Source organism: Capricornis sumatraensis, chromosome 16 (assembly GCF_032405125.1).
Source record: "Capricornis sumatraensis isolate serow.1 chromosome 16, serow.2, whole genome shotgun sequence".
Taxonomy (NCBI): domain Eukaryota; kingdom Metazoa; phylum Chordata; class Mammalia; order Artiodactyla; family Bovidae; genus Capricornis; species Capricornis sumatraensis.
The window spans coordinates 30,588,193-30,730,353 of record NC_091084.1 but is presented as its reverse complement, the minus strand read 5'-3'; the positions used below and the strand labels follow the sequence as shown (position 1 = coordinate 30,730,353).

The 142,161-nt window shown below is 46.5% G+C and overlaps 2 protein-coding genes and 1 non-coding gene across 3 annotated transcripts; 1 reads left to right on the top strand and 2 right to left on the bottom strand.

Annotated features, from left to right (window-relative positions):
• Positions 1 to 26,144: 26,144 nt before the first annotated feature.
• TMPRSS4 (transmembrane serine protease 4) lies at positions 26,145 to 53,088 on the bottom strand. Its single transcript, XM_068987970.1, has 12 exons — positions 53,050 to 53,088; positions 46,019 to 46,052; positions 43,391 to 43,504; positions 40,559 to 40,711; positions 38,938 to 39,067; positions 35,724 to 35,825; positions 34,353 to 34,393; positions 30,836 to 30,995; positions 29,392 to 29,558; positions 28,164 to 28,262; positions 27,835 to 27,977; positions 26,145 to 26,366 (listed from the first exon to the last, which is right to left on the bottom strand). The coding sequence occupies exons 1-12, from the start codon at positions 53,086 to 53,088 to the stop codon at positions 26,145 to 26,147; spliced, it is 1,404 nt and encodes a 467-aa protein (XP_068844071.1).
• A 785-nt stretch (positions 53,089 to 53,873) lies between these two features.
• On the top strand, positions 53,874 to 137,264 carry SMIM35 (small integral membrane protein 35). The gene is made up of 4 exons (XM_068987969.1): positions 53,874 to 53,880; positions 135,032 to 135,148; positions 136,420 to 136,453; positions 137,165 to 137,264. The coding sequence occupies exons 1-4, from the start codon at positions 53,874 to 53,876 to the stop codon at positions 137,262 to 137,264; spliced, it is 258 nt and encodes an 85-aa protein (XP_068844070.1).
• LOC138093301 (small nucleolar RNA SNORA40) lies at positions 117,680 to 117,799 on the bottom strand. Its single transcript, XR_011146037.1, has one exon. It is a non-coding gene; the product is annotated as a small nucleolar RNA SNORA40 (small nucleolar RNA).
• Positions 137,265 to 142,161: the final 4,897 nt, after the last annotated feature.

Here is a 142,161-nt window from a genome sequence, read left to right as displayed (position 1 = left end):
TCCACCATGTGCTTCCACCCACCTCGATGTCTCATTAAATTTCTGACACTCTGTCCTTTGGGGCCCTGGGAGGAATGAGAGGGAAGTAGCCCCTTTTCCAAAGTGTATGGGGACTGCCTAAGGGCTCTCCCTGCCAAAAATCAGCAGTGAACGTCCCAGCAAGGGCCCACTCAGATCTGCCTCTGTCCCTTGTGTCTTCCTTCTCCCACCCTGGACTCAGGTTCAGACTTTCCTGTCTTTAGGAGCAGACAGACCAGAGCCACCAGTTATTCAGGAAACTTCTTAGGTTTCCTTTATGCAGAACCACGTTCTTTTCCTTTGCCAGCTTCAGCATTTGGACAGGCAGAGTGTCTTGGGCTCCTCTGACTTCCCTGAGAGGAAACCAAGGCTTATAGAGTATGGGAGAGGGAGAGTGTCCTCCTCTCTATTCCTGGGTCTGCTGCTGACTCAGGCAGATCATGTAACTTCTCTGGGCTCAACTTTTCCTATGTGTAAAATGGGGTAATAATACTTACCTACTTCACAGGACTGTAAGACTTGGAAAGTTTTGGTTTAAAAAAGTCTTTTTGTCTTGGAAAGGGATCTAGGAGTTCAGGTATCAAAGTTGGAGGGAGTGTTCCAAGTCTATCCTGTCCTCTGTGTCCTATCCCTATAGTGCACACACTCACACACATATACACACATTCTCACTCTCTTTTCTGTCTCTCTCTTCCCACCCCCGACCCTGCCCTTAGAATTATTTTAGCCTTTGTAATGTTAGAAACCTTGGCTCTGATGCTTAAAGCTTCTTGTCCATGGCTTTTGTTTGGTAGTTTTCCATAGAGGTGATTGGAACTGTAGAGGGGGACACTTTTGGTTGCTCCAAGGCCTGAGGACTCATGGCTACTGCCTTTTAATGAGCATGAGGGCTAAGGATGTTCAACTCAGTCCCCACAACAAAGACTGTCCTGCCCCAGGGCTGGGATTATACCCATGGTGAAGCTCTGGCATGAATTTGGAGTGGAAGATGTGTGGGCAAAGCCATCTTCCCAAGCAGACCCTCAGCGCATGCAGGTCTCTGAGAGTGATCTTCAGGGGCTGGTGAGGGTGTTTTCAGGGTGTATGGGCTAGAGAGAGCATTCGCAATGTTGAACTTGGGAGCCTAGGACACATGCAGTTTCGCAGACACTAAAGTCAGGAGACCACAAACAAAGTCTTTCCCACTTCCCCTTCCTTGACCCCTCAAGTAGGACCTGAGCATTCCAGGCCTTGGGATTCTCCTGGTGTAGGAATTGTGCAGAAGGCAGCCAGAATGAGCCTGGAGAGGTCTGGGAGGACAGCTGGTGGAGCTCAGGCTTTCACATCTGGCTGGCTGCCCACAGCTGGATGCAAAGGGAGGGGTGTAAGAGCAAGCTTCTGAGATGGGGGCAGATGAGGGTGTGCCTGTGTGGACTGAGCGTGTGGAAATGCGTGGCTGTGGGGTGGGTGGGCCGGGCACGGGCATGTGGATGTGTGGAGGTGTGTATAAAGGCTGAGTGTGCCTGAGATGGGGGAGCTGCTATACATTTCAGAGCCATCTTTCCTGGCGGGGCACTGGAGTCTGAGAAAGAATAAGCGACAGAGGGAGAGACCAGCTGTACTCCTGGGCCCCATAACACCATGATGCTATCTCACTGTCGCAGCTGCTGTCAGAGTGTGGGGAGGAGGGGGTGCTAGGAGAGGGGACTTCTCTGGGGGAAATCCTACAGCTTGTTTGACGACTGTGTCCCAGGGAGTCCCTACCCTCCCACCTCCCACCTGATATGCAGTGCTTTCGACTATCTTATGCATGGTTTATCCCTCGGGCTTGGATGACAACAATACTCATAGTCAATTTCCTGTATAACTATAGATCAAAACAATGCAGCACAAACGGGCCTTGTGGGGGGGCCTCAGATCTGCGGGTGCCTCTGGGAGGCGCAGATGTGCACACACCAAGCACCTAACTTGTGTTCAAGCACAGAATGAATGTGAGCTGACTGACTGTCTTGCCTTGACAACATGTTTTGCTTTGTAGAATTTTATTTAGTTTTGCCTTGGATGAAATAAAAATTATGTTTAATAGAAACAGTTTGGGGTTTCTATTCTTGGCTAATTGGAAGTTGGGCTCCAGTTTTATTGCTTGCCAGCTGAGCCTCAGTCTCCTTGTGTCTGAAACGTCCCCTGCCTTGGTGAGGTACCAGATGTAAAAAGTCTAAGAATGTCTGCTGTATTCATAGGCATTCAGGTTGTATTAGTGCTGATAGTACTTCTCCTTCCCCGAAGAAGGTGCAAAGATGGCCCTCTAATCCTGGAGTCGTTACCAGGGCCTTCCCTGTACTGATGACCTTGGCAATGATTCTGGTACCAGTCAATGTCATCACACTCCCTTACCCAGGTCTCTCCACCCCAGGTTAACATGTGTATCCAGGTGAAATCTGTTTCAAATTACAAGGCCAACCTTAAAGAGGAAAAGCACAGGGCTCCCCTGGTGGCTAAGTGGTGAAGAATCCCCCTGCCACTGCAGGCGACATGGGTTCAATCCCTGATCTGGGAAGATCCCACAGGCCGTGAAGCAACTAAGCCCGTACACCGCAACGGCTGAGCCTGGGCTCCAGAGCCCAGGAGCACAACTACTGAGCCCATGTGCTGAAACTCCTGAAGTGCACGTGCCCTAGAACCTGTGCTCCACAGGAGAGGCCACTGCAACAAGAAGCCTGCACACCACGACTTGACAGTAGCCCCTGCTCGCCACAGCCAGAGGAAAGCCCGTGAAGCAACAGAGATGAAGCGCAGCCTAAAATAAATAAAATTTAAAAAATAGTCCACATTAAAAAAAAAATTTAAAAAAGAGAGAAAGCACAAAATGACCTACTGACTGGTCTATATAAGCACGATGAGCCATGCTTGGTGGGTCATGCTGTCTGGAGGGATGGGAGGATGGGCGTGGGTGGGGATGGGGGAGGGAAGAAGTTTAGGCTGACACCCATGTGCATTTCATGTTGTCCATCTTAAGTTATTTGAACATAGTTTAACCAAGCACTCAAGCCTCCTTTCCAGCTGCTGGGCATAAGGCAGGCTGGGAAGGAATTCCTTCTATTTGTGGATTCTATCATTCCACATTATTTCCCCCATATCCCTCTCTTAAATGGGTTCACCTAAGACTGCATCGCGAAGAGTTTCAAACACTAAGTCCTCAAGAGATCTCATTAAAAGACTGCTTCCTCGATCAAAGACCCCAGCAAGGCAGAGGTCTATGAGGTCCTCAGTGTCAGCAGATGTCCTTGACATCTGTGCTTTCTTCACCCTCAGCAATAGTAACTCCTCTGTGCTCCCACCCTGAATGGACTCATCACCAGGATCCATGTGCTCACCCGTCTTCAGCTCCTGCTTGTTGCCTGGGACCTCCTGCCACCTTCTCATCAGCTAGAGACCTGTTAGATAGTGAAGTTTCCTGGTCCACATCTGAGTTTATAACACTCGGAATGCTGTGCATTGAACTTGCAGTTCCCCATGTAGGGATCAGTCCCAAGGCCTAGGTAGGTTTCCGTCACTGCTGTTTCATCCTTATTTCCTTTCTGCACTCAACTGTCATAACTGATAGATAAACGAATGGGTCAAAACCAAATTAGGAACTGGGACTGTCCTGGGTAAACCTGACATAGGATCACCCTGTGAAGGCCATACTGACTCAGCCAGGACAAAACTACACATAAACTGTTGTTTAGTCACTAAGTTGTGTCTGACTCTTTGTGACCCCATGGACTGTAGCCCTCCAGGCTCCTCCGTCCATGGGATTTCCCAGGCAAGAATATTGGAGTGGTTGCCATTTCCTTCTCCAGGGGATCTTTCCAACCCAGGGACTGAACCCACGTCTCCTGTGTTGGCAGGTGGATTCTTTACCACTGAGACACCAGGGAAGCCCCTCCCCACCACACACATAAATTTAAAGGTTCTTAATTTGAGCTGCTGGCAGGCACACAGACTAAATGGATTATTCTGAACCAGATGCTCTTGCTCAATCGTGTCCAACTCTTTGCGACCCCATGGACTGTAGCCTACCAGGCTCCTCTGTCCATGGGATTTTCCAGGCAATAGTACTAGAGTGGATTGCCATTTCCTTCTCCAGGGGATCTTCCCAACCCAGGGCTCGAACCTGGGTCTCCCGCATTGTAGACAGATGCTTTACCATCTGAACCACCAGGGAAGTCCTCTGTTAGAAGCTAGTGTTACTAAAACGGGCTAAATACAAAGCATACTCTCAGGGAGCTTATAGTCTCTTGTGATTCAAACAGAATACTTCTAATGCGATGCAAGTTTGCTTCTCACTTGCGGATCTCCTGTCTAGGCTCTTTCCACATCTTGCTTAGAGGTGTGGCATCTTATGCTGTGGCTTTGTCCTCCTCTGGGTCCTTGGAGCCTTTCCCATGCAGCTGATGGACGGGGAAGGAGAGAATGAAGATGGTGTGTGGGGATTTTTACGGGCCAGACTTGGGAAAGAACCACATCACTCTGTTCATGTGCTCCCCCACAGGGATGCTGGGTGCCCAGAAGAAAGCAAAGTGTGTTTTGGGGAACACAAAGCAGCCCATGAGAGGACAGGGGCTCAGGTAACTAGGAGATTCAACTGCGGCTGAAGCCCCAGTGGTGTGCTGGAGATGGGGAGGGAGGTCTGCAGGCAGCGTAGGTGGGGCCCCAATCCTGTGGGGCTCGTAGGCCATGCCAGAAGGTTCAACCTGTATTTTGTAGGCAATGGGGAACCATTGGAAGACTTGGGAGAGACAGGGGAGAGAGAGGGCTGAATTGGGGAAGGCAAGACAGGAGACAGTGAGTATGGCAGGGCTGATGTGGTTGCCCAGGCAACAGATGAAGGCAAGAAGGGAATGGAGAGCAAGGGTTGAGATAATCAAGGGGATAGAATGTATAGAGCTTGATTTGGGGGCGGAGGGGCGGGTAGGAGAAGATGGTGCCAAGGATGGTTTCTAAGATCTCCCTGCAGATGATCAGGTATTTAGAGATAATTTTGCCTTGAAAGGGAGCAGAGGGGAGCTCTGGGCATGGGGAGAATATAAACACATTTATGAAAATGTTCAGTGTGCCTCCAGGGTGATAGAAGGTAGTTGTAAAGAAGAGTCTAGAACTTAGGAGTAGTTCAAGTAGTGTGTTCAAACCATGGCGAAGGAGGGCTCATCTAGAGAATCCTGGGCTCTGATACTCAGGGGCTGTTTGGAAGGGGAGGCCATAAAGGGTGTCATGAGGGTGGGCCCAAGGGCAAGGTCAAGTGGTGTTTTTGAGGTCAAGGTGGCAAGGAGTGTTAAGAACTGAGTGGCCATCGCTAAGTTAAGGATCAGTCCTTACAAAGGACATTGGTGACCCCCGTGAGCCCAGCACAGGAGAAGGGAGGGCCAGATGGGAGAGGCGGAAGGAGCCTGATTCCAGGGTGTGGGTGAGTCAGCTGGAGGGAGGAATGCACTGGCACACAAGGTTACAAATTCAGGGAACTTGAAGGAAAGAAAAGGCATTGGCCCAGGTAGGAAGGAGAATGGATGGTTTTCTTCTTAAGATGGGAGAAATGAAATAAAATCAGGGTTAAGTGTGGGTGGGGAAGAGGTAGTGGAGAGGGGAAGGCTGTCTTGGCTGATAGGCAGGCAAGAGTCTTTCAGGCAGACCTGAGGGGATGGGCCCTGAGGCTGGGAGGGTTTTATCTTGTCTAATTTGGCTTTAGACAAGAGGGGAATCAACCCTCTGCTACTGCAACAGGGAAAAGGAAAGGAAAGAAAGTGAAGTCGCTCAGTCATGTCCGACTCTTGGCAACCCCATAGACTGCAGCCTCCCAGGCTCCTCCATCCATGGGATTTTCCATGGGACTCAGGGATTGAACCCGGGTCTCCTGCATTGCAGGTGGACACTTTACCTTCTAAGCACCAGGGAAAGGAGTACAAGTGGAAATTAAGGCTGCTAAATTTGCAGGGGGTGTGGGGCAAGAGATTGAGAGACTTTGCCTCATGGTCTTTGTTCCTACTAAGACACCAGGTCATTTGCGGAGCGGACTTAAGACTGAAGCTGGAGACAGCTCAGCACCCCTCTCAATTCAGGACCCCAGGCATCTGGCCTGTTCTTTCCTGGCATTCCACTTGCACGTGCACGCACTGTAACAGGAACACACTAATGGCAGGAAGGGGATGTGGTCACAGGCCCAGGCTTAGATAAAGCCTCCGAGGTGCTAACAGGTGAGATGAAGGGTCCCCTTCCACTGCCTGAGTCTAAGTATGGAAAAGAACAATCCTGGATTTAGAATCCAGAGTTCAGGTTCAAGTTTTCACTCTATGATTGACCAGTAATGGCGTTGGGCACCACCTCACCTCTCTCAGTCTTAGTTCTGGTTCCATAACCTGCAGATAGAGATGATTACACCCACCACTGTTGCTCTTGAGAGGATTAAAGGAGACAATAGTTGTGAGATACTTTAAAAACTGCAAAGTGCTGGCCATAAATGTCAGTAGTTTCTAAGCCAGGTGCTTCCACTGTGCTTCCACAAGCGTTTCTATACTTGGAAAGGGCTGCCTGAGGCAGGGCTCCATCACGCCATCTCCAGTGGACTGGAAGGCAAGCCGGGGTGTGCCCAGAGCTGAGCACACCCTCATGTTCCAGGTTACGAGAGGCCGTCAGTGCAGTGGGGCAGACCTAGGAGGGAGGGATATATGTTGAGAAATGACTTCTGGCAGACAGGGTTATGTCAACTCTTCAAAACCAAATTCCTGATCTTATTTCATTCCAATCTTGCTGCTCCCAGTCTTCCCCATTCACCCAGTCATTCAGGCCCCAAATAGTAGAGTCTACCATTGCTCCTTATGATCTCTCACACATGAATCTCACACATGAATCAGCAAATCTCATTGGCTCTGCCTTCAAAGTACATCCTGAACTCAGTGACCTCACACCACCATCCCTGAAGTCATGGGCAAGGGGACCACTGGCTGTCCCCTGGATTACTGCAATTGTCTACTGGTCTGTCTACTGTTGCCCTTGCCCATCCTCAGTCTGGTCTCCAGAGTGATCCTTTTAAGACAAAATTAGATGATGTCATCTTCACTTCCCAGCCAAGATGGAGTCTTGGAGACCATTTACCCTTGTACTTCAAACAACTAAAAAGTTGGGGGAAATATATAACATGGTGGTTTTCATCATAAATCATAAGACAAAAGGGAGTGGGGGACAGATGTTTTCTGAGAATGAAAAACAAATGAAACTTCCACTGGCCCAGCTTTCTGCCTGGAGAGAATTTCCAGACCACAGTGCAGGGAAGGGGACCCAGGCTAAGCCCAGTGTTGTCCCTGAGTTGATGACAGGAGTTGAGACTCTGGGAGGACAAAGTCAGTTAGAATTCCTGGGTCTTCCTAAGTCTTCAGCTGAGTATTGCTAGCTGGGTGTGTGAGGAAACTGCGAGGCTAAGGAAGAGAACCAGCAGAAAGGATTAGGGGGAATGCTTGCTGGAGCTGACACAAGGCAGCCTTTCATCTAGGGTTGATCTCACCCGCTGGGCTTCCTGGTGGCTCAGTGGTAAAGAATCTGCCTACCAATGGTGGAGACCCAGGAGACACAGATTTGATCCCAGGATCAAGAAGATCGCCTGGAGAAGGAAATGGCAACCTATGCCCGTAGTCTTGCCTGGGAAGCCCCATGGACAGAGGAGCCTGGCGGGCTATAGTCCAAAGGGTAGCAAAGAGTTGGATATGACCGAGCAACTACGCACCATCTCACTAACTACTGAGGCGATACCCTTTGAACTCTTCCTCATCTCCCAGGAATCATGACATTTTCCATTCTGGTTGGTGCTGATGATCCTCCTCCCTGGCCTGTGTGAGCTCCAGGGGTTGTTCTCACCAATCCTTTCTGGTGGTTCTTCCTCAGCCTTAGGTGGCTTCCTCACACACACGGGTTGTTCAGAAGCCAAAGACCTGAGGGGGCCCTTTGCAACTCTCTGGAACTTTCTCTCTGGGAAGTTCTCGTCTCCAGGACTTTGCAAGGTGGGCCCCGTCCGCTTTCGCCTCCCTGACTCCCACCTTCATCTCCTTGATTCCAGGGGGCTGCCAGGCTCTGCCTGAGTCCCCCTCCCTGCGCTCAGCGTTTGTAGGGCTCCTTTCACTGGTTTCTCCCCTCTCGGCTATCGCTGTCATGTGATGTCTGATGTCTTATGTCTGAAAACCACTTTGTATATTATTTTGCCCCAGGTTTTTAGTTGCTTCAGATAGGAGAGTAAATCCATTTCCTGTTACTCCATCTTTGTCAGAAGAAATTCATGAAAACTTATGATCCCACAAAAACATGTATATAGATGTTTGTAGGGATTTTATTTTGTCATTGTCATCAACAAGAAACAGTCCAAATGTCTTTCACCTGGTGAACGGATGAACAAACGATCACATCCATACAGTGGAATATTCTTCAGTAATAAAAAGCTCCATACATGGTATAATATCTAGAGTAACTACTAAGTAACAGTAAAGGAGTGTATATATTAAAACAACCTGGTGTTTTTCTAGTCGTTTTGGAAATGACAGGATACTGACCATGTGACATCAACAAAAGCCAGAAATCTTGCTCAATTTTAATCTTTGAATTTGGAAAATAAAAAGAAATTCTGTATGCCAATACGTATGAATCTCAAGCGCTTTATGCTAAGGGAAAGGATTCAGACTCGAGAGGGCATCTATCATAAAGTTTCCTCTAAATGACACCCTGGAAGAAGCAAAGCTATTGGGACAGAAAATAGATCCGTGGTTGCCAATGGCAATAGGTGGGGATGGGAAAGGCTACCAAGGGCAGGGAAGACTTTTGGGGGGTGATAGAGCCATGATTGCTAGCTTGCACACGTTGGTCAGAACTGGCAGAACTCTATACCCAAAATGGTAAAGTTTATTTTATGTAAATGACATCTTTAAAAATTACCAAAAAACGATGATGTCACTCTTTTGTTCAGAACTTTCCAGTTCATCTTACTCACTGCTTGCAATTGCCCAGAAGGCTCTATTGTTCTTGCTGGTATCTTTGATATCTTCTCTTCCTGACACTCCTGCTGACTCATCCCAGGCTAGTCTCACTGTTCTCCTTGCTGTTCCTCCAAGTATCAGTCTCCTTCTGTCTCAGGACCTTTGCACATGCTGCTCCTCTACTAGAATGTTCCTCCCCAAATATCCACAGAAGTCATTCTCCCATTTCTTCTTCTTTTTTATTTTGACTGTTCTGGGTCTTCATTGCTGCTGGGTCTTTTCTCTAGTTGCAGGGAGCAGGGGCTGCTCTCGAGTTGGGGTGCGTGGTCTCCTCACTGCGGCGGCTTCTTTTGCAGAGGAGTTTGGGCTCTAGGTGTGTGGCCTTCAGTAGCTGCGGTTCCTGGGCTCTGGAGCACAGGCTCAATAGTCGTGGTGCAGGGCTTAGTTGCTCCGTGGCACAGGGAATCTTCCTGGATCAGGGATCGGACTCGTGTCTCCTGCATTGATAGGTAGATTCTTTACCACTGAGCTACCAGGGTAGCCCCTCCTATTTCTTTTTACTTTTTTTTTTTTTTTTTTGGCTGTGTGGTTTGTGGAATCCTAGTTCCCTCTGGAATTAAACCTGGGGCCCCCACAGTGAGACTGGACTGTCCTAACTACTGGACTGCTAGGGAATTCCCTATCATTCTTCTATTTCAGTCAGATCTCTGCTCGAAACCCATCTCTCAGAGAAGATTCCCCTGGCTATCTTATTTACAATCACACCTTCCACACTCAGATGCTGTCTACCTATCCTGCTTTATTTTTTTCAAAGCACTTCTCTCTAGCAGATGTATATTTGTTTACTTGTTTATTGTATATCTTCTCTAACTGGGACATAAACTCCATGGGAGCAGAGGCTGCGTCTATTCTCTGAGGAGAATCTAGACTTTCCCTGCTTTCTTTGAAGGAATAGGATTCTCAGAGGCTTGGGTGTGCCCAGAGGGAGGGCAGCCCCTTGGGGTTCGGAATGGGTTGTGAGGTCAATTGTCTGGGTCCTTGATCTCGTCAGGCAGAGCATTTGTCCATGTCTTTCAGCTGGGCCACAGGAAGGACAGGAGTCAAGGGCCCTGACTACTAAGAGAGTGGTCTGCAGACCTGCAGCATGAGTGTTGCCAGAGAGCTTGTCAGAGATGCAGGATTTCAGGCCTCATCCCCAAAGCACAGAATCAGAATTTGCACTGTAACAAGTTTCCCAGGAGATTTCTATGCAACTTCTAGTCCCTGGCCCAAACTCCAACCTTTTCTTGGGCACAGTCTGCAGGAGGGTGAGAAAAGCCAGGGTTTGTCCTGCCCTCGATCTCCTCTTCTTTTGGGTGTAAGATGGCCTTAATCAGTGAAGACCTGTGGGAGCAAGCAAGGGAGACCCGGGCTCTGTGTAGTCATGACTAAGGCAAGTACAGATCTGGTTCCTGAGATTCTAGTCCCCTTCCCAAAACATATTCACATCTCATTACAATCCTGAAAGGTAGGTAGAATTAATTCCCTTTTACCCATGATAAAACCAAAGCACTGAGGAGGAAAAATAATTTTCCAGAGACATGTAACTATTAGCTGTGTGCCTGCTCAGTCGCTCAGTCGTGTCTGACTCTTTATGACCCCATGGATTGTGGCCCTCCAGGCTTCTCTGTCCATGGGTTTCTCCAGGTAAGAATACTGGGGTGGGTTGCTAGTCCCTTCTCCAGGGGATCTTCCAGACCCAGGGTTTGAACCCAAGTCTCCTGCATTTCCTGCATTGCAGGTGGCTTCTTCACAGCTGAGCCCCTGGCGAAGCCCCAGCCCTATGAAGGAAGAGCCATCGTTACTAGTCCCATTTTACAGATGAGGAAATAGAGACACAGGTATGATTATTGATAATTGTATAGAAAAGAGTCTGAAAAGATACACATTCAACTGAGGTCAGTGGTTGTCTCTGATGAGGGGGATTGGGGATTCAGCTGGGAATTGAAGACAAAACTTTATTCTTTTTTAAAGTAAAGCAACTATACCCCAATAAAAATTCAAAAATATGCTATAAAATTATATTTTTATTGAAGTGTAGTTGATTTGCAGTGTTGTGGTACAGCGAAGGGATTCGGTTTTGTATATATGCACTCTTTTTTTAAAATTTATTTTTTAGTTGAATTTTGTTGTTTTCTGTCAAACATCAACAAGAATCAGTCATAGGTACACCCATGTTCCCTCCCTCCTGAACCTCCCTCCCCTCTCCCTCCCCATCCCACTCCTCTGGATTGTCACAGAGCTCCTGTTTGAGTTCCCTGAGTCATACAGCCAATTCCCACTGCATGTCTATTTTACATATTGTATTGTAAGTTTCCCTGTTACTCTCTCTATACATCTTACCCTCTCCCTCCTCCCCTCCCCCCATGTCCATAAGTCTGTTCTCTATGTCTATTTCTCCATTGCTGCCCTGAAAATAAATTAATCAGTACCATTTTTCTAGCTTCCATATATATGTGTGTTAGTATACAATATTTATATTTCCCTTTCTGGTTTACTTCAGTCTGTGTAATAGGCTCTAGATTCATCCACCTTTAGGATTGACTCAAATGCATTCCTTTTTATGGCTGAATAATATTCCATTGTGTACATGTACCACAGCTTCTTGATCCATTCACCTGTCGATGGACATCTAGGTTGCTTCCATGTCTAACTATTGTAAATAGTGCTGCAATGAACATTGGGATACATGTGTCTTTTTCAGTTTTGGTTTCCTCAGGGTATATGCCTAGTTGTGCGATTGCTGGGTCATATGGTGGTTTTAGTCCTAGTATTTTAAGGAATCTCCATACCTTCTTCCACAGTGGCTGTATCAGTTTACATTCCCACCAGCAATGCAAGAGGGTTCCCTTTTCTCCATACTCTCTCCAGCATTTATTGTTTGTAGACTTTTTGATGATGGCCATTCTGGTTTGAGGTGGTATCTCATTGTAGTTTTGATTATAAATGCACTGTTTTTAATATTCTTTTCTGTGATGGTTTATCACAAGATATTGAATATAGTTGCCTGTGCTATACAGTAGGACTTCGTTGTTTATCTATTCAATATATAATAGTTTGCATCTGCTAACCCCAACCTCCCACTCCATCCCTCCGCCACCCACCCCCCGCCTTGGCAACCACAATTCTATTCTCTATGACTGTGTTTAACTCTTTACTTTAAACCTTTGGTGTTGGAATTTTTTATAACTATGTAATACATTCTTGAGAGTCCCTTGGACTGCAAGGAGATCCAACCAGTCCATCCTAAAGGAGATCAGTCCTGGGTGTTCATTGGAAGGACTGATGCTGAAGCTGAAACTCCAATACTTTGGCCACCTCATGCGAAGAGTTGACTCATTGGAAAAGACTCTGATGCTGGGAGGGATTGGGGGCAGGAGGAGAAGGGGACGACAGAGGATGAGATGGTTGGATGGCATCACTGACTTGATGGACGTGAGTCTGAGTGAACTCCGGGAGTTGGTGATGGACAGGGAGGCCTGGCGTGCTGCGATTCATAGTGTCGCAAAGAGCTGGACATGACTGAGCGACTGAATTGAACTGAACTGAATACATTCATAATAAACACACACACATACACACAGAGTTTTGAGTCAGGTGTGCTTGCCTCTAAAATGCTGTTGTCTTCACTATGGTGTCATCCACGTCTCTCCTTTCTTCTTCCCGTTCTGTCCCCGCTCACACTGTTCTCTACATACAGGGCTTCTTCCTGCCGCTCCCTTTGCGCTTGCTGTTCCCTCTAGCCACGCTCTCCTCCTGGGGTGGGTGCAGCCTGCGGCCTCCAGCTCTATTTCAGACGTCACTGTCTCATGGCGTTTGTACACACTTGTATCATGTTGTTTCCCACTCCATCCTTAAATTCTCTCCTGAGTTCCACTAAGGGGCTGGGCTGCCTCCTGGCCTCTCCCTCTGCCTCTTCTAGCTCCTGACCCACGCTCACACTCAGGCCTCCATCGTGGTCTTGCTTTTAGGTGGGGACTTTCTAGTGCAGGTGGCCCTGGACAGAAGCGGAGAGCACCACGGAGCCAAAGGCTCATCTTTCTGGGGTTCAGTTCCCATCCTTCCTAGTGGGAAGAGGACAGGGCTCTTCTCTCCTCCAACCCCCTCACCACACCCTCCCTTCCAGAGAGGGTGAGGGTCACCTTTGTGAGTCTCAGTGCTAGTCACTTCATAGCGTCCTGTTGTTTCTCTCTTGATTCCTCTCCCCTCTTCTAGTGGAACCGCTTCTACTCCGAGTCTCAAGTGCAAAGACTGGTCCATCTCCAAACAAACCCAGATCAGTCTGAGCACAAGGATTTTCAGGTTAGCTGCTGAATGTCGCTCTAAAACAGTCTATGCATATGTGCTTGTGTCTGTATACACGTTTACATATATTCTATGTCTTTCATTATCATTCTAAGTAAATTTTTTTTCTTATAATTTCTGCTTTGACCTACGAATTATTTAGAAGTGCTGTTAAACATCACATACATTTTATATTTAAAAATTACTGCTTGCTGTTGTCTTATAACTTAATGGGGTTGCAATCAGAGAGTTTCATCAGCTTGATAGACTAGGTTTCTTAGAAAACTCAAGTGGTATAAATTAAAGTTAATCTTAACACCTTTTTATGGGGTTCAGTCTCAGGGAAGCAGGATTTAGGGGGAAAGGACAGAGTGGCAGGTAAAGAGAGGAAGGAAACACAAGGTGATGCAACCCTGAGCTGACACAGCTCTATCAGCAACACGCCGCTGGTTGCTGAATCACAGGACTGTCTCTGGAGAACTAGGGCTTCTCTGAATAGTTTCATTTGGGGGAAGAAGGTAGAATAATTTATCTTCTGGCTCCTTCCTGTCTCCTGTTTTCCATTATTAAACATTTATCCCATAGACAATACCTTCCATATTTTACCCAGTCTTTCCAGACAGCCCTGGGGAAGCAGAGCCTTGTGGGTATAGTCTGCTGGTGCCGAGTGCTGGTGGGTATGATGAAGCCCCTTCACGCCACAGACCATCCCTGGCTCCAGGGGAGGTGGAGATCAACGTGGTGTTAGGAGAAGAGGCGGTGACAGTTGAAAGGGCTTTAGAACCAAGGGGATGAAAGGAACCAGAGCTGGGACAGGAAGCCAGGCCAGTGACTTCATCCAAGTGGTGAGAGGATGGGGGGTGCAAACAAGGCTGAGTAGAAATTGATGGATGTGGTGGGTACCCATACTGCCTTTGAAATAGGTTGAAACTTTATGAACCAATATGGAGTTATTATTTTTTTTTATTTAACAAATGTGCTTGAGAAGGATGTTTATTTTCTAAGCATTGATGGCAAGGTCCTACACATGTGTATTAATCAAGTATGCTGAGTATATTGTTTACAAATCTATGTGTGTGTGTGTGTGTGCACACACTCAGTGGTGTCTGACATTTTGCAACCCCATGGACTGTAGCCTGTCAGGTTCCTCTGTTCATGGTATTTCCCAGGCAAGAATACTGGAGCAGGTTGCCATTTCTGCTCTAGGGATCTTCCCGACCCAGGGATTGAACCCATGTCTCTTGCATCTCCTGCATTGGCAGGCAGATTCTCAACTACTGAGTCACCTGGGAAGCCTTAAGCATCTATACTTCACTGATATTTTACCTGTTTGGCCTAATAATTATTGAGAGAAGTATGCTTCAAGTTTGCTTTATGATGGTGAATTTATCAATATCTCCTTGAAGTTCTTTCAATTTTGAGATGGATTTAAAACTGTGTTTATATGGTTTTTTTTTTAATCTATTTACTGAGAAAAAATTCAGATATACAGGAAAGCAGGAAGAATAATAAATATCCATCACCTAGATTCCACACTTGACACTTTTCTATCTTGTTTCAACTTTTTAAAAAAAATGAATTACAACATTGTATCATTTTATCCCAGACACTTCTGTATGAATCTCTAAAAATTAAAGATATTTTAAACTAGAATATTATAATGAAATTAACAATTCCTCGTTATCATCCAATATCCAGATGGTATTCATATTTCCCCAGTTAGCCCTTAGCTCAGATGTCTTTTGGGATTCCCAGGTGGCTCAATGGTGAAGCATCCACCTGCCAGTGCAGGAGACGAGACGCAAGAGACGCGGGTTTGATCCTGGGTCGGGAAGATCCCCTGGAGGAGGGCATGGCAACCCACTCCAGTATTCTTGCCAGGAGAATCCCATGGACAGAGGAGCCTGGCGGGCTATACAGGGTCACAGAGAGTCAGACACGACTGAGCACACATGCAGGGAGGATCCAACTGGGGTCCACACCTTCTATTTGGCTGTTACTCTCTTAAGTCTTTTTTATTTTTAAAATTATTATTATTATATATTTTTTACCGTTTATATTGGCTGTGCTGGGTCTTCGCTGTGGTGCATGGGATCAGTAGTTGCAGCCCATGGGCTTAATTGTAGTATGTGGGATCTTAGTTCCCTGACCAGGTCTCTTGGTCTTTAGAATGTCCCACCTCTGGATTTGTCTGTTAGGTCCCAAGGGTGTCATTTAACTTATTCCTCTAATTCGTTACAAACTGAAAATTAGATGTAAAGGTTTGACTTAAGCATATTTGATAAGTTACCTTTAGGTGACAAAACATGAGGTATCCATTATCTTCATGTTGGGAGGCAAATAATATCTGGTTGTTTCACTGTTAGTGAGTAGATGATGAGAGTCTGACCCTTTGATTATATTTTAGCTTTTAAGTTTGAAATATTTTTCGTTTCAGAATTTTCTCATTTTTATTTTTTGTCTATTTATATTTTATTTATTAATTTTTGGCTGTACCATGTGGCTTGTGGGATCTTTGTTACCTGACCAGGAATTGAACCTGTGTCCCCAGCATTGGGAGCATGGAGTCTTAATTACGGACAACTAGGGAAGTCCCCTCTTGATTTTAAAACTAGGTTTTACTCTTGAGATTAGCAAGGAATCTGTGAGGGTTATACTCGAGTTTTATGCAAACATCCTGCTCTCTTTCAACCTTTCATTGAATGGTTTTAGCATCTATTGATGATATTTGCCTGAATCAATTATTTCGTTGATGATGCAAAAAATGATTTTCTATCATTCATCTATATCAATTTGCTATATTTTTTCTTTAAAGAAGAGCTTTCCCTCACCAGCTTGACTCATCTTGTTGAGTGCAAGTAGATTTTTATGGCAAAACAGAACAATGCTCACTTTTTTCTCTCTAGACACAATTTCCAAATAAAGACTTGGTGTGATAGCTAATTCCTGTGGTGACAAAGAGATGGTATTTTTTCATTTCTTTTTTCTTCTCTTTGTTTACAAGTTTTTCTTTTTAATTTATTTTTTATTGAAGGATAATTGCTTTACAGAATTTTGTTGTTTTCTGTCAAACCTCAGCATGAACCAACCATAGGTATACATATATCCCCTTCCTTTTGAACCTCCTTCCCATCTTCTACCCCATTCCACCCCTCTAGATTGATACAGATCCCCTGTTTGAGTTTCCTCAGCCATACAACAAATTCCTGTTGGCTATCTATTTTACATATGGTAATGTAAGTTTCCGTGTTACTCTTTCCATGCATCTCACTCTCTCCTTCCCTCTTCCCAGGTCCATAAGTCTGTTCTCTATGTCTGTTTCTTTTTTGCTGCCCTATAAATAAATTCTTCAGTACCATTTTTCTAGATTCTGTATATATGTGGTAGAATACAATATTTCTCTTTCTCTTTCTGACTCACTTCACTCTGTATAATAGGTTCTACGTTCATCCACCTCATCAGAACTGACTCAAATGTGTTCCTTTTTATGGTTGAGTAATATTCCATTGTGTATATGTACCACAACTTCTTTATCCATTCATCTGTCAATGGACATCTAGATTGCTTCCATGTTCTAGCTAATGTAAATAGTACTACAGTGAAAAATGAGATACATGAGTCTTTTTCAATTTTGGTTTCCTCAGGGTATATGCCTAAGAGTGGGATTGCTGGGTTATGAGGTGGTTTTATTACTAATTTTTAAAGAATCTCCACACTGTCTTTCATAGTGGCTGTATCAGTTTACATTCCCACCAACAGTGCAAGAATGTTCCCTTTTCTCCACATGCTTTCCAGCATTTATTGTTTGTAGCATTTTTGATGATGGCCATTCTGACCGGTGTGAGGTGATGTCTCATTGTAGTTTCGATTTGCATTTCTCTAATAATGAGCAATATTGAGCATCTTTTCACGTGTTTGTTAGCCATCTGTGTGTCTTCTTTGGAGAAATGTCTGTTTAGGTCTTTTCCCCGGTTTTTGATTGGGTTGTTTGTTTTTCTGGCATTGAGTTGTATGAGCTGCTTGTATATTTTGGAAATGAATCCTTTGTCAGTTGTTTCATCTGCTATTATTTTCTCCCATTCTGAGGGTTGTCTTTTCACCTTGCTAATAGTTTCTGTTGCTGTGCAAAATTTTTAAAGTTTAATCAGGTCCCACTTGTTTACTTTTGTTTTTATTTATGTTACTCTAGGAGGTGAGTCATAGAGGATCTTGCTTTGATTTATGTCATCAAGTATTCTGCCTATGCTTTTCTCTAAGAGCTTTATAGTTTCTGGTCTTATGTTTATCTCTTTAATCCATTTTGAGTTCATCTTTGTGTATGGTGTTAGGAAGTGTTCTAATTTTATTCTTTAACATGTAGCTGTTGAGTTCTCCCAGCACCATTTATTGAAGAGGCTGTCTTTGCCCCATTGTAGATTCTTCCCTCCTTTGTCAAAAATAAGGTTCACATAGGTGCATGGGTTTATTTCCAGGCTTTCTACCTTGTTCCATTGGTCTATATTTCTGTTTTTGTGCCAGTATCATACTGTCTTGATGACTGTAGCTTTGTAGTATAATCTGAAATCAGGAAGTTTGATTCCTCCAGCTCCATTTTTCTTTCTCAAGACTGCTTTGGCTATTCAGGGTCTTTTGTGTTTCCATATGAATTGTGAAATTTTTTGTTCTAGTTCTGTGAAAAATGCCATTGGTAATTTGACAGGGATCACACTGAATCTGTAGACTGCATTTGGTAGCACAGTCATTTTCACAATATTGATTCTTTCTACCCAGGAACATGGAATATCTCTCCATCTATTTATGTCATCTTTGATTCCTTTCATTAGTGTCTTCTAATTTTCTTTGTCCTTTTGCCTCTTTAGGTAAGTTTATTCCTAGATATTTAATTCTTTTTGTTGCAATGGTGAATGGGATTGACTCCTTAATTTCTCTTTCTGATTTTTCATTGTTAGTATATAGAATTGCAAGTGATTTCTGTGTATTGATTTTGTATCCTGCAACTTTGCTAAATTCACTGATTAGCATTAGTAATTTTCTGATATTATCTTTAGGGTTTTCTATATACAGTATCATGCCATCTGCAGACAGTGAGAGCTTTACTTCTTTTTCTCCAATCTGGATTCCTTTTATCTCTTTTTCTTCTCTGATTGCTGTAGCTAGGACTTCCAGAACTATGTTGAATATAGTGGGGAAAGTGGACACCCTTGTCTTGTTCCTGATCTTCGGGGGAGTGCTTTCAGATTTTTACCATTGAGAATAATGTTTGCTATAGGCTTATCATACATGGCCTTTAATATGTTGAGGTAGGTTCCTTCTATGCCCATTTTTTGAAGAGTTTTAATCATAGATGGGTGCTGAATTTTGTCAAAGGCTTTTTCTGCATCTATTGAGATTATCATATGGTTTCTATCTTTCAATTTGTTAATATGGTGTATCACTGATTGATTTGCATATATTGAAGAATCCTTGCAATCCTGGAATAAACCCAACTTGATCATGGTGTATGAGCTTTTTGATATGTTGCTGAATCCTGTATACTAAAATTTTGTTGAGGATTTTTGGATCTATATTCATCAGTGACATTGGCCTGTAGTTTTCTTTTTTAGTGTTGTCTTTGTCTGGTTTTGGTATTAGGGTGATGGTGGCCTTGTAGAATGAGTTTTGAAGTGTTCCTTCCTCTGCAGTTTTTTGAAAGAGTTTTAGAAGGATAGGCATTAGCTCTTCTCTAAATATTTGATAGAATTCTCCTGTGAAGCCATCTGGTCCTGGGGTTTTGTATTTTGGGAGATTTTTGATCACAGCTTCAATTTCAGTGCTTGTAATTGGGTTGTTCATAGTTTCTATTTCTTCCTGGTTCAGTCTTGGAAGATTGAACTTTTCTAAGAATCTGTCCATTTCTTCTAGGTTATCCATTTTATTGCCATTGAGTTGTTCATAATAGTCTCTTATAACCCTTTGTATTTCTTCATTGTCTGTTGTAACCTCTCCTTTTTCATTTCTAATTTTGTTGATTTGATTCTTCTCTCTTTTTCTTGATGAGTTTGACTAAAGGCTTGTCAATTTTGTTTATCTTCTCAAAGAACCAGGGTTTAGTTTTATTGATCTTTATTATTGTTTCTTTCATTTCTTTTTCATTTATTTCTGCTTGGATCTTTATGATTTCTTTCCTTCTACTAATTTTGGGGTTTTTTTGTTCTTCTTTTTCCAGTTGTTTTAGGTGTAAAGTTAGGCTGTCTATTCGATGTTTCTCTTGTTTCTTGGGTTAGGATTGACTTGCCATAAACTGCCCTCTTAGAACTGCTTTTGCTGCATCCCATAGCTTTTGAGTTGTGTTTTTATTGTCATTTGTTTCTAGAAATTTTTTTATTTCCCTTTTGATTTCTTCAGTAACTTGTTGATTATTTAGAAATGTGCTGTTTAATCTCCACGTGTTCGTGTTTCTTACAGTTTTTTTCTTGTAATTGACATCTAGTCTCATAGCATTGTGGTCAGAGAAGATGCTTGATATGATTTTGATTTTCTTAAATTTACTGAGGTTTGATTTGTGACCCAAGATGTGGTCTATCCTGGAGAATGTTCCATGTGCACTTGAGAAGAAGGTGTATTCTTCTGCATTTGGATGGAATGTCCTGAAGATATCAATGAGCTCCATCTCATCTAATGTATTATTTAAGACTTGTGTTTCCTTATTAATTTTCTGTTTTGATGATCTGTCCATTGGTGTGAGTGGGGTGTTAAAGTCTCCTACTATTATTGCGTTACTGTCAATTTCTCCTTTTACATCGGTTAGTGTTTGTCTTATGTATTAGGTGCTCCTATGTTGGGTGCATAGATATTTACAATTGTTATGTCTTCCCCTTGGATTGATCCCTTGATCTTTATGTAGTGTCCTTCCTTATCTCTTGTGATCTTCTTTATTTTAAGGTCTGTTTTGTCTGATATGAGGATTGCTACTCCAGCTTTCTTTTGCTTCCCATTTGCATGGAATATATTTTTCCATCCTCTCACTTTCAGTCTGTCTGTGTCTTGAGGTCTGAAGTGGGTTTCCTGTAGACAGCATATATATGGGTCTTGTTTTTGTATCCATTCAGCTAGTCTGTGTCCTTTGGTTGGAGCATTTAATTATTTACATTTAAAGAAATTACTGATATATATTTTCCTATTGCAATTTTTTAATTGTTTGGGGTTGATTTGTAGATATTTTTTCTTCTTTTGTATTTCTTGACTATGTAAGTCCCTTTAACATTTGTTGTAAAGCTGGTTTGGTGGTACTGAATTCTCTTAACTTTTGCTTGTTTGAAAAGCTTTTTATTTCTCCATCAATTTTGAATGAGATCCTTGCCAGATACAGTAATCTTTGTTGTAATTTTTCCCTTTCAGTACTTTAAATATATTCTGCCATTCCCTTCTGGCCTGCAGAGTTTCTGCTGAAAGATCAGCTGTTAAGCGTATGGGGTTTCCCCTTGTACGTTACTTGTTGCTTCTCCTTTGTTGCTTTTAATATTCTTTCTTTGTGTTTAGTCTTTGTTAGTTTGATTAATATGTGTCTTGGTGTGTTTTCCTTTGGATTTATCCTGTACAGGACTCTTTGTGTCTCTTGGACTCAATTGACTATTTCCTCTTCCATGTTAGGAAAAATTTCAACTAGAATCTCTTCAAAAATTTTCTCATACCCTTTCTTTTTCTCTTCTTCTTCTGGGAACCCTATAACTCGAATGTTGGTGCATTTGATATTGTCCCCGAGGTCTCTGAGACTGTCTCCAGTTCTTTTCATTCTTTTTACTTTATTCTGCTCTTCAGAAGTTATTTCCACCATTTTATCTTCCAGCTCACTGATTCGTTCTTTTGCTTCAGATATTCTGTATTGATTCCTTCTAGAGTATTTTTTATTTCAGTAATTGTGTTGTTTGCCTCTGTATGTTTATTCTTTAATTCTTCTAGGTCTTTGTTAATTGAGTCTTGCATTTTCTCCATTTTGTTTGCAAGGTTTTTGATCACCTTTACTATCATTATTCTAAATTCTTTTTCAGGTAGTTTGCCTATTTCCTCTTCATTTATTTGGACTTCTGTGTTTCTAGTTTGTTCCTTCATTTGTGTAGTATTTCCCTTCCTTTTCATTATTTTTTTTTAACTTATTGTGTTTGAGGTCTCCTTTCCCAGGCTTCAAGGTTGAATTCCTTCTTCCTTTTGGTTTCTGCCCTCCTACGGTTGGTCTAGTGATTTGTGTAAGCTTTGTACAGGGTGTGATTTGTGCTGAGTTTTTGTTTGTTTTTCCTCTGATGGGCAAGGCTGAGTGCGGTGGTAATCCTGTCTGCTGATGACTGGGTTTGTATTTTTGTTTTGTTTGTTGTTTAGATGAGGCATCCTGCACAGGGTGCTACTGGTGGTTGGGTGATGCCGGGTCTTGTATCCAAGTGGTTTCCTTTGTGTGAGTTCTCACCATCTCATCCTCCCTAGGGTTAGTTCTCTGGTAGTCTAGGGTCTTGGAGTCAGTGCTCCCACTCCAAAGGCTCAGGGCTTGATCTCTCTGCATCTAAGAGAAGATGAGGGAAGGCTGACGTGAGTTAGAAGGTGTTTTCTGATGGAAGAGGAAGAAAACCTACAGTGATTTAGACGCTGCTGGAAGCCTTCTGTGTGGCAGCCATTTGGTTCTGGGACTGGAAGGAAAACAGCAGCAGCTGCTTTTACAGGTTTTAACTTACTGTCTTCCTGGTGAATTGAAGCTTTTATGATTGACTGTCTTTATCCTTAAGTGTTTTTTTCCTTTTTTGTCCTAAATCCTTACTTAAAAAAAATATTTAGCTTCTCCAGCTTAAAGTTTGTTATGTGCTTGCTTTCTGTACTTTTGTTCGTCTTCTTGGTTTTAACAGTCTGTAACCTAACATTCGCAAAGAGTTGGACATGACTGAGCGACTGAACTGAACTGAACTGAACCTAACATGCTGGTGTGTCTGTTATAAATAACATGTAGCTTAATTTTACATTTTTATCCATTTTGCTTATCTCTATGTATTAGTTGATGAATTTAACATTTATTGTAATTATTGATATTTTATCCTATTTTTGTATATTTTATTTATTCCGTTTTCTATACTTTTTTTAGTTTTAGCTCTCATCCTTCTTTTGAGATTGCTTGATATTTAGTTTGTTTTTCCTTAATCTATTTCTTGTTTTTATTGTTTTGAAGTTAAAAACTTTATTTCCATTCTTTTGGTGGTTACTCTTTTGACCACATAGAATATGTATGGCCCAATATTTTGGGAGTTTGTAGCATGAACTCTGGAATGAGAATGCTTATGTTCAACTTGCCAGTATGCAACCTTAGGCAAGGCACTTACTCTGATTATGCTTAGTTTTCTTATCCATAAAATGGGGATAAGAATAGAATCAATTTCACAGGTTCGTGTGAGTATTAAGTGACTACCTACATGATGAAGCCATATAGAGAGTAGTGTCCATCACACAGACATACTCTATCATATATATATACATTCTATGTCCATATGTATAATAAAATATAATAATTATTATAATTATCTATAATTCTAACATCTAAAGTTCTTGAGGTTTTATTTTTAAACTCTTGGCCAATCTTTGATTGTGAACTCATATTTGGAGGATCTCCCTCTGGAAATCCTGAGGCCCTAAATCTAATGGAGTCTTTCCTTCTCCATTAGATCTGCCTCATGGGCTCTACCCCATTCAGTTGTCTCTGTTTTATGTGGGAATCCCAGTTTCCGCTTCCTTGCAGTGGGTCTGGGGTTAGTTCTGAGCTCAGCTTTCATGTATGTCTTTGTCTGCGGGCAACCCAAGACTTTAGTAAGCTATTGTTCCCAGATCTCCCCCATAGTTTCAGCTCATGATTCTGATGGCTTAGCTTTATTTTTATTTTTTTGGCCTTTGAAGATTTCTATTATTTACTAAGACCCTAAGAAGACATTAACAGGTATAATTTTATCAAGGATTTGATACAACTACAGCAAGAGGGTCCTCAAAACACCTGGGCTCCCTACAGCTGCCAGAAAAGTTCATGGGGCTTACTTCTCTGACCATTTTGAGTGCAGGAACTTATTCATGCTAATATCCTCAGATCCCAGCTTGGAGACCATCCCATTCCTGTGCAGGATTGTGCTCAATTGCTCAGTCATGTCTGACTCTTTGTGGCCCCATGAACTGTAGCCCACCAGGCTCCTCTGCCCATGGAATTTTCCAGGCAAGAATACTGGAGTGGGGAGCCATTTCCTATTCCAGGGGATCTTCCAGACCCAGGGATCGAACCTGCATTTCCTGGATTGGCAGGTGGCTTCTTTACCACTAGTGCCACCAGGGAAGCAGGTGAAAAAGGGCTGTTTAAAACTGAATGACAGGGACTTCCCTGGTGGTCCAGTGGTGAAGACTCTGCACTTCTCTGCAGGGGTGTGGGTTTGATCCTGGTGGGGAACCAAGATCCACACGCCATGTGGTTTTTTTAAAAAAAAGAATGGTTAAAAATCACACCTAGAGTTCTTAAGGTAGATGTTAGGACTTAGAGTTGCAATACCTTTTCCCAGCCTCTTGGGGAGCCATGATTCAAAGTCAGCCTTGAAAGCCCAGATCCTCTCCCTGCTTGTGGCTGATATCAGGGCAGAGAGGAAGGGGAGGAAGGCAGTGGGACAAGTCCGCTGTGTAGAAAGCACACTTAATGACCCCTGGCTTCCCCAGTCGGTTGTTCACTGTTACCCCCTGGGTGGGGTGCCCCCACCCATCAGCTCTAGGACCCATGTCTTCTTTTCTACTTTGAGAATCAATCATTTCCCATAGACCTTTTCCTACCCAGGACAAGGAATAAAGATCATAGTTTGGTAGTCATTAGCTCAACACTTTTCAAGCAGCCCCGTCAGCCTATGTCAAAGACTTCACGCATCAGTTTAATAAACAGTGGCCACAATAAAAAAACAGTAAGAAACAGTACTTGAGCCAAGAGCAGGACAGCACATTTTCCATTATAAATGGTTTCTTGTTCAGGTGGGCTTGGGGATGGGTGGGGAGGCAGAGGGCTGGCTCAGACCCTCTCCTCCCTCCACTCCAGCCCTTGGTGATCTGGGCTCTTAGAAGAGCATCTGTTTCCATTCAACAGAGTAGAAAGTTCTTGGCTTAGCAATGCCTTCTGAGACCTCAGCCTTGGAGGCTGGCTTGTTCGGTGGGCTGTGTCTCTCTCTCCTTGGGATGCCGAGAGCATCACGGGCAGCTGAACTGGAGCTGCTGACTTCCTGGGTGCCTGTGAGCTGTGGGGTGACTTGCAGGATGGCAGGTCCTTTGCTGCACCTAGAAATGCTGAGAGTGTGGGCAGAGAGGTGTGCCCAAGGGGGCTCTTGGTCTGTGTCTGACTTCTGGAGGATTCCCATGTAGGCAGGGCAGGGGGAAGCAGTTTCCAGCACTGCAGGGGGCAGGAACATCATGGATCAGACTAGAATAAAAAAGACCAACAAATAAACTAGGTAATTTGAAACTGGACAAAATGGTGGCATGCAAAATTAATCTTTCTTTTCTGAAGCTCTTTGCTCCTCTCTCTACTCTCTAGAGGTCAGGAAGTCTCATAAGCCTTTCCATCCTCCTTTTTTTTTTTAAATTGGAGGATAATTGCTTTATAGCATTGCGGTGGTCTCTGCTGTACATTCATGGAATCAGTCATGATTATATATATCCCTTCCCTTTTGAGCTTCCCTCCCCCAATTCATTCCACCCCCTGCTGCTGCTGCTGCTGCTGCTAAGTCGCTTCAGTTGTGTAGTCCCCAAAGACGGCAGCCCACCAGGCTCCCCCGTCCCTGGGATTCTCCAGGCAAGAATACTGGAGTGGGCTGCCATTTCCTTCTCCAATGCGTGAAAGTGAAAAGTGAAAGTGAAGTCGCTCAGTCGTGTCCGACTCTTAGCGACCTCATGGACTGCAGCCCACCAGGCTTCTCCGTCCATGGGATTTTCCAGCCAAGGGTACTGGAGTGGGGTGCCATTGCCTTCTCCTAGGTCATCACAAAGCACCAGGCTGAGCTCCCTGTGTTATACAGCAGCTTCCCGCTACTTCTCCGTTTTACACATGGCAGTGCATATATGTCAATGCTCCTTTCTCAATTTGTCCCACCCTCTCCTTCTCCAAATGTGTCCACAAGTCTGTTCGCTATGTCTGTGTCTCCATTTCTTCTCTGTAAATAGGTTCATCAGTACCATTTTTTCTAGATTCCATATATATGCATTAATATCTGATATTTGTTTTTCTCTTTCTGATTGACTTCCCTCTGTCTAAAAGACTCTAGGTTCATCCACCTCACTACAACTGACTCAAATTCATTCCTTTTTAGGACTAATATTTCCATCCTCCTTCTTATCAGAATCTGGTCTCTGGAAAGTGTCTGATAGCTGCAGTTGATCAGAGAACAAGAGAATGGTAAAGCTGGGTGTGTTCCATACAGTAAGGTATTTGCATTTAATGGGAGTCTCTGATCTAAGGAGTTTCAGCTCTTAATGGTGAAATTCCAGGTTGTCGCTTGCTGGGAATGAAGACTGCTGCTGCTGCTAAGTCACTTCAGTCGTGTCCGACTCTGTGTGACCCCATAGATGGCAGCCCACCAGGCTCCCCCATCCCTGGGATTCTCCAGGCAAGAACACTGGAGTGGGTTGCCATTTCCTTCTCCAATGCATGAAAGTGAAAAGTGAAGTGAAGTCGCTCAGTCATGTCTGACTCTTAGCGACCCCATGGATTGTAGCCTACCAGGCTCCTCCATCCGTGGGATTTTCCAGGCAAGAGTACTGGAGTGGGGTGCCATCGCCTTGGGTTTAAAGGGGTATCTCAGAGCCATTAAGTCACTAAGGGTGGCTTGGAACCCACAGAGAAGAGGAAGGGAGGGAGGGTACAACAGAGAGGGCAAAGACGCTTACCTTCCGGACATTGTAGATCCAGTTGAGATAGGCTGTGACCTTAGTGTATACTCCTGGGGTAGTAGGCCCCCCACAGCCATGGCCCCAGCTCACGATGCCCACCACTTGCCACCGGTCAGAGTGATACATCAGAGGGCCACCGCTGTCGCCCTGTGAGAGAGGCCAGAGCAGAGGCTGCTGGGGAGGGTGGGCAGGGCTGGGGTGGAGAGGTGGGCTTCTCCACCGTCCCCTCACTGCACTGGCCCATCTGGTCCCTGCTCTCTAGCGCCCTCTGCTGTTCCCCCTTCACTTCCCCTGCTCATGCTGTTCCTGCAGCCTGGAATGCCCTTGCGTTTTGGGGCGAAAGGGTTCTGTCTGCGGTCAAGCAAGTTGTAGGTGTGCTGTTAGCCCTTTCTTGGAGATCTGCAACTCACACGAGCTTAGTGAGGGCTCTAAGGGGTCCTGTAGTAAGGAAGCCTGGTTATCTTTGTCTAACCTAGTGCATGCTGAGTCGCTTCAGTCATGTCCGGCTCTATGTGACCATATGGGCTGCAGTGCGCCAGGCTTCTCTATCCGTGGGATTCTCCAAGCAAGAATACTGAAGTGGGTAGCCATTCCCTTCTCCAGGGGATCTTCCCGATCCAGGGATAGAACCCGCACTTCCTGCATTTCAGGCGGATTCACCTGGGAAGCCCATCTAACCTAGTAGTTTCCAGATTTATTGAACCATTACAGGAGGGCTTATTTCCTGCTAGTCACTGTTCTAGATAACTGAGATCAATTAATGAAAAGAGAAAAGATCCTTGGCCTAAGGGAGCTTGGAATTAGATGGAGAGAGAGAGAGAACAAGCAAACTACAAAATGACATTTTCTTGTATAAAAAATGAGAGATAGCGAAAAGTGCACTTATTTGGGTGTCCTTCTTACCAGCTCTTATAGCCTCTGGGGCTTCATCCCTCAGAACCCAATAACTCGATAGCTGAACTGCCTGTGGAGTTTCTCACCCCCGCCCCCATTACCGTGAACTCCCTGAGGGAAGACACGGTCCTCCAAGTTCTGCATCCACCTGATATCAAGTCATCAAGAGAGGCCTCAGAGATGCCTCTTGAGTGAAGGAATTTAATGACTGAGAATGGGGGTGGGAGAAGGGTTTTGGGTTTTAATGAAAATAGTTCAGAAGATCCTCTGGGTTGGGATGTGAGAATATGTTCACGGACTGGCCAGGAGGATGGGCGAGGGGCAGTGCACTGGGGCTGAGATAGGTTTTCTCTAGAGTGGTTCAGCAGCTTGAGGACAGCTGTAGAGAAAACAGACCTGGGGTTCCTGCCTGCTAGGGGCTCATACTGTTTTAAGTGACGGGAAGTAAGAGCCGGCGGGGAGGGAAACATCATCTTTGTATGTAAAATGTACATTTGAAATCTCTCTGCTCCTATCTGTCTGTCCATCCATCCATGCATGCATCCATCCTTATATCTTTCTCCCTCTCCCCCTTCCTCCCTTCATCACACACTGAGTCGCACACTGCGTGCCCACCGTATGCAAGGCTTCATGTGGGGCATTCATCCTCTGAACTTTCTCATCTCTTCAGAGCAGACTTCCCCTGTCTCTGTAATTCCCTCACGATCCTTGGAGGCCGCACCTGGCAGGTGTCCACGCCGCCCTCCGGGAGGCCTGCGCACATCATCGTCTCGGTGACCTCCCCCTGGTACGCATCCTCTGCGTTGCACCGAGTGCTGTTGATGACCTGGACGGATCCCTGCTGCAGTATGTCAGACATCTTCCCTGGAGGTTGAAAACACACTCGCATTGCCATTCTCACCTTCAAATCCCAGCCCAGGACAGTTCTGTGGGTTTCCTGGTACCTTGGTGCTTGGACCTCCAGGATGGGTTTTTCTAAAGAATGGTCCTCCTTCCCATCACTTTTGGGAGCTGCTCACTTAGTCCTGTGATCCTGAGCCTGGCACTTACCTCCGTTCTCTTCTGTAAATCCCCATCCAATGACCCAGAGTGGGGTGCCTGGAGTGAGCTCCTCATCAGAGAAGGGCAAGCAGATGGGCCTGATTGTGCCTACCAGGAGCAGAGAGGAAGAGGGGACCCAAAGTTCAGGAGAGCCTGGCAGCTAAACCCTCTGTAAGGGTTAACACCAGGGTTTCCATAGCACATGTTCCATGGGATGTTAATAGGAGTAGCATGGGAAAAAAAAAAAAAAAGATTCTGTGGTCAAATAACTTTAGAAAATGTGTTGGACTTCCCTGGTGGTGTAGTGAATGGGAGCCTACCTGCCAATGCAGGAGACATGAGTTTGGTCCCTGGTCCAGGAAGATTCCACATGCCACAGAGCAACTAAGTCCATGAGACACAACTACTGAGCCCATTTGCTGCAGCTGCTGAAGCCCGCGTGCCTAGAGCCCTTGCTCTGCAACAGGGGAAGCTATAGTAGTGAGAAGCCCAAGCACCGCAAGGAAGAGGAGCCCCTGCTTGCCACCCTGGAGAAAATGCTATGCAGCAATGGAGACCCAGCACAGCCGAAAACAAATAAATAATTTTAAATAAAGAAACTGTGAATCAAACACAACAAAACAAATTGCTAAAAAAAAAAACCCCTCTGGTGTCATTAATATACTCATGTGTTCCAGGAAGAGAGCTATGGTATAAAAATGTTTTCCAAACTTATTTGAGAGAGGAACCCTCTTGTACCCAAGGGACCCATGTTCTATGGAACCCACCATTGGAGATGCTGATCTAAATACCACCCAGTGTAAGCTTGAGTCATTGAACAGAGCTGGTCAAAGATGCTATGGGCTGCCTTAACAGTAATGAGTTGGTGTCCCTGGAGGAGAGCAAATGGGCCCAATGACCCTTTGGCAGGGAAACTGTGCAGGCTTTTGCACTGGTTGGGGTAGAGGATGGGCCAGGAGATCTTTTAGGTCCCTCACAACTCCAAGATTGGATGAATCTGTGATTCTCACTTGGGGTGCTCTATGTAGAGAAAACAGACATCAGAAGAATCTGGCAGGGATCGGGTGTCAGTTAAGAGCTCGAGGAGGCCTCATGGCTTTCATGATGATAGGCTGATATACTTGCCAGAAACAATGGGCCCACTGAGGTCTTGAGAGGAGTAGTGATGTGCCCAAAGCCACTTAGTGAAAGAGCTCGTGGCAGAATGGGAGTTCTGTCCCCAGGCGCCGGCTCTCACCAGAGAATGTGAGCGGTAGCTGCAGCTTCACGAGGGCAATGTCGTGCTCCCTGGGGTGTGTGGAGTTCGGCTCAAGGATGAAGATCTTGGCCACAGGCAGGGATGGGGAGCTGCCCAGTCTGTCTGAGCCAGCCCTCACCTTCCAGTTGGGGACATCGAGATGCTTCCTGGGGGCAGAGACAGTGCGGTTCAGGTCTGAGCCAAGCATGAGGAGGTTTTGCCAAAGGCTAGGTCTCCAGGGCCCTGGGGAGTGGGGTGCTGCATGTCTCTGCCTTGGAGGGACATGATGGTGAGGGGTGCTGGAGAAGGGGCCATCTGAGGAATCACCTACTGCAGGTCAGATTCTAAAGAGGGGTTTTATTCTTCTCCCTGGTGAAACCTGCCGGAAGAAATGTATAACTGGAGGGCTGGGGAATGGGCTATGCCCAGTGCCTGAGCTCTGGGTCCTGACACTCTATCCTCTAGTGCATTTTACTGGTCTTTTATTCATGTGGTACTTGCACTGTGCTCAGTTCTACTGTGTACAGTAAATCTCCTACATATGAACCTTCAAGCTGAAGACTCTCAAAGATGGGAATGTGTGTTTGCATGTCCAATCATTTAAGTTCGTTAATGTGTCTGACTTTATTTGTAAAAGTTGGGTACCTAGGCTAACTTTGTTGAAGTTAATGAACCAATTGGACTCACAAACGTATTCTTGGAAGGTAACGCGTTCATATGTAGGGAATTTACTGTGCTAGTCTTCTTCCTGACACCAGACACAGCTGAGTGCACAGGGGAAAAGTTTATAGCTTTTATCAGATTCTCTAAAAAGGTTTAAGATCACTGGCCTACACTGTGTGTCCTCTGAGGCAGTTATTGTGTCTACTGCATGAAGGCACATGGTACCTAGTAGGTACTCATAGATGGTGAATGAATGAACAGATGGATGAATGAAGGTGAAGAGGACCTAGAATGGGCCTTCTCCAGAGGTATGGGCAGGCCTCCCTCTGCTGGCTGGTAACAGAATACCTTTTTTTTTTTTTTTTTTTAACTTCTGGATATAATGAAGGAGTGGCATGGACCTTAGATTTGGAGCCACTTCTTGAAAGACTGGCAGAAAGGGAGAGAGTTCTCAAGCCTCCCTTGGAGTCCTCAGAGGCAGATGGGAAGTGCTTTTGTGCAGTGAGTGATGTAGGGGAGAGTGAGGACATGGGGTCTTTGTTGGCTTCCCCCCCAAAAGGGAAGAAGTCAGGCCTGGTGACTGGTACCCTCTGCTAAGACCCCCAAGGCCTAACAAAGGATGTCATGTCCAGTGTCTCATTAGGCAGCCACACCCTGGTACATGGTCTTCAGGGGGCAGGGAAGGGCTGGAGGGCATCAGACAACAGATTGGAGACAGAGGACCCAGGCGCTCCGGTTCCTCCACGGCTCTGACCCCAGGGGCTCCCCGCGTGCGCCTTACCAGAAGCAGTGGGCAGCCGTGAGGATCCAGTGCGGGTCTAGGATGCTCCCGCCACAGATGTGTTGCTTGTTGTACTGGATGCTGACCTGCCAGGGCCAAGAATCCACAGAGGCCTCCTTCCCACCCACCACCCGAGGGGCCTTCACGCTCTGTCCGCAGTCTGGACTCAGAGGGAAGGAGGAAGAAAGAAGGAGTCAGGCTCTTGGGGACTAGGGTTGTCCCCCTTAGAGCCCCCAGCCTATCCTGAGCGGGGTCCTTAGGACTGGGAACAGGGGTGGGGGTAGAGGACCAGGCCAATTTTGAATTAGTCACCGGGAGACACTGAGTGTCCCAGACGTCCCCCCAATCTCCATCTCCTTTTTTTGGCTTCGGACGGAGTTTATACTGGGAATATAGATGTGTCCATTGTGCTGGAATTCGTGACCTTGAAACTGAACGTGGACCCAAAGTCCTGCCCAGGGGTGTGTCCCCAGCTGCTCCCACTGAGTAACAGTGAACAGATGCTCACAGGCTGCTTTGGGATTGGAGAGTGGGAAGAAAGTTCCAGAAATGGATCTTCCCATCTCAAACACACCTTTCTCCAAGTCCCTTCCCCCTGCTCAGAGAGTCTCCCGATTTGACATCCTGTTCCCTCTTCCACATCCCACTCTCCTGGCTCTCAAGTCTGACTTGCGAACTCTTGTAAAAAAATCTCCAGTTCCACCTCTCCGCCCTGTTCCCAGCCTCTCCAATCCTTCTGGCAGTCACTGCCACAGTGATGGTTCTAAGGGGGAAAGGCCACCACCCTCTCTGGGTTTGTGCCTGGAAGGGGCTTGTGAAACACTTTCTAATTCCAAACACTGCTTTCTACACATCCCTCACTCCTGCACTCAAAGCCCCTTAGCATCCCTCTCTATCTGTAGGGGAAGAGTTTAAACTCCTGCTCCTGGCAGCCTCCTGATATAAAATCGCTGTCTAGCCTAATCGATCTGCTGGTAGCTCCCTGAAAAGTCTTTCTGTTTTTGCTCCAGGAAGTCCCTGTCCCTGAGATGCCGTCTCCTCTTATGTTTATCTAAATCACTGTTCATTCAGCTGGGAAGAGAGCACTGGCCAAGACAGAGAGACAGACCTGGTCCCTGCCCTCTTAGAGCCTACAGTTCATTCTGTGATGTTTAGCCTGAGCATTTTCTCCAAGTTGGCTGATCCCTGGGGATTTTCCTCTCCTGGCATTTTCACAGTCTGCCTGGATGTTGGCCAGCTTTCCTTGTTGTCGTAGTTCAGTCCTGTCTTCTCAACGAGACTGAAGCCTCCTCTAGGGAGGGATCTGTGGCTTAAGCCTCGCTCTGACTTCAGAGCTGCTTAGCTCAGCACATCAGGTGCTCAGACCGCATCAGTAACTTGGGATCACATGATAGTGGGTAAAAGTCTTAACATCCAGCAGGGATGCATCAGTCAGTTCAGTTGCTCAGTCATGTCCGATTCTCTGCGACTCCGTGAACTGCAGCACGTCAGGCTTCCTGTCCATCACCAACTCCCGGAGCTTGCTCAAACTCGTGTCCATCGAGTCAGTGATGCCATCCCACCATCTCATCCTCTGTCATCCCCTTCTCCTCCTGCCTTCAATCTTTCCCAGCATCAGGGTCTTTTCCAGTGAGTCAGTTCTTCGCATCAGGTGGACAAAGTGTTGAGTTTCACCTTCAGCATCAGCCCTTCCAATGAGTATTCAGGAATGATTTCCTTTTGGATGAACTGGTTTGCTCTTCTTACAGTCCAAGGGACTCTCGAGAGTCTTCTCCAACAACACAGTTCAAAAGCACCAATTCTTTGGTGCTCAGCTTTCTTCATGGAGAAGGAAATGGCAACCCACTCCAGTATTTTGCCTGGAAAATCCCATGGACGCAGGAGCCTGGTAGGCTGCAGTCCGTGGGGTCACTAAGAGTTGGACATGACTGAGCGACTTCACTTTCACTTTTAACTTTCATGCATTGAAGAAGGAAATGGCAACCCACTCCTGTGTTCTTGCCTGGAGAATCCCAGGGATGGGGGAGCCTGGTGGGCTGCCGTCTATAGGGTCACACAGAGTCGGACACGACTGAAGCGACTTAGCAGACTTAGCAGCAGCTTTCTTCATAGTCCAACTCTCACATCCATACATGACTACTGGAAAAAACCATAGCTTTGACTAGACAGACCTTTGTTGGTAAAGTAATATCTCTGCTTTTTAATATGCTGTCTAGGTTGGTCATAGCTTTTCTTCTAAGGAGCAAGCATCTTCCAATTTCATGGCTGCAGTCACCATCTGCAGTGATTTTGGAGCCCAAGAAAATAAAGCCTGTCACTGTTTCCATTGTTTCCCCATCTATTTGCCACGAAGTGATAGGACCGGATGCCATGATTTTGGTTTTTTGAAGGTTGAGTTTTAAGCCAGCTTTTTCACTCCCCTCTTTCACTTTCATCAAGAGGTTCTTCAGTTCCTCTTTGGTTTCTGCCATATGGGTGGTGTCATCTGCATGTCTGAGGTTATTGATACTTCTCCTGGCAATCTTGATTCCAGCTTGTGCTCCATCCAGCCCAGCATTTCTCATGATGTACTCTGCATATAAGTTAAATAAGCAGGGTGACAATATACACCCTTGAATTACTCCTTTCCCAGTTTGGAACCAGTCCATTGTTCCATGCATGCACACTACTGAACTGCAGGGCTGCATGCACACTGCTAAACTGCAAAGGCTGCGAGGGTAACCTTCTTCCTCTCAGGTGGTCCAGTTTCTGGCCATCTGCCAGGCTCAGCTTGGTTCTCCCATGAGGCTGGTGGGATGAGTGGGACCTCAGAGCTTGTTTTTCCTTCTGATCTTCTCTCAGAACTAGGGGCTCTCCCGGATTCTGTTGGGCTGTTGGACTAAAGGGCTTCTTGGGAAGATGAATTTCAGAGAGATCAAGTGAATTACCCACGGTCACACTGGAACCCAGCAGGACGGGTGCTGTCCAGATCTCCTGATGTCCCCCCTGCCCTTCCGGCCCCATGCTGCTCACTCTGGAGCATGTTAGTCAGGACTATTGCTCAGTTTGGCACTTCCTCGATGTGGCCTCACACCTCTCTCTTTGGTCAGCCATTAGCTCCTGAGGACAGAGGCCAATTCTCTTACGTATCTTCTACTTCCAGCTACCATCCGACAGTGATGACGCATCTTAACTGTTCCATGAATCTTTGCTAAACGGAATAAGCAAATGAGATTACGTGGGCCCTGGGCAGGGGTGAGAGCGGGTAGAGGCTTGGTCCTGCCCTTTCTGGTTTTCCTACTCTCTCTTGGATCTCTGCCCACAACAAGTGTGGAGATATGGGTGGACAGTGGGAGGGAGTTCTTAACACTAACTACTTGAAGGAGTGTTCACCTACAAGCCCAAGGTCCAAGGAGTAATGTCTGGACAGAATAGAGTGACATTTGGAGTCTGAGTGATTTAAGAATGAGGATGAAGATCTTCCTTCCTGCTTATTGCTGGCCCAGGACCCAAACCCTCAGAGGCGGGACGTACTCACCAAGGCACTGCAGGGAAACCAGGGAACCTGAGAGACAGGGGCTGGAAAGGAGACACAGGCGTCCTGTGGTTTTTGCTTGTCTTTTGGCTGGCAGGCAGGAACTCGGGTCTCCTGGCACTATTGATTCCAGTCCCCTCCCAGCACCCGGGAAATATGAAGCCTTGCCTGGTGGGGGCTGTATAGACAACGTGCTGTGCTGTGCTTAGTTGTTCAGTCATGTCTGACTCTGTGACCCCATGGTCTACACCCTCCAGCCTCCTCTGTCCATTGGATTCTCCAGGCAAGAACACCAAGGTGGGTTGCCATGCCCTCCTCCAGGGGATCTTCCCAACCCAGGGATCAAACACAAGTCTCCTGCAATGCAGGTGGATTCTTTACTTTCTGAGCCACCAGAGAACCCCAAGAATACTGGAGTGGATAGCCTATCCCTTCTCCAGGGGATTTTCCCAACCCAGGAATCTCACCAGGGTCTCCTGCTTTGCAGGTGGATTCTTTACCAGCTGAGCCACTAGGGAAGCCCCATATAGACACCGTACTTCCACCCAATTCAGTGCGACTGAATGCAATTGGATTCCACACCCCTGCTGACAAGCACCTGCTATGTGCTGGGCCCTGCCTGAGTCACAGCCCACCCTGGGGCTCTTGGCAGCCTGAGATGGAAGAGAGCAGAGGCTGGACCAGTGTCTGCGGCACTGCAGGCTCTTCAAACAGAAGAGGAATGGGATTTTAGTGAAACTCCAGGCAAACAATCATTCTGCTCCTGCTGCTGCTGCTGCTGCTAGGTTGCTTCATTCTGCTCCTAGTCCTCTCCTTTTCAAGACTTACTCTTTGATGAATAAGCAGCTCTCAACAACCTCCCTGCATGCTAAGGAGACATCATTTTCTCTGTGGGGTGACAGTGTTCCTGTAGATGCCGGGCTCTGGCACAGGTGGTGGGCATGAGAACAGGACTGTGGCCATACAGCTGCTCCTCCGGAGAGTTAGAAATGCGGTGAGGGGTGGGGGCTACTCTGGCCTGGGTGAGTGGCAGGAAGGACAAAGTGGCCTTTGGAATCCTGCCTCTGGGGCTCAAAGAGAGCATAAGGCCATAGGAAACCAATTTGGTTTTCTTATTTGACTGATGAAAGTCCGCCAGCATGTGGACAGCTCACTTTGTCCGGCTGCCCATTGTATTAAGCCAAAGAGTCAACACAGAAAACCGCTCAGAAATGTGATGCTCTAGCTTTTGATATCGGACCGTCTGCCTGGCCAGGAGTTCTTGTTGTCTGGCTTATGTTCCCCTTGCTGCATCCATTCAGGGTGGTCTGGCTGCAATCCCAACGACGGCGAGCATGGGTGAGCTTTCTGGGCCAGAGGCGTCCTCTCACTTACCCACTTGAGTTTTGCACCTGAAGCTCCTGCAGGTTCTCTGTGATTTTGACAATGTCCAGATCTTGGGCTGGGCCAACGCCCACAGCTCTGAAGGTGGGTTTGCTGCTTGTGTTGGGAGGGAAAGGGAGAGAGTGAGAGACATGAGCTGAGGCAGGAGCTCAGACCAAGGTGGTGGGAGTAGCCCCCACTCCCAGGAGAGGGGGCAGTGGAGGGAGCTGGGTGGGGCGTGGCAGGGGAGTGGAGGTGGCCTTGGTCAGCGAGCGCAGTGCCTGCTTTGCTAGAGGACAAAGGGCGGTTCCTGACATCCAGGATTCAGCCCTGAGCACAGTGCTGACGTGGACTTGCTTTCTTGGGCAGGGAAGACTGGTCCCGAGCCCAGAGCTCTGAAAAAATGTTATGGACACCCTTTTGTAACTCCCAGCTCTGTCCTTATTCCAAATGTCTCAGCTGTTTCTCCTGGTTCACAAGGAGGCAGAGGAAACAAGTTAGCACCCACTCCTACGTTGGAGGGAACTAGAGGTGGACACTTGGTTCTCCAAACGAGGCATCTGGTCTGAACTTGGTAGTAGGGTACACTTACGGTCCCTTTGGAGGTGGGACAGGCCAAGATCAGGCTTCACATGCATTCAGACAAACAGCTCTCTCATTTGGATCACTATCCCTCTTTCTCTCCACAGATCCATGTTTGTCTTCTTTCAAACCTTGAGTACAAGCCTTCCTTCCTCCAGGAAGTCTTCCCTGATTAATCTCATCTTTCTGATTGTTGCTGTACTGAATGTGCCTCTTTCCCATCTCTCCTATCCTTCCCCATCCTTTATACCAGTCATGCTAGTGTAAGCTCTGTATGCAGGTTTGGGTCAACCTAAGACACTGGCTGACTGGCACTTTCTCACATGCCCACCCAGGAATCTGGCACTACCTGGATGACCCGGCCATGGCCCCTGAAAGGCTGGAGTCTAGCAGTGCCGGGTTTTGTGCTGAGAGCCCTCAAGCCTGAGATTCTTGTCCTGGCTCTGATGCTAGCTTGATGTGTGACCCTTGGCAGGTCACATTTTCTCTCTGGGTCTCTCTCTAAGCCTCAGTTTTCCCTTCTATAAATGATGGGTGGACCACATGATCTTCAGAGTCCTTCCCATCTTAAGCCATCTAGAGTTTTGTGGTCCTGGAACAAGAAGACCCTCCTAGCCAGGGAAATCTGAGATACAGAAAGAGGGATCATGGTGGAAGTGGACATTCTCAGGAGAGTTAGCCTCTATTCACCAGTTACATCATGATGAATAATTCTGATCAGCTTTGAACTTGCAAAGCCCAAGAGCAAGATGGCTTGATGCCTTAAAGAGCTTAGAAGGACAGAAAACCTAGGAGCCTTTTACCTTAAGAACCCCTGGAGACATCCTGGTTTCATAATCAAGCTGCAGCCTGCGCTGCTAGTACAGCTGACACTGCAGTTGGCTGGACTGCAGGAGGGAGTGGGAGGGGCTGCAGCCAGGAGGCCAGGCCGGGGTTGCTGTTGGGGGAGGGGTGACGCAGGGGCAGGGCTTGCCTTCCTAGCTCTCCCTGGAAATGAAGAGAGCAGGGTGTCCTTTCCAGAGGGGACTGCAAGTTGCACACCGTGGAGGGCAGAGAGCAGGAGAAACCTGGCAGCCGGAGAGCAGAAGGCACCAATAGTTCTGATGGATCGGTGATGTCTGTCTAGAGTACTTATTGAAAAAGGGGCTTGAGGCTGCTCTAGGGTTTGATGGAAGAGGATTCTGTGATTGACTGATGGATGATGTCTGCCTAGGATGTATTTCCACCTAGTCTCTGGATCCAGTTTCTTAGAATCCTAAAATTTGGGGCCTGCCAGGAAGAGATTATCCCCTGTGCAGCTGAATGCATGGGTCCTTTTCTATCCTCTCCAGTTAGGCTCTGAGTGATCAACTGTCTCCCCTCTCCTCCCTTTACAGATGAAATCTCCACAAAAGAGAGAATAATCCAACCTAGAAACAGATATAATTCTGACACCCAGGAATTAGGGGGTCTTGGGCACACGTTCCAGCCCTCTTGCTCCCAGCTACTATCCGATCGAGTTATTCACCTTCTTTGAATCTACTTACAAAACAGATAGAATAATAACTACCATTTCGGTTTTTGCCAAGATCAAATGAATATAAATACACAATGTGAATTACCCTTCTTATAAGTATCCTTTTTCATCCTTAATTACCCTTCTTATAACTGTATCCTTTTTCATCCTTAATTATCCTTCTTATAACTGTATATTTTTCATACTTTTTAAAACTGCTTTTGAAATTTGCTGAGAGAGCTGAGATCGCTGATGAAACCCCAGTGAGATCAGGTTCATTTAAACTAAATTTTAACCAGTAGGGCTTTGAATAAATAAATAAGATTTTTTTTGTATTCTGGGGCAGGGACGGCATCTTGCCAAACCAAGAAGAAATGAGGGTTGAGGAGTAAAGGAAAGGACGGGATTATAAAGGAGCCTGAACGGTGTGGGCGGGGTGGGTGGGGATGGGGGTGAGGGTGGGGGAGGGGTGGGGCAGATATTCTCTCTCTCATAACCATGCTATGAGGTTGGCATTGCTTCTCCCATTAATTCTTTTTTAAAATTAATTAATTAATTTGACTGTAGGCCTCCCAGGTGGCTCAGTGGTAAAAGAATCTGCCTGCCAATGCAGGAGACACGGGTTCGATCCCGGAGTTGGGAATATCCCCTGGAGGAGGCAATGGCAACCCACTCCAGCTGCCTAGGAAATTCCATGGACAAAGGAGCCTGGTGGGCTATCCATGGGAGTCACAAAAGGGTCGGACATGACTGCGCCACTAAGCAACAACAACCAGATCTTAGCTGTGGCATGCGGGATCTTCAGTCTTCATTATGGCACGCAGAATCTAGTTCACCCACGAGAGATCAAACCTGGGCTCTGCACTGGGAGCGCAGAGTCTTAGCCACTGGACCACCAGGGAAGCCCCCACCCCACCCCCCGCACACCTCTCCATTAACTCTTCAACAAACTGAGGCTTACGAGATTTAACTTCATGCTGCTTGTAAGGAAAGTGTTTCAAAAGCAGTTGTCTGACTCCAATACCTACAATCTTCAGGAAAGAGAGAGGAAGGGGGAGGGAAAGCGGGAAAGGGGAAAAGAGGAAGGAAGAAAGAGAGGCAGAGAGGTCATGGGGTGAGGTGACAGCCGCTGGACCTTGGGCTGGGTACCTGTCATAGCCCATCTGCCGACAGGCGGTCTTGGCCAGAGCTTCTGTGAAGCTGTCGAAACAGGCGGAGGCCCAGTTCTTTGTGGTGGGGTTCAGCACCTGCAGGGTGGATCGGTCCCTGGAGAGGCGGACTGGGAGGGAAGGAACCCGGGTCAGCTCAGGGCAAGGACTTATCTGGCTCATCTCCCAAAGAATTCATCATGTGACCAGCCCGAACCGGTGGTCCAGACCCTGCCAGGAACCAGGGAGCCTCACAGAGCATCAAACCTTTCCACCTCAAGGGGAATTCCTCTTTTGGCATTGCCTGACTGAGTCTTGTTCTGACAGGAGCTAGGGTGACCAGATGTCCTGGGAATAATCTCCATTTTGACTTTTTCCCTGGCATAATTATTAATAGCTCCGCGTTCACTTTTGAGCTTCCCCTGTGGCTCAGCTGGTAAAGAATCTGCCTGCAATGTAGGAGACCTGGGTTCAATCCCTGGGTTGGGAAGGTCCCCTGGAGAAAGGAAAGGCTACCCACTCCAGTATTCTGGCCTGGAGAATTTCCTGGACTATGTAGTCCATGGGGTCGCAAAGAATCGGACACAACTGAGTGACTCTCACTTTTTAGATGTATTTGCATATATACATTTGATGGTTGTATTACAAGGCCTTCCTACCCGTGGTTCACACAAGTTCTCTAGTCTGGGAAAACTGCTCAAAGAGGAACTTTGCTCTTTTTTCCATGTAAGGTCAGAGAGGGGTAGGTGAGTGAGAATTGCTATTGGCAGCAGGGTGGCAAGGCTCACAGGCATTTGATTTCTGATTTAAAAAAAGGAGCAAAACACAGGGTGTCATTCAGCCTTGCCCTATAAAAGCCCCCATCACCTGTGTCCTGGGCTGTCTTTTCTTTGCAGAGTCCAAGTACTAGGTGGATCAAGCTGGATTAACCCAATCCAAGGAAGAACATGGGTTTTTATGTAAAAACCATCCTTTGAAGGACCTAGCTCAGTTTTGTTCCATAACGTGTTACAATAAACACTTCTATAATGAATAGACACCCCTGGTGGCTCAGACGGTAAATAAACTGTCTGCAATTCAAGAGACTGGGTTTGATTCCTGGGTCAGAAAGATCCCCTGGAGAAGGAAATAGCAACCCACTCCAGTATTCTTGCCTGGAGAATCCCAGGACAGAGGAGCCTGGCGGACCATAGCCCATGGGGTTGCAAAGAATCAGAAATGATTGAGCAACTAAGCACACATGCAAAATAAATAGAAGAATCAATAGCTGGCTAGTGGCCGTATGGTCTCTTTGTAGTCCCTTTGAAATAACAGGTGTCAGAGAAAAAAGGGAACTCCCCAGGGTCATTTAATTCAGCATCCAGGTGCAGCAGGAATGGGGAAGGCTCAGTTACAACTTCCTGTCCCCTCTGGTCCACATTTGTTCATCAAAATATACTGAGTGTTTTCTACACGTGAAGTATCGGGGATCCAGTAGATAAGACATGATCCTGCTTTTAAGACTCTTACCATCGGGAAGGAAGCTGACTAGGCAGGCGCCAGATGCTGTGCAGTGGACCAAGAGGACCTGAGCCAACTTCCTGCTCTGCCCACTCCCCTGGCCCCTTGGCCCCTGGACTCACCTGCCACTGGAGGTCCAGCGGGGAGTTTCTTGACGCAGTACTGCTCATCCTCTCCCGAGGCACAGTCCTGGTGGCCATCACACACCTGCTCCCTTGGGATGAAGAGGAGGGGCTGCCCACAGATGAAGACGTAATTGTCCAGAATCACCTTGACTGGAAGGCAAGGGCAGGGAAGGGCAGAGAGGGATGGTCAGGCAGGCAGCCCAGGGGCAGGAGAGGCTGTGTTTCCCTGAAAACCTGCTGGGCCTGGAGACAGGCAGATATGGGTTCCAGGCCCACTTCTGCCACTTAATTACTGGTGTCCTCAGTCTTCTCCTTTGTAAAGTGGAGATAATAACACCAGTCCCCATCCCTAAAGATGGCTGAGGAGTCTATCAAGATCACGTGTGAGGAGCAACTCAGAAATAGCCCCACTCGCTTCTCAACCCCAAGTACACAGGGCCTCTGGGGACAGAGGAGACAGCACTGGGCCCGGAGTCTGAAGACCTGGAACTGGCTCTGCCGCCTCCTGGGGGATTTTAGACTAATCCTTTGCCCTTTCTGGGCTTCACAGGGTTGTGGAGAATGAACGCTCAGTGGGCTGGTGGTTGTGAAAGTGTCTCATCGCTATCAGGCGCATTTCTAGGACGAGGTGTTTTTACCTGGGGTTGAAAGACCGTTACGAGGTTGGTGTTTTGCTTGCTTTGTCTGCAGCCTCCTGCCTTCAGAGTCTATTGATCCTTCTCTGTCTTGGATGATGGGACGGAGTCTAGTGTTTTTAAGTCCTCAGGAAACAGATATTTCCATACTTTTCCAAACTCTCCCAGCTCCTCCTGTCTAACTGAACTCTCCTTTGGCCTGAAGCTCCCCTGGACAGCCTAGCATCACCCTTGAGTGGCCCTCAGAGTGATGGAAACAAGTGTCATGATGGGCCTGCTTATTGCTGCTAACAGCTTTCCGGGCATTGTCACCCGGAGTCCTGACAATAACTTTAGGAGGTAGGTGCTATCATTAACTCACATTACAGACAATGATATGGAAGTTTAGAGAGTTAGGGTTTATTTCCCAAGCCACATGCACTTAGGTGGAGCCAGGATTTCAATTAGTCTGTCCAGCTCCAAAGCTCTTTGCTGCTTCTCCCAGCCTTCCCTATAGGAGCTTAAAATGTGACTTCTTGGTCCTGATGCTCTTGCTTTGAGAAGTAAGGGAGAAGGAGTAGGTCAGATATTTCCTCGACTTTCAGGGTTTGGTTCGTGGTCAGGAACCAGGGTGAGAAAGGGTCAGTCCTGCCTCCTGGGGGAAGCCAGGATACAGTGTCACCAGTCGAGCCCCCAGAAACCAAATATTGTTGGAGCCCAGCCCAGGAGGGAAGTTCAGGTTACTGATTCTAGTTGTAGAACCTGGGGGCCCCAGGCTGGAAGTCACTCAGGACCTTCTGGGACAAGGAAAGCCTGACTCTAAATCCTGTATTAGTACCTGCCCTGGCTCACCCTGAGCCTGGCCCTGTCTGCTCTCTCCACTATGATGGGGCACATGGTCAGAGAAGGTAAGCTCATCTTACTATTAGTTTGAGCCAAACAGGCTTAGGACAACAAATCTGCTGATGCCCACCACCACTCTTGGGTCAGCCAAGGTCTAAAGGGTTTGGGTTTATCTGTGTCTCATGTCCCGTGGGGCACTCAGGATGGGTGATGTTTATGTCTTGGATCTGCATTTCCACCACCACGAGGTAGAAATGGACCTACTCAGTTGGGGGCCTGATTGTCTGTCCTGGCCCCTCAACTGCCGTATCCCCCTTCTCTGGCTCAGTGCCCAAGGGGAGACTGAGGGGTTGGACCAGATGAGCTCTGAGTGTCCTCCGATGAGGTGGAGGCTGCCCCAGGCTCCTGGAAAGCTGTCCTGGCCTGGTGAGCAAACACATGGCCTTGACCTCAGCCCTACACACTGCATGATGACCTCCACTTTTGCACAGCCTAGTTTTTAATCCAAGTACTTTACACACATTACCTCATTGGTTCTCTGATATCCCTCTGATGAAGATAGGATATTTTACAGGCGAGGCAACTGAGGTTAAGAGAGGTTGGGAGACTTACTCAAGGTCACACAGCACCAAGAAGGGGCAGCACCGTGATCCCCATCCCAGGTGTCTTGAGTGCTAGTCAGGCCCTCTTGGCCCTACTTCCTGGGTGAAATCTGTGGTCAGTACCCTGCTTGGCCATTGTGGGGGGTGGAGGTGAGGGCTCAGTCGTAGGGTGGGGTGTGGGGGAGGCTGAGAGGGACAGGCTCTGGGAATCAGGGCTTGCTTGATTCGCTCATCTTTGGCCCCAGAGTGGCCTGCTTGGATCACACTGGGTCTTAGGCTCCAGCCATGGTGAAGCCAGAGCTCAAGATGGGGCGAGGCACTGCCCTCTTGGGCAACTTCCCTAATGCCTCTTCCTTCTTCCCCTCCTCACAAGCAGACATGCTCCGTTCCTCCAGCCCCAGAGCTGCCAGAATTCACTCAGCTTTCAGTCTGCAGACCTGGGAAGGAGGAGGCTGGGGGCGCTGCTGCTGCACAAATTGCCTGATTAGGTTTGTAACTGGTGCAAACTGTGCTTTCCTGGCAGAAGGAATCATCTGGGACAGAATCCATCTGGGATAGATGGGGGCGGAGTTCATCTCCCCTCCACTGCAAGAGCAAGGCTTCGTTCAAAGCAGGGGTGGATTCAGCTATATGCACATCACCTCCCCTTGACTCTGCTGGGGTGGAGGGGGGAGGGTGGGCAGTGCTGGGAGGTGAGGGCAGGGGAGGGATGGGTGGGAGCTACCCCTTGCTGGAGTGAGGTTGGAGGCCGGGTGGGGGCTGGAACTTACTGAGGATGGCCACCACGACGATGGTTGCCAGGCTCAGCACTGCTGCGATGATTGGGATCCCCACTTTTTTGAAGGTCTCCAGTGGGGTGCGGGATTTGCGCAAGGGGGTGACATCTGTAGGGGGAGGGAAAGAGCAGTCAGCCCTCAGAGGCTGCCCCTGCCAAGGGCTACAGCCTCCCCACCCTCTGGCCCCAGGAAAATTTTGGGGATAGTTTTGTTTGGTGCTGGGGTTATTCCAGCAGACTAGGCTCAGCTTCCTCAGCGCGTGGACCCCCGCCTCCTTTCACTTACCCAGGCCTGTCCATCTTTCACGGTGCTCCTCCAGCCGTGGCCCCTGTCCTGGGATGTTTTACCCTGTCCAGTCTGACCTGCATCTGCCCCAGGAGAGGCCCGTCCCTTTCCCTTTACTATCACGTGACCTCTTTCCTGGGCTTCCCAAGTGGCGCCAGTGGTAATGAACCTTCCTGTCAATGCAGGAGACGTTAAGAGACGGGATTCAACCCCTGGGTTGGGAAGATGCCCTGGAGAAGGGCATGGCAACCAACTCCAGTATTCCTGCCTGGAGAATCTCATGGACAGAGGAGCCTGGTGGGCTACAGTCCACAGGGTTGTAAAGAGTCAGACAGGACTGAGCATGCGTGCAGGCATCCTCTTTCCTGGGTTAACTTTTGACCAGACTTTAAGCTCTGGGTGTGCAGGGGCTGCCAGCACAGTACGAGCTTGTCCAGTCCAGTGTGCTTTGTAGCTCAGTCGTGTCCGAGTCTTTGTGATCCTACGGACTGTAGCCCTCTAGGCTCCTCTGTCCATGGGATTCCCCAGGCAAGAATTCTGGAGTAGGTTGCCATGCCCTCCTCCAGGGGATCTTCCTGACCCAGGGATTGAACCTGAGTCTCTTAATGTCTCCTGCGTTGACAGGTGGATTCTTTACCACTAATGCCGCCTGACAACGGAGTAGGTTATTAATAATGTTAGTGGGTGTTGTTTTTCAAGTTCCAGCAGTGAGTATTCAAAACTGTCCTCTTTCCTGTGGCCGTGGACATGGCGACATTTTGCTCCTTCATTCATGTGCAGTTTCTTCACTGAGCACTTACCTCTGGGGATTCAAGGTTGGCTGGTTTTCCCAGAAGTCCTTATTGGGAATTCTTTGATGAGTTCCAGGGCCCAGTGTCTCTGCCTCCCTGATGTTCTCATGGAGAACATCATCATGAAGGGAAGGGTTTTCTTGGTTTATAGTCTGTAAAGTTTACTCTTTATAAAGTTAACCAACCCTCTGACCTGTGAACAGCGTCCCTGCCTGCCTCAGTTCCTTCAGCCTGTCAGCCATCTGCTGCTAGACAGAGCCTCCTAATACTTTGCTTTCATCCTGTTATGTCCCTGCTCCGGAACCCACAAGGGCTCCCCACGACTTCCGTAGCTGGACCACACTCTTCTCTGGGCTTTCAAGCCCACTGTAATTTGGCCTCCTGTCCCAGTCCAATGGATCTCCACTGCTAGCCCTCGCCAGCCCCCGTTCCACACGAACAGGTTCACTCCCTGGTCCTTGCACAGCCTGTAATCGCTCTTGACTTCAGAATTGTCACTTGGCACAGATTTCTCCCTCCCGGGCTCCCTTAATTGTCTTCTGGTTTGGCAGTTCCCAGGCTTACTCAGGTGATGGAGCACTTGTATGTCTGGTGTTCTTTGGGGATGCCAGGGAATACTGATATGTTAAATCGCAAAGTAGAAACTAGGCATCATTTACCTGCTGAAGATTGTATTGTTTGTGATCTTTATTAACCCATGACCCTGAAATAATAAGCTGTCAAAGTAAGTGGGTTTGGTCATTTCCCTATGAACCTGTCATATTAATATTTGTTTTCTGCTCAATTTTTTTTTTTTTTTTTTGCTGATCCAGGCTATCAGGCATAGGTATCAATAATTTAAGGAAATGGAATGAGAGGGGAAAAAATCCCTCTATATTTGGGAAGACTTTATCTATTAACTCCTTTTTTCTGCTGTAAGTCAGGCAAATACTGCTATTTCCATTTTATATGCTATTTTTTGCTTTTACTTTTTTACAATTTAATTAAACAAATTTTTGGCATGTGGGATCTTAGTTCCCAGACCAGGGATCAAACTGGCATCCCCTGCAGTGGAAGTATGGAGATTTAACCACTGGACTGCCAGGGAAATCCCTCCCATTTTCTATTTTACTAGTGAAAGCACTTTTGTTCAGGTTGTTCCTCGGCAGCATGGTCAGACTGTAAACTTCATGAGGGCAGGGACATTAGCTGTTGTATTTATGCTGTAGCTCAACGTCCAGTCCAGGGCCTGGCCCATGCAGGCTGTCACAGTATTGCTGAAGGAATGAGAGAATGAGGAACTGAATGAGTGAATTAGAGAATCACTGCCACTGGGGTTTTAGGTTTGTTGGTCCTTTCTCCCGAGACTGTGCCTTCTACTTGTATTAATAGAATGAATCCTGGAGGTCACACTTGCTCAATAAATGTTTGTTGAATGATGGACAGGTGTCTTCCATAGCATTTAGCACTTGGAGGTGGTAGTGAAAGTCCTGCAAGAGGGGTTTAGTATCTACTTGGTAACTGATTGAGGCCGAGGTAGACAAAGGAAAGCCAGACCTGAGCTTACCGAGGCTGTTCAGGGGTCGATTGATCTCAGGATCCTGTAATTGAAGGAAAAATAGTCAGTGAGTTAAGAGAGGGAGCCTCTTAGGCTGGGGCTATGAACTGAGTGAAGGGCTTTTATATATGTTCTCTTTTCCCTGTTAAGTCTAAGCTGGCGGTCTCCATGATGTATAAATAATTGGTTCAAAATATGAAAATTAGTTGTGCATTCAAATGACCTGGTACAGCAGGTTTACTAGTGGTAGCAACTAGTTATCAATCATAGAAGCAACTGGCTGCTGGGCTATTGAGTGTTTTACTGAGCTTCTAAGATGATTTTGCTTTCTTTTATGTTTTTGTCAATCATTTGTCTACTTTTACGGATGATATAATTCTATAGAAACTTGAACAAACACTTCAAAAAAGGAGATGCTTCCGTGGCAAATTAAGTGCCAAAAGATGCTTGATATCATCACTCATCAGCCTAATGTAAATTATTTTTATTATTTTTACCATGCCACACGGCCTGTGGGATCTTAGTTCTCTGACCGGAAGTTGAACCTAGGCCCTCAGCAGTGAAAGTGCAGAGTCCTAACCACTGGACCACGGAGGAATTCCAGGCCAATGTAAATTCAAACCGCAATGAGCCATGTCTACACAGACACCAGAGTGGCTAAAATTAAAAAGCCTGACAGTAACAAGTGTTGATGAGAATGTGGAGCTGTTGGAAACCTCATACACTGCTGCTGTGAGTGTAAATTGCTACTAATATTTTGAAAAAAGGTTTAGCTGAGTTTACTAAAGCTAAACAAATGACTCTTCTATGATTCTATGACCAAGAATTAGGGCCAAGAGAAATGAGTACATTTGTTCCACAAAACACCTGTATAGAAGTCTTTGTATTACATCCAAAAGTCAATCGCTGGTGGAATAGATATGTAAATTGTGGTATATTCATATAATGGAATATCATGCAGCAATAGACAAGAATAAACCAGTGCAAAATGCAATGACACATGGAGTAATCTCAAAGATGTAATAATAATAAAAAAAGAAACTATAGACACAAAAGAGTATTATTTCATATATATGATTAGAAGGTAAAGGTAATCCATGGTGATAGAAAGCATAACCGTGATTATAATGAGGGTTATTGGAAGGAGCACAATGGAGCCTTTTGGAATGTTGGAAAACTGGATCTTGATCTAAGCATTGATTACATGGGGGTATATTGTTGTTCAGCCGCTAAGTTGTGTCCAACTCTTCTGCAACCCCATGGACTGTAGCCTGCCAGGCTCTCTGTCCATGGGATTTCACAGGCAAGAACACTGGAGTGGGTTGCCAGTTCCTTTTCCAGGGCATCTTTCTGAGCCAGAGATTGAACCTGAGTCTCTTGCATAGCAGGAAACTTCTTTACCACTGAGTCCCCATGGGTAAAAATTCATTGAGTTGTATGTTTTAGATTTGAGTAGTTTACTGATCATATATTATACTCAACAGAATAAACAGAAACAAAAAGCAACCAGGACACTAAAATATTTCTTCAAGTGTAGTCTTTTCAACACACATACAAAAATAAATATCCAATGACTCTCACGCAAAGTACTTGCACCCTTTCCTGCAATGCAGAGGCTCGGGGAGGGTGCTGCCTAAGTTCATGTTTTCCTGCCAGCTGTAAACTCTCTTTTCTTTCTTCCTTTTCCTTGTCCTGCACGTGACCTGGAGCCCCTGGGCAGGGCGAGGTCTAGGTCTCCACCCCGGGGCTCACCAGCCCACTGGCTGAGGTCACAGCCATTCCAGAGCAGGTGGGGAAGCTTCAGGTCCCTGGACATTTCCAGCTGGAATTTCCTGAGTCCCACTGGGGATTGAGAGGGATTCTTCTAATGCCTTGGTTGTGGTGGTGGGGGGGGTGATCTAGATTAGAAATTGTGGGGTCCCTGGGAGCTGCCTGCTCTCATGGCAGACAGAGTCATTGGGAGAAGGAGCTTCTTCCTTTCTTCCTCAACTCTGTGGTCTGCTGTGGGGACGGGCCTGGCTTTGCCCTGTGGGGGCACTACGCCACGGGTAGCTGGGGGATGCAGCAGAGATGGCCAAGGCTCTGCAGGGACCAAGTTGGAACATGGGCTCTGCCTCCTATTAACTGTGAGCCTTTGGGCAAGATACTTAACCTCTCTGAGCTTTAGGTGTCCCCTCGGTAGAGTGGGGAAAATGACACCTGCGTCATAGTGCTGCCGTGAGATATCTAGCGGGAAGTGCCTGGTTCACAAAGCAGCTTCCTTCCGGGCCCTTCCTCCCTGTGCCCCCAGACACTTGGCCCAGGAATCTACCCGGGAACTCTCCAGTCGGTGATCTCTATTTCTTACTGCCTTTGCCTTTAGTGCTTTGAATCTGGCTTGTACCTAGTAGAGGCCTAGTAAATGACTGCTAGAATTCTGGGCTCTGTACTGTAGCTTCTTCTGGGCCGTCTCTCCTCCACCATCACCAGGACCTGCATCAGCAGCTACTTCCGGGATGAAGATGAGAACAAATCCGGTGACTCCCTCCGTTTTGGTAGCTACAGAGTCAGGCGATGTTACCAACAGTAATCTACACACAATCAGCAAGTAACAGTCCACAAAGCTCTTTTGTCTAATTCAGTCTAATACAAAGGTGAAAAGAAATAACACTTGTCTGATAACCAGAGTGGTTCAATAGCTAAGTATTAAACAAATATTTGTTGAGGGTCTGTGTTGTACCAGGCACTGCTCTGGCAGCGGCGGATTTAAAGACAAATGAGAAATAACTACAGCAAGGATGAGAGAAGTGCCAAACAAGATATGAGGGACCCTGCTCTTGAGAAGCTTGTATCCTGGGGTGAGGAGGGGGTGGGGGAGTCAGGGAGATAGTAGGGGAGGGTAGAGAAGAGCCGATCATCAACAGATAAACCCAGACAGAGTTGGGTGCTATGTGGAGAGTAATGCGGGTGATGGGAGACAGTACCTGGCTGTGTGCTGAGAATAGGAGATCTAGGGAAGGGATCAGCTTAGGGAGGGCCTCTGGTCTGATGCTTGAATGACCGGAAGTTGCCAGGCAGGCAGGAATAAGCTTGGTGCTGGGGGAACAGAATGGAGATCAGGGTGGCTACCAACAGTATCAGGATGGATAGAGGGATAAATAGACAGTTGGTGAAAGATTCAACTGTGCTTCGAAGATGAAGGCAATGCGTGTATGTGTTCAGTGGCTCTGTCAAGTCTGACTTTTTGCAACCCCCTGGACTGTAGCGCGTCAGGCTCCACTGTTTATGGAATTTTCCAGGCAAGAATACTGGAGTGGGTTGCGATTTCTTCCTCCAGGGGATCTTCCTGACCCAGGGATTGAACCCGAGGTGACCTCAGTTTCTTGTGTCTCCCATGTTGGCAGGCAGATTCTTTACCAATGCGCCACCTGGGAAACCCCTGAAGGCAATGTGTGCTTAGCCACTCACTCAAGTCTGACTCTTTGAGACCTCGTGGGCCTGTACCCACCAGGCTCCTCTGACCAGGGGGATTCTCCAGGCAAGAATATGCAGTGGATTGCCATGCCCTCCTCCAGGGCCTAAAGGCAATTGGCCTTACTCATAGATTGAATGCTTTTGGGCTTTTAGTGAACAGACAAGAGGGTATACGCTGAGATGTGGAAGGCTATGGGAGGGGCAGTTTGGAGGGATATCAAGAGCATCCAGGTGGTGGACAGTCCCCCGTCAAGTCCTCCTTTTTCACAGAGTCTGCCTGCACATAAAGGTCTGCATTGATTGAAGCAGGTAGGTCGAGTTTCTTTTGTTTATTATTTCAACAAATATTGACTGTTTTCCTTTGGTGGGTCCAGAATTGTGCTAGAAGCTCAGAGAGAGCAGGAACAAAAGAGGCCTTCAGCCTGTTCTTGCTGGGACCTTGAATTCCTCATCTCTGAACTGAAGTGACCTCGGTACCCCGGGCTAATATGCTTTCTGTTGCTATCAACCGAATAGTGGTCATTATACAGAAAAGCCTTACCTTTTAGAAAACAAAAGAAAAATGGGGAGAAAAGCCTGCAAACTAGAACGATAGAGGCTGCGGTTGTTTTGGTCATGACTGTCTCCTGCAATGCCTGACACACTCTGTGTATTTAATAAATCTTTGCTGAATGAAAAAATTAAGGAAAAGGTTGCAGTGTCAGGGGTCAGTCCCAAGCTAGCCTTGAAGAAGCTGGCTGTTAATTCACACAATAGAATATTACGCTGCAGTCAAAACACACGAACTATAGTGCCACAGAGTAATACGAATGGCGTGAGCAATTTCATATTAAAGGAAAAATCAACTCCCAGAAGATCTCATAGAACACAGAATCTTTTCCAAAAAAAGCAAGGAAATTATAAACATGGGATTCAGGTTGATTCTAGCACCCTTTCTGGCCTATCAAAGATGTACAACTAAGATCTGTTGAATTAATAAACAAAAGACACTTGCCCACCTACCTCAGCAAGGAGATCTCCTGGTTAGATGTAGGTTATTGCTAAATCCTGGCTTTGGTTTTGGGTGGTAGGTTTATGGAGACTTATTATGTTACTGAAGCTAGGGGGTGAGCTACGTACAGTGAGCTCTGCATGGGCCAACGGTGAAATAGGCCATGAATCCAGGATTATGATTTATCCAGGGCCGTGCACCCAAGGGTCAAAGAGAAAGGAAAAATGCAGCCACCTGGCTCTGCTGAGGGCTTCAGCTGAATAGTGGTCAAGGTGTTAAACTCCCATCCTCCTGATGTTCTGCTCTGATTCCCACCTTTTTTCTTTCTTTCTTTTTTTTTTTTTTTTTTAAAGATTTTTGGTTTTGATGTGGATCATTTTTAAAGTCTTTACTGAATTTGTTACAGTATTACATCTGTTTTATGTTTTGGTTTTTTGGCCCCAGGGCATGTGGGATCTTAACTCCCTGGCCAGGGATTGAACCTGCACCCTCTGCATTGCAAGGTGAAGTCTTAACCACTGGACCACCTGGGAAGTCCCTACTATTCTTATGCTGCCCGAGTTCTTCAGTTAGTGGCTCACTCTTTGGTTTTTCTTGAAGCCTCTCTGGCAAACATCTCCAGCACAGAGATGAGAGATGATGGGTTACTAAACTGGCAAGGGCAGCTGCTGTAGGTCAAAGGCATTGGGGAGAGTGGGTAGGAAGGTAAGTGCATTTTAGGCCTATGAATGACAGCTGAGGAAAATCAATGCCAACTACTTTCCCGAGCAGGATAAAGATGGGGACTCAGCAGCTGCGTTGCCTTTTGGTCCAAAATCAATCCTGAGCAGAGGGAAGGGGGAGGGGGGAGCTGAGAGATGTGGGGACCAGATTAGATCCTGGGATCTGGCCTGCCCCCAACATTGTGGTGGATCCCTGCATGATCACAGGGTACACGGCTGAAAGGGTCTCTGGACACCATCTCAGGCAACTCCCTTGATTTCCTGGAGAAAACCCTCCAGGCCAGGAGAATATATTGCCTTGGAGCTGATAGAGTAAAGGGGGCTAGGAGGCCACCAAAGACCAGCTGTGCCTCCTTCTGCTTTGCTGGAGGCATCTCCGTTTATCCTCAGGTTGAACTCAGCCTCTAGCCACAGCTGCCACAGCCCAGGCCCAGCCCTGCCCATGCAGAGGCGTTGACCCTCCTCTTTTGGTTGGGGCTCCAGGTGGGGTCACCTGCCTTATTGACTCAGGCTGCCAGTAGAGCCCTGACTCACGGGGCCAGCCGAACCAGTGTCTGACCTAGGGTTCATCCTGGAATAAGGCTCCTGCTGTCTGGAGTAAAACAAAAGGGCAAGAATCCCTAGGGCTCCAGAGACCCCAGAGCTGGAGGGAGGTGGGAGGTGGGTGGAAGTTATTTGACTGGAAAACATTACTTTACTGCCTACTGCCTGATTCTATCAGAGAATCTTCTTAACTTGCTTCTCAACTGGGGGCAGAAAAACATTAACCCAAGACCTGAATATGGAGGCAGAACAACTTATTCTGCAGTTGGGTATTGTTACATATCTTTCATAAATGCCATGAGGATTAAATACTTTCACAACAACCCTGAGAAATTATCCCCACTTTATACAAGAGAAAACCCAGACTCCTACAGATTGAGTGGTCGCTATGGCCCCAGAGCAAGTAACAGATCCAGCCCTTGAGGCCAGCCTCTTGGACTTGGCGGACTGTTGTTTTCATTTTCCCACTGTTTCAGGAAGCTGTTTGGTTGTTGTCAACCGGTACTGGATCCTTCTGATTCTCTACTCCCCTGCAATGAGGTCTAGTTGCATAAAATTAGCATGCAATCAACATGTAGAACTTACTCCCGGCATCTCCCCAGCCCTTCTTCAGTCTGGAGGCAAACCCACCTCTGCATGGTTCTTGACTCTGCTAAACTGTCCCTGAACAGGGGCGAGAAGACCTTCCTCCCAGGCTGAGTTAAGGAAAGGGCCTACTACAGTGCTTGGTACCTGGCAGGAGCTTTATTGATTCACTACCCCTTCTTCCCTCTGTTCTTTTAGCTTTGCACTTTATCACCGGCTCTCCTTCCTTTACTTACCTTTATTTTATTTAACTTCTTTCCTTTATTTACCTCAGCCACTGCTGTTTATTATTTTTTTAACTTTTAGTTTTCCATTGGGGTACAGCCGATAAACAATGTTGTGATAGTTTCAGGTGGACAGCAAAGGGACTCAGCTGTGCATATACATGTATCCATCCTCTCCCACACTCTGCGCCCATCCAGGCTGCCACATAACATCGAGCAGAGTTTCCTGTGCCAGCCAGTAGGTCCCTGTTGGTTATCTGTTTTAAATACAGCAGTGTGTGCATGTCCATCCCAAACTCCCTAACTATCCCTTCCCCTCAAGTCCCTGCTCTTTTAGATCCCCAAGAAACTCCTGATTGTATTTAGCTCAGCTCTGAATCACAGACAGCTATCTCAGTTGTCTCCCCTCCAGCACAGAGATGATGAATCAAACGTAAGGCAGCTCTTGTTTTTAAATGGGGGCGAGGATCAAGTGTACTGTAGGAAAGACAAAGACCCAGTTGGGGGAGTATGTGTTCTCACCTTGCCCTGTCTTCTGACTTGCTGGGTGAGCTTGGGCATGCTCCTCGACCTCTCTGAACCTCAAGATGCCTTCAGTAATTGGGAGCTCTCTTTCAGAGATGATTAAGCAGAGAAGAGGGTAACTAACCGCACAATGAAATGGGCACCACCAGGCTAATAATGAGGCAAAAAAGAAGCAACTGCTCTCAGAGGCCAGAAAGCCTGGTCAGCTCCTTGGTGTGCTTTCTTTGCCAAGCAGCCTGCCCTTGGACCTCATTTCTCTCTTCTTTTCTGTAATGCTATCTCTTCATTCCTTATTCCAGGAAGAAGTTGGTAGGGGCGCAGAGCTGGCTGACTGGGGTGTAGAAGAAGGGAGAAAAGCAGGGGTCTACAGAAAGGGTCTTTCTGGCCCTGATCTGGTCTGTGGCAGCTTCAAGCTCCCACGGGGTCTGAAGCCCTGGCTTCCCATAGTCTCCCTGGGAAAATTTAGAGCAGGGATGCTGCTGTTGCTAGGTGATGGGATGTACAGGTCCTCAGGGGCTCTGGCAGGTGGCAGCTTGGTTGCTAAGGCTGGTGATATGGTAGGGAGGGGGGAAACCCAGGGGAAGGGGTGGGGGAAGCTCTCCGGGTGAGCCTGGGGACCAGAGGCTGCTCTCAGTCAGCCTGCAGAGTGGGGCTGGGCCATCGGCTGGCTCAGGGGCTGCTCTGAGGGGCCTCACACAGTTCTGACCCATGAACCTGCATCCTACTCCCAACCTGACGGCAAGCAGTTACATACTATCTATCCACGGTCTGATGCCTTTGGCAGGCTGAAGCGAGTACACTCTCTTTAGGGTGCCTCAGCCATGACAGGTAAGGTAAGGAGGGTGGCCGTGAGTGGGGCTGAGGGATCACGAGTCAAGAAAGGAGGGTGTGAGTGTTGTGAGACGAGCCTGGATGGGAAGCAGCAGCCCTGAGTACATGGAAGGTTCTCAGAGATGACAGATCATGCTGTTTTCAAGTATCTTCTGAACTGTTAGAGCCCATGGCCAGGCAGAGCCCCCCAGCCCTGGCTACGCACAGGTGGGTATCCCCACCCTGGCAAGGAGGGGCCTCTGGATACGCCCTTGCTCACTCTGGCTTGGGCAGAGACGTCCTTATGATGGCATGCTTTCCTTTGGACCAACCTCAGTCTCAGCTGCTACATTCAAAACCATTTTGCCTTGTTCTAAGCCACACAGATGCTGACCTGTTGGCAACTTGAGCTGAACACCTTGGCCCCATCCCAGAGTATAATGGCTCCAGGGCAGGGCCTGGGGCGGAAGGGAAGTGTCGGGTGACCAGCCATTATCCTGTGGCCAGCCTGCTGTTCACTGCCATCAATTAAGAATCAGCCTTTGTGATCAGGCACAGCTCTCAACTCCAGGTAGGGCCAGGGGAGAGAGCAAAGGTGTGACAATTCCTGGCTTACAAGTGAGGAAACTGAGGTCCAGAGGCACTGTGCTGTCTTGCCCCAGGTCACATGGCTGGACATTGTGAAGGGCTGGCAGGAGGTATTAGTACATGCCTGTTGGGTTGAGTCAAACTGAAGGAAACTGGGGTTCCCCAGTGCAGAGCCCTTGCCTCCAGCTGATGTTGCTGTTACCTGTTGCTCCTACAAATCCCACCTGAGGGCCATCCTTCGGCCTCAGGAGGAGCAGCCCCTTCTCTGCAGCCTCTCTGAGTTCTCTTAGCATTTCTACTTTATTCAGTTTGCTTTCTGATAGTGGCTCCATCCAGCCCACTTTCCCTTCCCTGCAGGGTGTGATGGGAAGGAAGGTGTCCCCACCTTTGCACACCTGAGAGCAATGCCTGCGCAGAGGCTGAAGGGGACAGGAGAGCCGTCAGGAGGCAGGCCACCCAGACTGACAGGGACCCTTAGGGGTTTGCCTTTGGAAAGAGCTGATGGATCTCCGAGCTTGGCAGTATTCTCTAAACCAAGCAATTTACTTGAACTAAGGAACAGCCGTCCGTGATGCAGGCTGAGGTTGATAAAAGAACCCCACAAAGTTTATATTGCCTTTGAAAAATCCACACTCCCTTTGCCTGTCCTGAATTGTCCTTTAAACCTTAACACAGAGAGAAATGGTGGGGAGGGACGAGGGACTTTGGTGTTATGAAATCTGACTCTTCTATTTACCTGCGGAGCTCTTTATAAGCTACTATTTGCCTTAGGTAAATCACTTAACATCTGGACCGAGTTTTTTCCTTCGGAACTCAGGTGTGATAAAACTTACTGTGATGAAACCTGACAGCGAGAAAGTTTCCATCAGGTACTTTACCTGCTAGTTCAGTGCACCTTTTCAAGCTCACAGAAACCCCCATCTGGTCTTCTCATGGTCAAACAGACTTGCTCATGGTCCCGCTCACTTGGTGTTTGTGGTCTGAGGAGGGGTGTCTCTGCTCTTGTACCCTCTGAACTCTGAGTCAGGAGCACTGGCCTGAATCTAGTTCCACTCCTTACCAACCATGTGATCCTGAGCAAGTTACTCAGTGTTTCTGTTTCCTCATCTGTGAAATGGGGAGAATACGATCTGTTTCACAGGGTTGTTGGTGAGGATGAGCTGAGATGATGCACACAGTGCTTTGATGTGCAGAGAAACTGTTGTGTTGTTCAGGCACTCAGTCATGTCTGACTCTTTGCGACCCCATGGACTGTAGCCCACTGGGCTTCTCTGTCCTCAGAATTCTCCAGGCAAGAATACTGGAGTGGGTAGCCATTCCCTTCTTCAGCGGATCTTCCTGACGTGAAAATTCACCCCTCCAACATGCCCCGGGGGCTTGGGGAGCAGGACTCCCCGCAGCATTGGAGGAGGGTCTGAAGGTGGCTCCCCACAGGGAGGACTGAGCATTCTCCCTCGTTCTGCATGAGGCCAGAGAACCAGCTTCTAGTGGGCCTGTTTGGCTGCTGCAGCAGAGCTGCCATCTCCTGGCTGAAGTTTGTAGAGATCCTGGGATCTCTGCCTGTGAACCCTGAACTCGTGATCCTGAAAACGGTGCTTCAGCGCTGCTTCCGTAGCTGCTCCGCACCTATTACTTTGCAGTTGTACAACGTGAAGCTCCTTTCCTGGATTCCCATTGTTATCGTTCAGTCACTCAGTCGTGTCTGACTCTTTTGTGACCCCATGGACTGTAGCCTGCCAGGCTCCTCTGTCCATGAGATTCCCCAGGCAAGAATACTGGAGTGGGTTACCATTTCCTTCTCCAGGGGATCTTCCTGACTCAGAGACTGAACCCAAGCTTGTGCATTAGCAAGTGGATTCTTTACCACTGAACCACCAAGGAAGCCCCCTGCTTTCCTGCCCACTCAGATGACACTGGGAGCGCTTGGTGAAGTTTCTCCTTTCTGGGCTGGTGTTTTCTAGAGGAGACTGTGTTTCATACTGGATGGATGGAGCATGGGCCTCAATCAAGTTATTTAACCCCTGGGAGCCTCAAGGGTGTGTATGTGTGTGTGTGTGTGTGTGTGTGAGAGAGAGAGAGGAGTGAAAGAGAGAGACAGAGACATGGATAGAGCTAGACAGAGATTCAGTGTCTTCCTCTTAATGAGACCAAAATATGCATAGCATATAGCACGTTGCCTATTACATAGTAGGAATGCAATAAATATTAATCACAACAACAATACTAATACTTTGTCCATTCAGTAAGACACTGTTCTGGGACTGGAGACAGAGCAATGAACAAGTAGGCAAAGTCCTTGTGCCCATGGGGTATATATTGTATTACTTAAATTAATAATTCACAATATTAATAAAGAACCTAGGAAGGGCTTGACATAATAGATACTAAAATATCATTAGTTATTAATGAGAAAGCCTAGTAGAGGGTCTAGCCTGTGTGTAACAGGAGCAGAGCAAATGGTAGCTGTTTTGTGGTTTCATTAGGTTCTGACTTCAGGAAAGGAACTGAAGGCTGAGGATGCCCTGCGGGGGAGAATGACCAGGGCAGTTAGGGGAGCTGAAGTGATGTCATGGGATGTATGTGATCTTTCCATGAACAGAGGTTGGAGGATGCAGGAGCCAGAGAAGTGAAGATTTCGGGTAGCACAGAGGTGGTCCTTTAAAATATGCAGGGCTGGACTTCCCCAGTGGCTAAGAATCTTCCTGCCAACACAGGGGACATGAATTCGATCCTTGGTCCGAGAAGATTCCACATGCCATAGGGAAACTAAGTCTGTGTTACACTACTGAACCCGTGCCCTAGAGCCCAGGAGCTGCAACTACTGAAGCCTGTGCACCCTGGAGCCCACGCTCTGCAAGAGAGAGAAGCCACCCCAGTGAGAAGCTCACCCGCCACAACTAGAGAGCAGCCTCCGCTCAGCACCACTAGAGAAAGCCTGCACAGTCAAGGCCCGGGGCAGCCAAAAACAAAAAATAGATAAAAGGTTAAAAAATGTGTAGGACCATCTCAAGGTGGAGGCAAGAAGGATGCTGAGGACAGATGGGAAAAGTTACATAAAGATGGCTTTCTCTTGGCAAAGGGAAGATTGTTATGAACCACAGAAGGACTATGAGTAGAAGCTGAATCATGAAGGAAATTTCCGTTCTAGACAAAGGCAAGGTCACTGAAGTGCTCTGGGGGAATCCTGGGGGGATTTGGCGGAGCCCCCAGAGGTTGCTGCAGCAGGAGAGAGGCAGGGGAGGAGTGGATGAGGGTCACAGTTCTTTCAAATACTCCAGCTCTGGTTTTTTCTTTGTTTTCCATGTGGGATTCTATATTAGATTTCAGAGGGGCCAAGGGCTCTGAGGCTGAACCAAATTTGGGGAAACCACTTATCTGGAAGACCTCTAAAGTCCTTTCCTTAGGGCCTATGATTCTGAGGGGCTTGCCATTAATAAGGAACTGCTGTTACCTCCTTGCCAGATAAGACTAGTCCTAGTGCTGATTTACTCATAACATTCTCTCTTTAAATCAATTCTCTGTCCTTAGTGATCTCATAGTAACTTGCTTTCTCCCAGGTAGCATCAGGCATGAAACTTGTTCTAGGCCTTCTTGAAAGTCTGAGTTAATTATGCCCGCTGGTTCCTTGTGTCCTTGTGTTTTCTTTCTTCCTTAGTGACCTTTAGTAGCTTATCAAGGAATGCAGTCTTCTTGCAAAAATGACATTGTCTTTATTCCGTTTGATTGTACCAGCTGATGCAGTCTTCCCTAAATGCATACTTTATTATAAAATTTATCAGCTTCTAGATAGGAAACTGGGGCCCTCTGGTCTTATGGTTTCTAGTTGAAGTTCAGGTCTTATGGGTCCACATCTTCGAGGAGAGGGGACGGCAGGATGGAAAAGCAGGGCACTGGATCCCAAACTCCCAGAGCTTAGGGTCCCAGCCCTGACTCCTCTTGGGTAAGTGATCCTGCTCAAGTCACTTGAGCTCTTTGAGCCTTGGTCTCCTCATCTGTACAAGGAGGATCACTACATATCAGAGAGCTGGGGTAAGAGGCAGAGAGATTCTTGGGACTTCCCTGGCTATCCAGTGGCCAAGACTTCATGCTCCCAATGCAGGGGGCCTTTTTGATTCCTGATCAGGGAACCAGAGCTCACATGTTGCAACTGAGAGTTCACATGTTGCAACTAAGCCCCAGTGCAGCCAAATAAATACATATTAAAAAAAGGATTCAGGGAGATTCTGGATATGAATGTGCTTCTCAAGCCAGAAAATGCTGCTCTTGCTGTGTTCAGGTGGAGATGAGATGCAGCTGCTGTTGTTACTATTCTCTTTAGAGCATCAGTGATTCTTTCTCACCAGGGTAGGTCCTCCAACACCTTGGCAGGACCCTCTTCTCTGGGGATCAGAGGCATGATCATGCATGTAGTCCCCAGTGTCAGGGTGGGAATGGAATGAAGGTGAGGTGGGGTGACCTCAGCTACGTTGTTCCCTTTCTGTTTCACGTCCGTGGGTGAACAGGTGCCCTGCTCTGCCTGAGGTGGGGGGAAGTAGTTTCCCCTGCCTCTAGGAGAAGGAAATGGCAACCCACTCCGGTATTCTTGCCTGGAGAATTCCAGGGACAGAGGAGCCTGGTGGGCTGCCGTCTATGGGGTCGCACAGAGTCGGACACGACTGAAGTGACTTAGCAGCAGCAGAATTCCATCCATAGAGAGCATATGGAGCATATGAGCTTAGATTTTGGATATTCTCTGAATCTCCCACCGTGTCTTGCCTGTGCATAGTACATACTGTATGCTCAAGGGAGCACGTGCTGAATGCATGCATGCATGTTATACAGAAAGAAATTAACTGCAGGAAATGCCTAAAGCATCAGCCATACCAGCAGGCAGAGCCCCTGCCAGACTGGTGTGCTGCACATTTCGTGACGGAAGACAGTGCTGACACACCTGGACGTGTGCCCACCCCTGAAGGGGTGCCAACGCAGCCTCTTGCCCTCTTCCTCAAGTGTTTCTTTCTCCCGCTACCCTGTGAGAGTTTCCAGTTGCATGTGGATTATGCTAGGAAGCTGGAAGCTGGTCTAGGAGGGAGGAGTGGAGAGAGGTGTTGCGGTTTTGAGTCTTAAATCTTGTTTATGATTTCCTTGCTGTGATTGTGACAGAGCTGCAGGCTGTGAGGTGGAGTTAATCACGTCGCAGGGGGATTGCCACATTGGCCCGGCTCAGACGCTCTCTTTCTTATCACTGGGGTTTCCAGGTGGGCTCAGGCCTCACCCCAGCCCCATCTGGGATGAAGACAGCTGGGGAACCCCTCTGGTGGCATCTGGGATCTTTTCCATTCAGACTTGGCTAATCTTGTTTTCAGTGTCAAATAAATCAAACTGCTAGTTACAGGGGTTCCAGTTTTTGGTCATTTGTTTGTCCTTTGTTAGCAAACATTTATCAGGTGCCTATTCTATGCTAGGTCCTATGGTAGGTTTGGGGCTAAAAAGATGGAACAGACACAGACCCGGGCTTATTTACACAGTGGTAAAGAAGCCACTTGCCAATGCAGGAGACAGGGCAGGTTTGATCCCTTGTCCAGGAAGACCCCACATGCTGAGGAGCAACTAATCCCATGCACCACAACTCTGGAGCCTGTGCTCTGGAGCCGGGGAGTCGCAACTACTAAGCCCACGAGTCTTACTGAAGCCGGGGAGCCCTAGAGCCTGTGCTCCGCAGTAAGAAAAGCAACGAGAAGCCTGCGCACCACAGCTAGAGAGTAGCCCCCTGCTCGCTACAACTAGAGAAAAACCCGTGCAGTGGTGAAGACCCAGCGCAGCCAACGATAAATAAATAAGTAAAAGAGACAGTAGAGACACAGACCCTCCTCTCAAAGCTCACAGTCTGGTAGTGACTCTGATGTTTGCAAAATAATGTGACAGATGAATGCATTTCAGGTTTTGGGGAATCACTGTTGGGGGGGATCATTGCTTGGGCATTTGAGGTGCTTTATAGAGGCAGATCGGAGAAGGGAATGGCACCCCACTCCAGTACTCTTGCCTGGAAAATCCCATGGGCAGAGGAGCCTGGTAGGCTGCAGTCCATGGGGTCGCAAAGAGTCGAATACGAATGAGCGACTTCACTTTCATGCATTGGAGAAGGAAATGGCAACCCACTCCAGTGTTCTTGCCTGGAGAATCCCAGGGACAGGGGAGCCTGGTGGGCTGCCGTCCATGGGGTCACACAGAGTCGGACACGACTGAAGCGACTTAGCAGCAGCAGCAGCAGCAGAGAGGCAGATGTTTTCATCTGAGCACGAAGGAAGAGTGAGGGGAGATGAGCTGAGGAAATCTGAGAGGCCTGCCAAGATTTTCAGGCCTGAGAACATCTGTCTCCGGCTATCCTGGGGTTAGTTCTGGGCTTCAGAAAAGTTGGGCCAGAGTTCTCGAGCCCTGTTTTTGGTTTCTTCTAATGTTCCCCCTCGGTCCTGAACTAGTCTCTCCTCACTTCCCACATTTAGCTCCTCAGAATTTCTCAGTCTTTGTCAAGGGCACAGGCTGGAAGTGAAGGGTGTTTGCTGCAGAGGACCGCTGGGGTCTCAGTGGCACAGAGTGGGGGCAGGAAGGGTGAGGGAGAGGCCAGGGGAAAGACCAGGCCTGGCTTCTAAACCACTTCTCTCTCTCCTCATACCCAGGTGCAGAGCTCTACCCCCAGGGCTGGAGGGAAGAGCGCTGGGAGACAGAAGAGGGCCTGGGGCTGTACGTCCACCTTCTAGCCCACTGTTCCCTCTACCCAGCATGGCCCATCTCCCCACATCCCAGCTCCTATGCAGCCCTTGGCCTCCACTGACCTCTAGCCAGGCCCCTGCCCTGGTCTGGCTCTGATAGCTCCCATGTCTTATTGCAGCCTGTGATACTCAGTGAAGCAGGAGTTGGTGAGATTGTTGATAACCATCAACCCCTTCCTACCCTCCAAGTGCTCTAGACGCTGAGCTCCGTGGGTGCAGGGCCCACGTCTGCTCTGTCACCAGGGAGTCTAGTGTGGGCAGAGAGAAGGCACAGCACCCATTTCTTGGGACGAGGTGGCTCAACCTCACCCTTTCTTGGGGGTGGCTCAACCTGAAGCAGTTGCTGGGACTTTACTCTGGCCCAGCCCCTCCGAGCTCCAGGGCAGGGTGGGGCCCCTGAACCTGATCTCCATGGAGAGCCTGCATGACACCTGGAGGGGCCCAGACCCCAGCTTCGCCCTCTGTGCTCGCTGCGCCTGCGCCCTTTGCTCCGGCCACTGCCCCCGCCCCCTTGCCACTGCACTGCCATTCTTTCTGCTATTCATATGCACTTCCTCCTGCCTGGAGAGAGCCTGCTTCAAGGTCAAGTGCAAGTACTGTCTCTTCTGGGACGACTCCCCTGCCACCCCCAGGGAGAATCTGCTGCCTTCTCTGCTCCACCGGGACCTCGCACCTCCTCTGGTTATTGGATTGCTCACACTGCCTTGGGATCCTTTGCTTAAGGAGCCGCCCTTCCTCTGGATTCAAGCACCTCCAGGCCAGAACCTAGGCACTGCACCTTCTTGTTCCACTTCCAGCCGTCTGGAGGCTGGCCAGTAGGAGGGGCTGATTAAATGGCAGTTGGAAGGGTGCAGCTACTTTGGGGGTCACAGCAAGTGAGGGGCCTGGAGGACAGGAGGGCACCTAGCCCTTCTTTGCCTGTCTTGCTCTCTTGGGTGTTTGCATGGCCCAACTCTTCTGTCTACCAGCCAGGAAGGCACCACGAGGACTGAGTGGGCTCCTGGACTCAGCCTCTCTTTGAAGTGGACCCCACTCATGCTCCCTGATCCCCGCTGCCAGCAGGCTGCCTGCTGACTGGCCACTCTCCTGAGTCCCACCAAGCCCAGCCACCTCTGGGCCTGTATCAGTAGCAACTTAAGGAGGAGAGCAAGGAGGACCTGCTTTCTCCAGGGTAGCCTGAGGGTTGGACTGACCTCAAGTGTTGAGCCCTTTACTCCTGTGGCTCATAGTGTATTGGGGCCTTGTGGTCAGTAACCAGTTAAGACCAGGGCGGCTAGTCCTCCCGTCCCAGGCTTCCCCTCAGGGCTCAGCTGTAGGTATCAGATAGCAAGGGACATGTTCCCTTTGAGGGCTGAGGCTCAGACCTCTGCCCAGGGCCCTCTCCCTCCCTAGCTCCTGTCTCACTGGCACATCTGGTTGAATAGGTTTGAGGGAGAACCATTACAAAGACAAAGCCACAGTGCAGGACCTGGTCCAGGGAGTGGCCCTGGGGTGTGGGGGGAGGAGGGAGGGCTGTCTCATCTCTGCCAGGGCTGGGAGCTATAGTTGTCTGGGCTTCATTAGAGGAAATAGCAGGTTATGAGGCACAGTGGTTTAATGGTTAGCTCAGGGGCAGGAAGCTCGCTGGGTGCCATCCTGATTTATGGCCTCACTGCTGCCTGGCCTTTGGGGCCCCAGGCTTGGCCCCTCCTCCCCAGTGTGTTCACCTGCCCCAACTTGTTCACACAGCAGCGAGCACCCAGCTCCTGCCCAGGGCAGCGGAGGGTCAGTGTAGGTCATGCTCCCCAATCTGCCATTCCCTGGAACAAGCTCTATTTAGTCATAAAGTCCTGACTTCTGCACAGGGTTCCCTGGTTTACAGAGGCTATTCTCATATATCACTAGGCTAACCTTGTATGTATGCCTAGGGGGTGGTGTGGATAATATTTCTGTTTTATAGAAGGAGACAGTGAGTCTCAAAGTCTCGAGACTGATAAGCTCACAAAGGAGCTGGCCATGTGACCTTTGGTTCCACAGGTAGTGCTGCAGCAATCTGCCATCAAAACTGCCTCTTTGGACTTTCCTGGTGGCTCAGTGGTAGGGAATCCACCTGCCAATGCATGTTTGATCCCTGGTCTGGGAATACCCCACTTGCCGTGGAGCAACTAAGTCTGTGTGCCACAACTGTTGAACTTGTGCTCTAGAGCCCAGGAACCGCAACTTCTGAGCCCACATGCCCTAGAGCCCACATTCCACAAGAGAAGCCAGTGCATTGAGAAACCTGTGCACGGCAATGAAGAGTAGGTCCCGCTCACCGTTAGCAGAAAAAAGCCCAAACATCAGTGAAGACCTGGCGCAGCCAAAGTAAATAAATAAAATCATAAATCAAAACACTGCCTCCTATGTGGCTCCAAGTGACACCAAGAAGCTGCTAACACTCAGGCAGGCTGGTACCGCTCCCTCCTCCATTCTGAGAGTCCCGCAGAATGGAGCTTCTCAGCGCACAGGCTGGGCATCTAGGGATGGGACACAGGAGGGTGTGCTTCAATCCTGGCTGAATTACGAGTAAAGCGGGGAGCCCTTCCTGGCCCCTGCTACCCCAGCCCTGGGGCTGGAGTGTTGCCAGACAGTCCAGAGGAGTGTCACAGGAAGTGCTCGAGAGTCGGGAGACCAGGACCTGAGGGGCCCCAGCAGGTCATCCCTTTCTCCCCGGACATAGTGCTCCCCGCTCCCTCCCCTTCGTTTTCATGCTGGTTGTTGGCAACTTCGACATCTTGTCCAACAATCAGAGAAGGAAGATTCCCTGGGTTCCACCTCCTCCCCTCCCTGTCCTCAGTTATCTTCCCTGAAAAACGGGATTGATTCTCTTCACCCCAAGACCGTGGAGAAGCTCTCAGTGTTCAGAGGAGAAGGAGAGCAGGCAGAGCCAAAAAAAGAGACAAGTAGACCCTAGATTGTTCTAAGGCATCACTCTACTGTTTTCTTAAAAGAGAAATGAGTCAGTTTCCCCAGAGAGGGGGCAGAGGGCCACCATTGTGTCAAAACAGCCCCTCGCCATTGGAAAGGTGGTTCCAGTCTCCAGCCAACAAGCCAGGAGACCTTGGGTGAGAGAGAGGCAGGATTTAGGAGGGAAGAGCTGAAAGGACAGCCCTGGCTTGGCTGTTGGAGGGAGAGGAGGGCAAGTGGGGACCGGGGCGACTTACGTGGGACCTCTTTTTTCACCTGGAAGGTGTTGCAAAGTTGTGAGCTGATGACCTCTTAGGTTGCCTGAAGAGAGGAGACCCTCCCTCTCCCAGTCCTTGGAGCCCCCACACTTACCACCCTGGCTGTTCGATCTTCTGAAGTCTCCATGGCCTGGAGTTGAGGTCGCCAACCCAAGTCAGGATGAGAGTCTCTCGGGACTGGGTCCTGGCTGGCCAGCAGGTCAGCGATCCCCAGGCCACATCGGCTGGAGGAACCCTAAGTGCAGGGCAGGCCTCGGTGGTTCCCGGCATCCAGCATCTCTATCCCCCGGAGTAGCTGGCGCGTGCCTCCCACTGCCGTCTTCCAGGAGTGATTTGGGGAGTGTGGGGCAGGTCGCTTAAAGCAGTCCCACAGGTAAAGTTGCCAAACTGGAATGATTATGTTTTGTAACCCGACACCTGTCTTAGAGGCTGGAACAACACCTGCAGTCATTCCTGGGCCCTTCAGCCTCAGAACAGGCGACACACCTAGATGTCGTAAAGGCCTTCCTGCCTGAGTGGCTTCCACCCAACTGGGTGTTGGCTGCCGGTGACATTAGAAGGCCCTCTCTCTCTCTATCTCTTCCAGATGAGTGCCTTCTCCCTGGGTGGGTGCTGTGATTGCGGTTGTGGGAGTTAGGATGACAGAGTTTACTGCTCAGTGGAACCAGATTGTTGCTATGAATGGAGCGACAGGATTGGAAAGTCCATGAAGAGGAGGTTCCCTCCTCTTTCCCTGGACCGTGGGGTGAAGCTGTCCTGGGTAGGCATATATACCGGGTTCCAGTCAGCAGCCCTTCTAAGCATTTCTTAGCCCCACCAAACCAGTTATTACTTTTAGGTTGGCCAAAAAGTAATAACTGTTTTTTTTTGTTTGTTTGTTTTTTTCTGTAACATCCTATGGAAAAACCCAAAGGAACATTTTAGCCAACTCAGTATTTTGGCTATTACTCTTGGTGCTCTAGCTTGAACACGAGTCCGGCTCCTCACAGGGTCCCTGCTGATTCACATCTTGCCATATTCTCAGGGTTGGAGCCACCCCTTGGCCAGTGGGCTGTGCAAAGAGAGACCTTGGGACTGCAGAACCGCACAGCAGGAAGGGATTTGGGCAACTGCCATTCCCCATCATTGTTATGGGTCAGGAAACTAAGTTCCAAGTACCCAAGGTCACACAGTAAATTAGTGTCGGTTTCTGAACAAATCCATTGGCAGGCAAGCTGGCCCCTGAGTACCCCGAGTGGTCAGGATGTCAGTCTCAGCGAAGAAGAGTCCCTGCCAGAGTCACCATTTGTTGCAGGAAGGCAGACCCCTTCCAGGGCCCGAAACTGGGCTCTTGTCTAACACTCAGAAATGAATTGTCCGAGGAGACACATCTGCTGACAAAGCAAGAGATTTTATTGGGAAAGGGCACCGGGTGGAGAGCAGGAGGGTAAGGGAACCCAGGAGAACTGCTCTGGGACCCTTTTGTCCCTGGTCTCCTCCTGACGTAGACAACTGGCCACAGTGCCCCGACTGGTAAGGAACAAGAGACTTTATTGACCTCTCTCCCCTTCCCCCTCCCTTTCCTCTCCTTAACCCTTCCTATCCTTCCCTGTTTTTCTAGTCCCCCAGTCCTGGATGCAGGAATCTGGTCAAAGGGCCCTCAGCGTGAGCTGAGGATTGGAGACTGATCATCTCCTCTTGGTAGAAAACTCGAATTCTGGTTCTGGTCTGGTCTGATTTCTGGTAGGGCCGAGTTCCACTCGTCCCTTCTCTGGAGGTCCAGGGAAAAGTCCCATAATGCCTGGGTATCTGTAGGTGGCAGGAGACGTCTGTAAGGCCACCCCTTTCACTCCCGCTCTCCCACCTCTTCCCTCTTCTTCTTTCAATCTGGCTTCCTTTCCTCCCTTGAAATCTTTGATGTTAGTACTTGGATCTGAAGTTCTGTGTCTCTATAGGAGGTTTTGCTTCCCTGGTGGTGCAGAGGTTAAAGCGTCTGCCTGCAATTCGGGAGACCTGGGTTTGATCCCCCTGAGAAGGAAATGGCAACCCACTCCAGTACTGTTGCCTGGAGAATCCCATGGATGGAGGAGCTTGGTGGGCTACAGTCCACGGGTCACAAATAGTCGGACACAACTGAGCGACTTCACTTTCACTTTCACTTTCTGAACAAATGCAAATCTTCATCCATTTCTCAGCCTTGACCCTCCCCAGGGACCAGCCCAGGTTAGATTTGTGTATTGGCCCATCCACTGATAACGTGCATTTATGTATCATCTCTTTAGTTCTCACCACAACCCTGTCAAAACTCCCATTTGACGTTGAGGAAATAGTAGCTTGTGGTGACAAGGGACTGGGCCCCAAGCCGTACTGGGCTTTTGGCAGTTTTGAGTCTGGCTCAGGATTGAGTGTAGCACAGGTGTTTGGAAGCCCTGAGTAATGGCCTGGGGAGATATAGCCCATGGAAGACACTGGTGAGCTCTGAGCAGGAGGAGGAATACCGGCTAGGCTGAACGGTTTACTGGCCTAATTTTGGCTGCTCCGTGAGGTATGGCCTTGGACTTGTCTCTGAGCAGCAGAGATCTGAGCTGGTCTGAAGTGTCTCTTGAGCCAACCACCTTCCCCCAGTCGAGGGTGGTGCCTTTAGAATCAGAAGTTTTGGGCAATGTGGACAGCCTGTGATCTCAGAACAGGTGACATCAAGGGACAGGCTGTGAAGACACAGGCAGGCATGTCCCTTTCAAGGAGGACCCAGCAGTCAGGCAGTGGGAGGCCAGTGGGTTACCCTGAACCAAGCTTTCCATGGCCTTGCTTCTTATATGTATTGAGCTAAACATCGGGCCCTAGGCTTGTATCTCCTCATCGGGTTCTCAGGTGATGAACCAGGAAAGAGGTAGCTGCCTGGGCAAGAATGCTGCTGGGCGAGGCTGGCTGGAGGGCTGATTACTCAGGTCTCCTGGCTCCACCTCTGGGGCCAGCTCCCAGGTTCTGGGAGCCCGAGGAGAGGCCGGGGAAGGAGATACGTGGACAGGATGAGGCAGGGTCCTTGTAGGGAGGAGGCTGCGCACTGTGCAGGTGGAGGTGTAATTGCCTGGAGAGAGTAGAGGGCCCGTCCTTCCAGGTGCCTGGGGTGGGGGTGGGGGACCACCTGGCCAGATGGTCCCTGCTCCCCCATCTCCATTCATCCAGAGGCAGCTTCATCTCTCCCTCAATCCCTTCCTGTCCTGCTCCTTCTGTTTTCCAACCATCTCTTTATGTGTGTGTGTGTGTGTGTGTGTGTGTGTGTGCACACGCATGCTCAGTCATGTGCGACTCTGTGACCCCATGGACTGCAGCCCACCAGGCTCCCTAGTCTATAGGATTTTCCAAGCAAGAATCCTGGAGTGGGTTGCCATTTCCTTTTCCAGGGGATCTACCCAACCCAGGGATTGAACTTGTGTCTCTTATTTCTCCTGGATTGGCAGGTAGCTTCTTTACCACTGTGCCACCTGGGAAAAGATGTATATGTATATATATCAGTTCAGTTCAGTTCAGTCACTCAGTTGTGTCCAACGACCCCATGGACTGCAGCATGCCAGGTTTCCCTGTCCATCACCAATTCCCGGAGCTTACTCAAACTTATGTCCATCGAGTCGGTGATGCCATCCAACCATCTTCTCCCCTGTCATCCCCTTCTCCTCCTGCCTTCAATCTTTCCCAGCATCAGGGTCTTTTCCAATGAATCAGTCCTTCACATCAGATGGCTAAAGTATTGGAGTTTCAGCTTCAGCATCAGTTCTTCTAATGAATATTGAGGACTGATTTCCTTTAGGATGGACTGGTTGGATCTCCTTGCAGTCCAAGGGACTCTCAAGAGTCTTCAACACCACAGTTCAAAATCATCAATTCTTCAGCACTCAGCTTTTTCTATAGTCCAACTTTCACATCTGTACATGACTACTGGGAAAACCATAGCTTTGACTAGATAGACCTTTGTTGGCAAGTAACATCTCTGCTTTTTAACAGGCTGTCTAGGTTGGTCATAGCTTTTCTTCCAAGGAGCAAGCGTCTTTTAATTTCATGACTGCAGTCACCATCTGCAGTGATTTTGGAGCCTTCACTATTTCCAGTTTCTCACTGTTTCCATTGTTTCCCCATCTATTTGCCATGAGGTGATGGGACCAGACATATATAGTGTTTATTTATTTTTGACTGCGCTCTTTGTTGCTATGCACGGACTTCTCATGGCAGTGGCTTCTGTGCGGCTCTAGAGCACAGGCTCTGTAGTTGTGGCGCACTGGCTTAGTTGCTCCATAGCATGCGGGATCCTCCTGGACCAGGGATGGAACCAGTGTCTCCTGCACTGGCTTGTTGATTCTTCACCACTGAGCCACCAGGGAAGGCCCCCAGCCATCTCTTTAGAGTCCCCTCCTTTTTCCTTCCTCCTCTCTTTCCTTTTGTTCCTCTATCACTTCGTCTCTTTTTCTGACATTTTTCTCTCTTCCTTCTTCCTGTTGCTTCTGGTTCCAGTCCATGGGTCAAGATCAGAAGACGTTTTGCCATGGCACTTGTGTGGTCCAAGCTTCAGAGCCCCTCCCTGCATGGCCCCTGTAAGGAGCCCTGTCTTGGTTCTGTGTTCACATGGTCATACTATTCTGTAAATTTTGCAGCAGATTTTTGGGCGTATTCTTTTCCTTAAAGCGAGTCCCTCGAAATATATCAGCTTCAGGCCTCACAAAACCTGGCTATCCCTTGGTCAAGATTGTGGGCTCTTGTCCAACCGCTGATTATGTAGACTATGGGCATTTTATTTAATCCGGCTACGTTTCACCTTCCTCATCTGTAAAGTGTGGATAATCAGACTGGCCTCATAAGACTGTTACAGGGTTAAATGAATTATCCATGTCTGGTATCTAAAAAGGATTTCTTGAATGGAGTTATTATCACTATTCATTTCACAAAATGTATGTTTACAGAGTTCCTGCTAGAGCCAGGCACTGGGGATTAGGAGATAAAAGATGCAGCCTTGCATGCACACACCTCATAGTTTACGGGAGGGCATGTGACACACCCATAAATCATTCTAAGTTAGTAAGATGTTCCAGTAGAGGCGTAAAGAAAACTCTTTGGGGGTTTAGAGAGTATTTCCTCTTTCACTGCCTTCTTCCCTTTCCCCCCTCCCTCTATCTCTCTGCCCCTCCCTTCCTTCTTCCCACCCTTCTTCCTTCCTTCTCCCTTCCCCCATTTTCCCCCAGGACTATTTTGCCTAGATATATAATAGGTAAATACATATGTAAATATTTAATAGTGTAGTCTATCACTTTCTTTCTATAGTTCCTTTTGGAGAAGAAAATGGCAACCCCTTCCAGTGTTCTTGCCTGGAGAGTCCTATGGATGGAGGGGCCTGGGGGGGTACAGTCTATGGGGTTGCAAGGAGCCTGACATGGCTGAGCAACTAACACACACACACACATAGTCTATCAATTGTTTCTGATTGATTTGATTTTCACATCAGCATCCATCCACCCACCCATTCACATGTGCCCATCCAATCATACAACCATCCAACAAATATTTCCTATGGTTACAGGTTATGATATTAAAGGTACTGTGATGTTAGACCATGTGACTGGAGAAAATAAAAAGCCCTTGCCCTGGGGGGCTCAGCCTGTCCACAGACTGCGCTTCCCCCACTAAAACAGGAGCTTTTGAGGGCAGCAAGGTGTCTTGATTGATTTACTGAGTCAGAATCTGCATTACAAGGATCCTGGGTGATTTGAATGTTCCCTTAAGTTTGAGAAATGCTGGGCTAGATCTCTTCTCACACTGGAGAGTGGGTTCTTGTGCTGTTGTTCAGTTGCTAAGTCAGGTCCGACTCTTTTGCGACCCTATGGACTGTAGGTCACCAGGCTCCTCTGTCTATGAGATTTCCCGGGCAAGAATATACTGGAGTGGGTTGCCATTTCCTTCTCCAGGGGATCTTCCTGACTCAGGGATTAAACCTACATCTTTGCATCTCCTGCATTAGCAGGCAGATTCTTTACCACTAGTGCCCCCAGGGAAGCCCTGGGGAGTCTGGAACAAGCTGAATTCAGAGACTGAGCTTGACATCCATGAGTCCTTGGGGTTTCTTCCAAGCAGCAAAGTCTATGATTCCTTCCTCTGAGCCCAAGTAATTTGAGATCAGTGTCAGGAGCAGACCCTTTTGTTTGAGCCTTTCCTAGGAAGTTAAGGGAGGAAGGGTGCAGCCCGTGGGCACGTGCTGGCAGCGGCTCCTGTCACTGGAGTCCAGTGACTCTGAAATACAGCACGCGGGGAATGCAGTGCCTGTACCCTAGGGACAGCAAGGGGCAGCCCGGCTTGCTGTGAGGGATGCTTCAAGTGTGGCTCTCTGTTGAGTCTCTTTGCAGAGGAAATGTCTCTTTTCACTGCTTGCCAACCCTTCTTCCAAGACCTGGGTTAGGCCCCAAGGCTGTAGAATTGAGTCTTAAATATCCGCACCAAAGAACCAGTGGGGAAGCCCTGGCTGACCTCTGATGGGTGGGAGCTGAGCTTTCTCTTGTGGGGATGAACTCCCCTGGGTGGGGGGGCTAAGGTTGGGGGCAGGGGTGGGGAAATGAGAGGACACATTTGCGCCACAAAAGGGGAGAAAGGCCAGCACATAAAGTGTGCTCCCATGTGCCACGCTTTTACACCTGTGCAGAGAAAGGACCTCACCTTATTTAGTCCCCGTGGCCACCGTAAGATGTGGATGCTACTCTTCCTCTATTTCACAAAGAAGGAGATGCAGGCTCAGATCGAGCTGGGATCCAGGTCTGTGTAACCCGGGACACCCAGGTCTCCTCCTCTGCGTTGCGCATGGGTGGGCCTTGCATGGGTCAGGGAGAGGATCTGCAGTGGCCTCTGCTGCCCTCCAGGGACCTCTGGAAAGCCGCGTGGGCCCCCGAAGCAAGCTACCAGGTGAGCCTGCCTGGGTTCCAGGGGGCAGTTTCTACATTGCCAGTGTAATTAGAAATCAGTTTCAGAAAAAACATTTTCATTCAGCCCTCTCCCCCAACAGTAGGCAAAGAATGAGTTTCAGATCATTTCAGAGGCAGCCTCTTTCTTTTCATCTGTCTCTAGAGGCTACTCATAGCTTCACCCTGGAGGAGCCCAGTGGTTTAGAGGAAGGCGGAGCAGTGGGGCTGGGAGATGCTGCTTTTCCTCTGAACTGTGCTGTAGATTTGAGACTCTGAACATACAGTACTTTGATAACTTTGTTAAAAAAGGAATCTGGTTAGAAATTAAATAGTATAGATGGAAACTTCATTACATTTATTTTCTCAGGGTCAAATAATGAACAGCTTCTACATGGGATTAACTCCTTGAACAGGTTTAAATTTTAACTATAACGGCTCTGTCACCTACTACCTTGGGCATGTTATTTAGCCTCTCTATGCCTCACTTTCCTCATCTATAAAATGGATTGTTACAGAGTCCAAGCTCCTTCTGCTCACAGCATGGCAGGCCAGTGAATCAGAGACAAGGCATTGAGACAAGGAATATGACTTTATTTGGAGAGCCAGCTGGCTGAGAAGACGGCAGAGTAACATCTTGAAGTAACCATCTTATCAGGGTCTGGGTGCCAGGTTTTTTCATAGAGTAGAGATGGGGGAGGTGATGCGTGTGCATGTGTGTGCTCAGTCGTGTCTGACTCTTTGCCACCCGGTGCACTGTAGCCCGCCAGGCTCCTCTGTCCGTGGAATTCTCCAGGCAAGAATACTGGAGTGGGTTGCCATTTCCTACTCCAGGGGATCTTACCACCCCAGGGATCAAACCCACATCTCTTGTGTATCCTGCATTGGCAGGTGGATTCTTTACCACGGCACCAGCTGGGAAGCCAGGAAACAAAGTAAAAAGGCCATTAATCTTGCGAATATCTCTTAGAATGGCAAGTCTCAAGCAGGGGATGTGTTCATTTCTTCCTTCTTGTCATCTACATGTGGACTGAGTTCTGAACAAAGGCACTTTACCATTCAGGCAAAGGCACAGGATAGTCTCAGAGGCAGGCCATTATGTATGATTATAATAACAGAAGCAATGAACAGCAAGTCAAAGAAACTGTTCCAACATAGAGTCAGAACTGGCTTTTCCCTGCAACAGGATGACAATAATATCTATCATCTAGAGCTGTTGTAGGGATTAGGTGACTTAATATTTGTAAAGTGCTTGCAATGGTACCATAAAAATATTGTCAGTGATTATTATTTTAGCCACAGTTTAAATAAATCATCACCTTTGAAATGTGTGTGTGTGTGTGTTTTTTTTGTTTTGACTCCCCCACGGAGTACATGGCACGTTAGATCCTAGCTCTTGAACTGAAGCAGGAGATAGGTGGGACCCAGGCAAGGCATTTACAACTGGCATCCTGTTTACGTTTCTTGGGGCAAGAAAAAGATGGGCTTCATGTCAGACACTTACAACTAGCCTGTTTGCATTTCCTGACACCGGGGCTAGGTGGGTTCCAGGTTAGATGTTTATAACCAGCCTCCTTCTGTTTGCTCTCCGAAATGGAAGGAACCACTGAAACAGGGGAAATAGCTGGGATTTGTCTCCCGTGGACACCACAAGGTGACAGTCAGGACAGGAACAGAGAGAGGCTAAACCTTGTTTGAGCAAAGGATTAGGAAGTCATGTATTTCCCATCCTTGGGGCAAGGGAGACGTTTCACATGTGCAGAAAGGCTCCTCTGGGGTCAAAAAAGAGGAGACACCACCCTGTAATATATGATGCTAATATGTGACCCCATAGGCCTCTGGGCTGGAATCCATCTTGGAAAAAGTTGTGCACGCATGTTGGGGGAGGGTCCCAGGGTAGGTCAGGTGAGGGAAAAACTAGATAATTAGCCAAAGGTAAACAAAGACCTGAAAGACCTGTCCTATATGAATGATTTGACTGCTTCTTCGCAGCTCTTCCTCACAAGGGGCGATGGCCACACCCTTTCTTTCTGGGTGTGTGTCTCTGCCTTGCTTCTATCTTAACGAAGCAAACAGTTTGTCTGTGTGCTTACCCACTTGTTGCTGTGCTGTGTCTCTGATAATAACTTCATATGTGTCTTTACAGTTTTTACCTCCTTGAGAAATGCATTTTTCAGTGGAGTCAAGATCCAGGGAAAATTTGCTTCTAGCCTCTAGCTCTTGCTGGTCTGGTAATTAGGATTCCTGGTTTTCATCCAGGCTATCCAAGTTCAATTCCTGGGCAGGGAATTAAGATCTTGCTTCGTGCGACTGCTATTGGGTGCCTCTTCAAGACCACAACCGGGGATCAAACCCATGACCCCTGTAGGGGAAGCACACGGAGTCTTAACCACTGGACCGCCGGGGAAGCCCCAGAATGTGTGTTTTGATGACTGTGTGCTGAGTAGTTCTACACCCCATTAGTTTTTTTTTTACTGCTTCATCAACAATGCATGTTTTTTATTCAGACTCCAGCCCCATCTTTTGCCAGTTGTGGGGGTGAGGGCAGGACATTGCTTCTTGGCCTCAGTTACCTGTGGGGTTAAAATAGCTGCACAGTCTGGTCCGTGATGTAGTTGTGACAGAGGGATGGGCGGGCATTTGTGTAAGGTCTTCAACCACTGTGCGGGACTCTGTCGGTGTACGGGACCCATTCATCACAGATGTGGGATTTGTGAGAATTGTGAAGGCCTGGTGTAGTCCAAGTACCTGCTCAGGAAGGGCTGGACTGTTCTGCAGATGCAATCCCACCCGGGTTTTGCTTTGTTGTGTGCTTGGCTTATCCTGCATCTCCTTACCTTGTCTCCTTTCCCAACTCTGAGCTTTCACACCCCTACAGGGATGGAATTATAAACAAATCGCTGAGGAGTTAGGAAAGCCCAGTGTTGGGTGCAATGAGGAGCCTGGACCAGAGGAGGCAGCTAGTTGGTTAAAGGCTTAATGGGACAATACACCAATTAACTCTGGCAGCTGTTACAGGAGATAATCTGTTTCTTTTACTTTAACCTTTTGCTTCCTGTTGCTTTTGTTCACTAAAAGGATATTGTCTAGACATTATTGCCTGCCTGGGGGAACACTACACATCTGCCAGAATGTTAATACATCCCTCCCTTGAGGCTGGCCATTTTAGGAGATACTTGCAGGATTAATCAGTTCAGTTCAGTTCAGTCACATCCAATTCTTTGCGACCCCATGGACTGCCGCACGACATGCTTTCCTGTCCATCACCAACTCCCGAAATTTACTCAAACTTATGTCCGTCGAGTTGGTGATATCATCCAACCATCTCATCCTGTGTCGTCCCCTGCTCCTCCTGCCTTCAATCTTTCCCAGAATCATGGTCTTTTCCAGTGAGTCAGTTCTTCACATCAGGTGGCCAAAGTATAGGAGCTTCAGCTTCAGCATCAGTCTTTCCAATGAATATTCAGGACTGATTTCCTTTAGGATGGACTGGTTGGATCTCCTTGCTGTCCAAGGGACCCTCAAGAGTTCTTCTTCAACACCACAGTTCAAAAGCACCAATTCTTTAGCACTCAGCATTTTTTATAGTCCAACTCTCACATCCATACATGACTACTGGAAAAACCATAGCTTTGACTAGATGGACCTTTGTTGGCAAAGTAATGTCTCTGCTTTGTAATATGCTATCTAGGTTGGTCATAACTTTTCTTCCAAGGAGTAAGCGTCTTTTTATTTTGTGGCTGCAGTCACCATCTTCAGTGATTATGGAGCCCCCCAAATAAAGTCTCTCACTTTTTCCCCAACTATTTGCCATGAAGTGATGGGTCCAGACGCCATTATCTTAGTTTTCTGAATGTTGAGTTTTAAGCCAACTTTTTCACTTTCATCAAAAGGCTCTTTAGTTCTTCTTTGCTTTCTGCCATAAGGTGGTATCATCTGCATATCTGAGGTTATTGATATTTCTCCCAGCAATCTTGATTCCATATTGTGTTTCATCCAGCCCAGTGTTTCTCATGATGTACTCTGCATAGAAGTTAAATAAGCAGGGTGACAATATACAGCCTTGACATACCCCTTGCCCTATTTGGAACCAGTCTCTTGTTCCATGTCCAGTTCTAACTGTTGCTTCCTGACCTGCATACAGATTTCTCAAGAGGCAGGTCAGGTGGTCTGGTATTCCCATCTCTTGAAGAATTTTCTACAGTTTATTGTGATCCACACAGTCAAAGGCTTTGGCGTAGTCAATAAAGCAGAAATAGATGTTTCCTGGAATTCTTTTGCTTTTTCGATGATTCAACAGATGTTGGCAATTTGATTTCTGGTTCCTCTGCCTTTTCTAAAACCAGCTTGAACATCAGGAAGTTCACGGTTCACATACTGTTGAAGCCTGGCTTGGAGAATTTTGAGCATTACTTTACTAGTGTGTGAGATGAGTGCAATTTCTTTGGCATTGCCTTTCTTTGGGATTGGAATGAAAACTGACCTTTTCTAGTCCTGTGGCCACTGCTGAGTTTTCCAAATTGCTGGCATACTGAGTGCAGCAGTTTCACAGCATCATCTTTTAGGATTTGAAATAACTCAACTGGAATTCCATCACCTCCACTAGCTTTGTTTGTAGTGATGTTTCCTAAGGCCCACTTGACTTCACATTTCAGAATGTCTGGTTCTTGATGAGTGATCATACCATCGTAATTATCTGGGTTGTGAAGATCTTTTTTGTATATTTCTTCTGTGTATTCTTGCCACCTCTTCTTAATATCTTCTGCTTCTGTTAGGTCCATACCATTTCTGTCCTTTATTGTGCCCATCTTTGCATGAAATGTTCCCTTGGTATCTCTAATTTTCTTGAAGAGATCTCTAGTCTTTCCCATTCTATTGTTTTCTTCTATTTCTTTGCATTGACCACTGAGGAAGGCTTTCTTATCTCTCATTGCTATCCTTTGGAACTCTGCATTCAGATGGGAATATCTTTCCTTTTCTCCTTTACCTTTTGCTTTTTTCCACAGCTGTTTGTAAGGCCTCTTCAGACAACCATTTGGCCTTTTGGCATTTCTTTTTCTTGCAGATGGTCTCGATCCCTGCCTCCTGTACAATGTCATGAACCTCAGTCCATAGTTCTTCAGGCACTCTGTCTGTCAGATCTAATCCCTTGAATCTATTTGTCACCTCCACTGTATAATTGTCAGGGATTTGATTTGGGTCATATCTGAATGGTCTAGTGGTTTTCCCTACTTTCTTCAATTTAAGGCTGAATTTGGCAATAAGGAGTTCATTATCTGAGCCACAGTCAGCTCCCAGTCTTGTTTTTGCTGACTGTATAGAACTTCCCCATCTTTGGCTGCAAAGAATATAATCTCTCTGATTTCAGTGTTGGGCATCTGGTGATGTCCACGTGTAGAATTTTCTCTTGTGTTGTTGGAAGAGGGTGTTTGCATTCTCTTGGAAAAACTCTATTAGCCTTTGCCTGCTTCATTCTGTAGTCCAAGGCCAAATTTGCCTGTTATTCCGGGTATCTCTTGACTTCCTCCTTTTGCATTCCAGTCCCCTATAATGAAAAGGACATCTTTTTTTGGGTGTTTATTCTAGAAGGTCTTGTAGGTCTTCATAGAACGATTCAACTTCAGCTTTTTCAGCATTACTGCTCAGGGCATAGACTTGTATTGCTGTAATATTGAATGGTTTGCTTTGGAAAAGAACAGAGATCATTCTCTCGTTTTTGAGATTGCATCCAATCCAATCCAACGAGATTACATTTTGGACTCTTTTGTTGACTATGATGGCTTCTCCATTTCTTCTAAGGGATTCTTGCCCACAGTAGTAGATATTATGGTCATTGAGTTAAATTCATCCATTCCAGTCCATTTTAGTTTGCTGATTCCTAAAAACGTTGATGGCCACGCTTGCCATTTCCTGTTTGACCACTTTGAATTTGTCTTGATTCATGGACCTAACAAAGATGGGCTTGATAAAGGACAGAAATGGTATGGACCTAACAGAAGCAGAAGATACTAAGAAGAGGTGGCAAGAATACACAGAAGAATTGTACAAAAAAGAGCTTCACGACCCAGATCATCACGACCGTGAGATCACTCATCTAGAGCCAGACATCCTGGAATGTGAAGCCAAGTGGGCCTTAGAAAGCATCACTACAAACAAAGGTAGTGGAGGTGATGGAATTCCAGTTGAGCTATTTCAAATCCTGAAAGATGATGCTGTGAACGTGCTGCACTCAATATGCCAGCAAATTTGGAAAACTCAGCAGTGGCCACAGGACTGGAAAAGGTCAGTTTTCATTCCATTCTCAAAGAAAGGCAGTGCCAAAGAATGCTCAAACTACCACACAATTGTACTCATCTCACATGCTAGTAAAGTCATGGTCAAAATTCTCCAAGCCAGGCTTCAACAGTATGTGAACCGTGAACTCCCTGACATTCAAGCTGGTTTTAGAAAAGGCAGAGGAACCAGAGATCAAATTGCCAACATCTGTTGGATCATGGAAAAAGCAAGAGAGTTCCAGAAAACATTTATTTCTGCTTTATTGACTATGCCAAAATCTTTGACTGTGTGGATCACAAGAAACTGTGGAAAATTCTTCAAGAGATGGGAATACCAGACCACCTGACCTGCCTCTTGAGAAACCTATATGCAGGTCAGGAAGCAAGAGTTAGAACTGGACATGGAACAACAGACTGGTTCCAAATAGGAAAAGGAGTACGTCAAGGCTGTATATTGTCACCCTGCTTATTTAACTTCTCTGCGGATTACATCATGAGAAACGCTGGACTGGAAGAAGCACAAGCTGGAATCAAGATTGCCGGGAGAAATATCAATAACCTCAGATATGCAGATGACACGACCCTTATGGCAGAAAGTGAAGAGGAACTAAAAAGCCTCTTGATGAAAGTGAAAGAGGAGAGTGAAAGAGTTGGGTTAAAGCTCAACATTCAGAAAACGAAGATCATGGCATCTGGTCCCATCACTTCATGGGATATAGATGGGGAAACAGTAGAAACAGTGTCAGACTTTATTTTTTTGGGCTCCCAAATCACTGCAGATGGTGACTGCAGCCATGAAATTAAAAGACGCTTACTCCTTGGAAGAAAAGTTATGACCAACCTAGATAGCATATTCAAAAGCAGAGACACTACATTGTCGACTAAGGTCCGTCTAGTCAAGGCTATGGTTTTTCCAGTGGTCATGTATGGATGTGAGAGTTGGACTGTGAAGAAGGCTGAGCGCTGAAGAATTGATGCTTTTGAACTGTGGTGTTGGAGAAGACTCTTGAGAGTCCCTTAGATTGCAAGGAGATCCAACCAGTTCGTTCTGAAGGAGATCAGCCCTGGGATTTCTTTGGAAGGAATGATGCTAAAGCTGAAACTCCAGTACTTTGGCCACCTGATGCCAAGAGTTGACTCATTGGAAAAGACTCTGATGCTGGGAGGGATTGGGGGCAGGAGGAGAAGGAGACGACAGAGGATGAGATGGCTGGATGGCATCACGGACTCGGTGGACGTGAGTCTGAGTGAACTCCAGGAGATGGTGATGGACAGGGAGGCCTGGCCTGCTGCGGTTCATGGGGTCGCAAAGAGTCAGACATGACTGAGCGACTGAAATGAACTGAACTGATGGACCTAACATTCCAGATTCCAATGCAATATTGCTCTTTACAGTACTGGATTTTATTCCCATCACCAGTCACATCCACTGCTGGGTGTTGTTTTTGCTTTAGCTCTATCTCTTCATTCTTTCTGGAGTTATTTCTCCAGTAGCATATTGGGCACCTACCGAGCTAGGGAGTTCATCTTTCATAGTCCTATCTTTTTACCTTTCCATACTGTTCATGGGATTCTCAAGGCAAGAATACTGAAGTGTTTTGCCATTCCCTTCTCCAGTGGACCAAGTTTTGTCAGAACTCTCCACCATGACCCGTCTGTCTTGGGTGGCCTTACACGGCATGGCTCATAGTTTAATTGAGTTAGACGAGGCTGTGGTCCATGGGATCAGATTGGTTAGTTTTCTGTGATTGTGGTTTTCATTATCTGCCCTGTGATGGAGAAGGATAAGAGGCTTATGGAAACTTCCAGATGGGAGAGACTGACTGAGGGAGAAACTGGGTCTTGTTCTGAAGGGCAGGGCCATGCTCAGTAAATCTTTAATCCAATTTTCTGTTAATGGGTGGGGCTGTGTTCCCTCCGTTATTTACCTGGGGCCAAACTATGGTGGAGGTAATGAAGATAATGGTGACCTCCTTCAAAAGGTCCCATGCATGCACTGCTACGCTCATTGCTAACCCTGCAGCAGGCCACAGCCAACCCACGCCTCTGCTGGAGTCTCCTGGACACTAATGGCCAGTGTGGGTCAGCCTCTTGTGGAGTCACTGCTCCTTTCTTCTGGGTCCTGGTGCACACAGGGTTCTGTTTGTGCCCTCCCAGAGTCTGTTTCCCAGTCCTGTGTAAGTTCTGGTGGATCTATGGTGGGGTTAATGACAACCTCCTCCAAGAGAGCTTTTGCCATACCCGAGTCTGCTGCACCCAGAGCTCCTGCCCCTGCGGCAGTCCCCTGCTGACCTGTGCCTCCACAGGAGACACTCAAATACAGTTCTGTCTCAGTCTCTGCAGGATCTCCAGGTCCTGGTGCATATAAGTTTTGTTTGAGTCCTCTGAGCATCTCTGGCAGGTATGGAGCTTGATTCTAAATGTGAATTTGCCCTCCTATCATCTTGCTGGGGCTTCTCTTTTGCCCTTCGATGTGGGGTATCTCCTCACAGTTGCTCCAGCAAGTGACATGATTAATGGCCTTTTGCTTTACTTCCTCATCTCCTCCCTCTCTGTGTTCTGTAAAAGAAACTGACAGCCAGGCCCTGATAAGATGGTTATTTTGAGACATTAGTCTGCCATGTGCAGAAAAATCTGCAGGATTTTCAAATAAAGTCATGATTCCTTGCCTGTACACTTGACTAATTGGCCTGGCATAGTGAGCCACAACTTGCTAACACAGTTACTAATCCCAAATCATAAAATGATCTAGTTTTGATTTTTTCAGATGCACCTTAGCAAATGCTTGCTGATGAGATCAGGGTAACTTGCAGTTCATTCAAGAAACCAACTTGTGCTCACAGGCACAGGGGAGTATTCTGGCAGAAGCACTGAATCCAGAAAAGAGGGAGTGAGAATATCAAAGTCTTCTCAGGCATTGTTGAGAGAGGGGGTGCATGAATTGGTGAATAAATGTCACATGTGTCTGTGTGGGCTTTACAGAGCAACAAAGCATCTTTTCTTAGTTTAGTTCAGTCGCTCAGTCGTGTCCGACTCTTTGCGACCCCATCAATCGCAGCACACCAGGCCTCCCTGTTCATCACCATCTCCTGGAGTTCACTCAGACTCACGTCCACCGAGTCCGTGATGCCATCCAGCCATTTCATCCTCGGTTGTCCCCTTCCCCTCCTGCCCCCAATCCCTCCCAGCATCAGAGTCTTTTCCAATGAGTCAACTCTTGGCATCAGGTGGCCAAAGTACTGGAGTTTCAGCTTTAGCATCATTCCTTCCAAAGAAATCCCAGGGCTGATCTCCTTCAGAATGGACTGGTTGGATCTCCTTGCAGTCTAAGGGACTCTCAAGAGTCTTCTCCAACACCACAGTTCAGAAGCATAAATTCTTTGGCACTCAGCGTTCTTCACAGTCCAACTCTCACATCCATACATGACCACTGGAAAAACCATAGCCTTGACTAGATGGACCTTAGTTGACAAAGTAATGTCTCTGCTTTTGAATATGCTATCTAGGTTGGTCATAACTTTTCTTCCAAGGAGTAAGCGTCTTTTAATTTCATGGCTGCAATCACCATCTGCAGTGATTTGGGAGCCCCCAAAAATAAAGTCTGACACTGTTTCCACTATTTCCCCATCTATTTCCCATGAAGTGATGGGACCAGATGCCATGATCTTCGTTTTCTGAATGTTGAGCTTTAACCCAACTTTTTCACTCTCCTCTTTCACTTTCATCAAGAGGCTTTTTAGTTCCTCTTCACTTTCTGCCATAAGGGTCGTGTCATCTGCATATCTGAGGTTATTGATATTTCTCCTGGCAATCTTGATTCCAGCTTGTGCTTCTTCCAGTCCAGCGTTTCTCATGATGTACTCCGCAGAGAAGTTAAATAAGCAGGGTGACAATATACAGCCTTGACGTACTCCTTTTCCTATTTGGAACCAGTCTGTTGTTCCATGTCCAGTTCTAACTCTTGCTTCCTGATCTGCATATAGGTTTCTCAAGAGGCAGGTTAGGTGGTCTGGTATTCCCATCTCTTGAAGAATTTTCCACAGTTTCTTGTGATCCACACAGTCAAAGATTTTGGCATAGTCAATAAAGCAGAAATAGATGTTTTTCTGGAACTCTCTTGCTTTTTCCATGATCCAACAGATGTTGGCAATTTGATCTCTGGTTCCTCTGCCTTTTCGAAAACCAGCTTGAACATCAGGGAGTTCAATGGTTCACGTATTGCTGAACCCTGGCTTGGAGAATTTTGAGCATGAGTTTACTAGCGTGTGAGATGAGTGCAATTGTGCGGTAGTTTGAACATTCTTTGGCATTGCCTTTCTTTGGAATTGGAATGAAAACTGACCTTTTCCAGTCCCGTGGCCACTGCTGAGTTTTCCAAATTTGCTGGCATATTGAGTGCAGCACATTCACAGCATCATCTTTCAGGATTTGAAACAGCTCAATTGGAATTCCATCACCTCCACTAGCTTTGTTCGTAGTGATGCTTTCTAAGGCCCACTTGACTTCACACTCCAAGATGTCTGGTTCTAGATTAGTGATCACATCATCATGACTATCTGGGTTGTGAAGATCTTTTTTGTACAGTTCTTCTGTGTATCAACCAGAGAATCAAGGCTCATAGAATTTGAGCAGCTTTTCCAGGACTACACCTACTAAGATGTCCACCTGGAACTGACCTGTCCCAAATCCCTTCACATGGTCCTTTCTTCTAACTTTTATTGGCAACTTGGCAGTATATCTTCCTGCTGGATTGTAGAGGCTCTACTGGGTTGAATAGTGTCTCCCTGAGACAGACTGGGGCCTGGGACCCTTTGCTGTAGTGCTTGTGTCTGGACAAACATCTGCTAGTGCAAAAGAATACAAAGAAACTATAAGGGACTAAAAATAACTGCACACATGTGCAGATGGGAACAAAGCAAAAACAATAAGATAAAAAAGGCCACAAACCAACAGCTGTTTCTGAGTTAACAGGAGCAAAAGCAGGGTACTATGAATCATCCCTGTACACAGCACCACCAAGGGGGTGGGCAGACCACCTAAGCCACCCCTCTAGCCCGACTCAGTGGGCTGATTTGCCCCTACCCTCCTCCATCTAAGAAACCACCTTGTTCTGGCTCCCTTGAGGTGCAGCAGAAATACCAATAATGCCTTCCAGAATTCCTTGTCTGGCCTCTTATCAATTTGTACTGCTCAAAGAATTTGAGGACCTGGGTTGGTAACATCCCAAGTCTTCATGTTCACCCAGATCCTCAGCATGTGACCTTATTTGGAAAGAGGGTCATTGTAGATGTAATCGGTTAAGACTAGGTCGTGCTTGAGAAGGGAAGATGGCTAATTGAAGATGGAGGCAGAGATTAGAGTGATGCTACTATAGGCCGAGGATCACTTGGGGCCGCCAGAAGTCAGAAGAGGCCATGAATAATCCTCCCTAGAGGCTTCAGAGGGAGCACAGCCCTGCCAACACCCTGATTTCAGACTTCTGGTTGAATGGTGAGACAGTAGTTTCTTGTTTTTGCTGCCTAGTTTATGGTAGGTTACTGTTCAGTGATAAGGGCAGGGACTGTGTCCTATTCTTCCTTGTGTTTCTGTTTCCTCTAGTCTTGCTGTGTCCTTTTCCCTACTGGATGGTTATACCCAAAGCGCAGCTAAGTCCTGACAACTCATGCCCTCCATAGACATGGAGTTTAGATTCCTTGACCTGGATTATATTTATTACAGCAAATTCACCTGTCTAATCCTATTTGGCTCTGGCTTTTATTCAGCATAACTTCTCCTGTCTCAGCTACTCTGAGGGTGTGCCTGTCTGTGTAGGCATGATGGTGTCTGGGAGGGGAGGTAGGAGGCAATGTGGCCATCACGCCCTGGGGAACAAGCTTTTGTCTGGCAGATCCTCAGAGTCCATCTGTCTGGGGCTGGAGGTCTCAGGCTGGGGCTGAGGGCTCATGCTGGATCTTGTTCTTGGCCTTCGACTGAGGGCTGGACCAATGCTGCCCGAGGATCTTATCTTGTTTAGGCTGCCATGTAAAGGAAAATATCGAGAAAGGAGTTGACCACCCAACCCCCACCAAGAGAGGCGTTTCCTCCACTAGAGCCATTGAACCAGGTTCTTGCAGATATTTGAGTCATAATCTTTGCCCGTTGACTGTCTCTGTCACCGTGCTTAGACAGTATCTTTATGTGGGAACTTTCTGCTACTTGTCTTTGTGATGAGTGCTTCCCCGGTGGCTCAGTGGTAAAGAATCTGCCTGCAGTGCAGGAGAAACAGGAGATGCAGGTTTGACCCCTGCATCGGGAAGATCCCCTGAAGAAGGGCATGGCAACCCACTCCAGTATTCTTGCTTGGAGAATCCCATGGACAGAGGAGGCTGGTGGGCTACAGTCCATGGGGTCGCAGAGTCAGACATGACTGAAACGACTGGGCACACGTGCATGCACATTTACACATCTTTGTGATAAAAGTGGCTGGGGAAAGGGAGGGAGGAAGGCAGGTGAGGGTGATGGAGATCGGGGTAAATCCAAAGGAACATGGGTTCAGTGTCGGGGTTCGAGTCCCTGCTTAATGACCTCCTAGGGGAAAAAGTCATAAGTATTTATGGAACCCTGTGCTGGGCTCCCTGTGAGAGAGCTCATTTATTTATATATCTGTAGCACTGGTGCAATGCCTGGCATACAACGTGCTTATATGTTGCTTGAGTAAATTTAGTTTAAAATGTGACTCTTGCCACAGAGGAAGGTACTTCAGGCAGCCATGTAGGACAGCGGTGGGGAGACCAGGTGAGAGGCAGTTGCAATATTTCAGGCAAAAATGGAGACGTTCTAGAGATGATGAAGAAAAGGAACGGCTCTCTTTATTAATTTTCTACTCTGTGTGTGCCCTATCCTATGTGCTACATCTAAGTTATTTTGTCCTAATAACCTTGCAGACTCACCCTCATAAAATGTTTCCATTTTATGGCTGAGGGAACTGAAGTCACTGACCCAGCACCACTCAGCTCATACTTGGCAGGGAAAGGCAGAACACAAGATCGGTGCCAGGATTTAGAAGCATGGCTGACACAGACTAAAGGACTGGCTGTGGGAGGAATTGGGGACGACTCTGAGGTTTCTCTGGGGGTGATGGAGTTATGATGTGCCCTTAACAATTGGGTTCACTGGGTTGACCCTGTTGGAAGGGGAAATGCTTTTAGATGGTCTGTGTCCAGGCCTTCCCAAATCCCGCAGATGAGCACTTACTGATAATGCTGGTGCCTCTGGCTTGACTGAGTGCTTCTGGCCGCAGAGTGGTGCTTGGGGAGAGGCTGCCTGGCTCCTGGAAGCTACTCTGCCTCCCTAGGATTGCCAGATGCTGACCACGCTGCCAGCTGGTGGAAGCTCACTCCCTCACCCCAGGGTCCCTATTTCTTTTTTAAGTAGATTCATCGCCCACCTGAAAGGCCATCAGTGAGGAGTCCTCCTGAGGTTCGGCATGCAGACACGGTCCTGGACGCCCCTCACACAATCTCCCTTGGCCCTCATCATCTCCCAGTGCATTACCCAGAGAACCTGAAAGTCTCTGGCCCAGACTATCCCTTGACCTCACCCCAGGCTCTGTGGGATTCTCTCACTCATCAGCCATTCACTGAGCACCTGCAGTCTGGGCACGTGGTGAACCAGGCAACTTCCCTGCCCCGTGGTTCTGTGATCTGCCTGGGAGGCTGAGCTGAGAGAGCAAACAGAGCCAGAGGTTGGCAGCCTCCCCAGAAGAGGTAACATTTGTGCTGAGCTTATGAGGGTGAGCAGGACGCGGTCGGGTGGAAGAGTGGGAGCCAAAGGGGAGGAGAGCATTCGCAGCACAGAGGGGAGGCTGGGTGTCTGGGGAAGGAGCTCTTAGTTCCACAAATATTTACTGAGCACCTTGTTCAGGCCAGCCTTCAACTGGGGCTGGGAAGCTGCCTAATATATGGCCCCAGTGAAACTCACAAGATATCTTCTTTTGCAGAACCTGTGCACGAAATGAGGAATTTGGACACAGGCCCATGTACTAGTCTTAGAAGTTCCCAAACAAGGGTTCTTAAACCTGGGGATTATGCAAGAGGATCCACTGGGATAGGAGGAAAAAATATTGAAACTTCAATATTGAAAAATAATGAAATTTTTATGAAAATCAAAGAAAGAATTTGAGTTTTTCCACTATTTTCTGTGAGTTGACCCCAGTGCCTGCACTTAGTTTCTATGTCATGCATGTTGTCTGTGTCTGAGGGGATCTGAGGGAAACAGGGGCTGCAGAGCTCCATGACAACAGGCAGAAGGGTCCTTCCACCTTCACTCCCTTTCAGCATCTTGCGACACACTTACACATGCTCACAAAGTAGATTTATGGGTGAGTTCATCTAGTTTAAAAAAAAAAAAATGTTCCCTGATGGCTCAGATGTTAATGAATCTGCCTGCAATGCAGGAGACTCAGGTTTGATCCCTGGGTTGGGAAGTTTCCCTGGAGAATGAAATGGCAACCCACTCCAGTATTCCTGCCTGGAGAATCCCATGGAGAGAGGAGTCCAGTGGGCATGAGGTCTCAAACAGTCGGACATGACTGAGTGACTAACACTTTCATCTAGTTTTAACTAAATTGGCCCACAAGCAATGGACAATAGCAAGTTTCCTGTAAAGACGGTGGGGGGTTGAAGAGAAAGCCAGTGGTCCGAGCAGATGGCAACCCACTCTTCAAATAGGCTCCTTGTTACCTTTTTGTCTTGAGTTAAAAACTGTAACAATCTAATCACTATTAATGGAAGCTGATTAGAACTGTTAAAAATTATCAGGATTATTTGAAATATAGACTTAAATCTCTTGGTGTAGGTAATACTCTTTTTATAAAGGTTGGTTGTCCTTTAGATATTGGCTAATGATGGTAGAATATGGAAATACAATTTTTATGTACAGAAATATAACTATGTGAGAGATGGGTGCCAAAATTATTTTGGTAATAACAAGCATCAAAGAGGCTTGGAGACCAGCTCTAGGCAGTAAGGAGCCAGTAGAAGTTATTCAAGTAGAGATGACCTTTCCTCTTTGTCTTGTTAACTTTGGAAGACTCCCCACCCAGCAGTAGCACGGAGTGACGCATGCGGCTAGGGACACTTGCAGGGATCTGCCAGCAGAAGTCCCAGTGGGAGGACGGAACCAGAAGAGCAGAGAGAGGTTTTAGGTGTGATGGGAGTTGATGACTAATTAGATTGGGGGAACAAGGAACGTGGAAGGAGTAAGGAGAGTCTCAGTACTCTGGGTGATTGGGCAAATGGAGGCACCATACAGCAAGGGGGAAAACACGAGCGAGGAGTGGGTTTAGGGAGGAAGATAAAGAATCTGAGCAGGTTAAATGATACACGCCAGAGAAGGCTGGCAGGAGCTGTCCCGCTTGGTCAGCCTTCTGGAGGTCTCGGGGCTGCAGACACCCCTTCCAAAGGCATGGCCCAGGTGAGTGATGGTGATGGTAGTGCTCGAAGGACATGAAAAGGGTCAGTCGAGCAGTAGTGGTGACTCTGTCCACTCTTCCAGATTTCAGTCTGGCCACTGGGCTCCATGTCCTAGGGGTCACACCTAGGCCACTCCTCATATTTCATTTCTGGGAACCACCCGAATTGTAAGTACCCTGGTTTTCCTCCTCCTCTGAGCCGTCTTAGATAGTGACCAGACCACTACCCATTAAACTCCAGGCTAGTTATTGGGAAAGGCTGATTAGGCTGGGTGTGTCCTTGCTATCATCTTCAGGCGCTAAGATAAGCAAAATAGAGGGCAGGGATGCAGCTGGGTGAGGCAGGGTAGGGTGTGGATGTCCTGCAGTTTCCCAGGCAGGACAGGTGTGGGACCACCGAGAAGGGACCCACTGGGGGGATCACGTTTTAGAATAGATGTATTTCTCTCTGTCCTGGTCTGATCATTCCTGAATTGGTATATCAGGGCTGCCCCAGTTTAATGGGTTTGCCCAACAGTCTTCCTGGGGCTCAATGTGGAGAAGGTTAGGAGTTTTATCAGTGATGATGGGGCCCTGGAACTACCAGCCTGAACTGTTGGCAGGATCTTGGGGTCTGGGTATGTGGGGGTGGGGCGGGTGTGTCATCGATGGAAGGTAGGTGAGTATCTTATCTCTCACATCAGTATTTTTCTTTGGAAGGGAAAAGGAGGGATATCTAGATAACAAAAAGACTTGAGTAATTAACAGTGAAGAGGAGAGATGAGAGAGAGACAGGAGAGACAAAACAGGAAGGAGAGCAGGAAGGTATATAGAAGATTACCAGCTGGAAGAAGAGAAAGAAGAGTATGACTAAGATAGAGGGAGGGAACATCCCTGATGATCCATAAGCTAAGAATCCTGCTTCCAGGGCTCCCTGTGGTCTCAGGGTGCCAGGGTTCAATCCCTGGTCAGGGAACTAGATCCCGCATGCTGCCACTAAGGGTCTGCATGCTGCAGCTAAAGATCCCACATGCCACAACAAAGATCAAAGATCCTGCACGCCACAACTACGTCCCAATGCAGCCACATAAATAAATATAAATAAAAAATACTAAAAAAAAAAAGACAGAGGGAAGACAAGAAAGTAAGAGAGACAAACAAGGACACAATGGAGGTTGATGTGGCAGAAAACTCAAAGACACGGAGGAGACAAGGGTCAAGAGACACAGGGGGCAGGGGTCAGGCATGTGGAAGGAGGGATGAAGAGAGAGAGAGGGTCCTGCTTGGATGAAGCCCTTGCCCTCCACCTTCCTTTCTTCCCTACCCATCTGCCCGCTTCTCAGTCACAAAATCAAAAGAGCCAGAGCACCTGTGAATGGCTGTTTCTACTCCTGACACCCAGCTGCGCTGCAGGAAGAGGTGAGAGGCAGCTGTCACCTTTGCTTCTGCTGGGCTGGGGCCCTCCAGCAGGGTCTGACCTGGGGCTGACCTGGGGAAGGAGACGTCCGATTTGATGTTTCAGCTCTGGGTGCTTCCCCAGACTTGCTTTTCTTTGTGATGGAACAGGTTTATACGTCCATGTGATGAAATTGTTGAGAGCAGAGACTGAGTTGTAGGAAGCTTGGCTCAGATAGTGCGTAGGGCAGAAGCAGTTGATGACAGTCATGCCCTATGCATGGGGACTGGCGTTGTTACTTGCGCACCATCAGCCAGGCTGTGGGCTGTGAAGGAGGGAAGTCCCTGAGCGGTGAGGGCTGCTTTTGTGAAGTCAACTCATAACGAGAAGAGAAACACCATCTGAGAAGAGAAACACCGTCTTGGTGGCCCAGGGTACAGAGGTGACTCCTGGGGTATGTAGGGTCCCAGCCAGCCCAGGTAGGGCGACAGGGCCTGGGAGTGAGTGGGCACTAGCAGGTTCTACTTACAGAGGGGAATCCTCTGTGGAGGCTACTGGTGCTTGTGGGGCCTTCCCAGAGCACAGGTGAAAGTCCACTCCCCCCCCACCCCCGACTTTCCCATTTCCTTTGATTTGATTGTGTTCATCTGATAGTTACTGTTTCTGCTTTCCTGGGACGTCAATGACAGGAAGAAGATAACCTGAGGGATGGGGTCTCACCATACAAGTCCCTAAAATCATTTGCTAATTATAAAAATATATCATTCATTGGCATCATAGTAGCAAGAAATGCCTCTTATTAAGCAAGCACTTACCAGGCTCTGCTGAATGCTTTACGTGACTCCTATCACCCTATGCTACCATTAATGGTGAGAAGTGAGCACCGTTGCTTCCATCATATAGATGGGAAAATGGGTCTAGATCTGAGGTTTCCAGTTGCCTCCCAGAGACCAAAGTCTAGTCTCTTGACTTCTCCTTCCTTGGAGGAGCTGGGGATGATGGTGATGCAGGCTCAGAGCCTTGGCCCTCTCCAGCCCCTCTGTCATCTGCACTGAGCTGGGGGCTGGGTGCGGTGGGCAGACAAGTCTGTCATTGAACTGGTGATGCAGGCAGTCCCATCTCTGGACAAGCGAGTATGAGAATGAGTGACTCAGCAAAAGTGGTGGCTCTGGGAGGCTCTGCTGGCCCTGGGGTCTCTGCATTGGAGCCCCTCAAACCGGTAACCAGGACTATTCTGATGGGAGGTCACAGAACTGGAAGAGCAGCATGGAGGCACTTTCTCTGTTGCTCCCTCTTGGATCAATAAAGTGAAAATAAAGGTAGGCCAGTGTGGATGTCTGCCTGGGAGGCTATGTGTCTGTCCTCAGGGCCAAAAAGAGACTTGCAAGCCAGAATGGAGTCACATTCCAGCCCACTAGAGGAAGAGAAGGGAGAAGGCGATCACTAGGGGTAAAGAAAAAGGAACCCCTCTAAGTTCCAGCTCTGTACAGGGGACTCAAGTCAACCAATGGCAGCTGTTTTTTTCCCCATCTGCGACCCAAAGGCTCACAGGACCCCATGCTTGGAAAGGAAAGGAGGTCAAGGATAATCCCTTAGGGAAGCAGGTCAGCCACCTCTGACTTTCCACCACGAAAGCTTCCCAGGGCTGCCTGTGCCCCCGTCCACCCTTCTCTGCCAGCTGGGGACAGCAGATTTGTTATAACATTTGCTGCAGCAAAACAGAGCTGTAGCAAAAGTCTGACTCATGTTTTCCAAAGCCAGAAGATCTTATTTTAGGATCTCCCAGCTCTTTGATCAGCACTGACAGTTCATCGCAAGAGGGCTGTTGGGGGTGGAGGGTGGCGAGAGAGGATGTTAACACTCAGAGATGGAAAAGCCTGGAACTCCCGTTGGTGGAGGAAGCCCTCAGCCTTTCTCTATGTCCCTGATGACCAGGAAGGGTGTGAGATGGGTTGTCTGGGCTCTGGGTGGAGGCTCCAGGCAGGCTTCCCGGGGGCGAGACGTGAGAAGGGAGGTAAATTGGGAGAGCCCTGGAGCGTGGGAATTGGGTTGGTGGCTCGGGGCCCTGGCTGCCTCCTAATCAAGGTGGGTCTGCAGGTTTGTCTGCCAGAGCAGGGCCGCCTCCGCCTCTCCTGACAGGCTCCCAAGCTCAGGGTGAAGAGATGAAATGCTAATGGAACTCTTCTCGACCCTCAAGTGTGCTTTGGCTATCATACTCCAGCAAGCTTGCCTGGAAAAATCCCATGGACAGAAGAGCCTGGCAGGCTACAGTCCATGGGGTCGTAAAGAGTCGGACACAGAAATGACTGAATGACTAAACAGCAATAACAACAAATTGTAAAAAGACTCTGTGCCCGCAGGTTCTTAGCTTGTCTTGGTTCAGTGAGAATTCTCCTTCCATTGTCCCTGTCACAGAAGGAGTAGGGGGCCGCAACCCCAGCAGGGCCTCGACGCCCTGGGTGGAACCACAGTTTTATTCCAGCTTACCCAGCAGAAGCTGAGAACCTGTACCCCAGATCTGGCATTCCTAACGATCCCCCAAGGCTTCTTCTGGGCCCAGAGTGAGACAGAGTGTGGGGGAGCCCTGAGTGCTGCAGCAGGGGGCCAGGGGGCTCCAGTGAGCCCCAAAACTTGCGTCAGTTTGCTCTTCTTGGTAATGGAGCTCGCATGATGTATTTTTGTATTTTCAACAAAGATGGCAAACATTCTTTCACACATTTTCTCATTTACATCTTAAGGCAATCCAGGAGATAGGTCCTACAGGGCTGCTCATTGTTTCAAAACAGGGAGGCGACCCCTTAGTAAGTGGCTGAGCCGGGACCTGAATGGGTCTGAGGGTACCACTCTGGGGATGTTTCCCTTCCTCCAACACATTTTTTTTTTTTAAGAAGGCTTTTAAAATTTAAAAAAAATTATTTATTTTGGGCTGCCCCGGGTCTTCACTGCTGCGTGTGGGCTTTCCCTAGTTGTGCCGAGCAGGAGCTGCTCTCTAGCTGCGGTGCGTGGGTTCTCACTGGGGTGGCTTCTCATGTCGAGGGACGCAGGCTCTACAGCATGAAGCCTCCGTAGTTATGCCGCTCGGGCTTAGTTGGTGTGTGGGATATTCCCTGACCAGGAATTAAACATGTGTCCCCTGCTTAGGCAGGCAAATTTTCAACCACTGGACTGCCAGGGAAGCCCCCTCCAGCACATTTGATAGAAAACATCCCTCCCCTCCCCAGACCGAGGCCCACCGTGCTCCTGTCCCGGCTTCACAGGCGACAGGGCTTCATGTTCACGTCCCCCTCACTCTCCATACGATGGGAGGCACTGATGTTGAAAGAGTCCGGAGGCCCTCTTGGTTCCTCACACCTTTACCAGATGGCCAGGGGCTCCCAGAGGTTTCAGTGACTCCCCAAGTGCCCAGAAACACTGGGTCGGGATGGACACAGTGTGGGGAGCCCCGAGGGCCCCGCCTCTCCAGATAAGAACCCTACCCCATGAGAGAAGTGGGTAGAGGCCCCGGGCCAGGAATGAGGCCTCACCCCAGCTATGCTGGGGCTCTGGTGACATTTCTGCTCAACTTGTGACTTGCCCTAACTTGTGATTTGTTCTAACTTCACGTCTTTCCTGGTTCTCTTTAGTTTCCAGCAAAACCTCAGAAGTACAGCGCTCTGTTTTAGGGCCAGGAAAAGTGTGCATGTGGGGGTGCTCGGAACCTGCTGCCGCCTCCTCTGCAGAAGGACCCCTTCCCCCATTTCTTCCCCAGGTCCCCAAAGTTGAGGTCATGGTCAAATTCTGGAGAATCCGGAGGCAAGACACACTCAGTACTCCAGGCTTCAAGTGATGGGTAGCCCCAGTCAAGGGCTCCACTGACTCTTGGCTCCCCACCTTGTTTTAATGCAGAGGTACCCACCCCAGAGTTTCTTCATGTTCTGAATTTTCTTTAGTTCTTATAAGTGGGTTTCTGGTTTGGTCCCTAACCAAGCCCCTTGTTCCAGAATTCTGCACTCAGGCTGCCCTGACCCCTGGCACTTGCCCCTCCCCCACCTGCTGGGCCTCCATCCCCATGTCCATCATTTCTCCTGGCACCCAGGCCACGGCTGCCTGTCGGACCCCTGTCCACAGCTGTCCCAGCGGCCCAGGCCTGCCCCTCCCCCTCCTTGGGTCCATTTCCAGCTCCAGTCCCTCCTCTGCTAGCCTGGCCCTGGCATGAATCCTGAACCTGAGACTGGGCTAGGAGGTGAGAAAACTCAAAGGAAGGAGGGGTAGACCAAGGAAACAGGGACAGTGGACCACCTGGGGGCTGCAGGAACGTCCTGAGGGGGACTTGGCCACCAAAGCGAGTAAGCCCAGGAGGGGTACCCCTCTGTTTCAGAGACACTGCTCTCCTAGCCTCTAGCATAACAGCCCCCTGTAATGGGGTGGCCTGTCAATGGTATGGGTGCCTGAGATATTTTTGTAAAACAATTACAAAAGTGTTCTAATTAGGGAGGATCAACTCCCAGCTAGGTCACAAGGTCAGTAGAGTTTAATCCCTTGCCTGCTGTTACTCTGCTCTTGTGGCCTCTTGAGAGTCCCTTGGACTGCAAGGAGATCCAACCAGTCCATTCTGAAGGAGATCAGCCCTGGGATTTCTTTGGAGGGAATGATGCTAAAGCTGAAACTCCAGTACTTTGGCCACCTCATGAGAAGAGTTGACACATTGGAAAAGACTCTGATGCTGGGAGGGATTGGGGGCAGGAGGAGAAGGGGACGACCGAGGATGAGATGGCTGGATGGCATCACGGACTCGATGGATGTGAGTCTGAGTGAACTCCGGGAGTTGGTGATGGACAGGGAGGCCTGGCATGCTGCGATTCACGGGGTCGCAAAGAGTCGGACACGACTGAGTGACTGAACTGAACTGTGGCCAGGTGTCAAATTATAGGCTTAGATCAACTGAAGATGGAAATGTAATGATTCATTTTTAAGCTGTTCACGTTTAATCCCACAAAAATTGCACCATGCAGCAGACATTACGGGGGACTACTTGGGACAAGGAAAAGAAGCATGGCGTTGGGTCTGCTTCTACCGACTCCTGTTCCACAGGTGGACCCCTTCCAATGGGTCACTGATTTCCATGCTTATGGTTTCCACACCGACATTTTCCTACTCTCGTAGGCCTTACCTTTAAGATGTGGATTCCAAGGCCTCTGTGTTCGGGGCAAGTCCAAGTCAGGCGTGAGCCTTTGTCATGTGCTTGGGTGCAGCGAATGCTCATTACCTGTTCCTATTATCATCAATCATCGTAACTATAGCACTCCTTCAGACTGCTGGGAGGGAAGGAGGTGGGGAGAGGTTGGTGTCAAGCAGGTTCAGTATAGTGTGTGTGCGTGTGTTTGTGCATGTGTGATTACGTGTGGCATATCCTCCCAAAACACCTACTAGTGATACAACTCCTCTACCCTCCTAGTCTTGGGCTGTAAATCTTATTTCCATATGCTAGGACTGTTTGTCAAAACAATGATTATTGAACAGATAAGTCAAAGAGGACTTCCTAGAAGAAGGAGTTTTTAAGTATATTTTGTAGGTAGACAGGAAATGATGTGAAAAGGAGGCTGTGAATGAACTGTATAGAGCGGGAGTCTCTTAACTTGGATCCTTCAGGACCTAAGAGAAGCTGGGAGGAATGATGGCAGATGGTCCCTAACTTACAATGGTTCAACTTCAGATGTTTCAGCTTTATGATGGTGCAGAAACAATGCTTATTCAGTAGAAGCTTCAAATTTTGATCTTTTCCTGGATAGTGATGAGCTGTACCTCAATACTCTCTTATGATGTTGGATAGTGGTGCAACCACAGCTCCCAGTCAGCCACGTGATCTGGAAGTAAACAACTGGTACACTTACAACCACTCTGTACCCAGATAACCAGTGTATTTTTCCCTTTCAGTATAGTATTTAGTGGGTTACATGATATATTCAACACTTCATCATATGCTAGGCTTTGTGTTAGATGATTCTGCCCAGCTATGTGCTTATTTAAGTGTTGTGAGCATGTTTTAGATAGATTAGGCTAAGCTATGACGTTTGGTAGTGAGAAATGGAATATTTCCTGCCATACTAGTAAATAAGGATGCTATAGTCACCAGCAATTGCTCAGCGTGGATGGTGAGCTGGTGAGCCCTGAGGGAACTCAGGAAGGAAAGAATACCTGCCATCTAGCAGCCGTCAGACTGCAGCCACTCCCTATGGTGAGCCCTGAGGAACTTAGGACGTGAAAACACCGGATATTGTCCCCACACAGCTGAGGCACGTATCAAAGGAATGATTTTAGTGAGCCCAGACTCTTGCATCTTTCTATGCATAGAAAAGCACTGAAGTCCTTACCTTGAGATATCTGTTTTCTTTAACAAAAATCTTTTGATGTTCCCAACTACCCGCCCTTTGTCACAAAACTCCTGTATTTTCTAGCTCCTCCCCTCACCTCCTCAGAGCAGTTTCTCAGAACTATCTGGAATGCTGTCTCCTGGGCTGCATTCCTTTGCAGCCCCAAATAAAACTTAACTTGGAACTCTCATTTTGTCCAAAGAAATGTTTAACAGTAGGCTAGGTATATTAAATGCATTTTTAAGTACATGCATTTTTGACTTGCGATATTGTCAACTTAGGATGAGCTTATCAGGACATAACCTCACTGTCGAGGAAGATCTGTACCTCTGTTTAACAGAGGGCAGGAGACACCAGCAGAAGGCAGGTCCCGTTGAAAGTCGTCACATTCTGCCATGAACGCAATACTGGACAGGCTGCACGAGGTGCAGTAGCCCGCCGCCCCTGGTTCCAGGCGCCAGCACTGGAGTGGTGGCGAGACTGTGCGGTCCAGAGTGAGGAAGCCTGTTGCGATAAAGTAGCTGGTGAGTTTCTTTGGAAGCCAGGAAATAGGGCATGACTTTGCTATGCTGACTCTGTGGGATGGGGTCCCACAGCTCAGCCTGGCTCTGGTACACATGCCAGGTGTCTTGGAGGGCCTTGGAAGGGACAGACAAGAATGTAAGATCGGAGACACAGGAAGCAGGATGGCCTTCCCTTTTCTGAGATCTCCTGGACAGGTATGGAGACCACCATGACTCAAGGGAACTGGGTCCAGGGTGGGGTTTTGGGGACCGCAGGTGAGAGGAGTCCTTATAAGCCCCTTATAGACCAAGGAATTACAGAAATTGTAGGACGTGAGCCTCCACGTGAGTAAGACCATAGTGAACATATTGCTCTTGAAGGTGGAGGTGGGGTGTGTCAAGCGTCTGTGTAGGTCGTCCAAGGATGGGGCTCCACTTGGGCTTCCCTCGTAGCTCAGGTGTCTCAGACGGTAAAGCATCCACCTGCAATGTGGGAGACCTGGGTTTAATCCCTGGGTTGGGAACATCCCCTGGAGACGGGAATGGCTATCCACTCCAGTATTCTGGCTGGGAGAATTTCATGGACTGTATAGTCCCTGGGTTTGCAAAGAGTCAGACATGGGATTTTACTTTCACTACTTTCACTTGCTGCCTCTATTCAGCCACCAGGGGGCAAACAGGCTCCAGGAATGATTTCTCCTGGTTCAGCTTGCCTGGAAGAGAGTGATAAGGTATCATCATGAGAGGGTGGCCAGAGCGTGAGAGCAAAGACTGCAGCTGGGTCCCAGCACTGAACTTGACCTTTTAAAATCACTCTGTTATTGTCCCCAGCACTAGCATTACTCGATTCATTTATTCAAGAAACATTTGCCCAGCACCTGGGAGGGGCCAGTTCTGAGCTGGTGGGCTCTGGAGACCCGAATCAAATAAACTTGTTTGGACCCTGGCAGAGAGGTGGACCCTCAAAACTGAAGTCTCCCTGGGATGGATTTGTGCTGTGACAGAGGGACCCACTGAAGGCAGTGGGGACACCTAGGAGGGCGGGGTGAATTTGCCTGAGACTTGGGAGAAAGCTTCCTACTGTTGGTGGTGTTTGCTGTGGGACTGAGCAACAGTGCAACAGGCTGAAATGTTAGGGAAAATGTATTCCTGGCTGGAGAAGGCCAAATCGTGGAGGCTTGTCCGAGCTGGCTAGACAGGTGGACATCCAAGGCAGGAGGCTGGCTGGTGGAGGCTACCAGGCTGGGGAATGATGGGCGCTTGTCTCTCTCTGATGAGAGAAGAGTCTTATTTGGGAGCCAGAGCAGACCCATGTTTTCTGGGGGCCTGAAGTTTCAATGGTTTTGTAGCCTTTCTTAAAGCAAGAATACAGAAATAAATCCAAAATTAGATAGAGTGGATTGGAGAGGTCCTTGCAGGTGAGGGACCTGACATTTAAGCTTATTAGCTTTGTGTAAAAACCTGGCAGCAAATTGCTTTTGCTCTCTTTCCTTTCTCTCTTCCTCTGGGGAGCTCTGGACCCCCGAGCAGCTAGTCAAGACTGGATTCAGGAAACCCGAGTCTGTGGTCTCCTCTGGAGGCCGAGCTGCTTTGTCAGGGTAAAAGGAGGTCAGTGGGGGTGACTTTTCATACTGAGTCTATGCAAATAGTGCCCTGAAATTGTTCCAAGGGGTGGCCTTGAATCTAACTGTAACTCCTGTTAATGCTTTAAGTAATGCACAGGTGGGGCTTCCCTGGTGGCTCACCGGTAAAGAATCTGCCTGCCAATGCAGGAGACCTGGGTTCGAGCCCTGGGTTGGGAAGATCCCCTGGGGAAGGAAATGGCAACCTGCTCCAGTGTTCTTGCCTGGAGAATCCCATGGACAGAAGAGCCTGGTGGGCTACAGTCCATGGGGTCACTAAAGAGTCGGACATGACTGAGCGACTTAACAATAACAGCAACGCTCAGGTATGGAGGCTTTTTGCACTGGCCAGGCGCTTTCATCTTGGGTCGTTCTCACCCCATCCTGGTGAGGCAGGTAAATGGCTCCCTCCACCACGGCTCACAACTGGGCCTAAGGACACCTGGCTGAACCCCCGGCAGGTTGGGACCTCACACCCCTCTTGCCCTCGGTGCTTCTCTTTCACTACTGGTTCAACAGTATTTAAACCCAAGCTTGCCCTCTTGGCTCCCTGCACAGAGAACTGATTCACCATAGTAGTGAAACCACAAATGACTTGGCTGGCTTTGGTAGGCCCCCGCCCCTTCCTGCATCGGCTCGGGTGGTAAGGGCAGGCACAGGTAGGGTGGAGCTGACGGCTTTTTTCCTTCAGCCTATCTGTACTGTGGTGAGAGAGGGTTCTCACCTTCAGCCCCTTTCTGGGCTGTTGGGAGAGCTCACACCTGGGTAAAACCTTGATCTCAAGGCTCCACCCAGGCTGTGGATCTCTGAGACTCAACACTGATTTGCCTGGGGGTCCGATGCCCGTGTTTCAGTCCTAGCCGGGGCAGGTAGGGGAGAGAGATGCCTGCTTATTCCAGTAGCTTTAGTCAAGCTGCGCTGAGCATCCGCTGTGTTAGACACAGTGCTAGTCCCAGCAGGATAGAGCCAAATCAGCCACGCCCTTGTCCGCATGGCTCCCTTCAGCATCTACCTGTGCCAAGTACTTAGCTGGGCGGGGAGACATGGAGATGGATGAACAGCTGTGAACCTGGGCATGGGAAGCTCACAGTCCAATTCAGGGTCTCAGCAGAGAACGGTAAAAGGCAGAACATAGTCTGCTCAAAACTGGGAAGGATACCTTCTCTGCTTTTGTACTCCAAGCTGCAGTGGGAGACAGTGCCTTGACCTCAACTGATTTTTTTTCTTGGCCCTTATGTGGCATTGATAAGCCGGCTTCTACCTCCTTTAAGCATCTCCTTCAAAGTGCATAGCAGAACCCAAGCTCCTGCTTTCCAAAATGGCAAGAGTCAGAAATGGGAGAATGAAATGAGTCAAAGGAATGTTCCTGCTCCCAAGGAAGTGCTTTTGCAGGGATTTAGAGGAAATGGGAATGAACTGGAGGAGTCAATGAAACAATTTCCTCCCAATGGTGCAGGAAGGATTGGGAGGCTCTTGTCTGGGGTTCAGTTCAGTACCCATCAGAGGAAAAGAGAGGTGGGAGTCATCCACGTAGTCAGATGTTTCTAGATGCTTCCAGGCCAGATCCAGAAAAACCCCAAAGCCTCTGAACTTGTAACCACACAAAGCAGCTCTGGTTTCTCCTATTTTCTGCAACCTGCATGAATCCACTTGTGATTGTGACCAGGAAACAGAGGGGGAGAGGGTTTGAGGGGGCTCTGAGGTAGAAGGACCCCTGGGTGCTCAGAATGAGTTCCTGCCACTGTGCGCATGTTAGCTGTTTCCTCTCCTCCCTGCAAAGGTCTGGCAGAGATCAACACGAAGACTCAAAATGTAACAACCAACTTGACCTTGAAATTTCCCAGCAGCTGCAGGAGCCCGGAGACAGCAGGGGTGGCTGATGGTTCGTGTGGGCGGCTGGGTGTTGGGTCACCTGGGTCGTGTGTGACTTCTGGCTCATCTGAGCAGAGACCTGGCTTTGTCTGGGCAAGGGCCTTGGCATAAGCTCCCCTGGCTGACCTGGAAGCACCCTTTCCTGACAGGCTTTGGAGCTTGGGAACCTCTGGGATACTCCTTGGGAGAAGGAAGATGCTCTGTGATTCCCCAAAGGCTCATGTGGGCCTTGCATAGATGGTGTGAGGTGCATACCACTCATGAGTTCTTCATTTCACAGAAGACAAGCTTGAAGTTGAGAGTGGTCACCCAAGATGGCACAGCTGATGGGTGCTAGGGCTTGGGGCTGCTCCCTGGAGGGTCTCTCTGAAGGCAAACCCTGTGCTCTTTCCAGGACTCTCAGTTTTACAAAGCCTTTCCCATTCCTGCTCCTCCCAAGGAGCCTGGGCCCCTGGGAACCCTCCAGGCTCCAGAGATGCCTCTACAGCATAAGCTGGTTTGAACTCAGTGGCACAGGTCCCCCCACCAAAAACTCCCCAAACCTCCCCCCTCAGCACCTAGTGGAGGAGGTACGGTTTACATAGAGGAAGTGTTGACAGCAATTAACACTTAGTGAGTAAAGTAGGAGTATAAAGTAGCCAAACTTTTGGATCCTGCCTCCTCAGTTCAATTCAGTTCAGTTCAGTCGCACAGTCATGTCCGACTCTTTGCAACCCCATGGACTGCAGCACGGCAGGCCTCCCTGTCCATCACCAACTCCCAGAGTTTACTCAAACTCATGTCCATTGAGTCAGTAATGCCATCCAACCATCTCATTCTCTGTCGTCCCCTTCTCCTCCCACCTTTAATCTTGCCCAGCATCAGGATCTTTTCAAATGAGTCAGTTCTTCCCATCAGGTGGCCAAAGTATTAGAGTTTCAGCTTCAGCATCAGTCCTTCCAATGAACACTCAGGACTGATCTCCTTTAGGATGTACTGGTTGGATCTCCTTGCAGTCCAAGGGACTCTCAAGAGTCTTCTCCGACATCACAGTTCAGAAGTATCAGTTCTTTGGCGCTCAGCTTTCTTTATAGTTCAACTCTCACATCCATACATGACTACTGGAAAAACCATAGCCTTGACTAGACAGACCTTTGTTGGCAAAGTAATGTCTCTGTTTTTTAATATGCTGTCTAGGTTGGTCATAACTCCTGCCTCCTAGCCATAAACAATTGTCAGTGTTTACGAGGGTATTTATGTCTTTACAAATTCTACTTGTACTTATACTCTGGTATATGGTGGTGATTTAGTCACTAAGTTGTGTCTGACTCTTGTGACCCCACGGACTGCAGCCTGCCAGGCTCCTCTGCCCATGGGATTTCCCAGGCAAAAATACTGGAGTGGGCGGCAGTTTTCTTCTCTAGGGGATCTTCTGAACCCAGGGATCAAATCTGGGTCTCCTGCATTGCAGGTAGATTGTTTACCAACTGAGCCACCAGGGAAGCCCACTCTAGTATATATGCACATTATAAAATATAAATTAAAAATAAGAAAAAAGGAAAAACACATGTGAGAGTTATAGCTTCCAGATGTAGAGAATGGACTTGTAGACAGGAAGTTGGGGGAAAGGGAGGGTGAGACGAATTGGGGGAGTTGCGCTGACATATATACACTACCCTGTGTGAAATAGACAGCTAGTGGGGAGCTGCTGTGGAGTACAGGGAGCTCAGCTCGGTGTTCTGTGATGGCCTAGAGGGGTGGGATGCGGGTGACAGGAGGAAGGTTGGAGGGAGGGTGGTTCAAGAGGGAGGGGATGTGTGTATACTTATAGCTTATTCTCTTTGTTGTACAGCAAAAACTAACTCAACATTGTAAAGCAATTATACTCTAATAAAAAATAAATGCAAGATTGATGGCATTGCAGATTCACTGTTTGGAGCCCAGCACCCTTGGTCACTTCTTGGCAGAGCTATTCTGCTCCTCTGGCTCATGGTGCCAGTGCCCCCTGTTGCTGCCAGAGTCATGGGCGTGGCTGCTCTGCTGAGCCTGGTGAAGGGCCCCCCTGCCTGCAGCTGTCTGAAGTCCAGGGCCTGTGCTCGGCATGGAAGGGCCATTTCCTGTTGCTGCGACAGCTCGTGCTTGCAATGTCTCGTGGGAAGTTTAGTGAAATAACACTTTTTGGAGTTAATAAACGTATTGTTGGTTACCAAAGTGATGCATTACGTTTCCTTCTCTCTGTTGTCAGACACCTGTTGGATCATTTTTCTCTGTTCACCATGTCAGGAGTGGGGCCTGACCCCCAGCCGTCCATTTACTCCCAAGGCTCAGTTATTAGAAACGAGGCTGACTTCTACTTTTCTCATTGACTGTATCTTTGAAAAAATTATTAATTAGTTAAGCTGTGGCCTGGTCTTATTGAGGCATGCAGGATCTTGAGTTGTGGTATGGGACCTCTTAGTTATGGTATGTGGGATCTCGTTCACTAAGCAGGGTTAGAACCTGGGCCCCCTGAATTAGGAGCATGGACTCTTTGCCGCTGGACCACCAGGGAAGTCCCTCATTGACTGTCTTGCTCAGGAAGTACTAAAACCAAGTGTTCTTGGGACTGGCGTCTACCAAGAAATCTGAAGTGTTTATTTATCTTAAACTCTTACTCAAAACAATACATTTCCAAACCCAAATATCTTTGTGTCTAACCTTAAATATATTCAATATGACTCTCACCTTCTTCCTCTTCAATGTGAGGTAATCAGAACTATTTTCTTTGGGAAACTCCCTATACTGACTCTCCTATGATAGACGTTGACAGATCCAGTCCCCTGATCTTCAGCCCCAAATAGTGGCAGCCTGGCTTCAAGAGAATCCCCTGGGGGAACTTACTGAAAATGACAAATTCCTGGGCTCTGTCTCTGCAGAGGTGGACTGGACCTACCTGGAGTAGCTCCACTCTGAAAGATCCTTGGTGGATCCCTAAGCACTTGGGAACACCTGCTCTGCACCTGCCTCGACTTGTCTAAATCATGGGGGAAAGTTGGCTCCATCTCCAGCTGAGGTCCAAGATACACAGGGGCGTGTTGAGGCTCAGGGCTGCGTAGGCAGAGAACCACTTGACTTTAGACTGCTCTTCTGCATGGGCGGGAACCAGCACTTAAAATTTCTTGAGGTCACCTCCCGGTTCTTCATATGCTCTACCGTCGGTACAGAAGGTGATGCTTATCTTCCTGTGTGCCTCAACAGACACCACACAACCATCTAATCTAAAAGTAATATCTGGTCATGTCACATCACTTAAAGAGAAAGGGGCCCAGCCCTCAGCCCCATTTGGTATTGATGGAGATGGTGATCTCTCAAGAGACCATTTCTGCCCACCTTCATTCTTGTGTTAGGGTTCAAAAGTAGACTTTTGAGCAACTTTAGTAGGTGGTGATCAGTGTGGATCACGTGGCTTGGTGTCAGCTGATTTCTGTCCTGGGGGTCAGAGGCAGTTGTTAAACAGATGCAAACTGCCAACACTCTAATGCTGTCCTAGAAATATCCATCTTCAGAGAATGGAAGTAACATTGAGTATATACTGTGTCAGAAACTACTACTCCCCTCTTTGCACACACATCTCACTTTTTCTTCACAGTAACCATGCAAAGGTAAAATTTTAATCTCCATGTTGACAAAGATGAGGATTGAAACTTGATTTTGCCCAAAGTAAAAAAAATTTCACCCTCTAGATGGCTCAACTCCAAGTCTCATTCCTTGATCTCATACCACTAAAGCCAGCAGTCTTGTGGCCAAGAAGAGTTAGGAAGATCTGCCTGAAATTCTCTATCTAGTCATTCATGAAATTGGATTGAATGACAGGGGAAAATGAGGTTAAAATTTGTGAGGGGAGGGCAGTAAGCAAACAAGTCTAGTTTATTTTTAATTGAGAATTTAGTTTTAGAGAAGTTTAGGTTTACAGCAAAATTGAAGGGAAGGTACAGAAATTTCCTATATTCCCCTGACTCCATCGGAGAAGGTGATGGCACTCCACTCCAGTACTCTTGCCTGGAAAATCCCATGGATGGAGGAGTCTGGTAGGCTGCAATCCATGGGGTTGCTACAAGTCGGACACGACTGAGCGACTTCATGTTCACTTTTCACTTTCATGCACTGGAGAAGGAAATGGCAACTCATTCCAGTGTTCTTGCCTGGAGAATCCCAGGGACAGGGGAGCCTAGCAGGCTCCCGTCTATAGGGTCGCACAGAGTCGGACACGACTGAAGCGACTTAGCAGCAGCATCAGCCCTGACTCCATAATGCATAGCCTCCCTCATTATCAACATCACCCACCAGAAGAGGACACTTCCTGTAACTGATGAACTTATGTTGACACATCAATATCACCCAAGGTCTACAATCTACATTAGGGCTCACTTTGGGTGTTGTACATTTTTGTGGGTTTTGATATATATATAAATGACATGGATTCAATATTATAGGGTCATACAGCATATTTTCACTGCCCCCAAAATGCTCTGGTTTTTCTAGTAGTCATATATGGATATGAGAGTTGGACTATAAAGAAAGCTGAGCGCTGAAGAACTGATGCTTTTGAACTGTGGTGTTGGAGAAGACCCTTGAGAGTCCCTTGGATGGCAAGGAGATCCAACCAGTCTATCCTAAAGGAAATTAGTCCTGAATATTCATCGGAAGGACTGATGCTGAAGCTGAAGCTCCAATACTTTGGCCACTTGATGTGAAGAACTGACTCATTGGAAAAGACCCTGATGCTGAGAAAGATTGAAGGAGGGAGAAGGGGATGACAGAGAATCAGATGGTTGGATGGCACCACCAACTCAATGGACATGAGTTTGAGTAAGCTTCAGGAGTTGGTGATGGACAGGGAAGCCTGTCGTGCTGCAGTCCATGGGGTCACAAAGAGTCGGACATGGTTGAGCAACTGAACTGAACTGAACTGCCTCACTCACACAATTTGGGACATAAAGTTGATTTTAGAACCCCTCCCCCCAAAAACGCTTTAGCTATAAACCCCTTTCCCTTCTGCCTTCCACCCTAAAGCAAGCAACAACCTACTATCTGTTTCTATAGATTTTCCTACTTAAGACTTTCAAATGAATGGAATCATGTAATATGTGACTGGTTTCTTTCACTTAGCATAAGGTTTTCAAGGTTCATCCAAGCTGTAGCATGTATTAGCACTTCATTCTTGTTTTTGACCAAATAACAATTTCTTGTATGGACATACCACATTTCATTTATCCATTTGTCTGTTGATTGATATTGAGGTTTTCCTACTTTTCAGTTAGGATGAATGATGCTCCTAAAAACATTCATATCTGAGTTTTTGTGTGGGTGTAGTTTTCATTTCTTTGTGGTGCATATCCAGGAGTGAAATTGCTAGAACATGTGATGACACATTGTTTGAGAAATGGCCAGATATTTTCCAAATTGGCTGCACCGTTTTACATTCCCAACAGCTCTCTATGAGGGTTCTGATTTCTCTACATTCTCATCAACACTTCCTATTTGACTTTTGGAATCTAGCAATCCTAGTGGATGTGACATGGTATCTCACTGTGGTTCTCGTTTGCATTTCCCTAATGACTAATAATGTTGAGAGTGTCTTTTCATGTGCTCATTGGCCATAAATATATCTTCCTTATGCATATATGCGTGCTCATTTGCTCAGTTGTGTCCGACTCTTTATGACCCCATGGACTGTAGCCTGCAAGGCTCCTCTGTCCATGGAATTTTTCAGGCAAGAATACTAAAGTGGGTTGCCATTTTCCTCCTCTAGGGGATCTTTCCAACCTAGGGGTCGAAACTGTGTCTTGTGCATCTCCTGCATTGGCAGGCGGATTCCTTACCCCTAATACCACCTGGTAAGCTCATAGAAACATCTATTCAGCTCCTTTGTTCCTTTTAAAACTGTTTTTTTATTATTAAGTCATAAGAGTTATTATCAGATATGTAATTTGCAAATATTTTCTCCCAGTCTATGTGGGGCATCTTTCACTTTATTCATGCTGTCTTTTGAAGCACCAAAGTTTTGAATTTTAATGAAGTTCAATTTATCTATTTTTCTCTCACACTTTATGCTTTGGGTGTCTTATCTAAGAATTATTTGCCAAATTCAAGGTAATAAAAAATTTCCCCTTTATTTTGTTCTAAGAGTTTTATAGTTTTAGTTCTTACATTTAGGTTTTTGACCCATTTGAGTTAATTTTTGTATATGGTGTGAGTTAAGCTTCACTTTCTCATGTGGCCATGCAGTTGTCTCAGCATCATTGTTGAAAAGACCATTCTTTCTCCATTGAATAGCTTTGGCATTTTTGTAAAAAAAAAGAATCAATTGATTATATGTGCATGGGTTTATTCCTGGATTCTCAATTCTATTCCATAGATCTATGTGTTTATCCTTGTGTAGGACCACACTGTCTTGATTACCACTGGTTTGTAGTAAATTTTAAAATTGGGAGGCTTGAGTCCCTCTACTTTTCTCTTATTTTTCAGGTCTGCTTTAACCATTCCAAGTCCCTTGCAATTCTGTGTAGATTTTAGAGTCAGCTTGTCGATTTCTTTAAGGAGGTCTTTGGGATTCTGATTGGATGCACCGAATCTGTAGGTCACTTTGAGGAATACTGCCATCTTAATGTTAAGTGTTCTGATTCATGAACAAGGATGTTTTCCCTTTTGTTTAGATCTTTATCTTTTTCCCAACAATGACTTGTAATATTCAGAGTATAAGTTTTACACTTATTTCATTAAATTTATTTCTAAGCATTTTATTTTTTGATGTTTTTGTGAATTAATATTTTCTTAATTTCATTTTTGAATTTCTCATTGCAAGTGTATGTGACGACAGCAGTCTTGTATATTGATCTTCTATCGTGCAATCTTGTTGAACTTGCTTATTAGTTCTAATGGTTTTTTTTTTAGTGGATTTCTTAGTTTTTTTTTTTATGTATAAGATATAATCTGTGGCTAGAAACAGCTTAATTTCTTCTCTTCCAATGTGAATGCCACTTACTTCTTCTTACTACCTTAACTGCCCTGGCTAGAACCTCTAGTACAACGTTGAATAGAAGTGGCAAGAATGGGCATCTTTGTTTTATTCTTAATCTCAGGAGGAAATCATCCAGTGTTTTCACCATTACACCTGGTATTAGCTGTGGGTTTCTCATAAAGGCCTTTTATCAAGTTTGGGGAAGTTTCTTCCTAGTTTGTTGAGTGTTTTTATCATGAAAGGGTGTTAGATTTTGTCAGATGCTTTTTCTGCATCTATTGAGATGTATATTGTCACCCTGATCATTTAACTTAAATGCAGAGTACATTATGCCAAATGCCGGCTGGATGAAGCACAAGCTGGAATCAAGATTGCCCGGAGAAGTATCAATAACCTCAGCTATGCAGATGAAACCACTCTAATGGCAGAAAATGAAGAGGAATAAAGAGTTTCTTGATGAAGGTGAAAAAGGAGAGTGGAAAAGCTTTCTTAAAAACTCAACATTCAAAAAACTAAGATCATGGCATCCAGTCCCATCACTTTATGGCAAATAGATGGGGAAAAATGGAAACAGTGAGAGACTTTGTTTTCTTGGTCTCCCAAATCACTGCAGATGGTGACTGCAGCCATGAAATTAAAAGACACTTACTCCTTGGAAGAAAAGCCATGACTAACCTAGACAACATAGCAGAGATATCATGTTACCTACAAAGGTCCGTCTAGTCAAAACTTTGGTTTCCAGTAGTCATGTGCAGACGTGAGAGTTGGACCATAAAGAAGGCTGAGCATGGAAGAATTGATGCTCTCAAACTGTGGTGCTGGAGAAGACTCTTGAAAGTCCCTTGGACAGTAAGGAGATCAAACCAGTCAATCCTAAAGGAAATCAGTGCTGAATATTCATTGGAAGGACTGATGCTGAAGTTGAAGTTCCAATACTTTGGCCATCCGATGTGAAGAGCCTACTCACTGGGAAAGACCCTGATGCTGGGAAAGACTGAGGGCAGAAGGAAAAGGGGATGACAGAGGATGAAATGGTTGGATGGCTTCACTGACTCAATGGATGTGAATTTGAGCAAACTCCAGGAAATAGTGAAGGATAAGGAAGCCTGGCATGCTGCAGTCCATGGGATTGGCAACTGAACCACAACAATCTCTATTGCTCTAGTGATTAAAGTCCTTTAATTATTTTTGCCAGTTCAAATATGTTGAACCCTTCTAAAGATTTTTTTATTTCACTCACTGTGTTTCTCAACTCCAGAATTTCAATTTTTTTTAAACAATTTTCATTGGTTTATTGATATACTTCATTTGCTGAGGCATTGCTATTTCTTTCTTTACTTCTTTAACATGCTTTTCTTTTTTTTTTTAAGTTTCACAATAATTTTAATTAGAAAAATGATGATGCTATGCCATCAGTGTTTATGAATCTTGTCAAGTGACAACAGACGGTAATTTACTTAACCATTTAAAAATTGTCCTTTTTAGATCCAAGCCTGGTATTAAAAAACAAAAAAGTAATACTCTACTATCTTCTTAAAAAATTGACAGTGATATGTCTTTATTTGGAATAAGCAAGTTCAAGGAATAGCTATTTATAATCTTTAAAACAATGCACTGAAAATGTCTTAATTTCAGAGTTTTATTGTATTGCACTAAAGGAACAGCAGGATGGTTATACAATGTTCTCTCTCATTCGGTTTTGAAAATCTAAAGTACTTGCAAATTCTTAAGCATACCTTTACCACCAAATTAGAACATTTACTAACCAATTTCTTAATAAGTAAAATCTCACAAATTAAAACACATTTAAAATAGCTTTAAATGCATTCTTCACAAGTAAGTCAGCATGTATTTTTATATCATGTTCACTTATGCTTAAGAATTAAAGCAAGTATATCACTCTGGTGGAAATATGGGGAAATCTCTCATTCATGCAATATACAGGGATAGTATTTCAAGTCCAAGGGGGAAAAAATCCCACTCTTATTTTTTTAATGCATCCATATATAATCACCTACATGATAGATAAGGAAAACCATGAAGTTTCCCACAGGTCAGATACATATTTTCAGTTCATCAGAAGCACCTGATATCTACAGCTAACTTATAATTAAATGGCATTTCAATAAAACCAAAATGAGCCCTACAAGTTCCTATAAACGAAAGCTTCCAATGGACTAAGGACAGTCAATAATTAATGCAATCATTCAAGGGATTATGGCTGTTCCTTAAGGAGTGCAAGTTCAAACCTGTCAACACCAGAGGTGTCATTTTATATTAATTTATATGTAATTCCATTTAAATTCTTTATCCGAGTATAACATATGAAAACAGTCTTTCCACAAGCAAAAAATGTGGAAACATTTAAAAAATAAGGAGTCATTTTTAAAGTAACTGATCAGATTCCATAGGCTACTCTTGGAAACAGGATCTTGCTGGATAGAATCCCTTTGTTGGTGGCTTTTTGCATGCGCTTAACTGGACCAGTTCTTCTAAGTGTTGTTCTAAGAGCTCACCAAAACATAGATCATGCCATATAGGTAGTAAGAAAATGCTAGAAGATAAAAAGCTAATTTGCACCATCCTTCTTTCTGACAATATGCTAGAATATCTGCATTCATGATGGTTGTAGGATCATAGAGTCGTGGTCCACTCATCACTGGTCTACTCATATACCTCCAAATATGATATGCCAAGAGGGCCATATTGAGACCCAGTGTAAGCCACTCTGCTGCACAAAGAAACATGACACAGAAGAAAGCATGGATGAGGTACTCTGGAAGGACAGGAGGATTCAGGGTATTACACTGGTCTATAGGATTCTTGTAGTCAGTCTTCAGCTCATCAAATGCTATAATAGCTAAGCACGTAGCACGCCCCTCTGCTCCTTTGACATCCTGTGGAGTGATGCCAGACTTCGAGGAGGCGGAGCCAGTTAGCTAAGCGCTGTCCCTCAGGGCCCATCAGCACCGTGGCCGCCCCACCGGGCGCGGGAAGAGCAGCGGCCTAACATGCTTTTCTTTAGTTCTCTGAACATTCCTTCCTTTAAAATTTATTTATTTATTTATGGCTGCATCAGGTTTTAGTTTTGGTACACACAAGATCATTTATTGTGGTGCCTGGGCCTTTCCTGTTGCGGAGTATGGGCTCCAGAGTAAGTGGGCTCTGTAGATGTGGCACGTGGGCTTAGTTGCCCTAGAGCATGGGGGATCTTAGTTCCCTAACCAGGGATTGAACGCATATCCCCTGCATTGGAAGGTGGATTCTTAATTACCCAGTTTTAGTGAAGTGATGGTTTTAGTGAAGCCTATTTTTCTGCATCAGTATTTGGCCTTTGATGCTGTTCCTTGGGGAGATGTAGCTTTGAGTGTGCCCACAGTTCCTTGAATGATGGTATTTGTAGAACTTTCTTGCTTATCTTGACTACACCCAGCTGTTAAATTCCACTAACTTCTGGTTAATAGCTCTAATGTTTTCAACGGTGCTCTGCGGTGCAAACTGCTCTATAAATGAATCCAATCAAACTGTGACCCTTTTGAAGGAACAGTTTTTGAAGTATGTATTTGAGATTTGTTCTGACCTCAGTGGGTTCCTCTTAGCTGTTTTATTTCCTGATTCTCTTCTACAAACTATCCAGCCTGTATTCTGGGTTATATCTTCATTAAATCCATTAAATCTCTCTATTTTCTTTCTTCTATAAACTCCACTGCTGCTGCTGCTGCTGCTGCTGCTGCTGCTGCTAAGTTGCTTCAGTTGTGTCTGACTCTGTGCGACCCCATAGACGGCAGCCTACCAGGCTCCCCGGTCCCTGGGATTCTCCAGGCAAGAACACTGGAGTGGATTGCCATTTCCTTCTCCAATGTGTGAAAGTGAAAAGTGAAAGTGAAATTGCTCCACTGTCTTGAGAGCAAACATTAAGTTTGAACTTTTCCATGCTCTTTTGCAAAAAGTCAGCTCTTTGGCGAAGACCTGCTGAGCTATCTGTTTTATGGTCTGCTTTCCCCTCAGAAAAATCTTTGTAGCTGTGCAGCTGGGGATGGAAACAATGGCAAATCTCTCTCTAAGTAATAATACTCTGCTGCTGCTGCTGCTAAATCGCTTCAGTCGTGTCCGACTCTGTGCGACCCCATAGACGGCAGCCCACCAGGCTCCCCTGTCCCTGGGATTCTCCAGGAAAGAACACTACTCTAGGAACTGAATAATCAGGAGGTGAGGGCAAGCAGTCTGAGATCCTCTGGGCTGGCCTCTCCTCATGTGAAGCCACTGTCTCATGAGTTAAATCAAGGGCAGTCGAGGCTCCAATAGTCTCAGCATGCCATACCCAAGCTAGAGCCTCCGTCTCACGAGATGGGAGTGGGTAGAAGAGGGAGACCCACCGCTTCTCAACTGGACTTACCTGCGACCTAGCCTTAGCAATAGTAGCTGGGGACGGGATGAGAAATGCCAAAGTCCTGATCCTCCTAGGAAGAAAGTCCTCTAATTGGTTATCATGGGGAGAGGAAGTCCTGTGTTCATGAAATCAGCAGCCTGGAGTGCAGTTTCTTTCTTGCTGAGCTGAGTGAAAGGAGGGAGGCCAAGGCCTTGGTTCAGATACCACAACTTCTTGCTTTTCTTACCAAATTTTCATAGATTTCCTTGAATGGATGTTTCTTCACACACTCAACAGTAATTGAAGCCTTAGAACTGCTTACAGAGTTCTTTTTAAAAACTGATATTATTTTCACTTTTGGCTGTGCCGGGTCTTCGTTGCCGTGCATGGGCTTTCTCTAGTCTCGGTGCGCATGCTTCTCGTTGTGGTGGGTCTCCTTTTTGCAGATCACAGGCTTTAGAGCTTGGGCTTCAGTAGCTGTGGTCACGGGCTTAGTTGTCCCTTGGCATGTGGGATCTTCCCGGACTAGGGATCAAACCTGCGTCCCCTACATTGGCAGGCAGACTCTTAAACATTGGACAACCAGGGAAGACCTTAGAGATTTTTTAAATGATTGTTTATTCAAAATATTTTTCACTAGTTTCAATGGGTGTGGGTCAGTAGATGTTGTGCTAGAATTTTACCTCTCCGGCTCCCTTATTCTTGAGCTAACCTTAAGAGGTTGCCCCGTAGCTCCTCTACTGAGGCAATAAAATCATGCTTTGATCCAACCTAGTTTCTTAATTAACTGATTGTGAGCCTAATACTATTTCCACCGAAGCTACCTGTTCAGATGTCTGGATGTTTAGATTACTTATTCTATGTGTTGTTAGGCAGAGATAATAATTACATAAGTTCTCTTGCCACCCAACCGGTCAACCTAGCTTCTGTTTTTGCTGTCCTCTGATTGATTCTGCACATGGCAGTCAGAGTGAGTGGTTTTTAGAAAGAGCTCATTTTGTCATAATATAATACCACTTAGCTGCTTGAGTGATTTTCCATTGTTCTTACAATAAAGTACAAAAGTCCTTGACATGGTCTCCAAGACCCCATTTTTCTCTTTCACTTCTTCTCATGTCTCATTCACTCTGAGCCCCACTTCCTGTTCCACCCCACCCCTCTGCCTTTCACCAACATATTCTCTAGTCTCACCCTAGTCTTGCAAATTTTTATTGTGCATTTAACATACTCTCTCCTATTTCAGGCCCGCTGCACATGTTCTCTGACTTACGTGCTGTTCTTTCCTGATTCAGATCTTACCTAAATGTCACCTCCTCTAGGAAACTTTCCCTAACCTCCCAGAATAGTTCAGGTATTCCTATTCTAATGACACCCCGACACTTTCTACTTCTTCGCAGAATTTTTTTTTTTAATTTATTCATTTATTTGGCTGCACCGGATCTTACTTGTGGCATGTGAGATCTAGTTCCTAGATCCCCTGCAGTGTAAGTGTGGGCTCTTAATCCCTGGACTGCCAGGGAAGTCCCTAGAATGTGTGTTTTTGATCAACTGATTAATAGGATGATTATCTGTTTAGCAAACCCCTCCTCATAGTATGGGCTTCCCTGGTGGCTGAGATGATAAAGAATCTGCCTGCAATGCAGAAGAACTGGTTTAATCTCTGAGTTGGGAAGAACCCCTGGAGAAGGGAATGGCTACCCACTCCAGGATTCTTGCCTGGAGAACTCCGTGGACAGGGGAGCCTGGTGGTTACAGTTCATGAGGTTGCAAAGAGTCAGTCTTTCAGTTTCCCCATAGCATATTAGCGTATGAAGCCAGGGTTTCTGTCTGCCTTGACCCAGTGTTTAGCACAGGACCTGACACAGAGCAGGGACTCCACAAACACTTGTTGAGTGTGGGAACAATGTTCTTTAGAGCACTGAACGCCAGAGCTGTGAGGGTGTCCCTTGGCGGGGTCTACTTACAGCTGATATGAAACCAGAGGAAAAGCTGTAAATTTAAAAAGAAAACTCCTCCCCACTTATATTTGTGTTTATAGAACCTGATCTTAGTAATGAGCAGACTGGCGGACACTTATTCCAAAGGAAGTTTCACTAACATCTCTATCCTTGGGCTAGTGCTGTGATAATGTGGCTGGCTCCTTTTTCTTCTTAAGATTCTTGTGATGAATATCATGGCACATATGAAAAAAGGCCTTTTACTCTTGACACTGTGGTCTGTGAGTCTGTTTTAACCATATACGAGCACATGATATTGAGAATATAGACTGAGAAAGCAATTATTTTTTAAAAGTAATCAACAGCAACAACAATACTTGCTACTGTTGGAACTGATTAAGTGTTTTCTTTGTGGTAGATTATATTATTTTCAAAAAATTCTATGATAATTTCATAGAGTAGATAATTTTATTTCCATTTTCTAGATAAGTAAACTGAGTTTTGGAAAGATTAAGTTCCTTGCTCAAGGACACATTGTAAGTTAATGTTAAGCTGAGACTCAAACTCATGTGTTTTTGGCACCAGCGCCCAAACTCTTGATCTCTGTTCGTTTTTTTAAATTGAAGTACAGACTCACAGGTGTAGAGAACATACTTGCGGCTGCCAAGGTGGGGCGGGGGAGGGACGGCCTGGGAGTTTGGTGTTAACAGATGGTAACAATTACATTTCAAACAGATTAAACAACAAGTTTCTACTGTATAGCACATGGCACTATATTCCATGTTCTCTGATAAACCATAAGGGAAAAGAGTATGAAAAAGAATGGATATATATATATATGCACTGAAAAAAGTAGTGAAAGTGTTAGTTGCTCAGTTGTATCTGACTCTTTGCAACCCCCACGGACAGTGGCCTGCCAGGTTTCTCTGTTCGTGGAATTCTCCAAGCAAGAATACTGGAATGGGTAGCCACCTTTTCCAGGGGATCTCCCCAACCCAGGAATCAAATCCGGGTCTCCTCTATTGCAGACAGATGCCTTACCATCTGAGCCACCAGTATATCTATATATATACTGGAATGGGGTAGCCCACTCCACTAGTCTTACTTAGAGAATCCTATGGACAGAGAAGCCTGGCAGGCTACATACAGTCCATGGGGTTGCAAAGAGTCAGACTCAACTGAGCAAGTAGCACCTTCCCTACTTTTTTCATATATATATGTATATATACATTCTTTTTCATATTCTTTTCCCTTATGATTTATTACAGGATATTGAATATAATCCCCTGTGTTATGCAGTAGGATCTTGTTGTCTATCCATCCTAAATGTAATAGTTTGCATCTGTTAACCTCAAATTCCCGGGCCGTCCCTCTCCCTACCCTCTTGGCAACCACAAGTGTGTTCTCTATATCTGAGTCTGGTTCTGTTTTGTAGATAGGTTCATTTGTGCATGTTTTAGATTCTACCTAAAAGTGCTTTCATATAGCATTTGTCTTTCTCTTCTTAATCTCTGTTCGATATTGCAAAGTGATTCTAGAATTCTGCAAGTGATTTCTTGCTGACAGTCTTCTAAAACTTCATGTAAACTTTCCTCTGAGGTGCCTTTTGAAAACTTTCATCTTTAAGTGGCTTGAGAGAGGGAGGCTTCTCACTTCATCTCTTATCAAAAGATCACCAAAAGCTAAAATCTGTTTTAACCATTCCATGTTTGAGTAAATGTGAGCCTTGCTCCAGAGTTTCTTGATTTTACATGGACATTATCAGGAAATCAAAACAGCAGTGACAATAACAATAATGGGAAAAGCCCGCTGACTGTGTTAATAAGGCAGCACATAAAGGGATATGGACGAAAACACACAGGAGTTTATCAAATCTAAATCCTATTTAAACTTATTACCTCTCAAATCACTGGAGTATGCTTGTCAAGCAAGAGAGTAGATTTTAAAACATATCCCACAGAGGTTTTGGTGAGTGAAGTAATTGGAGTTATGGATCTAAATTAATAAGTGAGAAAATGCTTTTCTTATAGCTCTGAGATAACTGCCTTGAAGTCTATATGTTCTAGAGTCCTTGCTAACTGGGTAGCTAAGATATGGAAGCAACCTAAACGTCCATTGACAGGTGAGCAGATAAAGAAAGACACGGTGGGATACACACAAGGGAATCCATTCATAAAAAGGAATGAAATAATGCCATGTGCAGCAACAGGGACGGACTCAGCAAGCGTCATACTGATTGAAGTAAGGCAGAACGAGGAAGACAAATACTGTATGATATTACATGCATGAAATCTAAAATAAGGCAAAAATGAACTTATTTATGAAACAGAGATAGACTCGCAGATACAGAAAACAAACTTGTGTTTGCCCGAGGAGAAAGAGGTTGGTGGAGAGACAAATTAGGAGTTTGGGGTTAGTAAGTAGCAACTACTATATATAAAATAGTTAAAGCAAGGTCCTACTTATGGCACAGGAAACTATAGTCAATATCCTATAATAAACCACAATGGAAAAAATATAAAAGACTATGTATATTTGTATAACTGAATCACTTTACTATACACCAAAAACTAACACAACCTTGTAAATCAACTGTACTGCAATAAAAAATAGATACAATCCTTGCTATTCAGTAGCCAAGGACAATTCTTCATACAGATCTTTAAGTTAAAAGGCCTAAGTAAATAAAACTCCAGGAAGACTTTCTGCCATCAAAATTATTCAGAATGGCTTAATTGATGATGCTATCTGATCCTTATTAACCTTTTACCCTAATTATAAACAGAAAAGAATTTATAATGTGTGTATATCCAAATGTTTATATAATATTTATTAAGTTTTGATTTTATAAGAATACAAAGAAAAACAAAAATGGAACATAATCTCACCTTCCAGAAAACTCCTGTGGTTGTTGTTTTTTTTTTTAATGAGACTAATACATGCATCTGATTGTTGTTGTTCAGTCGCTCAGCTGTGTCTGACTCTTTGTGACCCCATGGACTGTAGCACACCAGGCTTCCTTGTCCTCACTATCTCCTGGAGTTTGCTCAAACTCATGTCCATTGAGTTGGTGATGGCATCTGACCATCTCATCCTTTCTCCTCCTGCTTTCAATCTTTCCTAGCACCAGGGACTTTTTCAATGAGTCAGTCTGGTACCTGGTAATGTACCTGGTACCTGTAGTAAAATTCTAAATCATGCAGGAAGATATAAAATGAAAAATGAAAGCTCCTTCCCACTACCACCCCCTCCCAGATCATCACAAAATCTTTCCTCTGCATTTTTCCAAAAAATTATATATATATATATAATGAAATAGAAATACATATATTTGAAAAGTATACAAAAAGACATATACTATATCCACTTAAACTTTGCTTTTTCATTTATAAAATATCTTGGAGATTTGTAAATCAGTAAATAGAGACCAATTGCATATAAAAATTATCAAATTTTATTTTGAAATGATTAAAAATATACAGAAAAGTTGGAACTATATCTTAAAAAAAGTTAATGAAAACTTTTTCTCCCTGAATGATTTAATTGTAAGTTTTTGACCTAATGCCCCATTACACCTCAATACTCTAGAGTCTGTTCCTTACAAAGACAATTCCCTGCATAGCCACGATGCGATGATCAAAATCAGAAAATTAAATCTAATCTATCTCATCATTTTATTATTCAAGTTTTGTCAATTGCCCCAATAATGGCTTTTATAGCATAAGAATTCAGTTCAGAATCAAAGGTTGCATTTAGTTCTCTGGTCTTTCTAGCCTGCTTCTGTATGGAACATTTCCTCAATCTTCTTTTGATTTTTTTTTTTTTTTTTTACCTTTACACTGGAAGATTGCAGGTCAGCTATTTCCTAAAATGGTCTCAGTTTGGGTTTGTATAATGTCTCTTCATGCCTGGACTCGGGTCTTGTATCTTTGGCAAACTCATCACGGAAGTGATGCTGTGTTCTTCATATAGCATCCTAGCAAGAGGCACACCATTCGTGTTTGTCTTGGTGCTCAAGACTTTGACTGTGTGGGTCACACAAACTGTGGAAAATTCTTAAAGAAATGAGTACCAGATCACCCTACCTGTCTCCTGAGAAACCTGTATGTAGGTCAAGAAGCAACAGTTAGAACCAGACATGGAACAATGGACTGGTTCAAAATTGGGAAATGAGTACATCAAGGCTACATATTGTCACCCTGCTTACTTACATGCAGAGTACATCATACAAAATGCTGGGCTGGATGAATCATAAGTTGGAATCAAGATTGCTGGGAGAAATATCAACAACCTCAGATATGCAGATGATACCACTCTAATGGCCGAGAGTGTAGAGGAACTAAAGAGCATCATGTTGAGGATGAAAGAGGAGAGTGAAAAAGCTGGCTTAAAAGTCAACAAACTTTCAAAAAATGAAGATCATGGCATTGATCCCATCACTTCACGGCAAATAGATGGGGAAAAAGTGGAAATGGTGGCAGATTTTACTTTCTTCAGCTCCAAAATCACTGCAGATGGTGATTGCAGCCCCCAAATTAAAAGATGCTTGCTTTTGGAGGAAAAGCTATGACAAACTTAGACAGTGTATTAAAAAGCAGAGACATCACTTTGCCAACAAAGGTCCATATAGTCAAAGCTATGGTTTTTCTTAGTGCTTCCTATGGCTTCCCTATTAGTGTAGATGGTAAAGAATCTGCCTGCAATGCAGGAGACTGGGATTTGATCCTGGTTGGGAAAATACCCTGGAGAAGGGAGTGGCAACCCACTCCAGGATTCTTGCCTAGAGAATTCCATGGACAGATCACGGGGTCACAAAGAGTTGGACACGACTGAGGACTAAACTGCATGGTTTTTCCAGTAGTCATGTATAGATGTGAGAGCTGGGCCATAAAGAAGGCTGAATGCTGCAGCCTTCTCCTCCCAGTGATGCTTTCAAACTGGGGTACTGGGGAAGACTCTTGAGAGTCCCTTGGACTGCAATGAGATCAAACCAGTCAATCCTAAAGGATATCAGTCCTGAATATTCATTGGAAGGACTGATGCTGAAGCTGAGACTCTGATACTTTGGCCAAATGATGCAAAGAGCTGATTCACTGGAAAAAAGCTCGATACTGGGAAAAATTGAAGGCAAGAAGAGAAGGTCCATCTAGTCAAGGCTATGGTTTTTCCAGTAGTCATGAATGGATGTGAGAGTTTGACTATAAAGAAAGCTGAGTGCAGAAGAATTGATGCTTTTGTCCCCTGGACAGTGAGGAGATCAAACCAGTCAATCCTAAAGGAAATCAGTCCTAAATATTCATTGGAAGAACTGATGCTGAAGTTGAAGTTCTAATACTTTGACACCTGATGTGAAGAGCCTACTCACTGGGGAAGACCCTGATGCTGGGAAAGATTGTGGGCAGGAGGAAAAGGGGATGACAGAGGATGAAATGGTTGGATGGCATTACTGACTCAATGGACATGAGTTTGAGCAAACTCTGGGAGATGGTGAAGGACAGAGAAGCCTGGCGTACTGCAGTCCATTCGGTCAAAAAGAGACACACACCACTTAGCGACTGAACAACAACTATAGTCCTGGAAGCAATCTTTAAGTTCATCAGTACACCCCTATCATTTGAATCTGTTTTAGGTATCATGTTCCTTCTTACCTGTATCAAAACTCATACTAAACAATGAGTTGTAAAAGAGGGTTTATTTTTGCATCTGTCTATAAGTCTTTGCCCCCAAGCTTAACAAAAACAAACACAAGTGCTATTACTAGGTATTTTAACAGAGAGAATTTATTATAGAGAATTGCTAACTAGAAGACTGAAAAGACAGAGGGATATCATGGAAGTAGCAATTGCAAGAAGAGCTACTACCACTAGGACTGGGAAAGCAAAAGAAAGAATCTGAAAGTATTAAGATATGGAGCTTGGAGGAGAACCTCAGACCTCTGGGGAAGGGGACTTTGGCCATCTGGTGCTCATACTTCTTCCCAGGTGGTGAAGTGGTAAAGAATCCACCTGCCAATGCAGGAGACACAAGAGACGTGGGTTTGATCCCTGGGTTGGGAAAATCCCTTGGAGTAGGAAATGGCAACCTGCTTCAATATTCTTGCTTGGAAAACTCCATGGACAGAGGAGCCAGGCTCCTCTGTCCATGGGTTGCAAAGAGTCGGACATGACTGAGCAATTGAGCAATCATACTTCTGCAGTGGAGTGGAGGAAATAATCAGACTGGTTTTATGAACTTGGAAAAACTGAAAACTGTACCCAACTACTTGTAGAAAAAACTTCTGGGGTAAAAAAGAAGCAAAGGGTGTTACTGACAGTACTAGGACATCTGCAGAAAGATGATGGGAAGCAGACAGAACAGAGCAACTCCCGTCCTTACCCTTGAGCCTTTCAGTCTCATATCACCTGCTATTGGCAGGACCTCCCCCAGCTGGCCAAGGAGAAGTATGGTCTACAGAGTCTCAGCAGCAGCTTCAGAAGCCTGAATATAGAGGCCGGGCTTGCAGCTGAGAAACGGTAACTTAATAACTGGAACAAAACTTTAATTCCAATGGACAGTGATCTTGAGTATTCTGAATTAATTTTTCCTATTAATAGAACCCAGTAGGCATTATACTTAAACTGCAGATGCCATTCTCTATCCCACCCTGCCCTATTCAGGGAAATTTTCTTGTATTGCATGTTTGAAAATATTTTCTATTTAATTTATTGGATTTTCTACCTCAGGCTTGTCAACTTTTTTTTTAGTTGGATTAGCTTGGTCTTCCATAGACATTAACTTTTTCTCTAATTTCTTTAATATTTTGTATTTTACTCCCCATTCTCTGTGCTTTTCTCAAGCTTTTCCTCTGTTAGTAGTTTAGTTTTTAATGACCTCTATTTTTTTACTTTCTATCTCTATTGGATCTATTATCTCCATAACGGTATCATGTGCTCTTCAATTTGTTTCCTTAATCTTTCTCTTCCTGTAAGCTTCCTGTATTTTAATGCATGTTTTAAGCAAGTGGTTCTAGGGAATGAAGTTATTTTGAAGAATTTTCTTGTATTCTCTGAGTAATACTTTGTTCTAGGCAGAGGTCTTTGCCTCTCTTTTGCATATGGTTTTATTTATATACTCATGCTACACTTTGGTTGCTATGCCATTTATATTCTATTTGACATATTGACTGGCCATATACTTCTGCATTTTGATTCTGTTTTCAAAATGGGAAATTACTATTTTCACCCCAAACTACATGCTCACTAATTAGTTTTTCTTCTCCTCTCAATTCCCTCCTCTTCCTTCTGTTTCCCCACCTCCTAGTTTTACCTTTTTGCCCCACTTTGTTCTCAGTCTTCTTTTCCTCTTTCATCATATCCTCTTTTCTTCTTTATTATTCTAAGTAAACTTTACGCCAATTTTTTCCTTACAAACTACAGACCTGAGTTTCCTCTGTTAGTATTTTATATAAGGACAAGCTAAGGGTTCTTTGTAAAATCAGCATGTACAGGTTTTTTAAAAAGGGGGTATTGATGGAATTAAGATGATATTTTAGTTGTCTCCAGAAAGGCTGAAATCCTATGGAAAATCTCTGGGGGAGATTATCTATCTTTATCTATCGATCCATCTAGATACAGACATACAAAAACAAGAGACAAACCAATGTTAAAAATGAAGTAACATTATATCAGAGATCTTGTGCCTCAAGTTCACACAGACATGTTTTGCAAACTTGGCTGAAGCAAACACCAAGGCTGAAGACCCTTGGGGCATTTTTGTCTCCTTCTTCAGTTCAGTTCAGCTGCTTAGTCGTGTCCGACTCTTTGTGACCCCATGAACCATAGCATGCCAGGCCTACCTGTCCATCACCAACTCCCGGAGTTCACTCAGACTCATGTCCATCGAGTCAGTGGTGCCATCCAGCCATCTCATCCTCTGTCGTCCCCTTCTCCTCCTGCCCCCAATCCCTCCCAGCATCAGAGTCTTTTTCAATGAGTCAACTCTTTGCATGAGGTGGCCAAAGTACTGGAGTTTCAGCTTCAACATCAGTCCTTCCAATGAACACCCAGGGCTGACCTCCTTTAGGATGGACTGGTTGGATCTCCTTGCAGTCCAAGGGACTCTCAAGAGTCTTCTCCAACACCACAGTTCAAAAGCATCAACTCTTCAGTGCTCAGCCTTCTTCACAGTCCAACTCTCACATCCATGCATGACCACAGGAAAAACCATAGCCTTGACTAGATGGACCTTTGTTGGCAAAGTAATGTCTCTGCTTTTTAATATGCTATCTAGGTTGGTCATAACTTTCTTTCCAAGGAATAAGTGTCTTTTAATTTCAAGGCTGCAATCACCATCTACAGTGATTTTGGAGCCCCCCAAAATAAAGTCTGACACTGTTTCCATGTTTCCCCATCTATTTCCCATGAAATGATTGGACTGGAGGCCACGATCTTCGTTTTCTGAATGTTGAGCTTTAAGCCAACTTTTTCACTCTCCTCTTTCACTTTCATCAAGAGGCTCTTTAGTTCCTCTTCACTTTCTGCCATAAGGGTGGTGTCATCTGCATATCTGAGGTTATTGATATTTCTCTCAGCAATCTTGATTCCAACTTGTGCTTCTTCCAGCCCAGTGTTTCTCATGATGTACTCTGCATAGAAGTTAAATAAGTAGGGTGACAATGTACAGCCTTGACGTACTCCTTTTCCTATTTGGAACCAGTCTGTTGTTCCATGTCCAGTTCTAACTGTTGCTTCCTGACCTGCATATAGGTTTCTCAAGAGGCAGGTCAGGTGGTCTGGTATTCCCATCTCTTTCATAATTTTCCACAGTTTCTTGTGATCCACACAGTCAAAGGCTTTGGCATAGTCAATAAAGTAGAAATAAATGTTTTCTGGAACTCTCTTGCTTTTTCCATGATCCAGCAGATGTTAGCAATTTTCCTCTGCCTTTTCTAAAACCAGCTTGAACATCTGGAAGTTCATGGTTCACGTATTGCTGAGGCCTGGCTTGGAGAATTTTGAGCATGACTTTACTAGCGTGTGAGATGAGTGCAGTTGTGTGGTAGTTTGACCATTCTTTGGCATTGCCCTTCTTTGGGATTGGAATGAAAACTGACCTTTTCCAGTCCTGTGGCCACTGCTGAGTTTTCCAAAATTGCTGGCATATTGAGTGCAGCACTTTCACAGCATCATCTTTCAGGATTTGAAATAGCTTAACTGGAATTCCATCACCTCCACTAGCTTTGTTTGTAATGATGATTCCTAAGGTCCACTTGACTTCACATTCCAGGATGTCTGGCTCTAGGTGAGTGATCACACCATCGTGATTATCTGGATCATGAATCTCTTTTTTGTACAGTTCTTCTGTGTATTCTTGCCACCTCTTCTTAATATCTTCTGCTTCTATTGAAGTGAAGTGAAGTCGCTTAGCTGTGTCCGACTCTTTGCGACCCCATGGACTGTAGCCTACCAGGCTACTCCCTCCATGGGATTCTCCAAGCAAGAGTACTGGAGTGGGTTGCCATTGCCTTCTCCAGGGCATCTTCCCGACCCAGGGATTGAACCTGGGTCTCCCGCATTCCAGGAGGATGCTTTAACCTCTAAGCCATCAGGGAAAATCTGCTTCTGTTAGGTCCATACAATTTCTGTCCTTTATCGAGCCCATCTTTGCATGAAATGTTCCCTTGGTGTCTCTAATTTTCTTGAAGAGATCTCTAGTCTTTCCCATTCTGTTGTTTCCCTCTATTTCTTTGCGTTGATCCCTGAGGAAGGCTTTCTTATCTCTCCTTGCTATTCTTTGGAACTCTGCATTCAGATGCTTATATCTTTCTTAGTCCCAATCCAAATGCTGAAACTTACCAGCTCTGGCATGCAAGGGCAGGAAACTGTCATAATGAGAGTACGTGGGCATGAATGAGAAAAGCATGATGGCTAGACTGGATGCCTACCCCTCCAGATGTCTAGAGGAAGGAAGTGGAATGTGTCACAACTATGACTCACTAGTTGGCTAGCGAACTTGGGCCAATCAGCATGGCTCAGGGATGCTAGTAAAGCAGGAAGGGAAAGGGGAGGGAAGGGTTGTCCTGAATGTATCTCTTCACCTAGAGCCTGATGGTCCTTTGTGGGACCAGGACTCATAAAGGATCACAATTGTACTGACTCTTATTTTAACCTTTGACTACATGGCTACTGACTTCTAATTAGATTTGCATCTTAACAGTAACAGTGGAGGTTAAGAGATATGCCTCACCCCCTATCAAATAACGACTAGGAGGAGTACAATGTAGGACTCCCATTTTGAATAATCTCATTTTAAACAAACATGCTCATGATCTGAAACCGCTTTAGGACATGGATGCATACCTCCCTGCTGTAGATAATGGAGGTATGAGTCCTCTTGCAAGCTGATGCTAATGGATGTATTGAGTTAGGGTTAGTTTAAATATCAGTTAATTCTGTTTAACTACTGATAAAAAGAAACTTAATATAAACTATTTCAAGGGTGATATAGTTTTGGAGATGTCATCTACATTTATTCAGTTTTGAACTAATAACTTTAACTTGGAAGAAGGTATTTTCTGTATAGTTCTTCTGTGTATTCGTGCCACCTCTTCTTAATATCTTCTGCTTCTGTTAGGTCCATACCATTTCTGTCCTTTATTGTGCCCATCTTTGCATGAAATGTTCCCGTGGTATCTCTGATTTTCTGAAAGATATCTCTAGTCTTTCCCATGCTATTGTTCTCCTCTATTCCTTTGCATGGATCGCTGAAGAAGGCTTTCTTATCTCTTCTTGCTGTTCTTTGGAACTCCACATTCAAATGGGTATATCTTTCCTTTTCTCCTTTGCCTTTAGCTTCTCTTCTTTTCTCAGCTATTTGTAAGGCCTCCTCAGACAACCATTTTGCCTTTTTGCATTTCTTTTTCTTGGGGATGGTCTTCATTACTTCCTCCTGTACAGTGTCACAAACCTGCATTCATAGTTCTTCAGGCACTCTGTCTATCAGATCTAATCCCTTGAATCTATTTGTCACTTCCACTGTATAATCATCCAGAAAAACATCTATTTCTGCTTTACTGGCTATGCCAAAGCCCTTGACAGTGTAGATCACCACAAACTGTGGAAAATTCCTAAAGGGATGGGAATACCAGACCACCTGACCTGCCTCTTGAGAAACCTGTATGCAGGTCAGGAAGCAACAGTTAGAACTGGACATGGAACAGCAGACTGGTTCCAAGTAGGGCAAGGAGTACGTCAAGGCTGTATATTGTCACCCTGCTTATTTAAGTTATATTCAGAGTACATCATGAGAACTGCTGGGCTGGAAGAAGCACAAGTTGGAATCAAGATTGCTGAGAGAAATATCAATAACCTCAGATATGCAGATGACACCACCTTTATGGCAAAAAGCAGAGAAGAACTAAAGAGCCTCTTGATGAAAGTGAAAGAGGAGAGTGAAAAAGTTGGCTTAAAGCTCAACATTCAGGAAACTAAGATCATGGCATCCAGTCCCATCACTTCATGGCAAATAGATGGGGAAATAGTGAAAACAGTGACAGACTTTATTTTGGGGGGCTTCAAAATCACTGCAGACGGTGATTGCAGCCACGAAATTAAAAGACGCTTACTCCTTGGAAGAAAAATTATGACCAACCTAGACAGCCTATTAAAAAGCAGAGACATTACTTTGCCAACAAAGGTCTGTCTAGTCAAAGCTATGGTTTTTCCAGTAGTATGTATGGTTGTGAGAGTTGGACTATAAAGAAAGCTGAGCACCGAAGAATTGACGCTTTTAAACTGTGGTGTTGGAGAAGACTATTGAGAGTCCCTTGGACTTCAAGGAAATCTAACCAGTCCATCCTAAAGGAAATCAGTCCTGAATATTCATTAGAAAGACTGATGCTAAAGCTGAAACTCCAATACTTTGGCTACCTGATGCGAAGAAATGACTCATTTGAAAAGACCCTGATGCTGGGAAAGATTGAAGGTAGGGGGAGAAGGGGATGACAGAGGATGAGATGGTGGGATGACAGCACCAACTCAATGGACATGAGTTTGAGTAAACTCTGGGAGATGGTGATGGACAGGGAGGCCTAGCATGCTGCAGTCCATGGGGTTGATAAGAGTTGGACACTACTGAGCGACTGAACTGAACTGAACTGTATAGTCATAAGGGATTTGATTTAGGTCATACCTGAATGGTCTAGTGGTTTTCCCTGCTTTCTTCAATTTAAGTCTGAATTTGGCAATAAGGAGTTCATGGTCTGAGCCACAGTCAGCTCCTGGTCTTCTTTCTGCTGACTGTACAGAGCTTCTCCATCTTTGGCTACAAAGAATATAATCAATCTGATTTTGGTATTGACCATCTGGTGATGTCCATGTGTAGAGTCTTCTCCTGTGTTGTTGGAAGAGGGTGTTTGCTATGACCAGTGCATTCTCTTGGAAAAACTGTGTTAGCCTTTGCCCTGCTTCATTCTGTACTCCAAGGCCAAATTTGCCTGTTACTCCAGGTATCTCTTGACTTCCTACTTTTGCATTCCACTCCCCTATAATGAAAAGGACATCTTTTTTGGGTGTTAGTTCTAGAAGGTCTTGTAGGTCTTCATAGAACCATTCAGCTTCAGTTTCTTCAACATTACTGCTCGGGGCACAGACTTGGATTACTGTGATATTGAATGGTTTGCCTTGGAAATGAACAGAGATCATTCTGTCATTTTTGAGATTGCATCCAAGTACTGCATTTTGGACTCTTTTGTTGACTATGATGGCTACTCCATTTCTTCTAAGGGATTTTTGCCCACAGTAGTAGATATGGTCATTGAGTTAAATTCACCCATTCCAGTCCATTTTAGTTCACTGATTCCTAAAATGTCGATGTTCACTCTTGCCATCTCCTGTTTGACCACTTTGAATTTGCCTTGATTCATGGACCTATCATTCCAGGTTCCTATGCAATATTGCTCTTTACAGCATTGGACTTTATTTCCATCACCAGTCACATACGCAACTGGGTGTTGTTTTTGCTTTAGCTCTGTCTCTTCATTCTTTCTGAAGTTGTTTTTCCACTGATCTCCAGTAGCATATTGGGCACCTACTGACCTGGGAAGGTCATCTTTCAGTGTCCTATCTTTTTACTTTTTCATACTGTTTCTCAAGGCAAGAATACTGAAGTGGTTTGCCATTCCCTTCTCCAGTGGACCATGTTTTGTCTGAACTCTCCACCATGATCCGTTCGTCTTGGGTGGCCCTACACAGCATGGCTCATAGTTTCCTTGAGTTAGACAAAGCTGTGGTCCATGGGATCAGATTGGTTAGTTTCCTGTGATTGTGGTTTTCATTCTGTCTGCCCTCTGATGGAGAAGGATAAGAAGCTTCTGGAAGCTTCCTGATGGGAGAGACTGACTGAGGGGGAAACTGGGTCTTGTTCTGAAGGGTGGGGCCATGCTCAGTATATCTTTAATCCAATTTTCTGTTGCTGGCCTGTGTTCCCTCCTTGTTGTTTGACCTGAGGCTGAGCTATGGTGGAGGCAATGAGGATAATGGTGACCTCCTTCGAAAGGTCCCATGCATGCACTGCTACACTCAGTGCCACTGCATCAGGCCACCGCTGACCCATGCCTCCACCGGAGACTCCTGGATACTCACAGGCAAGTCTGGGTCAGTCTCCTGTGGGGTTACTGCTCCTTTCTCTTGGGTCCTGGTGTGCATAAGCTTTTGTTTGTGCCCTCCAAGGGTCTGCTCCCTCAGTCCTGTGTAAGTTCTGGTGGCTCCATGGTGGGGTTGATGACGACCTCCTCCAGAGGTCTTATGCCATCCCAGGCCTATTGCACCCGGAGCCCCTGCCCCTGCAGCAGTCCGCTGCTGACCTGTACCTCTGCAGCAGACCCTTAGGCACAGCACAGTTTAGGCTTTAGCATAGTTTAGGCTTTCCTTACTATGATGAAAAAGAAAATTGATTATGATATCAACCATGGGTACCATAACTCCTTTTAGGGAAGAAAGTGTATCATTTGAATAAATAATTTGAAGGGCTTTTCAAGCTTGGAAAGTTTTTGGTCATATCTCTTCAAATATTTTTTCAGTTCCCCTTTTTGCCTTTGAGGACTCTAATTACACATGCCGGAGGTTGCTCAAAGTTGTCCTACATCTCGCTGGTGCTGTTTTCATTTGCTTTATTCTTTTTATACCCTGTGCTTCATTTTGCTTAGTTTCTGTTGCTATGTCTTCAAGTGCATTATTTTTTTTTCCTTTCTAATAACTGATCTGCTGTTAATCACATTTCATATTTACATACCAAATATCTTTGGTATTTTTATATCTTGAATGACTCTGCCTATATTTTGAACAAGTGAAATACAGTTATAATGTCTTTGTTTGCCAATTCTAACATTCTTGTCAGTTCTGGGTGGGTTTCAATTGATTACTTACCTTCTTCATTATGAGTCAGGTTTCTCTGCTCCTCTGTACGTCTGGTAAGGTTTGACTGGGTTCCAGACATTGTAAATTTTACCCTGCGGAATGCAGATAGTTTTGTTTTTCTATAAATATTCTGGGAAGCAGTTAAGTTTCTTGGAAGAAGTTTGGTCCCTTCTGGTCTTGATGTGGTGACATGTTAGGTGAGTCCAGAACAGTGCTCAGTATGGGGCTAATTATTTCCCATTACTGAGGTAAGACCTTCCTGAGTTCTCTAGTCAATGCCCTGTGAATTATGAGTTTTGCCAGTCTAGGTTATGGGAACAGACACAGCTGTTAATATCAGCCCCATTTGAATGCTGAATACTGTTCCTGCTATTCTTTTTAGATGACTCTCTCTCCAGCTTCAGGTAGCTTGTTCACACACATGATTGATCCATGCCTTAGTGAATACTTTAGGGGGATCCTGTGTGAATCCCTGGGATTCTCTCTTTGTGTAGCGCTTACCTTCATCCTGTGAACTCTGGTGTCTTGATCTTTCTAGATTGTCTCTTCCATCCACAATTATTGATATGTTGTGTTTTCACTCCTATTTAGTTCTAAGTATTTTCGGTTTTCTCTTTTGATATCTTCTTTTACCCATGAGATATGTAGATGTGTGTTGTTTAATTTCCAAATATTGAGGAATTTTCCAGGTTTTATTTTAGACTTTCATTTCCATACAATTCTATGGTCAGTGAATACACTCCATATGATTTTAATCTTTTAGAATTTATTTAAACTGTTTTATAGTTTAGTATGTGATCTATTTTGATGAATGTTTCATGTATACTTGAAAAAATGTATTCTAACAGATTTTGGATGTCGTGTTCTATAAATGTTTACTGGATCAAGTTGGCTGATAGTGTTGTTTGTGTCTTCAATATGCTTACTGATTTCATGTTCCATTAATTACTGAGAGAGAAGAGTTAGGTTCTTTAATGACAATTAAGGATTTGTCTAGGTTTTCTTTTAGTTGTCCATTTTTTCCCTCTTGTGTTTTAACACTGTATAATAAAGATGCATGCACATTTAGGGATCCATTTTGATGAATTAGTCTTTGTATCATTATGAAGTGTCTTCTTTTACCCTTCTTCAGCTTTCTTTTGATTATTTTTTGCATGATATATCTTTATCATTTACTTTGAACTTATATGTGACTGTGATCAGGTAAAGATCCATATTATAAGCCTTCAGTTCAGTTCAGTTCAGTCACTCAGTTGTGTCCGACTCTTTGCGACCCCATGAATCGCAGCATGCCAGGCCTCCCTGTCCATCACCAACTCCCGGAGTTCACTCAGACTCATGTCCGTCGAGTCGGTGATGCCATCCAGCCATCTCATCCTCGGTCGTCCCCTTCTTCTCCTGCCCCCAATCCCTCACAGCATCAGGGTCTTTTCCAATGAGTCAACTCTTCACATGAGGTGGCCAAAGTACTGGAGTTTCAGCTTTAGCATCAGTCCTTTCAATGAATACCCAGGACTAATCTCCTTTAGGATGGACTGGTTGGATCCAAGCAACTCTCAAGAGTCTTCTCCAACACCACCATTCAAAAGCATCAATTCTTCGGTGCTCAGCTTTCTTCACAGTCCCACTCTCACATCCATACATGATACTGGAAAAACCATAGCCTTGACTAGATGGACCTTTGTTGGTAAAGTAATATCTCTGCTTTTTAATATGCTATCTAGGTTGGTCATAACTTTCCTTCCAAGGAGTAAGCGTCTCTTAATTTCATGGGATTCAAACCCATGCCTCCAGGGGAAACCGCGACCTGAACACAGCGCTTTAGACTACTCGGCCATCCTGACTTCCTATTATAAGCCTTAGGACAACCAATAAAAAATAAATGAAAGTGATATAGCAAATAAATGACTTGATGGAAAATTGACAAATAATTAAAAATTATAAAAATAAGTCAAAATTTTGGAGATGAAAAGTACAATAACCGAAATTAGGAACACAAAGGATGGTTTAATATCAAGTTAGATGCAGCTTAAGAGATAATTAGTCAAGTACAAAATAGGTGAGAAAAAATATCCAAGACTGAAGCACAGAATGAAAAATTATGAAAAATGCGAAAACAACTTTATCATTAACATTAAACTCTTAAACCAAATTTTCAGTGACATTCAGAATGATCTCAGGCATTTTACCTTATACAAAATGAACTTCTAAAAGCTTTACTTTGACTTCATAAATTAGATGGAAATATTGAGCCATTATTGAAATTAATTTAATTTTAATTAATTTAAATTAAATTAATTTCTTATAGAATATCAGCCATAATGCTATAACCAACATCTATCGAAATAAGCAGTAAAAAGACAAAGACCTTATTCCATATATTTAGAAACTAAAAAGGCACTGCCAAAGAATTCATGGATTAAAGAGAAAAATTCCGGTTGAAATGACAGAACTTCTGGATCAGACACAGGTAAAAATGTTACATATCAAATCTAACAGAATGAAGTTAAGTGTATTTAGAAATAAATTTAGAGCATTTAATGTTGTTCAGTTGCTCAGTCGTGTCCGGCTCTTTGTGACCCCATGAACTGTAGCACACCAAGCTTCCCTGTCTTTCACAATCTCCCAGAGTTTCCTCAAACCCATGTTCATTGAATCAGTGATGCCATCCAATCAGCTCGTCCTCTGTCATCTCCTTCTCCTCATGCCTTCAGTCTTTCCGAGCATCTGGGTCTTTTCAATGAGTCGGCTCTTCACATCAGGTGGCCGAAGTTGGAGCTTCAGCGTCAGCACCAGTCTTTCCAGTGAATATTCAGGGGTCGATCTCCTTGCAGTCCAAGGGACTCTCAAGAGTCTTCTCCAGCAGCACAGTTCGAAAGCGTCAGTTCTTGGTGCTCTGTCTTCTTTATGATATTTATTACTCCCTTGGCAGGACCCAAGACTCTCTTTGGGTCTCCACCTGTACTGTGAGTTGGAAACTCACCCCATGCAATAAGCTCAACAATCATGGATCACACCTCATTTCATTTCCTTCTTTCAGACAGCACTATCGTGCACTACACCACCTTTCTCTGCTGTTTTATGTATTTGTTTGGGTTTCCAGTTATTTAAGATGAGAGAGCAAATCTGGCCTCCTTTATTCCATGGCAGCTGAAAGTAGAAGTAATCTGTCATTTTTCTAAAGTTTGAAAACATGCAAAACAATGCCACATATATATCCCCTATTTCTATATATAAATAAATATGTATTGATATAGACCTAGTTTGGGGAAAATGAACTAATAGTGTAAAAATCATGCATAGGGAAGCTGAACACCAAATTTGGGAGAAAAGTTGCTTAGAGGGAGAGATAGCAGAAAACTACCCTGAAATTGAGATAATGAGCAAGAATGATAAAATTTTAGAATTCTTTGAAGATTAGTAGTAGGTACAGGGATATTCACCATATTTTTCTATATACTTCTTATGTGCATGAAATATTTTATAATAAAAATTTAAAGGTATGCAAAAGGGAGAATAAGTAAAGAGTATTAGTTAAAGGAGTATTCTAGAAAGATAAAGAGGTAAAATAGGATAGTAATTAAATGTGTTCTGTAAGCCACATCTAAGCCAGATGGCACCGTTGGGGGTGGGGACCAAGTGGTAGCAAACAGAAATAATACATCTTCTTCTCTCACCAGCCAGGTCTCAGCAGGCTGTGATTTACCTGTTGGTGTTTTCTTATGAGTACTTTCTACTCCTGGGCAGAATTCTTTGATCAGTTCAGTTCAGTCACTCACTTGTGTCCGACTCTTTGTGACCCCATGGACTGCAGCACGCCAGACTTCCCTGTCCATCACCAACTCCCGGAGCCTACTCAAACTCATGTTCATCGTGTTGGTGATGCCATCTAACCATCTCATCCTCTGTTGTTTCCTTCCCCTCCTGCCTTCAATCTTTCCCAGCATCAGGGTCTTTTCCCAATGAGCCAGTTCTTCGCATCAGGTGGCCAAAATATTGGAGTTTCAGCTATAACATCAGTCCTTCCAATGGTTATTCAGGACTGATTTCCTTTAGGATAGACTTGTTGGATCTCCTTGCAGTCCTCGAGACTCTCAAGAGTCTTCTCTAACACCACAGTTCAAAAGCATCAATTCTTTGGCACTCAGCTTTCTTTATAGTCCAGCTCTCACATCCATACATGACTACTGGAAAAACCATAGCTTTGACTTTGTTGGCAAAGTAATGTCTCTGCTTTTTAATATGCTGTCTAGTTTGGTCATAGCTTTTCTTCCAAGGAGCAAGTGTCTTTTAATTTCATGGCTGCAGTCACCACCTGCAGTGATTTTGAAGACCAAGAAAATAAAGTCTCTCACTGTTTCCATTTTTCCCCATCTGTTTGCCATGAAGTGATGGGACCAGATGCCATGCTCTTAGTTTTCTGAATGCTGAGTTTTAAGCCAACTTTTTCACTCTCTTCTTTCACTTTCATCAAGAGGCTCTTTAGTTCTTCTTTGCTTTCTGCCATAAGTGTGGTGTCATCTGCATATCTGAGGTTATTGATATTTCTCTTTGATGGAACCCTTCAAAACCCCAGCTTCCATAAACACCACAATGTTACCACCATGCCTTGTTGAGTTATCTGTCGACCTGCCTGTGGACTTGAGCTCTTGGGTCACTGTTGTGCTCTCTCTTATCCACATAGATGATCTCTCTCTGACTTTGGCCTCTCAGTATCTTGGCGCTACTTCTCTTCAATGATCATCTCTTGCTTGGATCTTTGCAATAGCCTCCTGACTTGTCTCCCTTCATCATTATCCCTTGCTGCATCTACCCTTAATATGGTAGATGATGGAGTGGTCCTCTGAAAACCTCAGATCATGTCACTTCTCTGCTCAAAATTCTCTGTCTTGCTCAGAGGAAAAACCAAACTCTCCTCTTGCCTTCAAAGCACTGCAGTGATCTGGCTCCTCCCACCCCATCTCTTGGTGCTCTCCCCCACTCCCTGTCCGTACTCATCACTCGGGGCTCCCTGATGCTCCTGCCTCAATTACACCTGCTGCTCCCTCTTAGAAACTTTTTACCTGATTATCTACCTGGCTTGTTCTTTCTCTCACCAAAAGTGTGGTTTTCTCAATTGTCACATTTTACAGGTCTTTCTGACCGCTTTATTTAAAGCTGCTCTCATTTTCATAATGCATTCCATTTCTTCCTCTGCTTATCTCCTTCTCCCTAGTAGGTGTGGTCTTCCAATATACTATAAAATTTATTTCTTAATTTTTTTTAATTGTCTGTCTCCCTCCACTGGAATATAATCTTCATGAAAACAGGGATTTTTGTGTTTTATTTATTGCTGTAACACAAGCACTTAGAACAAGTGCCTGGCACAGAGATTGCCATCAGTGGCTTTGAGGACCTCTGTTTCCTCCTTTACTCAGAGACTTAAGGGAGTGAGGGAGAGGTGTATAGCCCCTTGTACCAGCAGTTCACCTGATGCAGATGTGATGGCTGTCCCTTGGACTGGGCTTTGAGCGTCAGCTAGGCAGAGTGCCGCAGAAGTGTTCCTAGGTCCCAGGTGTTTAACTCCTTCAGGTCTGGAGAGCCCCTCTGTGACTTTCCTGCCTCTTGTAGGGACCCAGAAATCATTTGATTGCTTCCATGCATGAATGCAAAAGAAGGAGGTGGCAGAGGATGAGATGGTTAGATAGCATCACTGACTCAGTAGACACGAATTTGAGAAAACTCTGAGAGATAATGGAGGACAGAGAAGCCTGGTTGCTGCCGTCCATGGGGTTGCAAAGAGTCAGACACAATTGAGCAACTGAACAATAGAAACAAAAGCATAAGAGGGCCCAGCAACTCTTCAAGGCTGCCCAAGGCTCCGTCTCCCAGGAGCTTGCTGGCACTCTCCTTACTGGGCTCTTGCTGTCTTTCTGGGACTCAGCCCAGCTCTCAGATCCCACAGCTCTATCTAAGAATTCTGTTGCCTCCCTGGGCTCCACTTCAGTTCAGAGAATAAGGACTTTGTCTATGTAGAGTCCGCCGACATCTTTTCAATGCTCCCCACCCCCACCCCCGATCTCTCACCTTGCTTCACTTTCTCTCTTCTCCTCCCCCAGAATGGAAATTTTTCCCTAGTATAACAGGAATGCTAATCTTGCTTCTGTTCATCTCTCATCTGTATTGTGAATCCTTCCCATTTTTCTAAGGGCCTGGGCTTTTGGAATCTAAAAATAGGAGGAGAGACACTATCTTTCTGCATTTGGCTGTCAAACTCTCTCAGAGGATAACTTGGTTGCTGTAACGGAAGAAGGGTCAGGGGCATGGGAGAGGGAAAGTGAGAGGGAAAGGCTTGGGTGGGGGAAATTATGAAATATTTATAGAAGATGTGGTATATATACACAGTGGAATATTACTCAACCATTAAAAGAATGAAATAAGGTTATTTGCAGCCACATGGATGGACCTAGAGAGTGTCATACTGAGTGAAGTAAGTCAGAGAAGGAGAAATATTATATGACATCCCTTATATGTGGAATCTAAAAATAAATGAACTTACTTACAAAACAGAAAGAGACTCACAGACTTAGAAAATGAATTCATGGTTGCTGGGCGAGGGTGAAGAGATAGTTAAGGACTTTGGGAAGAACATGTACACACTGCTGTATTTTAAATGGATAACCAACAGAAACTTATCGTACAACACATGGAACTCTGCTCAATGTTATGGGCCAGCCTCGATGGGAAGGGTGTTTGGGGGAGAATGAATACATTAGATGCATGGCTGAGTCCCTTCACTGTTCACCTGAAACTATCACAACATTGTTAATAGGCTGCACCTCAGTACAAAATGTTTTGGCATTAAAAAATAAATAAAATAAAATTTAGAAAAAAAGAGAACAGTCTCATCGCTTGATGATAGTAATGACGACAGTAATAATGATGGTGGCACTAGTGGTAAAGAATCCGCCTGCCAGTGCAGAAGATGTAAGAGACCTGAGTTTGATCCCTGTGTTAGAAAGATCCCCCGGAAAAGGATCTGGCAACCTACTCCAGTATTCTTGCCTGGAAAATTCCTTGGACAGAGGAGTCTGGTGGGCTACAGTCCAGGAGGTCACAAAGAGTCAGACACGACTGAGCGCGCACACACAACATTGACTGAGCACTTCCTGTATGTCAGGTCCACTCCCAAGTGCTCTGTACACAGCATCTCCATTAATCACCACCACAACTCCATGTGTATCGATTATTATAGTAATTTTTCATAAGAGCAAATTGGAGTCTAGTGAGGGAGAAGGATTTACTCAGGTCCCACATTTTACAAATGATGGGTGTGGGCTTCAGACGCAAGCCTGGTGTACACCAAAGGCTGTACCTCCTGGCCTCATGGCAACACCTCTAGAGCCTGAGGATACCAGGCCCTGTAGATGGGGAATTACTCCATTCTTCTACACTCCCGGCCCCTCACCCAGCAAGAGTGCGCTGTCCCTCCTCTTCCTGCCGTGCCCTGGGAAGGGCTGAATCATCCCCGTTTGTCCCCAAGGTCAGCCTCTCTCTGCAAATTTGGCTTCCTACTCTGCTTCTGCTTCAGTAGGTTTCCAATCTCTCTCTCTTCTTCCTTCTCTTTGTCTCTTTTTCTCGGTGTGGCTTTACAAATAAAATATAAATTTAGCTGAGAGCTCATACCACAAAAAGGGAAGAAGTGATAAGTATAAGTAGCAAATAGAACCCAGGGGGTTAACACCCTGCTACCACACATGAAGGTTTTGTGGGGAGAGGACTGAGGATCTGTGTATCTTTGCTCTTGGGGGCATTCAGGCTGCCTTTGCTGCTTCCTGCAGAGATATCCTGGGCTCCTCCCCAAAGAGCAGTGTCTTTATCAACAAGTAGAAAGCTGCAGCTTCGGGAAGGTGTCCCAGCTCCATTGGAACAACAAGCTAACTCTTAAAAAAAAAAAAAAAAAAAAAAAAACCAGCCATTGACATCTTAGTATAGCTGAGCTGAACCAGCTAGCCCAGATCCAGTCTTTTTTTTTTTTTTTAAAGATACAGGCACCTCAATGTGCAAAGCAGCATTGTTTTTTTCCCTCTTTTTTGAAGATTTTTTGGATGTAGACCATTTTTTCAGACACGACTGAGCGACTTCACTTTGACTTTTCACTTTCATGCATTGGAGAAGGAAATGGCAACCCACTCCAGTATTCTTGCCTAGAGAATCCCAGGGATGGGGGAGCCTGGTGGGCTGCCGTCTCTGGGGTCGCACAGAGTCAGACACGACTGAAGCGACTTAGCAGCAGCAGCAGACCATTTTTTACAGTCTTCGTTGAAATTGTTAGAATATTGCTTCATTTGTTTATGTTCTCGTTTTCTGGCCATGAGTCACATGGGAATCTTATCTCCCTAACCAGGGATCGAACCCACACCCCTGCATTGGAAGGCAATGTTCTAACCACTGGACCACCAGGGAAGTTCCCAAGATCCAGATTCATAGGGGACAGTCATTTTGATGGCAGTGAGGTGGGAGGAGAGGAAACTTGGAACAGGGTGCAATCGGTTGAGTCCAGGGCTGTGAGAGGGCTCTGGGCACCTGGGTGAAGGCTGTGTGTTTCTGCAGGTGACGACTCCATCAGCACCTTGGGCCTGATCCTCTGCATGGGGCTGTCGCTGCTGCTTGTGTCCATCCTGGGCTACAGCCTGGCCAAGTGGTACCAGCGTGGGTACTGCTGGGAGGGTGAGTGCGCGCCGGACCTTGCCGCCCCAGCTCAGCCCAGCCCCTCCTCTTCCGTGGTGTTTGGCGAGGCCAGATGGGGCAGCAAACTCTTTAGAATGATGTCATGCAAAAATATTTCCTGTGGTGGCAGCAGTGGTCGAGGACTTGGGTGGGGTGGCTGAGCCCTTGAGGCGGCGGGGGTAGGGTACTGGGGCCTTTATTGAATGGGGGGCTCTTCCCATACCCAGCAAGCAGTCAGCTTCCTCCTCCTTCAGAACTCACAGGAGTCCATCTCCCAGGCCTCTGTGAGCCCCAAGGCCAAGGGTGATGGGCTAGACTGGCCAAGCTCCAGATGTCTCTTCTACACCTGGCTCCTTGTCCCCTCTTCTCCTGCCTGTGTATCTCAGGGCCTTCTCCTGAGCTTGCTGATGCTTCAGCCCCACTGGGCATCTCCTGGAATTTGCTGGGGGTGCCCCCAACTCTGATTCACATCTTCATTTCCCACAGGACCCGGGAGAGCTGGGAGGGCGTAATAGAGTCCTGGGGGCTTACCAGGTGGTGCTAGTGGTAAAGAACCTACCTGCCAATGCAGGAGACATAAGAGACGTGGGTTCCATCCCTGGGTCGGGAAGATCCCTGGAGGAGGGCATGGTGACCAACTCCAGGATTCTTGCCTGGAGAATCCTGTGGACAGAGGGGCCTGGTGGGCTACAGTCCATAGGGTCGAAAAGAGTCGGACACGATTGAAGTCACCTAGCATGCACTAGAGTCCCAAGAAGCAGAGAACATTTCCTGGATCTGCAGTTAAATTCAACAGCTTCCACGGATGTTTGTTGAGCATCTACTATGTGCCAACGTGCTTGTGCCTAATATGTTTAAAAAAAAAATTCCATGTGAAGGTGAAATTTTTAGTCTGTGTGTGTGTGTGTGTGTGTGTGTGTGTGTGTGTGTTTACAGAAGATATGAGGCTAGAGTCAGAGTTGGAAAGTGGTGGAGTCTGGATTCCAGCCTCCTTCCCAAAGTCATTAGTGCCCTTGATGGAGAGATCCCCAGTGGCAGGATCTATCCTCAAAGAGCTGGTGTTTCTGTCTAGAAAGAAGGGAATGTACCCATGAGTTTGGAGCAGAAAGAAGACACCGAAGGAGCCTGGGAATCTCCCATGACATCCTGAGGCCCAGCCTAGCCACCCACACCTCCCAGACAGGCATGAGGGTGGAACATATGATCCCAGAAGAGTGGTGGGTCACTCTCCCTGGAGGTACAAACCCTTTCTTTTCTGTTTGTCTTTCTAGGGCCTAATTTTGTCTTCAACTTGTACCAAATCCGGTGAGTAGATTCAGGACAGATCGGGGTGGGATGGGGGTGGGGGCTATGTATGCTTGAGAAAGAATCAAAGATGGAGCTCAAACTTATTACTTCCCTTCCCTGTCTCCTCCCCATGTCTCTGAGCAAGCAAGAGAAAAGGGTGGAGCAGGGTCCATGTAGAAAGTTCCACGAAAGAAAACTTTAACACAGACAGAACATGGGAGATTCTAATGACAGTGATCTACTTAGCATTCACCCCTGGGTGGCCATCATCCATTCATCCATCCATTCATATATTTACTCACCCATCATTTATTCAGTAAAGATTCTATTGCAGTAAGTATTGTGGCCTTAGTTTCTAAGGGTACCAAGATAACTTGGCATAGTATCTGTCTTTAAGCTGCCTGTGGTGGACACCTGCCTGGTTACAGATATAATCTCAGACATAACATGCTGTCCAAAGAGAGGAGCAAATGAAAACAATCGGAGATTCAGGGAGTGTCCTGAGTTATTGCAAGAAGATTCAGAAAGTCCTCCTGTGATAAGTTGTCTCATCTGGTCTCTGCCGCACAGCAGGCTTGCTTCTCATCTGGCCCAAGGGTTGGATAACTCTCATCCTGGAAAATAAGTCAGTGAGTCAGTGAGTCACTGCTGGAAGTTTTTCCCATGCTCTGGTCCCAGAGAGAGGCCAGGTTCTCAGCCCCAGTAACTTGATTGGATGATCTTTCTCAGGAATCTGAAGGATCTGGAGATGGGTCCTCCCTTCACCATCAGTGGCCACATTAGCAGTTCAGATGGAGGCTACATGAAGTTCTCAGACAGGCTGGTCTGATGAGGGGAGTGTCAACTTTCTGGAGCCCCAGAGAGGTGAGTGGAACATTGGTGAGCTCCTGAGTGAACCTGATGTCCCAGTGTGGTCCTCAGGTGGTTCAGGCACCTGAGCCTAGCACCAAAGATGGCTTGGAACCCACAGACGATGTGGTTCATCCTCCAGGGAGTGGGTGCTGTAGGAGATGGTCCTGAGAGCAAAGACGTGGGATCGTGCTGTCCCTGCCTCCTGCTAGTACTGGGTCGCTCCTTTTACTGTTGTCCACCTGATCCATGCCTTTCTTTCCTTTCTAATCAGATCGAAGTTTTTAGAATGGGGCTTTCTATCTCAACCCTTTGCTCTGGGAAGAAGGCTCCAGATGGCCACCCTTTCCAAGAAGCATCGCTGTAGAACTTCTGAACTTGTTGAACTTCCTAAGCCCAGGAGCTGTCCTTGCTTCCTGGCTGGCAAACCTCATGATCACACTTTTCCTTGCCTGCCTTCAAGCCCATCCCTCTTCACATCACAGTTGCTGTCTCCCATCTAAACACTTTCTCCTTCCAGCAGTCCCTCACGGACCCTCAGTTTGGTTTCTCTCTCATCTCCACATAGGACCCCACACTCAGCTCCTCTATATGTTTCTCCCTCTGCCCAGATGTGATGGTTCAGAGCAGCAGTCCCCAATCTTTTTGACATCAGGGACCAGTTTCGTGGAAGATGATTTTTCCACAGATGGGCATGGGGGATGGTTTCGAGATGATTCAAGCGTATTACATTTATTGTGCAATTTATCTCTATGATTAGTTCATCAGTTCCACCTCAGATCATCAGGCTTTAGGTCCCAGAAGTTGAAGAGTCCTGGTTTAGAGGAATCCTTTCAAAGACTCATTTCCTTTTCATGTCCCTTTATCTTTTTCTGCAGGAGGAGGCTCCTGGCTCAGAATCCACCCCTCTTGGGCTCCCCTGCCTTCAACTCCTGGGTCTTCAATGCCTGGCCTAGCCCCTCTTGTGAACATTGAGGAGTCTTCTCTTGGGACACCCCAGCCTGCAGCCCGAGAGTCAGACCTCTGGGAACAGAGTCTGTGAAGTCACAGAGGCTTTCTCACAGAAACCAAGAGACGGCCATTTCCTGAGGAGGAGGGGCTGGTTCCTGGGGGCCCCTGAGCCTGTGCCCACAGGTTCCAGGTGCCCTGGAGAGCAGAGCCCTCCCAGCTGGGCGGCGTGGGTGGGGCTTGGAGATTCCGGAGGGGAGCTCTCCATTGGGCATCCCCAGCCACTTCCCCTTGGGGACTGACACCGGGGCCAGAAAACCTGTCATATCCTCCATGGGCAAAGTCATGTGGGAGGAAGGGTCATTCCAGATGCTTTTAAACCTTCCTACCAGAAGTGAACTTATCCTGAGAGCTGTATACTGAGCTTAGGCCTTGACTCTGCCCTGCCCCCCTCTGCCCTTGGTTCTGGCACTTTCTGCAAGTCTCCCCACCTCACTCCCCAACCCCTCATGCCCTCCCACACATCTGTCCACCACCTGTGTCTGTTTCCCTTGCTACTGACCAGCCTCTGTGCCTCCCAGACAATTCTGAGGGCAGTGCTGAGAACAGTCTGGAAACAAATTCTTATATTTAGGTTCCTGTGATGGGGATGGCCTGGTGTAGATAGCTGTCTCTCCCATTTACTCCATTTCCTGTGCAAGGCCTGCCTTGTAATGTGGAAAGTGGACCAGAAATGGTGAGAATGGGGGGAGAGGAACCTAGATTAGCCTGAAATAAACCAGATAATGCACATGGGAAATCAACAACCAAGTATAGCTTAGTGGACAGGAGAACAGTTTGTTCATGAGTTATTACTCCTTGCTCCAGTCTATACCCTACCGGACCTGAGGTGGGGCCCAAACTGGGATGTCAGCTTGCATGCTAAGCTGCTTCAGTCGTGTCTGACTCTGTGTGATCCATGGACTGTAGCCTGCCAGGCTCCTGTCCATGGGATTCTCCAGGCAAGAGTATAGGAGTAGGTTGGTGTTTTCTTCTCCAGGGGGTCTTTCCAACCCAGGGATCGAACCTGCGTCTTCTGCATTGGCAGACGGGTTCTTTACCACTAGCGCCACCTGGGAAGCCCTGGGATGTCAGTTTAGTAGGTACTTTATGCAGCGTTGTTCAGTCCAGAGGGACTGAATTCCTGGGGCAGCTGTGGATGGAGCAGGGTCTAATGGGGGCCCTGCCACTGCTGAAAACAGCAGTTAGGGCTACCAGCCACTGGTCTCCCTGACGATGTCTCAGAACAAGGCCAATGATAAACAGAGGCCCAGGACCGTAACAGGTGAGGAGAAAAGTCGCTTTTGTCCTCCTGTCCTCTCTTTTCTGAAGCCTGGTTTCTTTCTTGCTTCGGATTCTAACAGATTGACTCACCAGGGCCTGGGGGCCATTCTCCCGACAGAGCCAGGTTGAGACTTATTAAGCCAAGTCTCTGCCTTTGGAGGTCTTCTGCTGGGCCCCAGCTCCTCTATTCCTGGGCAAGTGGAGGTGGGGAGGGGTCCCCTAGACTCTGGACCCCTCCCTTCCTTGAAGGCCCACTGGGAGAGGTGCGGGGAGGGGCTATGGGCTGACGTGGTGTCCTTCCTCCTTGCATTTCAGTTCTGAGGGCTGAGCCCCATTGCTTAACCCAAGGGGGTGTCCGGTCTCAGTAAACACTCAGCTAAGCCCTGCTCAGTGCGGATCCTGGGTCCGCAGCCCTGGCAGGGCCTCCCTAACCCCTGAAAGCGCTCAGAACTCAGTGACCTGGGGAAACCTCAAAGACTAGGGTCCAGGGCCCAGGTGGTCTTGGCCCCAGGTTTGATGGCTGCAGGTAGGGAGACAGGGACAGCTGCCCTAGGCTGGGAGAATGCAGGGTATTTCCTATCCTGGGGAGCGGAACTGAGACCCTGCCACTTCCTCTTTTTGGGTCCTCTGACGTGTTCCCTGTCCTCTCTGCCTCCCCCTCGTTTTCCTGACTTCCGTTGTCTGACTGGCTAGCGCCCTGGACTCCACACGTTTCTGTTGGGGGCAGATTCCGGCTCATTCAGAAATGGGGAGGGAGCAGATGTCTAGAAATCTGGCTCCAAGTCTGGTTATATATGCTGGGCACCTTGACCCATGGCGATGCCAGCACCGCCCCCGCCACCCAGGCCCTCCCCTTCCTTGTAATTTTTTTTCACCTCCTTGGCCCCAGGAGCCAGGAGGCAGTCACGGAGAGCCCGCAGTTCCGTGGACTGGCTGTTCCCAGGCCTCTGACTGCCACCCTCTTCCTCTTTGGAGTCTTTGCCAAGGCTGTTCTCCTGCCTAGAATGCCTTTGACCCCCACCCCCGGCCACATCTAATCTCCATGGCTGGCTCAAGTCTCATCTTTCCTATGGCTTCCCTTGGACTCTAGACTTGATGCCACCCAAGCAGGCAGGGTTAAATCCCACAGGTTTTTAGTAACCATTAAAAGAGGAGTCAATAGGAGGAGCTTATATATGCCAGCTGAGTGGAAGGAGACACCCACTGTGGCCGCAGAAGCCTGCCTGGTGCTAGAGAAAGATGCCCAGGTGACGTGAGGAAGAGAAGAAGCTGCTTATACAGTGCAGAGTCTTCAGAGTGCAGTGCACTTCCACACACGCCACTGTGTCTTGAGCCTGGTGGCAGCCTTGTGATGCGGAGACTATCAGCCCCATTTTACATACAGAGAGATTGACGCTCAGAGAGTTGGTATTCTTTGCCTAAGGCTGCACAGCCAGCAACTGACAGAGTCGAGGCCTCACTGATACAGCCAGACCTCAGGGCTTGGAGGGAGGAACACCATAGAACAGGGTCTGGTGTAGAACCTGTTATGCCATGCTGTGTGGTCACAGGCTGTCACTTCACCATCCTGGGATTAAATTGCAGCATCTGGCACTGGAGGGGCTACTTCTTCAAGACTTCTCTCTCTCTTTCACTTGAAGCAGAAAAAGAGTCCTATTATTTTATTTAAATTTTTTTCCAAATCTCTGGGCTCTCTGAGAACTGGGCCGTAAAGAAAGCAGAATGCCGCAGAATTGATACCTTCAAACTGTGGTGCTGAAGAAGACTCCTGAGAGTTCCTTGGACTGCAAGGAGATCACACCAATCAATCATAAAGGAAACCTTGAATATTCATTGGAAGGACTGATGCTGAAGCTGAAGCTCCAATACTTTGGTCACTTGATTTGAAGAGTGACTCATTGGAAAGGAGCCTGATGCTGGGAAAGACTGAGGGCAGGAGGAGAAGGGGGCAACAGAGGATGAGATGGCTGGATGGCATCACTGATGCAAAGGACATGAACTTGGGCAAACTCTGGGAGATGGTGAGGGACAGGAAGGCCTGGCGTGGTGCAGTCCATGGGGTCATGAAGAGTCAGACGTGACTGGGCAACTGAATAACAACTCTGTGTTTAGTGCCACAGGAGCTGGCACTTCGTGGGCATACCATAATCTGAGCGGCTGCCTATAGCAGAAAAGAGAAGAGAAAACTCCCTAGGGCACTCCGTTGTCTTCTCTGGGAGTGAGAGTGCTGCTTTCCCAGTTTAATCCCACCTCCTCTGTGATCTGCTGAGGGCTGCAGTGAGCGTTGCTTATCTTTTGGAGCCCTCTGCCAGGAAGAGCCAGTTGTGTGTGGCCCTGGTGTCTGGCCATTCCCATCCAGGCTGGATTCTCCAGAGGTGAGCTTTTGCACTCTCCTTAGTGGATTCTGACTTCCTGTATCTGAAGAGCCTGGGCACTACTATATCTCATGACCACTGACCAAAAATGCCCTGCAGGCTCATTTCACACCCAGCTTCTCGCCAACAAGAGCTTACTCAGGTGTTCAGGCATCAGGATCCATTGTGAACTTTGAAAAAGGAAAAAGATGGAAAATCATCGACATTATCGTAAACTGTGCTTCCAACTAA

Excerpts from the sequence above, each read along its gene's own strand:
- TMPRSS4 (XM_068987970.1), bottom strand. The coding sequence starts at position 53,088 with ATGCCCAAGCTCACCCAGCAAGTCAGAAGACAGGGCAAG. Across the intron at positions 46,053-53,049 it reads AAGTCAGAAGACAGGGCAAG|GATCCTGAGATCAATCGACC; the intron begins GTGAGAACACAT and ends CTTCAATTACAG. Across the intron at positions 29,559-30,835 it reads ACGGCTGCCCACTGCTTCTG|GAAGCATCTCGATGTCCCCA; the intron begins GTAAGGCGCACG and ends CTCTGCCCCCAG.
- SMIM35 (XM_068987969.1), top strand. Across the intron at positions 135,149-136,419 it reads GCGTGGGTACTGCTGGGAGG|GGCCTAATTTTGTCTTCAAC; the intron begins GTGAGTGCGCGC and ends TTGTCTTTCTAG. Across the intron at positions 136,454-137,164 it reads TTCAACTTGTACCAAATCCG|GAATCTGAAGGATCTGGAGA; the intron begins GTGAGTAGATTC and ends GATCTTTCTCAG.